At 49.8% G+C, this 128,857-nt stretch overlaps 2 protein-coding genes across 3 annotated transcripts; both read right to left on the bottom strand.

The window, feature by feature from the left end:
• Window positions 1–18,745: 18,745 nt before the first annotated feature.
• Window positions 18,746–35,717, bottom strand: ARL5A (ADP ribosylation factor like GTPase 5A). The gene is made up of 6 exons (XM_066575226.1): window positions 35,545–35,717; window positions 26,427–26,487; window positions 24,854–25,001; window positions 23,119–23,202; window positions 21,214–21,365; window positions 18,746–19,499 (listed from the first exon to the last, which is right to left on the bottom strand). The coding sequence occupies exons 1-6, from the start codon at window positions 35,588–35,590 to the stop codon at window positions 19,451–19,453; spliced, it is 540 nt and encodes a 179-aa protein (XP_066431323.1). The 5' UTR covers window positions 35,591–35,717; the 3' UTR covers window positions 18,746–19,450.
• Window positions 35,718–56,735: 21,018 nt separating this feature from the next.
• TMBIM1 (transmembrane BAX inhibitor motif containing 1) lies at window positions 56,736–114,594 on the bottom strand. 2 transcript variants are annotated; one of them, XM_066575227.1, is made up of 12 exons: window positions 114,482–114,594; window positions 73,322–73,668; window positions 72,834–72,922; window positions 71,773–71,837; window positions 71,218–71,271; window positions 71,074–71,124; window positions 70,202–70,241; window positions 69,898–69,935; window positions 67,690–67,777; window positions 66,616–66,711; window positions 63,049–63,102; window positions 56,736–59,289 (listed from the first exon to the last, which is right to left on the bottom strand). In XM_066575227.1, the coding sequence occupies exons 2-12, from the start codon at window positions 73,632–73,634 to the stop codon at window positions 59,143–59,145; spliced, it is 1,035 nt and encodes a 344-aa protein (XP_066431324.1). In that variant the 5' UTR covers window positions 73,635–73,668; window positions 114,482–114,594; the 3' UTR covers window positions 56,736–59,142. The 2 variants fall into 2 exon arrangements, with proteins under 2 accessions (XP_066431324.1, XP_066431325.1); XM_066575228.1 differs by lacking the exon at window positions 114,482–114,594 and adding an exon at window positions 104,100–104,228.
• Between the last annotated feature and the right edge of the window lie 14,263 nt (window positions 114,595–128,857).

Here is a 128,857-nt window from a genome sequence, read left to right on the forward strand (position 1 = left end):
ACTCCTGAGGTAAAATGAAAGCTGCGCTGTGATTGGTTGTTATGCCTTATACTGCTGAGGTAAAATGAAAGCTGCGCTGTGATTGGTTGTTATGCCTTATACTGCTGAGGTAAAATTAAAGCTGCGCTGTGATTGGTTGTTATGCCTTATACTGCTGAGGTAAAATTAAAGCTGCGCTGTGATTGGTTGTTATGCCTTATACTGCTGAGGTAAAATGAAAGCTGTGCTATGATTGGTTGCTATGAGCAACAAAGATTTTCTTTTAGATAGCATTCCTTGGAATGTGGTACCCACAGCAACCAATCAGAGCGCAGCTTTCATTTCTTATTTTGCTGAGGTGAAATAAAAGCTGCGCTGTGATTGGTTGCCATGGGCAACAAAGATTTCCCTATAGCTTTCATAAGAGTGTGGTGGCGGCCTACTTTTCTGTGTCCGACCCAGTATTAGTCAGCCACCAAGATACAATTGTGAGAAGGTGCAGTGTTATAGCGCAGCTCACCAGCGATAGACAGCATAGAAAGGTTCCCCCACACCGCGATATGCTGATTATTTCAGGGCTCTTAGCACGCCATATTCACGGGACGGAATATTCCACAACAGCTTTGCGCAATATGCCTTTCTGCAGAATATTCGGCACCAAAGTCCGCACTGCGTGTTGCGTCACGTTCTATATTCATTTGTGCAGCACGAGAGCCTGTTGAAATCAACGGGCACACAGAAATGCGCCCAACATGCGGGCTGCGTATTCGCCGCACCTATACCCACAATATCAATGGGATTTTGTGGATATGTATTATTGTGCGTAAACACGCGGTGCATTTACGCATGCATAAGAACACCCAGAGGGTGACATACGTGAGGCTAATACGCCCGGATGAATCCAGCCTGTCCGTTTTTCATCAACAATACAAAATTGGCGCACTGACACTTGTGCCTTTGCTGCCGGTGCGGACCCAGCTGTTTGGCTTGAAAATGTCTCAAAGGCTAAAGTGTGCAGCAAATTAGACTCCATCTCCAAAACCTGTTGGCCAGAAGAAAAACATTCAAAAATAGGCTTCCGGATGCATTATAAATATTGCGCACATGACAAGCCTGCGCCATATTCACCTCAAAGGAAAAAAACTGTCAATAGAACTGCGGCAAAATCAGCCGTATTCTTCATTAGGCCGCGTTTACACAGGCGAGCGCACTATTGGTCGAAGAACCGTGGACTGATATCGCGATTGCAAAGATGTCATTTTTCGGCGGGGGTGATGCGTTTTCTAAGAAAAACGCATCATTGTACAGGCGAGTTTTGGGCGAGCTTTTCATATGTGTGAAAAATTCACATGTTGCTCCAGCACTTCTAATGGCCATAACGCGTTGCGCTGCACCTGCACATGCTTTATGAGTGTGATGCGAATGCAATACGATTTTTGCATCCCATTTGAAATAATGGGCGATCGCAGAAATGTCCGCCGCACGGCAGCGCTGCAGAGGGAAGTCACGCCTGTAAATTGACCCATTGAAAATAAGGAGTTTCATTTTTGGGCGGGTTTTGTATTTTTCGTGGGGATATAAAACGGGGAGAAGAGCGGGAACGCCATCTTTTAGGGAAAGTTAGGAAGCAAGGAGTCCCGCCCATTGGGGTGAAGGTTGTTTGTGTTGTCATTGGTGGGTGGGGGCCCTTGGAATCGGTTTCAATTGGTTAGGGGTGGAGTTGGGTGGGCACGGTCTCACCTGTTAGGACTCTCCTTGGTGTAATTTGGTTGGTGTCTGGTGCTTGCTATGGGGGGGGGGGCAGTAAATCCCCTCCGGCCGTGCGCTGTGATTCCCCCAGGGCTGTCAGTACGGTTAGGGGCAAAGTACGTTGGCTAATTATGGTTAGCCCCAGATTTTTGTGGCTGTCACAGAGGATCGTGGCGTTCTCCCATTGCTTGGGCGATCTTGCAGCTAGATAGGACACGCCGCCATATGTTTCCCGTATTGAATCGCATCGCGGTGCCGTGCAGGAAACCATCGCTGATGAGAATGAACTTGTTCAAAACAATAGGTTCATATTTGTGCGAGATTTTCACGCCAGTATGAAGGCGGCTTCGAACCGGCCCGCAACTTTGCATCAACATGCTCAGTCAGACCTGCAGGTTTTGGTGTGGAGTTTCGCCGCTGCGGATTTGGCTGCGTCCTGCGGCGTAATTCCATCCCGTGTGAAGGGTCCCTGTGTGCTGCTCTTCACTGATAGTTGCTGAGCAATGTGAGGAAAAAAAAATTGGGCCTCCTTCACAAGAGGAAAAAACGGATCGCACACGGACGTAAAAAAATAGACACCCATAGCACACGTACAGTAGACGTCATACGGACACCCGCAGTACATGTACAGTAGACGTCATACGGACACCCGCAGCACATGTACAGTAGATGTCATACGGACACCCGCAGCACACGTACAGTAGACGTCATACGGACACCCGCAGCACATGTACAGTAGATGTCATACGGACACCCGCAGCACACGTACAGTAGACGTCATACGGACACCCGCAGCACATGTACAGTAGATGTCATACGGACACCCGCAGCACACGTACAGTAGACGTCATACGGACACCCATAGCACACGTACAGTAGACGTCATACGGACACCCGCAGTACATGTACAGTAGACGTCATACGGACACCCGCAGCACATGTACAGTAGATGTCATACGGACACCCGCAGCACACGTACAGTAGACGTCATACGGACACCCGCAGCACACGTACAGTAGATGTCATACGGACACCTGCAGCACATGTATAGTAGATGTCATACGGACACCCGCAGCACACGTACAGTAGACGTCATACGGACACCCGCAGCACACGTACAGTAGACGTCATACGGACACCCGCAGCACATGTACAGTAGACGTCATACAGACACCTGCAGCACATGTACAGTAGACGTCACACGGACACCCGCAGCACATGTACAGTAGATGTCACACGGACACCCGCAGCACATGTACAGTAGACGTCACACGGACACCCGCAGCACATGTACAGTAGACGTCACACAGACACCCGCAGCACATGTATAGTAGATGTCATACGGACACCTGCAGCACATGTACAGTAGACGTCACACGGACACCCGCAGCACATGTATAGTAGATGTCATACAGACACCCGCAGCACCTGTACAGTAGATGTCACACGGACACCCGCAGCACACGTACAGTAGACGTCACACGGACACCTGCAGCACACGTACAGTAGACATCACACGGACACCTGCAGCACATGTACAGTAGACGTCATACGGACACCCGCAGCACACGTATAGTAGATGTCACACGGACACCCGCAGCACCTGTACAGTAGACGTCATACGGACACCTGCAGCACATGTACAGTAGATGTCACACGGACACCCGCAGCACATGTACAGTAGATGTCACACGGACACCCGCAGCACATGTACAGTAGATGTCACACGGACACCCGCAGCACATGTACAGTAGATGTCACACGGACACCTGCAGCACACGTACAGTAGACATCACACGGACACCTGCAGCACATGTACAGTAGACGTCATACGGACACCCGCAGCACACGTATAGTAGATGTCACACGGACACCCGCAGCACATGTACAGTTGACGTCACACGGACACCTACAGCACATGTACAGTAGATGTTACACGGACACCCGCAGCACATGTACAGTAGATGTCACACGGACACCCGCAGCACATGTATAGTAGATGTCATACGGACACCCGCAGCACATGTACAGTAGATGTCACACGGACACCCGCAGCACATGTACAGTAGATGTCACACGGACACCCGCAGCACATGTACAGTAGACGTCACACGGACACCCGCAGCACATGTATAGTAGACGTCACACGGACACCCGCAGCACATGTATAGTAGACGTCATACGGACACCCGCAGCGCATGTACAGTAGACGTCACACGGACACCCGCAGCACATGTATAGTAGATGTCATACGGACACCCGCAGCACATGTATAGTAGATGTCATACGGACACCCGCAGCACATGTACAGTAGACGTCACACAGACACCCGCAGCACATGTATAGTAGATGTCACACGGACACCCGCAGCACATGTATAGTAGACGTCACACGGACACCCGCAGCACATGTATAGTAGACGTCATACGGACACCCGCAGCGCATGTACAGTAGACGTCACACGGACACCCGCAGCACATGTATAGTAGATGTCATACGGACACCCGCAGCACATGTACAGTAGATGTCATACGGACACCCGCAGCACATGTATAGTAGATGTCATACGGACACCCGCAGCACATGTATAGTAGATGTCATACGGACACCCGCAGCACATGTACAGTAGACGTCACACAGACACCCGCAGCACATGTATAGTAGATGTCATACGGACACCCGCAGCGCATGTACAGTAGATGTCACATGGACACCCGCAGCACATGTACAGTAGACGTCACACGGACACCCGCAGCACATGTACCGTAGATGTCACACGGACACCCACAGCACATGTACAGTAGATGTCACACGGACACCCGCAGCACATGTACAGTAGACGTCACACGGACACCCGCAGCACATGTACAGTAGACGTCACACGGACACCCGCAGCACATGTACAGTAGACGTCACACGGACACCCGCAGCACATGTACAGTAGATGTCACACGGACACCCGCAGCACATGTACAGTAGATGTCACACGGACACCTGCAGCACATGTATAGTAGACGTCACACGGACACCCGCAGCACATGTACAGTAGACGTCACACGGACACCCACAGCACATGTACAGTAGATGTCACACGGACACCCGCAGCACATGTATAGTAGACGTCACACGGACACCCGCAGCACATGTACAGTAGACGTCACACGGACACCCACAGCACATGTACAGTAGATGTCACACGGACACCCACAGCACAGGTATAGTAGACGTCACACGGACACCCGCAGCACATGTACAGTAGACGTCACACGGACACCCGCAGCACATGTACAGTAGATGTCACACGGACACCCGCAGCACATGTACAGTAGATGTCACACGGACACCCGCAGCACATGTACCGTAGATGTCACACGGACACCCGCAGCACATGTACAGTAGATGTCACACGGACACCCGCAGCACATGTACCGTAGATGTCACACGGACACACGCACAGATATCAGACACGCTCATGGGAACGATACCTAAGATATACCGGTGTGTCATGTCCCAGCCATCTCCCCTCCTGTCCCAGGCTGCTGCACCTGCGGATTCCTGACACCTTCTCCGCTGCCAGCTGCTGTTACGCTGCAGTCTCAGGCAGATTTAACCCCTTCCTGCCGGGGCCATGTGTCATTTTTGTGTGCGTTTGCCTTTTCACCCCCAATTTATAAAATTGCTAAGTGTTTTAGGCCTCATGTCCACTGGTAAAATAAGATTTAAAATCCGCAGCGTGATCCACGCCCCATAGGGATGCATTGGACACCCGCAGGTAGTTAAATACCTGCAGATGTCATTTTCCCTTCAGGCGCGGATTGTGTCTGCGGGAAAACACCCACGGCATGCTCCATTTTTAGTGTGGGTCTCCCGCAGGCTTCTCTTGAAGCCTATGGAAGCCATCCAGATCCGTGGAACACCGTACCTGAATTTTTGCTCTCCGGCCCAGGAGCGCGGGAGAGCAGGAGTTCAAAAAATATGCAGGGCCTGGCGCATGCGCGCGGCACGCTGCCGGCATGCCGAGCACATCCGCTGGCTGCAGAAAGAAGATCCGGCCGCAACGGAGGGGAGATCCGCAGCGTCCAGACAGGTAGGTTTAATCTTTTTTTTTAGCCTCATGTCCGCGGGGCAGGAGGGACCCGTTACGGATTCTGCATGAAGAATCCGCGGCGGGCCTGATTTTCCCCGTGGACATGAGGCCTTATGCTTCTGCCAACAGAGCAGTACAAGGGCGGGAGGTCTGTAGTGGTTGGTAGAACTTGTTATATTTTTGCAGTGGGCTCATATAATGTATTGAAAAAATTCTGAACATTTCTAACTGGGGTGGAATGGGAAAAATGCAATTTTGCCATTTTTTGAGCTTTTTGATTTTTCCAACATTCACAATGCGGTATAAGTGACATATTAATTGTATTCTGTGAGTCACTTTGATTACAGTAATACCAAACCTGAAGTTTTTTATGTTGTACTACTTAAAAAAACACTTTCTGTTGAGCCCCATAACTTTCTGAGCTTTCTGTCTACGGCGCCATGTGAAGGGCTGTGTTTTTGCGCGGTGAGCTGAAGTTTCTATTGGTAGGCGGTGCAATGATGTCATTGCATTACCTACGTTGTTCTGCATGACCCTGGCCAGAAGAGGCCAAGGCAGAGGACGCTGCGGAAGTGTGATGGAGGTGAGCTTATTATTTTATTTATGAGGTACAGTGGGGCACACTGCAAGGGTGGACAATGCAACTATGTCACCTGATGGCCCACGTAAACTTGGAGCCGCCCTGCAGGAGCCCCCTCCTCTATGACATTTATTTGCCGTAATGGAGCACTTGTGCAGCATCCCATACGGTAACCCCACACACAGGGCATACGTTAAGGAGCGGGCTTGTCATGGCAGCACTTACTACGCTCCCTCCCGGAGGGGCTCATGTAGCCTCGGCCAGGCAACGCTGGGCCTCTTCTGGACACCCCTAGGAGAGGGATGCCCAATAAACATGCGAACAGGGATGGTAGTTGTCACGGGTGATGCCACTGTTCCGTTACACGCCAGAATGACCTTCGGCGGAGAATAAAGGAGCCGCAAATAAATATAATGTACCTCAGGTCCCCGGGAATGGTCTGGGCCTGGAAAAACTTTACTTGAATAAAACTCCAACAGTACAAGGCAAAGTAGATAATATTCCAAGTGCCGGTATTGAGACAGACTTGATTAGGAGTACCTCCACACGGCGATCCCAGGCTTCAGGACGCTCGTGTGTGAACAATTGAAGACACATACCTCCACCCAGCGGTCCCAGACTTCAGTAGGCTCGAGTGTGAACAATTGATGAGTACCTCTGCACTGGGCCTTGGGGAAAACTCCACTTACTTCTCTCTCACGCTCTTTCTAGTTGGGGCTCACTCCTCTCTCACGCTAGAATAATCAATCCAGGGAACCGCTCCTCCTCTTCCATTCTTCACTACATGAGGGTTAAAGGTAGCCCCATGTAGCTGGCACTCTTTAACAGTAACCCAGAGGAAATTGAGCTGAACTGAACTAAACTGAACTCAACTTACCTTCCTTTCCTGCTCTCAGACGCTCCTATTTATAATCACACTCATACTATATGACAAGACATAAATTCACAGGCAATCTGCAGACTTTTGCAGTCAATGCTGCAGCTGTGCAATACATATAACAGATTGACTAGACAGATTTGCACAGAGCATCAACATAAGACATACATGTATGAAATTATGGAGGGGGCCAGAAAAGCATGTACTGGGCCACTACACTTGGACTGGGGGAATTCGAGTTGAGACACTTCTTTAAAGGAGCTTTCTCACTTCTAGCTGTTTTCAGACAAGTCCGCACTTTGCACAGTGACCCAGGTTGGTACTGCAGGCTGATTCTAATAAAGTGAATAGGACCCAACCTGTGCCACTGTACCACGGAGTTGTCTGAAAACAGCTAGAAGTGGGAGAACCTCTTTAAGTCATGCGTGTATATCAGTGGAAGTCTACATTACAGGCCGTTCCCTGTGAAATTCTGATTCCATTGAGGCACTGTGATATCCTGCAGCAACCAAGACACAAGGCCCACGCTGAGGAGCTGGTGAGGATAGAGATGGCACTTGTCAGTACTGTTATATCTTGTCGAAACCGGAAGCTAGGGGCTGACTGGCCTTTGCTGCAGTTGATGCCCCTTGCCACACCCCTAGCTTCCGATTGGCTCCTGGTCTGCCTGGAAATTTGGGGCCTCAGACCTCCGCATCCCAGGCGCTGCCCTACCAGGTGTCTGCTACTGCTGCCTCATAGGTCCGTCCACTGCCGTGTGTTGTGATGCCGACGCACAGCTCTCAACACCGCCGCAGAGCTACTCACATGTGCGCTCCCGACTGCGCGCTGTCACAGTCCCCGGGTGTGACTGCAGTACTCCCTGGCCTACTGACATGTGCGCATAGACAGCAGGTGATGGAGCATCGGCATCAATTGCCCAACACAAGCGCCTTTGCCTCAACCGCCAGTAGCAGACACTCGGCACAGCCAAACAGCTGGAGACCTCGGAGGACGGAAGGTACGAGTGGCTTCGAACAGCAGCAGGGCAGCATAGCAAGGCACATAGCTGCTGAGCGGGGGGTGCATAAGTTGCGGGGGCCGCATAACAGACCCTAATCCTAACCCTAACACTCATCCTAACCCTAATGCCAATACGCCACCCTAGCCAATCAGGAGTTTGGGGCATTAACTGGGCGGATACTGTGTCACTAGGTCTCCACCCATCATTCTGGTGGAGACAAGTTACAACAGTACCTCACTTGTCACGGTAGCTCTACCAGACTCCTCCCCAGAGGGACGCATGTAACCTAGGCCAAGGTACTGCTGTAGTGGAACATATATTCCTGGACCCTCCATAAATGTCATACATGTAATGTCTTGTGTAGATGCACTGTGCAGAAACGGTCTAGTCATTTGTTATGTTTATTGCACAGTGTCTGCATGAGACTGGGCTATGTCTGCAAATGTATCAATTCATGTCCTGTCACATGGAATGCTTGAGATTATAAATATGAGTGATTTGGGTGTGGTAGTGAGTCAATCAGAGAGTAGGGAGTGGAGTCCATCAGAGTGTGGGGTTCCATTCTAACCTGGACTGGTGTTGTCTTAGTTTTGAGTGGAGTGCCAGCCACATGGGGGTACCATCAACTCCCATGTGGTGAATAATGGAGAAAGAGAAGCGGTTCCCTGAAGCCTGCTATGCCAGGGACCACTGAGGAGTAGAGAGAGAGAGACAGAGAGAGCAACAGAAGAACCTGATCACCGTGCTGAGGTATTGTGTCTAGAGTGTATCTGTGGAGAGTATATCCCTTCACCCGTCCATGAGCGGTCCTGGACAGATAACAAGGACTGTCGGGCCATTGTCATCCTTCACATCATTGATTCTCTGAAAGTAGAAATAATAAAGTCCACACACGGTTAACGTTGAAAACTCGAACACTGGGAATGAACAGTGACTGGAAAAGTTTACTTCAGGTTTTGCAGAATACAGCTTACTCCATCGTGCAGGTAAAGACAACCATAACAGACGATCATTGAGGAAGACACAGGATGAAATTGGGCCTACACTTGCTTTTTGTATGACTCCGCTCCTGGAACTGCACAATCCGGGATGCAGAATAATACCGGAGGGGGACACAACACTCCGCAGACACTCACTTAAAGGGGTTGTCCCGAGGCAGCAAGTGGGTCTATACACTTCTGCATGGCCATAATAATGCACTTTGTAATGTACATTGTGCATTAATTATGAGCCATGCAGAAGTTATAAAAAGTTTTATACTTACCTGCTCCGTTGCTGGCGTCCTCGTCTCCATGGTGCCGACTAATTTTCGCCCTCCGATGGCCAAATTAGCCGCGCTTGCGCAGTCCGGGTCTTCTGCAGTCTTCTATGGGGCTCCGTGTAGCTCCGTGTAGCTCCGCCCCGTCACGTGCCGATTCCAGCCAATCAGGAGGCTGGAATCGGCAATGGACCGCACAGAAGAGCTGCGGTCCACGGAGGAAGAGGCCATCTTCAGCGGTGAGTAGAGAAGTCACCGGAGCGCGGGGATTAAGGTAAGCGCTCCGGTGAGCTTTCTTTACCTCCCTGCATCGGGGTTGTCTCGCGCCGAACGGGGGGGGGGTTGAAAAAAAAAAAAAAACCGTTTCGGCGCGGGACAACCCCTTTAAAGGAGATGTCCCGCGGCAGCAAGTGGGTCTATACACTTCTGTATAGCCATAATAATGCACTTTGTAATGTACATTGTGCATTAATTATGAGCCATACAGAAGTTATAAAAAGTTTTATACTTACCTGCTCCGTTGCTAGCGTCCTCGTTCCCATGGAGCCGACTAATTTTTGGCCTCCGATGGCCAAATTAGCCGCGCTTGCGCAGTCCGGGTCTTCAGCAGTCTTCTATGGAGCCGCTCGTGCCAGAGAGCGGCTCCGTGTAGCTCCGCCCCGTCACGTGCCGATTCCAGCCAATCAGGAGGCTGGAATCGGCAGTGGACCGCACAGAAGAGCTGCGGTCCACGAAGGTAGAAGATCCCGGCGGCCATCTTCAGCGGTAAGTATTGAAGTCACCGGACCGCCGGGATTCAGGTAAGCGCTGTGCGGGTGGTTTTTTTAACCCCTGCATCGGGGTTGTCTCGCGCCGAACGGGGGGGGGGTTTAAAAAAAAAAAAACCCGTTTCGGCGTGGGACATCTCCTTTAAGACTTAGAAGGTAAATTGCTGCATGGCGGACTCCTTCTCCTTTCTCTTACTCCTCACGGGCGGTTCCTGGAATTGGGGATCTCGGGATACCTCTCTTCTGCTTCCATCCCTTCACCACATGAGGGTTGAAGGTACCCCCATGCGGCCGTCACTCTCACAACTGTTGAAGAAGGCAGAAGACCCACCCTAACTCTCAATCACTCATATTTACAGCATTCAATCATCACGTGACTAGACAGACTTGTTACATTTTCCAGTCATATCTTAGCCTCTTTCAGACATTAACCTCTTACATGCTGCAGCTGTGCAATACACATAACAGCAGACAAGACACTTTGCACAGTGCATTCACATAGAAGACATGACATGTATGACAATTATGGAGGGGCCAAATATATAGACTTAGGGCCACTACAGCATGAGGCGCTGTGTACCTCCTGTCTTATTATTTATTTTCTTCTGTTGGATTTGCACCCTCTTTTTTTCTTCTTTTCCTGCATTTACATGCAGGCACTAATTCACACAAGCGTATTATCGGTTTGGGTGCCACCTGAGCCTACAATAGACTAGAGATGCCAGAACACGGACCCATAATAGTCAGTGTGCCAATTCACATGGATAAAACACCCCCTGCGCTCAGCTTTTTAAGGCCCCCTGCACACGGCCGGAAATTCTGCGGCGGGATTTCCCGCAGAATTTCCACCCGTGCACTCCTGCATAGGATTGCGTTACAATATGAAATCCTATGCAGATGGCCGCGATTTGTCCGTATGAAGTCACATGCGGAAAACAAATCTATTTCTGTGTGGTTCTCGCAGAGGCCCGCACAGAAATGTCACTCCCGGGCCGCCGGCTCCGCTCTGCGCATGCGCTAGCTGGCCGGCAGCCGGCACATCAAAGAGCTGGAGCCGCGGGAGAGTTGAGCTCCGCACTGGTCCCTGCAGGGGCTTGCATCGGGATCCGACCCGGCCGTCTGCCGGCGGCCTAAGTCAGTAGGCAAAAGATGCAAAGAAAACACAACATGGTTGTCATCCACTTTGTGTCCATATTTTACAGATCTGTTACTAAAAGCCTATTCGCATGAGCCATATTCTCGTGAGTTTTCTGCGATGCGCACTATGCTTGCGTGATTATCAAATCAATTCTTTGGAATGAATCGATTTACAATAGCAGCATGCTCCATTTTTGGGCATTCCGTCGGAACGCCTCCCCCTTTTTTTTAATGGGACCTTGAAAGACCTTGCAGCGGACTTGTATGTTGTGTGATGTGCATGCAAGTGCAATGCAATGTTTTCCATTGAAGTCAATAAGGAACACCTAAAAACAATCGTTTCACGAGCGGTGAGTCAAAAACGCTTTGCATCGCCATGAAAAATGCACATTGGCAAGTGTGATACTGGGCCAATTTCTCAGCCTGATATCGCGTTCGCCTGTGTGAATCCGGGTATACAGGCAGGTAGGAACTATTAGGGGTTGATCCAGGGAACAGTCTGATTGCCATTAGGGAGTCGGGAAGGAATTTTTTCCCCAAAAGGGCTAATTGGCTTCTGGCCTTGGGGTTTTTTGCCTTCCTCTGGATCAACACAGTAGGATAGACAGGCTGGACTAGATGGACAATGTCTTCATTCAGCCTTACATACTATGTTACTATGAATGTAGCCGAAGGCCGGTTTCACTTGGCGGAGAGACTCACACGAAATTTGTGCGTTGCACATGCACACGTCATCCATGACTATGAACCCCATTCTTTTGAATGGAGTCATATACATATATATATTCGATCTTCTATCATGCGTGAAAATCGTGCAAAAGGATTGGAATTTCACAGATGCAAAGACTCCGTCTTTTACATTCGCAACATGAACGGGTTATACGCTTCCGGGAATTAGCCCTAACATAGTGGAGATCGCACAGCAACCTATGAATTCCATTGAGGCTCGAGGCGCTGCGTTCTTCATGCCTCCGTTCCTCCTCTGCGAACAGTAATTGTCGAGGACTGCAACCCGATAAAGATGGTATTAAGCAGCGGATCGGTGATGCACGGGATGTCTTAGATTAATTGCACATACGGGTTACATGACACCCTGCTGGAATTTGGAGAGACCTAAGGGAATCCCAGATGGAAGAGCAAAAGCGGGTCACTCCAGGGTGAGAGCTCACACGCTGGCCCTTCACAGGAGACACAGAACTGCTACTGTGTTATCCGCGAGACCCCCTTACAAATCTATATCTGCAATGATGGCGATGAGCGCTACAGAAGAAGAGCGCTGGGGATATAGGCGCAGAGGCTTATCGAGCCTGCGGGACACTTCTCGCCTTGGCTGCAAGACGGAGCGGAACAGCTGGACCCTGACTATGGAAAACATGACATAAGCAAATGAGGAGTCCAATGGCTGGAGGACGCGGCTGCCTGGCCTTTATATATAGCAGCTAGCGAGGAGGGGGAGGTGGGGGAAGTCATGGCTCCCGGGGGACGTTCAGGCGTCATAATAAGAATCTTTATTTTTATAGCGACAACATAAAAAGTGCCCATAGAAAATAATAGTGCCCTCTTTTTGCCCCCTTGTAAGTAATAATGCCTATTTAACCCCTTAAGGCTGAGGTCAGATGAGTGTGGGTTTTTTTGCGCGCCTAGGTGCGTGAAAAAAATGCGCTGCTCGCATTAGCGTAAAACGCGTGAATGGGCAAAGTTTCCTATGCGCAGCACATGGAACTCTATGCGTTCACTGGAGCAGCTGCTCCACGAAGATCCCCTCATCACTGAACACTGCAACAGCACTGTCACAGTGTTCAGTGATGAGGGGACTCCCCACCGGGATGATAGAATCCCCTACCACAGATGTCACAGTGTTGAGTGATGAGGGGACTCCTCGCGGGGATGAAAGAATCCCATGCCACAACTGTCACAGTGTTCAGTGATGAGGGGACTCCCCACCGGGATGATAGAATCCCCTACCACAGCTGTCACAGTGTTCAGTGATGAAGGGACTCCCCGCGGGGATGAAAGAATCCCATGCCACAACTGGCACAGTGTTCAGTGATGAGGGGATTGCAGCGGCAATGAAGAATCACCTGCCACAGCTGTGGCAGAGGAGCACGATGCTATCCCATTGCTTTCAATGGGGCCAATGCTGCTGCTGCCCCATTGAAAGCAATGGGATGATGGCAACATCAGCAGCGATGATATTCAGGGGGAGGGGTGGGCTTGAAATATAAACCCTACCCCCCAAATCATCCCTAGCTGCAGAAAAAAAAATCATAACTCACTTAGAAACGCTGACCGGGTCCTCTTCCCAGTCCTCGGCAGTCTTCTTCTGTATTTCTTCTGTGCTGGGATTGAAAAATCCCCGCCTCCAGAAAGCGCTGCCTCTGATTAGCTTAGCCCTGTGACCAATCAGTGGCAGCGCTCAGCTGTCATTCAATGAAATAGTTTTTTTTTTCTGCAGCTGGGAATATTTGCTGTAGGCCTTATATTTGAAGCCACCCCTATCACCCCCTCCGAAAATCATCGCTGCAGGTGTTGTCTCCAACCCATTGCTTTCAATGAGGCGGCAGCAGCGCCAGCCCCTTTGAAAGCAATGGGATAGCATCGTGCTCCTCTGCCACAGCTGTGACATGGGGATTCTTTCATCCCCACGGCGACTAAGGGGTTAACAGTGGGCCATTTAAAAGGTGCTTCTGGCCAGAAGCATCTTTTAAATGTCCTGCTGTTCGCAGCGGGGAAGCTATTGGCAGCGCAGGAGTTTCCATTACCTCCTGCTCCCATAGAAGTCAATGGAAACTGCTGCAAAACAGACACCAAAGAGAGTGCATGGCCTAGCTTTTTTAGGTGCGCGTCATTTTGCACTTCAAATTCCATGCATATGAACACTTCTGTAGGAACCCATTCGTTTTTTAGAAGTGTGCATTATGTGCGTGCAAAACACACGCCCGTCTGACCAAGCCCTAAGGAGGCGGTCCTTTTTTCTTCTGTATTTTCATGTTTCTTCTCCCCATTTTCAAAAAATCATAACTGTTTTATTTTTCCATTGACCTCGCTGTGTGGGGGCTTGTGGTTTTTTTGGCAGGACAAGTTGTAGTTTTCAACGGTACGAGTTAAAGTACCATATAATGTACTGAAAAACTGGTGACTGTTCCAGGAACCAGACGCCATCCATGACATGATTCTGAAAGAATGGCAAACTTCTGCTAAGACGACGGCCGAGACTCTGAGCATTTCCAGAAAAAGAGTTGGGTCCGTAATTCCCGATCATCTGGACAAGAGAAGGGTGTCTGCCAAGTGGGTCCCGAAATGTTTGTTAGCAGATCAATAGTGTGCCCGAGGGAAGTCTACAGCATTTTCGACAGGATGACGATGTTTTCCTGTCTTGACTGGCGACGATTGACGAGAAGTGGATTTTTATGTCTGATTCTGAGTCAAAAGAATGGAGGCACAGCAGTTCCCCGAGTCTAAAGACGTTAAGAGTGCAGAAGTTGTGGTGCAAGGTGGTGATGTCGGTCTTCTGGGATAAAATTGGGTTAATGCTTGTGGACAAACTTCCAAAGGGGTCTACTATCACGGCTGTGTATAACAGAACACTACTGGGTAAACTGAAGGAGGCGTTGAAGTCTAAAAGGCACAGAAATTTGCCTTAAGGTGTTGTGTTCTTGCACTACTATGCCTCGTCCCACACAGCGGCCATCACCAAGAGTGAACTGGCTGACCTGGGCTTCGAGGTGCCGATCATCCTCCTTATTCACCTGATCTGGAGCCCTCGGACATCATCTGTTTTCTACTTTGAAGAAACACCTCAAAGGAACCAAATTGGCCTCCATTTCTGATGCTATTGCAGCGGCTGATGCCTGGTAACCATCCAACCCAAGGAATTCTATCTTGATGGGTTGAAGAAGATGCAACACCGCAGTCAGAAGTGCATTGGTGTACGAGGAAACTGTAAAATAACTGTGACATTTCAGTGTTCTATGTCAATTTTTTGTGACCGAAGCGGAGGACTTATCAGCACCCTCTTCTACGATGTATTTTAGGCACTTTTAGACATTAGAGACTTGTGTCCTAAAAATGGGCGTGGCTTGAGAGGTAGAGAGATGTGCCAAAATTTTGGCACAAAAATGAGATTGAAACTAAGCCAACTAATAAGAGATATAAAGTTAGACTAGACAGTCTAAAGATGCAGCAGATTTATCATCCAGCATGAAGCACTGTGATGAAACGGTCTGGTCTATTTGCACTGTGTAATTATTAGTAAATCCCCAACGAGGAAACACAGCAAAACAGCTTTAAAAACTACACATATATTTCCTGTTTTTTATGCAACATACATGCCATTTTTATGGTGTTCTGTACAGTCAGGAGCAGCTGAATACAACGCTGGAGCTCCAACTAACGTGTCCGAATGCACAACTCGCCGTTCCTCCGCACGGATGGGCTATAACAGATGACCAGTTCCAGCGCCATTGTGTCTAAGAGAAAGATGAGACTCCAGCGGGCGAAAGAGCGCAAAACTTGTATCACTGAGCAGCGAAGAAACATCTGCTGGTCAGATGGATCCAGATTCCTGTTGTACCGTGCTGATGGGAGGGCAGGATTTGGCGCAAGCAGCATGAATCGATGACCCTGTATTGTCAAGCTCATGGAGCTGTAGTGGTTTGGGGAAGGTTTTCTTGGTGCACCAGGGTCTTCTGCTACCTGTGGATGGATGCTGCGGTTCTGAATGTCAGCGGTGGGCTAATATGCTACTGAAATGGCTATTGAGTGTAGATCGAATGCCTCTTCGTCACGGCTACAGATGCACATAGGGGCTTATTCACATGAACTAATTTGCACAGCATCTTGCACACACAATACGCAGTGAATGGAACCCATATATGATCAAATCCTTTGAAATCAAAGTGTATTTTGCGCACGCCTTTTGTTTGCACCAATAAGCGTGGCGCACGTTCTATTATTGCGTGGATTGCGCACAATCATTACACACATTAAACTCATTTAATTGCTTGCAAGCACAAAATGCAGTGAAAAACCCCAAACACGTTATGTTTTCATGCGTATTTCACACAAACACGATGAGGATGATTTATCCGTTCAGTCGCTGCCCACTTTCAGGCGCCTCGTGGATCAGCGTACGCCACGCTTCCCTCTTTGGTCGCTTCCTTTAGATTCTCCGCAGTCATGTTCGTGTCATAGTCCCATAGAGGAGAGCGCGGCTGCAGCGAAGAATGGACATGCTGCTTCTTTTGAAACCGCGGCTGCGGCCGCCGCAGCCGCGGTTTCAACCGGATTTACCGCAGCGGATTAGCCGTCCAGTGTGGACGAGATTTCTGAGAAATCTCATCCACATGGCTGGCTAATCCCGGGATTAGCGGCCGCGGGCGGATCTGCTGCGGCAAAACCGCGGCAAATCCGCCCTGTGTGACCCTAGCCGTAGGGAGCAACGAGTACAAATCAATTCATTAATTCTAAGCATGGCAAACATGATCATAAAAGAAAGTTTAAAGTCAGACAAGCCCTTTAACATGTTCACGGCTCCAGCCATCATAAATACCGCGCAATACGTAAACAAAACAATTGAACCCAGCAGCCAATTCCAGATCCAGAGACCTCTATCAGTATTTAATAGAGGCACAAGCTGGCATTGCTTTCATCTATTTGCCCATGAGACGGGCATATACTTCAGGCTGTGTGCTGTCAGTGTACTCCACAGGCCGCATACGGCGACATTATGACCCATGAGGCTATTCAGACAGCAGAGAGTCGGTGCGGAAAAATATTCTATGCTATCCTGGTGCATTTCCAAAAGACGAGACCGGACCGTCGCTGTGTAGAATCCACGGAGACTAGACGGCGCACGGATGTGCCCCCCGATGAGAGCTGCACCCACGTTTCTTGGGCACAACACATACAGCTGTGCGAATCCATCCACACTATATTTGGATTACTAATTAGTGATGACAAGTCCTGTAGTCAGCAAGTCACACAAGAGCAAGGTAACCAAGAGAGGCAAGTGTAAAACCATGTGTACAATGCAGACCTGGTGGGTGAAGCGTGTAAATAGCGGTCAGATCTCCTATATAACCCATAGGGGGCAGCTTTGTACATGAAGCTACTGCAGGAGTCGTGGACAGGTTTACATCTTCAAGCGCCAAGAATCCCCTTAACCCAACCATCATACAGGGGAGCACAGGAGTCCCATCAGATCCACTGTGACCTCCGCCTCTAGAGCTGCATGCACATGTATACAGTAAAATTCCTTCCTCACAATAGCCCATTAATATCCGATCGGTGGGGGTCCACAGCCCAGGACCCCTGCTGACGGGAGAGGCTGCGGTGCTCAGGCCAGTGCTACCCGCTCGTCTCCAGCCAGAGAGTGAATTGGATGGAGCCGCCCTACAATGGCCAGCACTGTGGCCGGGCCGGACTGACAAGGCCTGTCCAGACAGCTGAATTCAACAGAATCCGCTGCACTACGCTCCGGGCTTCCTGTGCTAACCAGTGACAGCAGCTACGGGAATCAGCTGATCAGCATGGATCCGAGCGCTGGGTCCCCCCATAGGTCGTCAATAGAATATTATTTTTTTTAAACTCCTTGACTCCGCCTTTAAGACAGTGTACCAATTTTTTTTGCCTGCAGAGAAAGAAGAGTATGGAAAATGCCCGACCCCAAGAATGCTACAATTTAGAAAAAAACTCACAGACCCCCAAAAAATGCAGCAAAATTAGTGCAATTTCACACGGGGGAGTGCAATATCAAGCCATGAAACTCGACCTATCGCGCTCGCCAACGTGCGCCGCTCCCGAGGATGAGAGGCGTTTTTGTATTACAAACGCCTGCCATCACTTCAGGGAAGTATCGATCCTAAAAGCCGCAGAGGATCAGCAAGTGTTTCCTATTGTTTTCAATGGGAAACCTTGTACGCTGTGCGATGTTTGTGCCGGCCCCACTGAAAACAATGGGCGAGGCGTTCCAAGCGAATGCCCAAAGACCGGACGTGATCAGTTCTTGCAAGGCGATGCACAAATGTTGTACAGTTTTCGCAGCCGTGTAAGAGCGGCCTCAAGAAAAAAAAATAAATAAAAATCAGTACAAAAACACTGCATGTTTGTAGGGCGCCTCCTTTTGCTGCTGAGCTGCAGCTTTTAATCAGTGTCAAAACAGAGGGGGGAAAAAAACAATGTTTTTGCAAAAAAAAAATAAAATGACCATGTGAACCTCCACCCCATCCCCCACCTTTTTTTTTTTTTTGCACGAGTTTGCCAATACGTAACAATGGGAGCTTTACAAGCAGTGAAACACTATAGGAGTAACAGGGAGGACAGCAGAGCCCCCCCATCCTACTTTATTATCACCGGGTCAAAAAACTTATTTCAGCAGATTTTCTAGACAAGAGCAAGAAAGTCAAATAAAGACAGATGGAACGGAGAGGAAACAGAACATGCAAAGCGGCCAAGGAATGTACGATTAAAAAACAAAAAAAATAAAAAAAAAATCAAAAAGGCCAAAAAAATAAAAATCAAAATCACAAAAATGAAAAAAAGTGCCAAATAAAGAGTTTTACAACTTCGAGCATTCAAGTTAGAACTGTGCAATATTCACTGTCATGAAGGCAATTCTGTACTTCAGTACAACACAGGAGCATGCGTGCACACCGGAGATACAGAGATATGTACAGAGTCGCTGTCCTGTCTGTGGGCTGGGTGCAATACTTGATGCGTCGGCTCGCTGTTATCAGCTCATTCTCCCGTTGCTACAGTATAAAAAGTTTTAAAAACCACATTCTCAGACTTTCCATGGGCGCGGGTGGCGGGGTAGAGGATAAAAAGTACGGTCGGGTCAGTCACCGCTTTCATAGGAGCCGCAGGATCGGGTCGGAGTGGCTTCTGGAGAGTCTCCGGCGTTTCCCGTCACCGGTGGAACACGACGCTTATAAATACTTGGTTTGCAGCAGTTCAGGGATTCATAAATACAGTATGTCTGGAGTCTAAATGTCTCTTCACATGTCACAGGGGTCATCTGGATTTTAGTCTTGACATCATCCACTCCAGTCCTTGACAAAGGCTAAACAGGGAGAAGAAAGCGAGAGGTGAGCGATGGGGAACGTTCACATTCAGGTCCGAATCTGGGAAAGCTGAGTGACAATTATACTGGCGACGCTGCAACTTCCACAGCTTTTCCTGAGGCTGTACTGACAAATTGGATTAGTTATTAGTAGTCCCACTTGCCAAACAGAGATCTGGTATAATGTTAAATAGCGGATAGTAACTAGCGGTCCTGAGGTGTAGCCTCCACTGCGAGTTTAGAGGGGCGGTCTGGGGGCCACCACTGCACTATTCTTTTGGCTCCCATGATGACTTCCTGTTACATGGTCATGTGACCGCTGCAGCCAATTACTGCCTGTAACTCCGGATCAGCTGATAATTCACTGCAGAGGTCACATGACCCTGTGACCAAACATCATTGTTTCAATGTAATGTTTTTAGTCTCCCCAGACCACCCCTTAGACTCTCAGAAGAGGGTGCATGCAAGGCCATTTCCAAGACTTCTTGGCATGGATGTAGGTACAGCAGTAAGGCCGCTTTCACACCTGCATTGGGATCAGTTCGGACTTTCCATTTCTCTGCTCCGTTTTTGTAGGAGGGAAACTAAAATAAAACTGAAAAAAAAAAAAATAGCTTTTCTCCCCATTATTTCAATGGGGTTTAAAAAAGGGAAGTAAACAGACAGGCTCACATTTGCTTCCATTCTGTCAGTTTTCTTGTTTTTCTTGGATCGAAAAATAGCAAAGTCAATTGTGAAAAAAAACCCAAACAACCAAAAACCAATTTTTTCCCTATTTTCCATCAGTCTTTACTAGATCTTCTGTGTTGTTAACGCTGTAACCCTGCAGAGATCTATATATGCGGTGTGTTGCTTGTGTTTTCAGGCTATACACCCACAAAATAAAGTCCAGCCCCTAGTAACCATATAAATGTCTATTTTCATGGAGTATTTATGAATTAAAGGGGTTGTCCAGTCACTGAGAGCTCCAACTGTGTTAAAACAAAAAAAGGGAAGTACTTACCCCTCCTCTGCTGCCACGATCCAGAGCCGTAGCCCCACCGTGGTTCTGATGTCATTATAAGTCACCTGACCACTGTAGCCAATCAGAGGCTACAGCATCCACGCCCTTTATACAGGCATCAGCGCTCACATCCTGGGCGCCATGATGCCAGGAGTTCATAACGCGATGCCCCAGCAGTCAGGTGACTTCCAATGACATTATCAGCAACAACAAACATCGAGACCACAGGAGACCTACAACACTGGACCGCACAGATGGAGCTTGAGGGGTTAATATCCGGTAACCTGACACAACCCCGTTAATAAAAAGGTGCAGTATTTGGGGAATTAATTGTGGTCTGGCACAGAGTTTATTGTAGGTTTGTTACTATAATACACTGCAGCTCCGCTATGCAAAACCTGCAGTGTATTGACCGTGTGAACATATTTTAAGGCCACCTTCACACGGGTCGGAGAAAGCCAACAGATAATCCGCAGCGGCCAAGACCGCACAGAAACGGGGCGAATCTGCTGCAGGTTTCAACCTTTGCAAAATCTGCAACAAAAATCGACACGTTGCAGTTTTAGAATCCGATTATATTTCACATTTACTGCGGATTTTTCCGCTTTGTGCGAACGAGTTTCCTTTTTCGTTCTCATCCACGACTTGTATTGTCAATACGGCAGCGGTAACGGCCTTACGAGCCACAGTAAGTAGTGGCCGATGCCTCACCCCTCTCCGGTGAGCGCGCAGCAGGCTTGGATGTGCCACTGATGATCCTTCACGGACGTCAGCTTCAAGTACTGCGAGATCTCGGCGACGCTCATGCACTCCTTCACATCCTGTTTGTTTGCAAAGACGAGCAGCCCGGCCTTCTTCAGGTCCTGCAAGGTACAAGAGGGATACGATAAAACGGATCCCTTCCATATCCAGACAATACATGTCCCTCTAACCAGCTATTGATTTCACTTGCCCCATTTAACCCCTTGGTGACGCAGCCCATTTTGGACGCAAGGACACAACGATTTTGGGGGGATTTTCATCTTCATTTTTCAAAAGCCATACGTTTTTTCATTTTATGATCGACATGGCGGTATGAGGCCTTGTTGTTTGTATAGCAAGCAACATTTTTTTGAGTGCAATTTTTGGGGTACAAACGGTTTTTTCAATCACTTTTAATGCGGTTTTCGGAAGGCAAAATGAACAAAAAGCACAGTTCTTTTATGGTTTCTTTAAAAATTACTGTTTGTCATTTGGGATTAAACACGTGTTCAAGTCATTGTTTGGGTCGCTACAAATACGACGGTACCTAATGTGAGATTTATTATTTCCTTTTTTTTTTTTTAAAGCTTTAAAAAAAAAAAAAAAAAAAGGGAAAGTGTACAAAAAAAAAAAAGGCCCTTTATTTTTACATTTTTGCACTTTTTATGTCCCTGTAGGGGACTAGAACTTGTGATGCTAGGAATGCTCTAAAAATACAGCAGTATTGCAATGCATTAACATTTATCATAGTGATCACAGGCCATGAAAGACCCAGACGCCATTGTCTGACATCCAGTTGCCACAATTACATGGCAGAAGGCCAACGACATCACAGAAGGAGCTCCCTCAGTCTGTGAAGTCGTTATGTGCTACAGTCATGATCAGTGTATGTAAAGGGGTTAACAGCAGGGATCAGAATCTCCTGCTGCAGCTGTCACAGCAGTGGCAGAGGATTGCGATCTTCCCCCATTGATTTTAATGGGGCCGGAGCCCCTACCGCTGGCCCCATTGAAAACAATGGGAGAACATCACGATCCCCTGCTGTGACAGCTGCAGCAGCGGATTCCTTCAGCGATCCTCTCCCATTACTTTCAATGAGGCTGGCAGCAGCACCAGCCCAATTGAAATCAATGGGCGAAGATCACCATCTCCTACCACGGCTGTGACAGCTACAGCAGGGGATTCCTTCAGCCTTGCTGTGATGCAAGGCAGTTTCACATCCAGGGTCCGACATCGCTCTCGCCAGTGTGCCTGCTGCCGATAGAACGGGCTCAGCTTCTAAGCCCGCGCCATCCATACATACATAGTTCGTAAGGCTGAATGAAGACAATGTCCATCTAGTCCAGCCTGTCTAGCCATAGGATGTAAATATATATCCCTTCGTGGGAACTGCTTTCCAGCCAGGTCATGCATTTGTATCTTGGGACATGAAGGGTTAAACAGTTTCTGGTAACCAAAGCTGACATTTTGCTACAGTTGTATCCAGTCTGCATTCCACATATTAATTGGGTTGTCCAGCACTGAGAGTTGATGCGCTTTCCTCAGGATAGGTCATCAATAGCCAATCAGTGGGGATCTGCTGCCCAAGACCCCTGCAATCACCATTACATGAGAAAACCCTACGTGGTTGGCGGTGAGCCCCCGGCTAGTCCAGCACCGATGACCGGCCTCATTGGAAGTCGCTCCGATCATTGGATTTTCCCATCTAATGTGGATTCACACGGAGACTGGTCCGCGGAAAACATGTCACGTGACTTCATGCCGCTCTCCGCTTCCTGCCTGTATTTTACTAACTGGCTTAGTTATATATGACTCTTCGTAAACCAACAGGCTGCACCGTAAGCCCTAAACACAACCATATCAGCCGGCACTTACCTCATGAGATAACATCTTATAAAGCTCTTCTTTGGTCACGGAGATCCGCTCTCGGTCGGTGCTATCCACAACCACTATTACAAACTGCAAGAGGACAGAAGACACATCAGGGAGTAAAAGACAACAAGCGTGCAACATATGATCGCTTCTAACATGGCGAACATTGGAAGAAAGGCACGTTTATCCGGACGGCAGTGAGCTGCAATACCAGACTTTGGTACTACTCAAAATATGGCGCTGCTAAGGAGGGGTCTCTACTGATCTGATGTTAAAGGGGTTTCAGATTCCAGCACACGCGCCAAAGATTACACAATGCCAGACGGAGCATTCAACAAGCATCACGTCACCAGTGACACGGAGGACTCTGCCCCAGCCGATGTACGGGAACAAGGCTATCATCTACTAAAGAGTTAACAGAATAAAGGTATTTAGACAGTGTAGTGAAAACCATGGAAACTACCCCAAAAACCAAGAGCTTCAAGAAGGGAGACGTCCAGAGACCAAGATACTGACCTCCGGATAGGTCATCAACAGATGATCGCCTGGGTTCGGCTGCTTGGGTTTCCACCAATCAACTAATTGTAGAGGCTGCAGTGTTCGGATGAGCACGGCGGCCTCTTCTCAGGCCTACGATGTTACATTCATTAGTCACAAACTGAGCTGCAATACCAGGTACAAGTGTCCTGGGGTCTCAAACGCCCCCCAACTGCGATGAGATCATGAAGTGCTGTTTAGTTGCCATGGCTGTCTGGGGTCTGCTAAAGGCCCCCAGGGTTGCCATGAGTGATAGACTGCCTGTCAGAAAGCTGTATAATGCAATATACACTATAAGTGATCAAACAATTGCATGTTCAAGTACCCTGTGGGGACTAAAAATGAAAAAAAAAAAAAAGAAAAAAAGTGTACAAATTAGTTTAAAAAGTTTTAATAAATGGTTACAAAAAATTAAAAGGTAATCAAGTAAAAAAAAAACACGAAAAACAATTTCTTAATTTAAAAAAATACATATCATAAATACATATTTAGCATTGCCGCATTCATAAAAGTTTAATCTATCAAAGTAAGGCTGCCTGCACACGGGCGGAAATCCCGCGGCAGGATTATCCGCGGGATTTCTGCCACTGAAAGCCTGCATAGGAGTGCATTACAATATGCACTCCTATGCAGCCGGCCGCGGTTTGGCCGCACGACATGTCGCGCGGCAAACAAACCGCGGCATGTCCTATTTCTGTGCGGGGCTCGCAGAGCCTCGCACAGAAACGTCACTCACCCGGCCGCCGGCTCCGCTCTGCGCATGCGCCGGCACATGAAAAAGCCGGGGCCGCCAGGAGCGGGAGAGTACGTGCTCCTCCCTGCAGGCGCTGGGGTCGGGTCCCGCGGCGAGAATTCTCGCCGCCAAATCCGACCCGCCCGTCTGCAGGTGGCCTAACACATTAAAAAAGTAACACACACAAAAAAATAAATAAATTCCCCGGTCATTAAGACAAAGTCGGCCGGTAAATAAAGGGGCTTAAGAAGCTGCAGAGATAGCGTGTACAAAAGGATCATGTTTCAGGGTCCCTTTAGCCCTGCCGATGTCTCGTTTCCCCGTGCGAGCCACGTCAGCGTTCACTTGGGCAGCCGGTATATACCTCGGTGGCTCGTTCACGGTGATCCACAGGTGTGAGGCTCATCCATCCCCTTTGTGAGCGGCCCCTCAGCATCTACTAAACATGGTCTTAGAAGCCGATCTTACCTCCGTGTTGGTATAATAAGTGTTCCATGAGGAGCGCAGAGATTCCTGACCGCCGATGTCCCACATCAGAAACCTTGTGTTGTTCACCACGATCTCCTCCACATTGCTGCCTATAGTCGGGGACGTGTGGACCACTTCATTCATGGAGCTGGCAAAGAAGAACGACGGTCATAACCGCTCAGACAACAAGCTAAAAGGCCGTCCAGCCCGTCTCCCGCACCATACGGGTAATGTGTGGAGCTCCCAAGTGTGTCCCGGTCTGACCGAGAGTCTCCAGGCCCGAACTCAGAGTATCATACGAACACAATGCACCAGGCTGGGCCTGGAGACCCCAGCCAGGTCGGGACACACTTCATACATTAACCGTAAAGTGCAGAAGACGGGGTGGACGGCCTCTAAGCAAGAGAACGTGGGCTCCACCGCAAACCACAAGAATTCTGACCAAGAGTTGCTGAGGTCACATTCGAGTCACCGTGGAGCCCAAGGAGTAATAAAACACTTAGGATGCACAGATTAACTTTAGTTGACGACTTCGGTGAGATCCTCAGTGGCTACATATTGTTACTTTATACTTTGTATCATCCCGGGTGTAGATGGCTTATTATACTCACACACGCTGACCGGCCCCTTTATTAATGACACTTTGTGTCCTTTTAAAATTGGCGCTTCCCTGTATGGTAATTCTCCCCGTGACCCCGGCGTGCAGCATAATTTCACGTGACAAGTATTTCTGTGGATCAGTTTCAGTGTAAATCCACAGTAGATGGGAGAATCCAGCGATCGGAGCGACTTCCAATGAGGCCGGTCATCGGTGCTAGACTAGCCAGGGCCTCACTGCCAACTGCGGGGGGTTTTCTGATGTAACGGTGTGGAGAGTATACAGAGAATGGCGCGATTGGAGAAAACATGCAGTGAAAGGGGATCCTGTGGACGGAAACAACTCATCACTGAAAGGGGTCGGAGGAGGATGTCAGGAATCGTTCTGACCAACAGGCTGCACGGTCAGCTGAATACAACACTGGAGCTCCAACTAACGTGTCCGAACACACAACTCGCCGTTCCTCCGCACGGATGGTATAACAGCAGATGATCAGCTTCAGCGCCATTCTGTGAGAGAGGCGAGACTCCAGGGTTCAAAAAGAGCACAAAAACAGTATCACTTAGCATCTCCTGGTCAGATGGATGCAGATTTCTGTTGCTGATGGGGGGGATTTTGGCGGAGGCAGCATGAACCGATGACCCCTTCCTGTCAGCTGGTCAGAACGTCATCTAATCTGCGGCAAGTACAGGAAGCTTCCTGTCCGCAGGGGCCGATATTCCTGCAGGATGATTTTATCACCAAGTGGAATCTACACCACAACGAATCGCTGCGGTTCTGAAGGCCAAAGGAGTCCAACGCTGCTAGATGGGGGTCTCTAATAAAGGGTCCGGTCAGCGTATAGTTGGAGGGGCTCTTATTTAAGAGAATAAACACTATTCTGACTTTATAAGAACAGGAGGTGGATAACCAGCGGCGGGCACCACTGAAGCGGACAGCGGTACCCCGGGACACACTGAGGGGGTGAATACTTACAACTGATAGAGAATAGTCGTCTTCCCCGCGTTGTCCAGACCCACAATTATAACTTTGTGCTCTGAAATACAGAAATAACACGTACAATTATATGGATCTTTGTGTGGGGAAGGGGTTAACAGTCATTATAGCACAGCGGAACTGAAGATTTGGGCGAAAGGCCCTAAAGGCAACTGATAACAGCGGTACAAGGATGCAGCAGTATCTTCCCAGCGCGGTTTTTGCTACGATTGCAGCTAAAAACATCCCCAAGTATTTGAATTTTGAAAATATCCCAAACGGCATGTAGACAAGGCAGAGGGGTCCTGCGGGCGGGGCCGGACCGTCTCTGCCAGCTGCATGTATAGACGAGGCAGAGGGGTCTTGTGGGCGAGGCCGGACCGTCTCTGCCAGCTGCATGTATAGACGAGGCAGAGGGGTCTTGTGGGCGAGGCCGGACAGTCTCTGCCAGCTGCATGTATAGACGAAGCAGAGAGGTCCTGCGGGCGGGGCCGGACCGTCTCTGCCAGCTGCATGTATAGACAAGGCAGAGGGGTCCGTTGGGCGGGCCAGACTGTGTCTGCCAGCTGCATGTATAGACAAGGCAGAGGGGTCCTGTGGGCGGGGCCGGACCGTCTCTGCCAGCTGCATGTATAGACGAGGCAGAGGGGTCCGTTGGGCGGGCCGGACCGTCTCTGCCAGCTGCATGTATAGACGAGGCAGAGGGGTCTTGTGGGCGGGGCCGGACAGTCTCTGCCAGCTGCATGTATAGACGAGGCATAGGGGTCCAGTGGGCGGGGCCGAGCAGTCTCTGCCAGCTGCATGCATAGACGAGGCAGAGGGGTCTTGTGGGCGGGGCCGGACAGTCTCTGCCAGCTGCACGTATAGACGAGGCAGAGAGGTCCTGTGGGCGAGGCCGGACAGTCTCTGCCAGCTGCACGTATAGACGAGGCAGAGAGGTCCTGTGGGCGAGGCCGGACCGTCTCTGCCAGCTGCATGTAGAGACGAGGCAGAAGGGTCCGTTGGGCGGGGCCGGACCGTCTCTGCCAGCTGCATGTATAGACGAGGCATAGGGGTCCAGTGGGCGGGGCCGAGCAGTCTCTGCCAGCTGCATGTATAGACGAGGCATAGGGGTCCAGTGGGCGGGGCCGAGCAGTCTCTGCCAGCTGCATGTATAGACGAGGCATAGGGGTCCTGTGGGCGGGGCCGAGCAGTCTCTGCCAGCTGCATGCATAGACGAGGCAGAGGGGTCTTGTGGGCGGGGCCGGACAGTCTCTGCCAGCTGCATGTATAGACGAGGCAGAGAGGTCCTGTGGGCGAGGCCGGACAGTCTCTGCCAGCTGCATGTATAGACGAGGCAGAGAGGTCCTGTGGGCGAGGCCGGACAGTCTCTGCCAGCTGCATGTATAGACGAGGCAGAGAGGTCCTGTGGGCGAGGCCGGACAGTCTCTGCCAGCTGCATGTATAGACGAGGCAGAGAGGTCCTGTGGGCGAGGCCGGACTGTCTCTGCCAGCTGCATGTAGAGACGAGGCAGAAGGGTCCGTTGGGCGGGGCCGGACCGTCTCTGCCAGCTGCATGCACAGACGAAGCAGAGGGGTCCATTGGGCGGGGCCAGACCGTCTCTGCCAGCTGCATGTACAGACGAGGCAGAGGGGTCCGTTGGGCGGGGCCGGACCGTCTCTGCCAGCTGCATGCACAGACGAAGCAGAGGGGTCCGTTGGGCGGGGCCGGACCGTATCTGCCAGCTGCATGTACAGACGAGGCAGAGGGGTCCGTTGGGCGGGGCCAGACCGTCTCTACCAGCTGCATGTACAAACGAGGCAGAGGGGTCCGTTGGGCGGGCCGGACCGTCTCTGCCAGCTGCATGTACAGACGAGGCAGAGGGGTCCGTTGGGCGGGGCCGGACCGTCTCTGCCAGCTGCATGTACAGACGAGGCAGAGGGGTCCGTTGGGCGGGGCCAGACCGTCTCTGCCAGCTGCATGTACAGACGAGGCAGAGGGGTCTGCTGGGCGAGGCCGGACCGTCTCTTCCAGCTGCATGTATAGACGAAGCAGAGGGGTCCATTGGGCGGGGCTGGACAGTGTCTGCCAGCTACACGTAGACGAGACAGAAGGGTCCGCTGGGTGGTCCAAACAGCCTCTGCCAGCTGCATGTATAGACGAGGCAGAGGGGTCCGCTTGGCGGGCAGGACTGTTTCTGTCAGCTGCATGTATAGACGAGGCAGAGAGGTCCTGTGGGCGAGGCCGGACAGTCTCTGCCAGCTGCATGTATAGACGAGGCAGAGAGGTCCTGTGGGCGAGGCCGGACCGTCTCTGCCAGCTGCATGTATAGACGAGGCAGAGAGGTCCTGTGGGCGAGGCCGGACCGTCTCTGCCAGCTGCATGTATAGACGAGGCAGAGAGGTCCTGTGGGCGAGGCCGGACCGTCTCTGCCAGCTGCATGTATAGACGAGGCAGAGAGGTCCTGTGGGCGAGGCCGGACCGTCTCTGCCAGCTGCATGTAGAGACGAGGCAGAAGGGTCCGTTGGGCGGGGCCGGACCGTCTCTGCCAGCTGCATGCACAGACGAAGCAGAGGGGTCCATTGGGCGGGGCCAGACCGTCTCTGCCAGCTGCATGTACAGACGAGGCAGAGGGGTCCGTTGGGCGGGGCCAGACCGTCTCTACCAGCTGCATGTACAAACGAGGCAGAGGGGTCCGTTGGGCGGGGCCGGACCGTCTCTGCCAGCTGCATGCACAGACGAAGCAGAGGGGTCCGTTGGGCGGGGCCGGACCGTATCTGCCAGCTGCATGTACAGACGAGGCAGAGGGGTCCGTTGGGCGGGGCTGGACAGTCTCTGCCAGCTGCACGTAGACGAGGCAGAAGGGTCCGCTGGGTGGTCCAGACAGCCTCTGCCAGCTGCATGTATAGACGAGGCAGAGGGGTCCGCTGGGCGGGCAGGGCTGTTTCTGTCAGCTGCATATATTAATGAAAAGCCCGTCCCGCCAGCCGCCTCTGACATGGAGGACCTTGTAGGCGTCAACCACGCATCTTGTGCGTGCATCGTACGATCGGATACAGACGCATGCGCAGATCAACCATCTACATCATGAGATTTCCGCAGCGCCATCTAGATTATGGGCTGCTTATACTGGATAGAAGCCTATGCCTTAACCCCTTAAGGAAGGGGCCCATTTTTTGTTTTTTCCTTGCTACTTTTAAAAAAATCATAACTCTTATTTATTCCCCGATCTGGGTGTCTGAGGGCCGGTTACATTTTTTTTCGGAGACAGGGTGACCCAAAAAAGTGCAGTTCTAACGTGCAGGAAAAATAATGCGCTACTTTGATAGATCCGACTTTTAAGGACCCAGCGATACCAAAATTTGTCTTTGCGTTGTTTTATTATGAAAAAAGTTGTTTTTTTTTCCAAAAACTTAATTATATTTTTAATTATTAACAAAATTTCTTTAAACTGATTTTTACGGTTTCTTTTTTTTTTAGCCCCTGTACGGGACATGAACTTGTGAAGGTTTGATCGCTCCAGCAGTATGATGTAGTACTATAGTATTACATTATATCGAAATCTGACAGACAATCTATCAAGCCATGCCACATATGTGGTTTGATAGCCAATCTGCAATGGCAGCCCTGGGGACTTTTAGAAGGCCCCCAGCTGCCATGGCAACTGATCGACACCCCACTATTTCAGAATTGACAGCGGCATTTAAAGGGATAACTGACGGGATCAGCGTGAATGCTGATTGCAGCTGCTGCCAGCCATAAGAAACAGATGATACCTGCATTGTATGGAGCAGGATCGGCTCCTGATCCCCTCCATAAAAACCTTAACCTCCATGATGTAACTGTACCTCATGGAGCATTGCCAAATTTTGGAAATCTGGTATCTGTCACTTTAAAAGAGAATCTCTCCGTAAAGGTTTGACCCGTCCAAATAATCCTGATATTGTTCTTTCATCACGTTATACTTTATTTATGTGGTAAACGTAGACGGATACGATTTGCATGATACATTCTGTCAAAATTCTGTGAGAAGCTGGATGGCCGTATCCACAAATTATCACCTACCGGGCCGTTCTGACAAGACTGTTAGGGGGTGTTGGGACCAGTGGATAGGGGCACACAAGGTGACCGGGCTCATGACGCCCCCTACAGACCACCAGTAGAGAGGAGCGTCTGACCAGACTGTTAGGAGGTGTTGGGACCAGTGGATGTGTGAGGACACACAAGGTGACCGGGCTCAGGGCGCCCCCTACAGATCACCAGTAGAGAGGAGCGTCTGACCAGACTGTTAGGAGGTGTTGGGACCAGTGGATGGAGCACACAAGGTGACCGGGCTCAGGACGCCCCCTACAGATCACCAGTAGAGAGGAGCGTCTGATAGGAGGATTAGCTAACACAAGGGAAGAGAGTATTCAAAAAGATCTAGACAAGCTTGCACAGTGGGCGACGACTAACAGAATGGTATTTAACAAGGAGAAATGCAAAGTCCTACATCTGGGCACGAAAAATGAAGAAAGCACATACAGAATGGGAGGAATTGGGCTAAGCAGCACATGTGAGAAAGACTTGGGTATACTAACAGATCAGACTGAACATGAGTCAACAATGTGATGCAGCAGCCAAAAGAGAGAAGAGAAGCATAGAGTCTAGATCACGTGAGGTCATTATCCCCTCTACTCTTCCTTAGTCAGACCTCATCTAGAATACTGGGTCCAGTTCTCGGCACCCTGTTTTAAAGGAGATGTCCCGAGGCAGCAAGTGGGTCTATACACTTCTGTATGGCCATATTAATGCACTTTGTAATGTACATTGTGCATTAATTATGAGCCATACAGAAGTTATAAAAAGTTTTATACTTACCTGCTCCGTTGCTGGCGTCCTCGTCTCCATGGTGCCGACTAATTTTCGCCCTCCGATGGCCAAATTAGCCGCGCTTGCGCAGTCCGGGTCTTCTCCTCTTCTCTATGGGGCTCCGTGTAGCTCCGCCCCGTCACGTGCCGATTCCAGCCAATCAGGAGGCTGGAATCGGCAATGGACCGCACAGAAGCCCTGCGGTCCATGAAGACAGAGGATCCCGGCGGCCATCTTCAGCAGGTGAGTATGAAGACGCCGGACCGCCGGGATTCAGGTAAGCGCTGTGCGGGTGGTTTTTTTAACCCCTGCATCGGGGTTGTCTCGCGCCGAACGGGGGGGGGGGTTTAAAAAAAAAAAACCCCGTTTCGGCGCGGGACAACCCCTTTAAATAAGACAGACAAACTGGAACAAGTTCAGACAAGAGTTACCAGGATGGTGAGCGGTCTGCAAATCATGTCCGATGAGGAACGGTTAAAGGATCTGGGAATGTTTAGCTTGCAGAAGAGAAGGCTGAGAGGAGACTTAATAGCTGTCTACAAATATCTGAAGGGCTGTCACAGTGCAGAGAGATCAGCCCTATTCTCATCTGCACAAGGAAAGACTAGAAGCAATGGGATGAAACTGAAAGGGAGGAGACACAGATTAGATATTAGACAGTGAGGGGGATCAATGAGTGGAACAGGTTACCACAGGAGGTGGGGAGTTCTCCTTCAATGGAAGTGTTCAAACAAAGGCTGGACAGACATCTGTCTGGGATGATTTAGTGATCCTGCACTGAGCAGGGGGTTGGACCCGATGACCCTGGAGGTCCCTTCCAACTCCACCATTCTAGGATTCTATGATTCCATGATCGTCCGACAAGCACCAGCAGGTCCAACTGTTTTGTTGTCAGTCATCCAGAGACAGGGGGCGCCATCACACTCACCAACAGACACAACCTCATCCATCATAGACAGATCTTTCTTAAACACTCACTGCATACGCTGAACTCCATGGAGTGGGACGCCTGCGGGGGAACTTATTGTGACGGTCATCCCCTCTATCATATTTCTACATATTTCTGTATAAAGCAGCCGGATGAAATCTCCGTCCCCGCGCCACCGGCAGGAGGTTCTGGACCCGAACACCGGTTTAGTTTCTACATTGCTCCGGTTGCTCGGCTCTGCACGGCGTCCCGGAAGTAACAGAGTATATATACAGACACACGTGACGGATATCGCTGCATCTGGAAAAGTCCAAACTAATAAAAATATAGATTATTTATCCTCCACGGTGGGCGGACACTTTCTAGAGGTTTCCAATACATTTTACGGTACAACCCCCCCCCCCCCCCCCCCAAAACAACTTATCCCACAAAGAGGAAATAAACGTTATTAGCTTATTGCTCTGAAACACGAGTGACGTCACCTGTTGGCGGCCCGGCCGCGGTGCCGCGGTCTGTATATGGCTTCTATATAGTTTTGGACAAACTCTGTAAGGGATAGAGGACAGCAGAACGCAGCGGGCAGATATAAGAAGGTGACACACGGCTGCGGGACCCGCCGACACATCGCTCTGCAGCGGAGCTGGGAACCAACAAGACTCTTTTCTGCCAACCGGCTGCAGACCGGCACATTGTGGTCCTTCTATGTGACGACTGTGGCCGCAGCACAACCCACCCCCACCCCACCCGCCGCACGCCAACGGCAGAAGGGGCTCAGATACGCTTTCACTATGAAGCTCTATTACAGTGTAATGACACCCGAGAGCAAACAGTGAATCATTAATGGCAGCGGCCCTGCAGACCGTCGCACCCGCCGGCAGGCCTTCTCCACGCAGCGATCATCGCTCAGGACTGCAGGAATCAGTAAATAACTGTTCCACGTAAACGCCGGCAGACCGAACGATAATTCCCGCGCCGATCAGTTTCTGCGAGTATAAAACCCAAATGACAAACGGCCCGTGTGACCCGGCCATCGGCCCTCTACGAACAACAGCCCGTTTACCGAGAATGGCGGCGAACGGCCCGTGTGACCCGGCCATCGGCCCTCTACGGACAGCCGCCCGTTTACCGAGAATGGCGGCCGGAATGATCCGCGACCCGCTGCGCCTCCATCCACTGAGCGGCACCGACTCCTTGTGAATGGGCAGGAAGGATCATCGCCGGGACGGCAGAATAAGGTTACTGCAAATTTGAGCGCATATTCAGATGCAGGACTTGCGCCATTTTTGCATTCCACTGAACACTATGGAAGTCGGCCCCGCGGTTCATTCAGCGGACTTCTGTGTTGCAGAAAAAAAAAAAGAATTGACCCGTCCATCCGTGACGCAAGTTCTGAAACCGCACGCGAACGTGGACTGCGTTTACAGCCACATGCGGATCCGCATGAACATCCGCAGCAGAACGGAGCGGCTCCGCGCATCAATGGGTCAGATCTGCATCGGGGCTATCAGACGTACATCTGACACTTCGATGGCGGTGAGTGAGGAACAGCGGTCACTTCACACGGGGAATCCCAGCCCAACGTAAGGAGCGCGGACAGACGAGTGATCAGCCAGCGCTTGTTTACATGAGCAACAACCGAAACAGGACAAGTGTCGCCCCCTAGGCCGGCTGCATAGCTGGCTGTTCACACAGGGGAGGAATAGGACAAGCAGACGGGGGTCCGAGTGCTGCCAATGGGGGTTACACCCGGGTCACCCAGGCGGCCGTGTGAATACATTGCAAATATCGACCAGCAGATTTTAAAGGGATTTTCTACACAAAATACCACTGATGATGATGATGATGTGTCCTCGGGGTCCGTCGCTCGGACCCCCCCCCCCCCCAGCCGATCAGCAGAACTGCCTGTTCCGCTACACACTGGAGCGCAGCTGCCAGATTTCAACAAGACCCCAGCCTGCAGTACAAGCAATGGCCACTACACAAGGGTCGGAGCAGTAACTCCACTCTGACTGCTGTGTGTAGCGGGGATGACAGCGGACGCACACTCAGCTGATTGGCCGGGATCTGGAGCGGCGGACGCAGCCAACCAGCTATTGATGACAGATCCTGAGGATACATCAGCCATGGTATTTTACCAGGGGGGGGGGGGGGGGGGGGGGGGGGAGGGGGAGCCCGACACGTCCCATTTTTGTACAGTTTTCTAACTAAAATTCCCATTCAGGTCAATGGGGGGGGGGATAAAGAAATACAGACCCCAATCCCGCGACGCCACCGTATTTTTCACACGTAATATCCACGGGGATAATATTTTATAGCCGAGAATATTGCGCACGTTCCGTGCGTTGCGAAGTGTATTAACCCCTTGTTTCCGGTGGGTTAATTTACACAGTGCGAAAAACAACCACCCCCATCGGGATGGAAAAACGGAAGCCGGTTCTATTCAAGCGTGAGAACAGCCCCGCAGCCTGTAGCGTCTCGTACAGGCGGCCGTCCGTACGTGTTACACCCAAGAATCTCCGGCGCAGTCGCTGGTAAATACAGCCGGAGGACCGCGGAGGTCGAGGGAACCGCAATCAGCGGGGGGTTTCCACCAAACATGTCAGTTCTCCTGCGGACCCCCACGATCCTGAGGCGCCAATATGGTGGACACCGCCGCTCTGTTCACTTCCATGGGATCGAGGGAGATTGGCGCTCGGATCGATGCAGACGCACCACCATTCACAGGCGGCGCCGTTCTGCGGATCACGGCGGGTCCCGGCAGATGGACGCCCGTTCCCCGGAACCCGTAATCCGCCCGCTGCAGTGAGGGCGCCGTTACCTGCCGCTAAACGGGGCAACAAGCCATGGAATCCACCGCCGCCACCACAGCTGATTGCGCTTCATTCTTTTCCCGCTTAGGAGTCAATACAGATATGAGAATTGCGCAGTGCTGGTCGCGTGCCGGGAAAGACTCACTGCCGTATCAGACCGCCCTCGCACGCCAACCGCGGCCAAACATGGCGGTCGTGCCGGGACTTGTGGTGAAACCCAAACTTAGGATGGGAAATATCGTTCAACGACCGCCGCGACCATATACAGCAGGAGCGCTCAGCCGCAAGTCGCACCGGGAGTCGTAGTCCCCCACCGTCTGGCGCTACACGAGTCTCGCTGGGAGTTGTAGTCCCACACCAGCTGGCACTGTACGAGGCATGCTGGGAGTTGTAGTCCCACACCAGCTGGCGCTGTATGAGTCTCGCTGGGAGTTGTAGTCCCCCAGCGTCTGGCGCTATACGAGTCTCGCTGGGAGTTGTAGTCCCACACCAGCTGGCGCTGTACGAGGCATGCTGGGAGTTGTAGTCCCACACCAGCTCACCACTTACCCTGGTGGCTGAATAGCCTCCATATCTTGGTGAATAGGATCCCCATGGCGCTCCTGTCAAGCCGCTTCACAGTCCGGGCTGCCGCCGCGCATCTCTAGGCGCCCCTCACGGCCGCCGGTCACTCACTGCCCGACTCTCATCTGACACACTGGTCGCACAGCTGGGCACGTCAGCCGGGAGCGCCCCGCACCGCCCCGCCGACACTCCGCTCCTCCCCCCAGTGTCCTCCGTGCTGGAGACATTTTTCTGACGTCCGTCGCATTAGATTCTGCAGGGATTGGTCTCCGACAAGATGGCGGCTCCCGTTCAGTTTCAGGCGCCTTAGAGGAGACATGAAATTATGTTCCGTCTTCATGGACGGGGGAAAAGTGAGAGCTATAATGGAGTGATTAGGACTTCCTACGAGGCGGTTTACAAGAGTGTCTGCTGGCTAACAGCTGGCAATTGTAGGATTGGCCTCCTGTGTTTACAATGTAAGTGGTGCGGCCTGCAGCGACCAATCAGAAGCCAGATGTCATTTATCCAGTGGAGGTTACAAGATGACAGCTGTGATCTGATTGGTTGCTAGGGCCGGCCACAAGTGGTGCAAATAATTAGCTCCCTGGTGACGCAGCCCTCTTTAGTTTAGCGCTGCGGAATAAGTTGGCGCTATACAAATAAAGATTATTATTATTATTAACCACCACATTCTCAGTCATCGGTCGTTTGAGGGCTTGTGTTTATTCCGCAGGTCGGGTTTAGGGCTCTTACACGCAGCTGAATTACTAAAAAACGCAATTATTAGAACCAATGGATTCCTATGGAAACGTTCAGATAAAAAAGGATGTTCAATCACGCAAAAAAAACGTGCAGCTAAAAAGAAATTCACGCAACGCAAATCCCCTGCTGTGTGAAACGCCCTGAGGCATCCCTGGGGCGCGAGGTGCGGGAGCTCCCATAGACTCCTATGGCAGCTGGACAAAAAGGGCGGAGGGAGTGAGTGCCGCCGCGCCGCTAAACCCAGAAGCACGTTTTAAATGTTGCACTGTACGCTCCTGTTAGTCCCCGCGGGGATGAGATATCTCCCTGGGGTTCTCCTCATCTCCAGAGGGCTGAGGGGATATTCCCGCAGCGGGAGGAAGAGAGAGCAAAATGAAGGGAGTCCCCATGGAACCCCCTTCATCACTGGGGACTCCCTTCATCTCTGCAGGGTGGGAGGGATTCAATACTGCAGGGAGAAAGGGATTCACCAGCAGCACAATGCTGGGGTTTCCCTGGAGGGGGGAAGGAAATCCATAGCAGGGGGATGCCAGTATTCCTCTGCAGGGGAGAATAATCCCAGCAGCAGGGGAATCCCTTATTCTCCCCTGCAAGGAAACCCCGATATCGCATTGCTGGGGATTTCCTTCTTTTTTCCCTGGAGGTGAAGCTCTCTCTCCTGCCAGCGGAGGTATCCCTCCGGCCCCGCTGAGATGAAGGGAAGCCCCGTGGAGGAGAGGGTTCCCCCAGGGCTTTCCTTCATCTTTCTTTCCCGCAGGATCAGCAGCGCTTTATCAAAGCAACGCACAGCTCCCAATGCTGTGAATGGGCAATGTCACCGCTAATTAAGCGGGAAATTGTCCATTCATGCGATTTTTTTTTGCGCGGCTAACGCCTGGGTGATTCTGTAGCCCGTGTGAATGAGCCCTGAGTGGGGTGAACCTGGAAAAAATAGGCAAATTTGCCTTTTTTTTTGCGCAGAGGAAGTTTTCTTTTAGGTAGTCACGGTGCGATAAAAATTCCGCGGTGACCTCATCCTGCGATCAGTACGATTACAGCAGTACCAAAATATAAAGTGTTTTCATGTGGTACTACTAAAAAACAAAAACCTTTTGAAAAACAGCTTACTTTCCGTCGCCATCTTCTGACCCCGCCTACGGGCGGGCGAGGGTCTGCTTTTACGGGTTGAGCTGCAATTTCTATTTGTACCATTTTGGGGACTTTCTGAATATTTTTTGCTTGCAGACGGTGGGACCCAATAAGCTGAATCGTGGCGTTGTGTTTGCTCCGCTGATGGCGGTCACCCGGCGCGATGATTAATGTGATATTTTAATACATTGGACTTTTACAGACGCGATGATATGATCGGGGGGGTCTGACCGCTGGGACTCTCAACGATCGCTAGAGCAGGGGTGCTGAAGGTCCCCCCATGCACAGAGCGGAGGTCGCACGTGCACGCTGCTGCTATAGTCATACCAATGGGGGTCTCCTGGGCTCCCATTGTAACGGATGGAGCAGTGGCGCACATGCATGTGGGGAGCTTCGGAGTCCCTGTTTTTGGGATGGTTGGGGTCCCAGCGGTCGGACCCCCATCAATCATAAGGTTATCCCCTATTCTATAACTCTATGACCTGGCACAGCCCGGTTTGTAGGATGAAATCTACAGCAGGCCTCAAAGCCTTCACTAGGCCCCAGGCTACCATGGTGACGAAGGTGACCGGATTTTCCCAGGGTCAAAGCGGGACAAGGGGTGTGGTCAGGGGCGGGGCTTATCATATACCTCCATCATTATAAAACGTACCGGTCCGGTTCAAAAAAGACACGGAGGAAATTTCGCAGCATTTCTGCATCCAAAGAACAGTCAGGGTTTCCGTCGCTCTGTTCCGTTTTTGGAGGACAGAAACTAAAATAAGGCTAAAAAAAAGGATCCATTTTTTTTCCCCTGCGATTTCGATGGGGTTTTAAAAAAACGGAAAACAGACAGAAAGGCTTCAGTTTGCTTCTATGCCGCCAGGTTTCCGTTTTTTTGGACGAAAACATAATGCGGCAGGCTGAGCTATCTACTCATCCAAAAAAACGGAAACTTGACAGAAATCGATGAGGAAAAAAAAAGATATTTTTTTCCATTTCATTTCAGTTTCTCACCTACAAAAACGGAAACCCGGACCTGACCCCAACGCAAACGTGAGCGCGGCCCAGGGCACCGTAAGGGTGTGGTACCATATAAGACAGGAAGACATAGACTAGAAGGAGAATACATCTGTATATACACAGAGGCTCGTTAGGCATAAAGTACATAATCGTCCGTCAGGCTGAGCGCCGCGGTCGGGGGCGCGATGTGTAGTAAACAGCGACATCCAGCGGTGGAAATGAAGAACTGGCACAGAAACGCCTTCAGTGAAACGACATGTCCGAGGTGGAAGTATACAACTAACGAGTTTAGCGGTCCGACCAATGCGCAAATTACAGAAGTATCAACAATTAAAAGGCTACAATAACCCCGCTAGGGCTGGGTTCACTCGGGGCGGAATCGCCACAGAATTTCTGTGCGGACTCTCCGCACTCAAATTCCGCATGTATTCTTAAGCCTGAGACTAAGCAGCAAAGTGGACGAGATTTGCAAAAATCTCCTCCACCTACTGCGGACAGGCCGCTGTGGAAAAGCCGCGCGGAAACTGACATGTGGCGCGGAAATCTAATCCGCGACATGTCAATTGTATCACTGTTTCCGCTGCGGGCTCTCCTCTCCATGGGGAGAGATTTCCGCAGAAGAATACAGATGGACAAGCCGCTTCAAACCCGCACCAAATGGCGCAGACTTAGAAGCAGCCTCTCCACTGCAGAAATCTCGCAGAATGTCCGTGCGGTTCTGCTGCAGACCTTCCATGGGATTTCTGTCCCATGAGAACCCAGCCTAAGAATGACCGCAGTACTGCAATCTGGATGCCAGACAGAGGAGTGGGCCGCACCAACTGCCGCCGTATGACATCAGCACCGCCGCCCGGGTACCCATTAAAGGGTTGTTCCAAGATGGCATCTGCTGTTCATATACCTCATTATCACACATGTCCCACAGCTCGTATGGGCGGCATTCAAGAAAAAAAAAGGGTCACACGGCGTATGTCTGCGTGCGTGAGATACGCGGCCAATCGCAGTGCACTCGCTGCCATACACGGTCTCTGCCAGCGTTTTACGCATACGGTCTTGTGAATAAGGCCTTAGGATATATTTACACCGCCCACCGATATTGTTCTTGTAAAATGGCGATTTTCTATGTGAGTGTGATGCAGCTTGGGAGAAAATAGCTTCGCATCGCCAAACGTGATTTTTACACACGTTTTTCAAAACGCATCAAAATTACATTTTTTCAGTAGGATTAGGATTAAAAATGGCCTCACCGTCGCATGAAGCTTCCATGGACACACGAGTGCGATATGAGTGCAGAAAAATCGCGTCTTTCTGAGACCAATATCGCACTCACCTGGGTAAATGCACCATAAACATGGCGTTAGGGCGGTATCACACGGGCAATAAAATTGCGCAATGAGAGAGGGTAAAAATGCTGAATTATCAAACCAATGACTTTGAATGGTTTCCTTTAGATTTGCAATGTTTTCACTCATGCGGTGTTGCGATAAAAAAAAAATTGCAGCTTGTCCTATGTTTCTGCGTTTTGCGATTTTTAAAAAAAATTTTCCATGTTTCCCTATGAAACCTCCTTTTTATCGCTTCACAACACACAAACTTGCGATTTTTGCGCAATACATATTTAACATCCTTTTGACTTTCCCCCCCAAATTGTGGCAAAATCGCAAACGGCAGCAGTGTTTTTGCAACAAAAAGCAGTGCTAACACTCAAAAATCCCATGGACAAAAACGCAATATCGCGATCGCCAGTGTGAAACTACCCTTAGACTTCATGTCCACGGCACATATGGGTTTCACATGGGAAATCCCGCACAGAAGCCGCTTGTGCCTGCAGCCAGTGACCCTGCGTACCTGCCCGTGTCTTCTTTAGTGTGTACTCCTTATGTGTGCGGCCGCACATGCGCAGTATACTTTTTTTTTTTTAAATCTCCTGCTCTTCACATGGAATCCGCAGGGCTGCGGGTCGGACGGCTTCCATTGCTGCGATTTTTCATTTGTGAAAACCGCAATTGGTTTCCTCTCATGTGCATGATCGTTTTTCCATAGCGTGCTATGGCGGGTTATTGCTGTGGGATCCTATGGGAGCTTCTGGCAAGGGGAGGGACTTTAACAATGTCACCTGCTGCTAAACTCCCTCCCCCTCTCCTTTTCTGATGGCTCTCAAAGGCTCCCATAGTAGTCTATGGGAACCGGCTACATATTCCATCAAAAGATAGGAAAGTCGTATATTTTTCGGGCGGCCGATTTTACGCCTATCTGAACAAATGCTTCGGAATCCAACACTTCAGATGGTCGCAATGTTCGGCCAACGCTTATCACGGCATGATAGCCAGGATAAAGCGCCCGTGTGAGAGAGGCCCGGGGTGCTTTTAGATGGGACAGTATTGTTCAAAAAATCAATCAAATGAGTGAAAGTGATCGATAATCCTTCAATCTAAACACAAGCCGATGACTAAATGCCAAACGAGGATCATTCGCTTCTCACTCGGCCTTCATTGTATTCAAGGATAAAAACCATTGTCGGCTCGTTCACCGCTTGTGCCGTTTGAGCAGCGTTTCACATAAGAATGTTTGCAAATCAGGGAGATGGAACAATAACTCTGCAGCGCCACCTATTGGAAGGCAGCATTCCTGCAACTCAATATCCAACCCTTTATACAGGTTTTTATAATAATGATTGGGAATTGACTAAAATCCAGAATCCATACACAGACAGACGTTTCGGGGTGATTGCCCCATATCAGTGTGCAGTACGTTTCTGGCTTGGCTGGTGAGAGGCCTGTGATGTGGGTCAGGAAGTTAATTAGCCATCTCGCTTGCACGACAAGGGTCTGTAGCGCTGCTCTAGAATGACCACGACCGAGAGCATTGTTCCATTTGGTGTTGATGTTGGAGGAGGTACCGTTGCCTATCTGTAGCACCCACGAGTGCCACGGATGACCAGTAGGCCTCCACGATCCGGCAGGGGGTCGTCTCTCGATTTTCCTAGCAATTGCTGCGGTTAGAGCACCGTGGGCCGGAACAGCTTCTGAAAAGCCGGCAACATGACCAAAAAGTGCAAGTCGTCTCCTTGTTATTTTTTTGGAATTGGCTCAAGCCCTGTGCGAGCCTGTATGTGATAAAGTCAAACCAACGGACACGGAGAATCTGGCGATGGCATCGCATGTGAAAGGACTCCAAACACCCAGTGGTTTGCGACAGCAAGGTCCAGGTCTCTAAGCCATACAATAATATTGGCATAACGCAGGTCTGGTAGAATCGAATCTTAGTCCTGAGTGTTATGTTCTGCCTCTGCCAGAGTTTATCCAGGGACCTCATCGCCGAGGCTGCCAGTGCTATTCTCTGCAAGATGTCTGGAAGCACCCTCCCATCTGTGTGCTGAACACTTCCGAGGTACACAAACTCACTGACAGCGTCGACTCTCTGTCCGTTTAAGTCTAGGTCCGGAGGGATTGCGCCGACTCCTAGATTCTGCAGCTTGGTTTTTTGCCAGGAGATGTGAAGCCCAAGACAGGACGCCTCAAAATCAAACTGTTCTAATGAGTGTCTCAGATTATTAGATGTGACATCCAAGAGTGGAACATCGTCGGCGTAGTCCAGGTCAGTGAAGTGGTACTCCGTCTTGGTTCCTGCAGAAGAGTGCGGGAACCAAGACGCAACCTTGTCGAACAACAGACGAGGTCTCAAAACTAGCAGAGGTTGAACTGTTGATATGGACTTTGCCAGATGTGCCCTGATGTGTCTTTTAGTAGGTTTAGAAGGTATGTGGGGATGCCAATGCCATGTAAGGCCTTCCAGAGGACTTCTCTGTCGACTGAATCGAACGCAGCCTTGAGATCGACATATGCGACGATGAGCGGTTTGTTAAATTCTCTATGTATATCTGAGAGGAGCCTAAGAGCGAGTATGGCATCCACGATGGAGCGCCCTGTCGTGAAGCCTGACTGCTAGGGTCTCTGCTTGGAGGTCAAGAGTGGTTGTACCCTTGAGAGTAGAACGTGTGCAAAGAACTTACCGGGAACCGAGAGGAGCGTTATCGGCCTGTAGCTTAGTGCATGTTGTTTTTGGGCCCTTCCCTCATACAGGGCGAGGATGATGCCCTCCTTCCATTCGATGGAGACTTTCCCACAAGAACAGACGCGCAGAAATAGTTGATGTAAAGCAGTGCTTATCGGCTCGATTGCACATTTCAGCAGTTCAGGTGGAATGCCATCTGAGCCGGCGGCGCGTCCGTATCTAACTTTCTGAATAGCAGAATAGGCCTCTTCCCGTGACGGAGCATCCGTAGGCACAGAATAGTCATCGACAGCAACGGATGCGAGGTCAACGAGGTCATGGCACGGGTTAGCCGGTGGATGGTTTAGGGTGGATGAGAAATGTTCACGCCATCGTTGAAGTGTCTCATCATGGTTGGTACAAGGGCTGCCATTGGCTTTGTGGATTGGTGTATGCCGGCTGGTCCCTGAGGACCCTCGGATTCTGGCGACTGTTTTGGATGCTGCTCTTAGATTGTTTGAGTTTAGGCCCTTCTCAACTTCATCAGCCAGAGCATTATAGTACAGCTCCCCGTCTTTCTTGGCCTTTGCCCGGAACACACCCTTTAGTCTCTTACATTGCGCTTGGTCGTTTTTAAGGCAGGTTTTGCCTTCACTTCAAGGACCTGCATAGTGTCGTCCGTTAGCCAGGGCTGCCTACGGGGACGCCGATATCAGAGAACGGTCTTTGTGGTTTCACAGATACTGTCTCTTGTGACATTCCAAGCTGCCTCTGGTTCATCTGGGAGATTGTCCAGAATGTGGAACCGGTTTTTGATTGCGATATTGTATTGACATTCGAGTGCTGGATTTTTCCTCAGGGCGTCAACGTTTAATGAAGGTTGTGACCTGGTCTTATGGGGCAGACGGAGTGGAACTGCTATTTCGGCAACAAGCAAACGGTGGTCTGTGTTTGCTGGAGCTTCTGCCCCGCGGTAGGCTCGACACGATTTGACAGAATTGTGATGACGAATGAGTATATGGTCCAGTTCTTTTTTTGTACGTCCCTCGTTGGATATCCAGGTAAACCTATGAATGTTACGTCTCTGGAACCAGGACCCTGCCACCGTGAGACCCATTGAGGCACAGAATGACAGCATCCGGTGTGAATTATAACATCACTGTAGCCGGCGTCACCGAAGCTCGTCTACTGCATCATGACCAGTGCGAGGTTAATGGCGCCACCATATTACACTCTGGTGGCTCTGACCACACCCAGGGAGTGGCACTGATCCTTCGCCCTCCCATAAATCAGTCCATGGAAATGTGGCATCCGATCTCTTCATGTCTGCTGTATGCCAGGTTTGTTCATCATCATGGTCACATGTCCATCATTGTGGCATACAGAAACGATAGATGTGACAGCAGCACTACGTATATCCAACCAGGCTGAACAGGTCTCCTGCAACGCCCACCGTGGTTAAGATCCAGGTAAAACCACTGAATGTAGACACTTGGAAGAAGGTGGTGAAGGCAGCAGTTGAGGTGCAAAAATAGACGATCTTTATTCCTCCCAAAACATACAAACACATCATTGTGGCATATGCACCAACTGAAGAACACACAGCTGCAGACAAAGGTGCCTTTTATGACCAGCTCGCCGCCACCGTGCAGTCCATCCCTACGCATGATGTACTCATAGTGCTCGGCGACCTGAATGCAAACCCAGGTCCCCGGACTCCTGGCTATGAACACGTCATTGGACCCTTTGGCGAAGGCCCAACCAACGACAATTCACACCAGGAAGAGCATCCATCTTCCTTATTTGCACATGTTTCCCAGAGGAGTTTGCATGGCCTTGTAAGTCTCCTCACACATCTTCTAGGTGCTCTCCTTAAGGAGAGACGACCCCCCCCATCCTGACTCATGTCATAGGCCTCTTGTGATAGACATGATGATTAGTCAGTGTAAAATGTCTATTGATTTGTACTAAACTACAGGTATTACGCAGCTGTAGTGACTTTAACTCTTAGAGGCTAATGACTGCATAATTTATTATAGTAATTGCTGGACAATGGTGAAAAGATATGTGTTTTGTGACTTCAGCCTAATGTGGAACTCTGCTGCATAAGGAGAGAGTTAAATCACAGTGTTATATGTTATTGCTTGTGTTCATCTTGAGTGTTTTCCCAGTCCTTTCTCATCCCCCCACACAGAATCTTCTTCAACAAAGAGATACTTACTTTCAGTTTCAGGTTTGAGCACATATTTGTAAGACAAAGACTTGCTTATACATTGGAGTTGAGAGAAGGTGGGCAGGAAGGAGGGGGGATTCTATATGATATGACAAATGAGAATCCTATATGTTACTGATGTAATCTGTTGCACGCCCATTAAAGGGCAGGTGTTATGCTTTACAATAAAAGGGGCCGTCTGGGTGTTTCTGCCCAGAGAGCCATTTTGGATATGAGACTGATAGCTTGTGTCTGATCTGGTCGATGATGTGTGCACACTATACATTTTGGAAGCTACAAAATACCCTGAAACTTGCTGGAGAAAACCAATGTCCAGCTCACTCTCACTAGCTAAGCCAGATCCCCACTGCACACTGATGAGGGGCAAACCCCCCCAAACAGCTGTGTATGGATTCTGGCTTTTGTTTACTTCCCAGTTAGTGTTATAAAGAACTGTAAAAAAGGGTCAGACATTGATTTGCAGGAATGCTGCCATCCAATAGGTGGCGCTGCAGAGGTATTGTTCCACCTCCCATATTTGCATACATGCATATGTGAAGCACTAAACGATCAGTGTTTAAATGCAACAAGAAGCCATCAATGATTTTTATGCAGGCTGAAAATGAACGACGAATGAGAAGCGCGCGATTCTCGTTTGTCATTCGGTCATTGGCTCGTGTTTGAAATAATTGATTATTGTTCACTTTAGTTTGTTTGAACAGTTTTTGGAATGATAATCGCACCTTAAATCAGAGTTTGTTATTTCTGCTCTGGCATGTGTCACCTGTGACGAGTTCTATGTTGGACCTCAAGGCTGCGTTCTTGGGAACATCTTCAGGACATAAATTCCTTGTCAAATTCTAATGTGTCCAACGCCTGAAAACACTTGATTTATTACCATAACAGGTCGGGTTCCTCGCTCAGAGTTTATGGAATTGAGAAACGTAGGCGTCCAATCAGATGGGGGCGTTGGGCCACTTCTTCTGAAGAGAGAAGCTTTTAGATTTTACATCTGCAGCCCGTTGTTCCATCAGGTCTCCCTCCGAGAAGTGATTGACAGCGAGGCCCTTATAACCCGCGATGCTCACTTTCTATTATACTTGGTTATAAATTGGGTTACTTATATTGTCACTGTCGTAATTTCCTGTTTATTATTGCCGGCGGTCGGTGCGATCGCCGGAATCCATTTATATCAAACAATATAAATGCTGGAGTTTGCAAATGGATTGGATAATTACAACTCTGCCCTCACAGCTTTGTCGCAGGACCATCTGACAACTTCTAGGGGTTCTAAATACACTGTTTTTTATTTTACTTGCTATGACTAAAGGGCCCCTGCACACCGGTGTGTGCGCAAAAACACTTGCATGAGCGCCATGCACAATGCACTTTAGCACATATTACTGAACTTTTTGCTCTCGCAGGGCCAGCCCCCCACCCCCCCAACCGCGATTTTAAAAGCTCTTTAGTCTAATGTGTTTCAGATATGTTCTTTTTTCTGCGCAATTGTGCAGGTATTGAGAGTGCAGTCGTGCATCTGTCATAGCGCATGCAGCTTTATTTTCATGTGCGTGACAAAAAGAGAGTGAGAATGAACCCACTGATAATAATAATAATAAACTTTATTTGTATAGCGCCAACATATTCCGCAGCGCTTACATAGACAGGGGGACACAGAGAGACAAAAGTACAAACATTACAGAACCACGGTTACATGTAGTAATCAGTTGATGGAAACAATAGGGGTGAGGGTCCTGCTCCAACGAGCTTACATACTACAAGTAATGGGGGGATACAGAAGGTAAAGGGCTGGAGATGTGCACAGTATGGCGGGGTGGAGAGTGAGGGGTGATATACATAGACAATGGTCAGACATTTAGCTGTGTGACGGCAGAAACAGTATGACTGCAGGGGCGGTTGATGACGGCTAGCAGGGATCGCAGTCAGTAGGTCAGGGAGCATGTTATCAGGCGGAGTACAGAGGGGTTTGTTTAGGGAATGCGGTATGCCTCCCTGAAGAGGTGCGTTTTTAGAGCACGCCTGAAGTTCTGCGAGTCCTGGATTGCTCGGGTAGCCTTTGGTAGTGCGTTCCAGAGGACTGGTGCTGCTCTGGAGAAGTCTTGGAGGCGGGAATGAGAAATTCGAATTAAAGGGGCGCTCAGTCTGGTTTCGTTAGCAGAGCGGAGAGCCCGGGCTGGGTGATGGATTGAGATGAGGGAGGCAATATAGGGGGGCGCTGTGGAGGGCTTTGTGGATGAAGGTGGCGAGTTTAAATTGAATTCTGTATTTAACGGGCAGCCAGTGCAGTGACTGGCACAGGGCAGAGGCGTCCGAGTAGCGGCTGGACAGGAAGATGAGCCTGGCTGCCGCATTCAGGATGGATTGGAGAGGGTAGAGTCTGGTGCGGGGGGCCGATCAGCAACGAGTTGCAATAATCGAGGCGAGAGTGGAAGAGGGCAACAGTGAGCGTTTTTAGCGCGTCCACAGTGAGAAAAGAGCGGATTCTTGCGATGTTCTTGAGGTGCAGCTGACATGTTCAGGCCACAGATTGGATGTAGGGGGCAAATATCAATGCGTTCTATTCTCTGCGTATGGCGTTCCCTAAGGTAGCTGGATGGCGCCAGAAACGCATCAGTGGATTTAGAGCATTTTTTGTGCATTATGGTAATTTTTTTAGAAATGTTCCCATTGGATGAGCTGGACCTCCTTGCAGCTCCTGGTCTAGTGTGTCCGTGCGTTCGTCCTCTGGCGAGATTGAGAGGTGCTCTGGCTCTGGGTTTAATGTATATCATGTAGAAGGTTGCTGCAGAGCGGATGCAGCTGGGTGCAGGAACACAGCTGTGGTCTGTAAAGCAAGTTCTAGGTTATCCCCAAACCATCAGGATCAAAAGCAATTCAGCCTCAGACATCTGGGACTACCCTGGTGCCGCCATCATCGACCACGTGTCTCCTAACCGCGATGACGTGATTCAAGGACTGTTCAGTTGCTCAGATACATGGAGTATTACGGAGTTGTACACACCGTTACTAGAAAGCGTCAAACTCGACTCTGAGAACCTATGTGGAGTCTGACTACTTCTGACTACTTGCTGGAGTAAGTGGACAAGACACAAACTCAACGCCACCCTTTCATGTTTGCTTATATCAAGTGTCTGCGATTCCTCAGACGAATATTGCAGAGTTAATAAGAGCCTGTCCTCGTGGTGTCGGGGCAGGGGGACACTTACAGCCATTGGCTCCTAAAACACTCGGTTTGCAATATTTAAGAGAAAACCTCCAAAAACTCAGAAGCTGTTGACCATATTTGTTGGAATAAACCATATAGCAGCATCACGGCCGGCTCATCGCTGTGTCCCATCACAAGCCGCTTTCTCACTTGATGCAGAAGTACGACCGGATGGACGCACTTTGGGATGTACGGGCCACAATGGCCGAGTTTTGAGCCCTGGTACCAGAGCCAAGCCCCAGCAGGAAGAGGTCCTCCGCCCCACTGGTGGTATCTGTCAGCAGCCCATACTTTATCCTGGAACCAGGTGAGCCCCCAGACCTGAAATTTGGGGATACATTTGCATGCAGATTTGTGTTGCTGAAGAAGCTGAAAGAAGGGGCCCCTGGGTGGTCTCGGGGCCCTTCCTATCAGCTTCTTCAGCAACAAAAATCTGCTGCATGCAAATTTATCTCTAAGATAAGCTAAAAATAAAAATCTCCAAGTGCCGCTCTGGAAACACTGATTGAGAAGCTCGGCACTCAAGTACTTGTATAATGACAGTACAGTTGAGCTGTTGATGTGAGTAGGGGTGGGGGGGGTGGAGGGTCACATAGTAACAACGCTGTGCCGACTCCTGTGAGAGGGGAAAGGATGAGTCAGCCAGCAAATAAACATCTATTGATGAGATACTCCTCCGCTGACCGTTCACCTGCTAGGACTGACATTCAGCAACTTTTACTTTTGCATTAGGACTTTAAAGTGCAGGTATAAACTGTGCGCCATTCTTAGCGTCTTTATAGCGTATCGTTAGGGCAGGGGGACGCAGAAGTAAGAGTGACTGCACAACTTTTAGCGCCACTAACACTCGTCCAACAGGAACCAAAGTTCTACAGTATTATAAGTCCTGTTCATGAGTCCGGGACCGCTGGGCGGCAGCCATGGCAGTGCAGCGTCCGGGCCCTCAGCCTAGGAGACAGTGTGTAGAGTTTGGGCCTTGTCACGGGGCTTTACCATCTCCTACTCTGAGGGTAGCACAGGACCCATCCAAGTAACTGAGGGCAGGCCATCAAAAGGGTAATCCAGTATGCGGTTTACCTCGGCAAACTGTTGTCACGGGTGACTACACCCTCTCTCTCAGTGGGTTAATACACCACTGGCATCTCCTGGCCCAGGACCGGCTGGGGATGTCTCTAAGCCTCCTCCATTCCGGCCGACACAAAACGGGTGTCTATATGGGTTCCTTGACAGGCTAGCACCAGAACCAGAGACCTCGCACTCAGGCCTCACATCCACATATATAGCGCACACTCTTGTGAAAGACAACAAGATACATTTCTCAGACACTCTCACATACCACACAATGAACTCATTTATTGCTGCAGAGGTGCAATACACATCATATTCATGCAACATGAAAGACACTGACAACATGAAGCATGAGACAAATGCACTCATACATCATGGAGGGGGTCCTGTTATTCTGGACCACTACTGTCCCCCCCTACTTGAAACAAGCCGACCTCGGTGTCTCTTCAAAACAGAGTTAAGTTCCGGAGTGGGATAATTTCAGCGTGCTACTCAAAAATCTTTTGAAGGACTCACTGTGCAATCATGAAGCGTGCAAGGCGTAACGTTAACACTTACTCCCCCTCTGGTAACTACTCAGAGCTTACCCATCCTAGTGCACATAAACTACCTAAAAAGGTCACTTTTTGTTATGGCTGGCCGGGACAGGTGGACAGGGGGTCCCTACGCCAGCCCTCTCCCGTGTCCCTACCTACACCCCTGGGCTAGGCCCCTGGGCGATGGTCCCTGCGATGCACCAGGGACAGGGAGACCGGCAGGTGGGTACTGCGTAGCAGACAAGATGCAAACAACTAAGCAAAACAGAGAGAAGTCAGGAAACAGGCCAGGTCAAACCAGAAAGGCGCATGCGCAGTACAGGAGGACAAACCGAAAACAGAGTCAGAATAGAAGCCGAATTCAGAACACAAGTGGCCATATCAATAATGCGGGTGAAGGCAGACGGAGTCAGAACCAAACACTGGCAACCAGTGTCTGGCCCAGCCAGGTATATAAGCAGAACTCCCCAGAGGGGTGGGGAGAAGTCACATGACACGAGAGGGAATCATAATGTCGGCTTTCCCAGCGGCGCGCACTGACCAGAGCGCCGCATGGCCGACCAGCGGATAGGCAGGGCGCGCCGCCGACTGCCCCGACCAAGCACCAGAGCTGGGGAACCCCAGACACTGCCACCAGGCCGGGCCCCCTCAGCTGCAAGACGAGCGTTCTGCCTCACCCGGACAGCGGCGCCCCTAGTGGAAACCCCATCTCTAACACTTTCATTGGAAAGCATTACTTATGACCGTGTGTATGTCAAGTGGCATGGCCATTACCACTGAGGATTACTGCTAGGTTGAACAGAATCCAAGATGCAATAGCATTCCTATAGGGCATTTATATACCTCTTCTCCAAAAAGACTAAGTTAGACTAATGAACACAACATTGTTGATACAAAAAATAGAAGAGTGTGACTGACAGGTTCAAAGAACACAGGATAAGTGGAATGACCATCACTTTCTTGGAAACGACTTTGTGAAGGGCGGTAGCTGGAAGTCAATACCCCCAACCGAGTTTGAGAAAAAATTACAATGACTGAATCCCCTCTGACAGAGGAGATTGCAGTCAGACGCTGACTCCCATGTAAGTGGGTTAGAAGGAGACATGTAGATAGAAACCTCTCAAACACATTAGCATACAATCGCTCAGACACAAGCAGTCTTGTGCAATACAGATCACTTTACTTCTCCAAACATTCTTTACCCTCCTGCACATGGCTTAAACAAATGAACAACGCACAATTCACATCATGTGAATCACAGTAGAAAACATTGCAAAATGATCAATATACAAAACAAAGCTATGTAAGGGGAAGATTCATTTTGTAGTCCATTTTGGGGCTAACAAGGGGCAAACAAGAGTCTCTTAACAAGAGCCCATAATCATGAAAGTCTTTTCTTTCAGCACCAGGTAATCTTAGAAAATACTGGTGGTCTTACTGGCTCTCCCACCTTTAAGGCCGTGCTATACCCTATAGGGGTGGGCATTTTGCTGTGGTGTCCCAGAACATCATCCTGGACCCCTCCATAATTGTCATACTGTTGCAGCCGTTAGAGGTTCCCACCTTGCTTTCAGGCCAGACCTGGGTTTAGCAGTATTCCTACCTCTCCTGGAGCTGAGGGGGTTGTGGTGATTGCAAGAGTAATGTCAGTCCTCACCTGGTGCTGAATAGCCCTGCTCCTATTTAAGCAGTGCTAGTATTGACCCCAGTGCTGGACAATGCTTCAGTTGCCGCTGGACAGCTACTGAGGAACACATCCTGGTTGAAACTCCTCCGTACGAGCTAAGTCCATATTTCTGCTTTGTTTGGTTTTCTGTTTCCCTTTCTTTTGTTCTAGGGCTCCCTGATAGGGACGTGTCAGTGGCCCAGGCACGCGTTCAGGTCCGCACCTATCGGAGCGATCGTCCCGCCGAGTAGGCAGGGCCCCCTCCTGGGTTAGGGGTTTATAAGGAGAGGATTTCCCGTAGTTTTATGTTTCCTTTGCACAGTTGTGCTTTTTTTCGTTTGTTTTGGATATTGCAGGTCCAGTTGGACGCAACACATACATATCTGTCTTATGTGGATGCACTGTGCAAACTTGTCATGCCTATCTTCTGTATGTGTGCGGCACAGCTGCAGCATCTGAAGGGTTAACTCCCTTAAAATCATTGCCTGTCAGCTCTGCTGCATGCTGAATGTATCTATTCCTACTGTGTCATGTGGTACAAGTGAGGTGATAAATGTAAGTGTCTGAGAGCGGGAAGGGGTCTTTTTCTTTCTGTGTTGGAGCAGAGTTTTCTCTTACCTGCTACTCGGAGCTAACACAGAGCTGCATGGGAGCACCCTCAGCTCCCATGTTGGTGAAGATTGAAGAGGAGGAACGACATCCCGTAGCGTATGGAGAGAGGAGAGGAGAGGAGAGGAGAGGGGAGGGGAGGAGAGGGGAGGAGAGGGGAGGAGAGGTAGAGAGAGAGAGAGAGAGCTATTTTTCCTGTGTGGCCGTCCGCCAAGGGATCACCACACAGAAGTACGTGATTTTGACACCCATGCGGAGAATGTGTGGGGTGCATTTAAACTAGGTCTTCTTCTGAGTCATTTTGTCTTGTCAGGAAGTATATGGAGAGGATCTTGTCTTTTTGCCTCATCCGGTGTGTGTGTATAATATATATTTTATATATATATCCAGGACCAGTGACATATAGATAACATGGACTATGTTCCTGTGTATTTTTGCCTCCTAACCTCTGAGCTTCTGCCTGTAGCTGCTGCCGTGAATGTACCTAAAATTATCTGTATGCAAAGTTTAAACTCAGTAAGGTTTTACCGGGCCTCAACCGTTCCTGAGCACCCGAGGTACGACACACTTGGCGTCACGAACTGACAACTTCTACTCCCCTCATCCTGAGGACTACTAGTCCTATCCTTTGCTGCGGTAATTTCCTCCGGGACCAGGAGTTGGTGAGTGCCACCGTGTCAGGTCCATGCACTACACCCTCCCAACTCCAGCTGTATGCTTGGGTAGCGAATCATTGCCTGCAGTATCCCACGAATGGGCCACTACAACTTTTGGCATCTCTAACAGGACGTCACACTGCTCCATGAGCTTATTCCAATTGAAGCAGAGTGAGAAGGACTGTCTGGGTCACGTACCCTTGCTTCCTCATCCAGGGTCTGATCAAACGGCTCAGAGCAAGTAGAGTCCGACTGCCGTCGTGCATTAGGAAAGTCCTGGACAGTCCTATTAGACTCCTTACCAGAAGGTAACTCTGGAGGGCTGGTGAGAGGCCGACGTAGACTTCCGTCTTTTTTGGCTGCCTTCTGTGAAATAGAGCCACATGGTCGGATCTCCGAAGTCCCGGATGAAAGGACACAAGGTCGGTGGGATGGCCGCTCTCACTTCTAGGTTATACTAGTGGATAACAATCCACGGCTGGTACGGCATATGACATAGGGACCAACTCACGGGGCTCTGGCAGCGGTTCCTCCTCCGAAGGGCTGGAGACGGGAGGTGCTCTCTTTCTGGTGGGCACCAAGTCCTTGGGCCGCGGTCCCAGAGCCTTCTTCCTAGGTGGTGAGGACGTGGTGTTGGTACTTACAACAAGCCCCTGCAACTCAGGCTCATCCCCCCACAACACAGAGTGGTGTAGGGAGACAGGACTCCTTCTGCGGTGTCTTGGCGAGTCTGCGTAGACAAGTCCGGTGGGGCACTCACCGATCCAGCTGACTCCTTCCCTGGGCTGTGTTCAAGTTGTTGCAGCTGGCTTGGATCCAGGTTTTGCTTGGTGGTAGGGTTGACCTCCCCCCCTTACTTTTCTCACAGCCTCAGTGAGAACAGAGAGGTGGAAAATTTTCGCAGGCTTTGGTCTAAGTGAAGATGATGATGAAGGCTGGGTGCCATCTTGCACCAGCACACAGTCTAAGTCCATATTAGTAGTTTGTTGCTCATTATGCAATGCGGGCAACTCCACACGGTCTAGTAACACAACACAGTCCCCTTGTAGCGCATCTTTACCACATATATAACTGAGACTGGAACGATGAAGTGGGGTTTTCTTTCTGCATTTCTGGCAGATGACTCGGTTTTTCACCACTGCTAAATATCCTTAGGCTCAGAGGACTTGTGATCGTATTTACTTTAATTCCTGAAGGCTCATAGGATCAGCAACCATGTCCCTATACTTGCTACAGGCTCAAAGGGCTGGAGGAATCTTGTCCTCGACTATTCAAAGCAACTCAAAAGATCGGAGGGATCTTGTCCTTGATGTTTAGAAACTCTCAAAAGGGCCTTAGAACTGGAAATGCCTCTTCTTAAACTCTGACACGGACAATAACTTTTCTCCGCAACTGGAAAATGGCGGAGGAGAATTTCTTCTCCATTTTTACAATACAAGCACAAAGGAATTATCCTGTTCGTGACGCCATAGAGGCTCCACCCAGCAGTGTCCAAGGAGTGGGCCATCAGCCTAGGAGAGAGCAGGTAGAGTTTAGGCCTTGTCACGGGGCTCTACCATCTCCCATCCTGAGGGTAGCACAGGACCCATCCAAGTAACTGAGGGCAGGCCATCAACAGGGTAATCCAGTATGTGGTTTACCTTGGCAAACTGTTGTCACGGGTGACGCCACCGTTCCTTCTTCTTCGATGAATCCGGATGATGAAGTAACTGGTCCATACTCACAGAGCAGGTTTAAATAGCAAAGTCGGGAATGGTCAGCAACGCTCCTTTGCTTGTGAAACTTCTTTACAGTCCAAGTACAATACAATCGAAGGACAATTGGTGTAGAAATCACAAAGCGGTGCAACAGGGACGAAGTCACGGGTTCACCGAGAAGTCTACAATCCCAGGTACCTGTAGGGCTCCGTGCCCGGCCCAAATACCTCTTCTACTCTCCAGCTCTCTACCGGTCGGCACTCACGTTTGGCATACACTCCACACTGCGATGGCGGTTCACACCCTCTCTCTCAGTTCCTCAGTGGGTTAGCACCACTGGCATCTCCTGGGTGTAACAGGCCCAGGACCGGCTGGGGATGTCTCTCAGCTTCCTCCATTCCGGCCCACACAGACTAAAGGTGTCTGCGTGGATTCCTTGACAGGCTAGCACCGGAACCAGACACCCCACACTCAGGCCTCACATCCACATGTATATCACACGCTCACGTGACAGACAAGATACATTTCTCGAACACTCACATACCAGACAGTTAACTCATTCAGTGCTGCAGAGGTGCAATACACATCATATTCATGCAACATGAAGGACACTGACAACATAAAGCACGAGACAAATGCACTCATACATCATGGAGGGGCCACGTTATTCTGGGCCACTACAGCAGGAGCTCTAATGGTGGCCATATTGATTGTCATTGAGCTCAGCTAGAAAGAAGTGTGGCCAAGCACAGTCTGACAGCACCTTGTCCAAGGCCGGCTTCACATCTACTTCGGAACCTCTGGCCGGAGATTCCATCACAGAGGCGGCTGCAAATACTGGAGGAAAAAGCGCTGCATGCAACTCTTTTTCTTCCATCCCAAAACCAGGTAGCAAGATGGAAAATGGGCATCGGGGTCTGCCTGGCGCTGATTGGTTTGGGCATTCGCCAACATTCAATTTACCTACCGATACAAGGCGGTTTTCAGGCAAAATAGCGTCTGCAGCGCCATTTGTTCCTCTTAAAAGCAGAAACATAACTGAAAGCTCTAATGCAGATGTGAATGAGCCCTATTAATAGAACAGAGCTGCAGTGTAAAGCATGAGGGAAGAGAGGAGGAAGTAGATTTCAGAATTTATTCATCCTCCTCCTCGGCTTACAAAACACACACGACACCGCAATGCAGTAAAAAGCTGTCTTTATTTACAAGTTTACCCTCCGACCGGGCGCGCTCCCTGGAACAAATTCTCCTATGCCTGTAATGGCGACTTTGGCCGTGTCCACACAGCGCAGTTTTCGTCTCTGTGCAGAAGCCCCGTGCATCATGTAGATTTTTAAAAATATTTTCACATGTTGCACTTGATAACCGTGCGATTTTTTTTGGGGATTGCGGTGCATTTTTTTTTTTTTAAACACAGCCCCATCTTCCTGTTATTGACTCCCATGGGCCGGAAAAGGTTAAAAAAAAAAAAAAGCATACTTCATGCACCAAAACTGCCAACGTCGTGCGAAGGAGCCATTAGTGCAACTTCACCCTTGTGGAATTATTCTGCCAGGATGCGGTGGAAGCTGCTGCGGTCCTGTGGAATATTCTGCGCCAAAATCTGTGCAGCTAACGTGCGGATGTTGATGCATCATTGACAACGGCTTAAAGGGGCTGTGTGGTTAACCCCTTGAGTGGCACGCCCGGAAATTTTGCGGGACAAGCTCCACTGCTCATAGCCATATAGCCCGTAAGATTTCTATGGGAGCTGCAGAGCACAATGCCACAAGCTGTGACAGTGTGCTCTGCCTGCACTGTCCCACAGAGAACAAAGCAGGACATTGAGAAGCAGGAAGATATTGCCGATCTGCGGCAATCTCCTGCTTCTAAAGTCCTGCTTTGTTCACAGGTTGCTATAGAGACCATAGGCTTGTCAGAAGCAAGCCGATGGTCTCTGTGGCAGGGAGAGCTGGTGCTGGGCTGTCAGAGGACAGCTAGGTACCAGCTCTTACAGCAGAGATCAGAGAAAACCTCTGATCTCTGCTGTGTTAACCCTTTACATGCTGCAGTCTATGTGACTGCGCATCAAACAGCAGGCAAGCCGGCACATCAAACAGCCGGAGACGGCGGGCGCGGGCGAGTACGCGCTGGTCCCTGCAGGTGCTCGGGTCGGGTCCCTTGGCGAGAATTCTCGCTGCTGGATCCGACCCGCCCGTCTGCAGGCGGCCTTAAGAAAAAAAAATGTTTTAAATGTACAAAAATAGCAAAACATAAAAAAACTGTATAAACTTGGTATCGCCGGAATCGTGCGACTCAGAGAAAAAGGTTATCACATTATTTATTCCGCACACGGAACGCCGTAAAAAGGAAATTGAAAAAACAAAATGGCAGGATTTCTTTTTTTTCCCCCTAATCTCCCTACAAATTTTTTTCACAAAAGTTATGCAATACATTATATATACCCAAAAATGAAGCCATCAAAAAGTACAACTTGTCCCGCAAAAAACAAGCCCTCATACGGCCGTGTCAATGGAAAAATAAAAAAAAGTTATGGCTCTTGGAACGCGACTGCAAAATTAGTTGAAATTAAACGATTGGCCCATTTAAAAAACCTGCCCTGGTGGGTCTGACAGGGGGGGGGGGGGGGGGGGGGGGGGGGAAGAAACCCGGCACTCAAGGGGTTAATAGAGTGGTCTGTAGTAAAATAATAGAGCATTACTTACCCCTCGGATCCAGCGCTGCGGTCCTGGCATTTGTTGCGACAGTGGCCGTCACCGGAAGTCAGGTGACCCCTGCAGCCAATCACAGCATCACGTTCCTGGACTCTCGGCATCATGGTCCTGAGGATGTGAGCGCCAGTGCCTGGAGAATGGGCGGTGATGCTGCAGTGGTCATCTGACTTCCGGAGACGGCCCCTGTCACAAGAACCGCCGCGTATACAACGCTGGATCCCGCCGGAGGGGTAAGTAATGCCCTGTTTATTATTTAATCACAGACAGCTCTATTAAAGGGATATTCTCCGGGCACTGGACAACCCCTTTAAATCTGCCTGCAGTTCTGCACTAAAATCTGCCTTCAGCCACGTGGATTTTGGGGCAGATTTCTGCAAATTCCTCTGCGTCCTGGCGGAATAATTCTGCCCGTGTGAAATCAGCGCCTTATAGTGCCGCAGCGGCTCGTATCCGTCACGGGAGGTTCCCAGCACGGTCGCGGGTCGTATAAAGTACTGCGCATGGGGCGGGAGATTCTCCGAATGCCTAGGGTCATGACAGTTAACCGAACATGCCTGATAACAGGAAACAATAGATGTCTTTTTCCCCTCCATCTCATTTAAAGAGACATTAACCCTAAACTCTCACTCATCTACAACGTTGTATATTGGCTACGCAGCTGAATACAAAGTATCACGGACCTTCCACGCGGGCGCAGGATTTCTGCCAGGATGCAGCGGCATTTGCTGCTGTAGAATTACGCAGTGTAACCCGCAGGGCAAACTGGGCATTTAGATGTGGACTTTACCGCGGCTGACGGAATGTGCCGGCGCGAAAGGTCGCTTAGAAAGCTTGCCGTTATATGTAGCGTGTGCCGCTGCGGCTCTTCTCTATGTACACGACTAAAGAGCTTTTCTCGCTTAATATAATACAAAGATACAGAATAAATGGCACTTAAAAAAAACCAAAAAACGCAAAATACATGAATATACATCAGAAGAGAAATCCAGAGATGTCGTTCACAGCCAGCAGAGGGCGCTGTTCTACTAGAAGTTTATGAAGAGTGTCAGGACAGTAGGAGACAGGAGAGTTAGCCCTTCCTGGAGGAGGACGCCCTCTCCCTTGTATTACCTCCCGCATCCCTTTCCTTTGGTTACCTCATCTTAAAACAAAGGGCCTATGGACAACCCTTCATTGAAAGGCGGGGGAGGGTGTCACCTTTCTCTGGGGTCTCACAGAAATAAGAGACTTGCACTTAGGAGAAGCGGACTGACATCATACTGGTTACAGTCATCTTCCCCTTTAAAGGGGTGGTCCAGTTGTAAACTATTAACGGTCCATCCTGAGGACAGCCCATCAATAGTAGATCAGCGGGGATTCAATACTGGGGATCTCTGCTGATCAGCTGTTTACCCGGCTGCTGCACTGAACCGATTTCTGCAGGAAACAAACAGCTCCGTTCTAAATGCAGTGGCCAGGCTTAGTATTGCATGACAAGTTCCCATTTATTTAAATGCCAACAATACCAAACCGGGCCACTGCAGCGGGAACGGAGCTCTCTGCTTCCTGCACACATGAGCTTAGTGAACAAGCCTACTGTCCCAGTAAACAGCTGATTGATGGGATTTTAGGTGGCAGCAGTAGACCCCGATAGTCTACTACTGATGACCAACCTGTGGATAGGGCATTAGTAGTTTACGACTGGACAACCCCTTTAAATTGACAACAATAACAACAACAACAAAAAAATCTGCAGTGTTCAACTGGCACAAAAGTTGTCAGTCAAATTTTTCAGGCTCCTGGACGACAAACTTGACTAGCCCAGCAGCGATACATTCCCCAGTTCCATTAAAGGGGTCGTCCAAGATTAGAAAAATATTGCTGCTTGTTTCCAAAAACAGCGCCACACCTCACCATGGGTTGTGCCTGGTATTGCAGGTCAGTTCCATGGAAGTAAATAGAGCTAAACTGCAATACCACACACAACCTGTGGACAAGTGTGGCGCTGTTTTTTGAAAGAAAGCAGACATGCTTTTCTAATCCTGGATTAACCCTTTAATGCTGCATAGTCAGACACTGGATGAGCTCGCTGACAACCATTGCGGGAACTGTGACGGCAGCCATTATGGTTGTCACCCAATACATATAACTAAAAAAATGGCTGAACTGAATTTGGAACTACTTGGTTTAAAAGTTAGAATTAACATTCTGCGCCTCTTATTAACATGTGAGGCTGAAGGGGCCCCGGGGCCCCAGAACGGCTGAGAGTCCTAGGAGCTGGACACAGAAAAAATGGTTATGATCAATCAGAGAGAAAAAATGATCCCGCCGCGGGCGGAAGAACGGCGACCTCCTACGTCCGGCTCCCCACAATCTGCAGCAGGTTGAGGAATATGTAGACGATGTCGGTGTAGATCTTCATCGCCCCGTAGACGTACTCCTCCGGGTTGATCGTGTGCTTGCGGTTTCCGATCACCAGTTGGGTGTCGTAGGCCAGGAACTGTCAGAGAGAAGCGAAAGAAGTGAGATGAGACACCGGGCATTACTATACGTTAGGGCTCATTCATTGGCGCGCCCGGTGTACTTCACGGACGGCACAGGGACCCGTTGAATTAGGGTAATCACACAGGTGCTAGGTGTAAAAAAATATATCGGAGCGTGTCCCAGTCTGGTGTCCATCACGGGCCAGAATCGGATTTGCAATATCCGCTGCCCACAGGTATCAGACAGTGCGAGGACGCGTGCCCATGGGCGGTCAGATGCAAGGTGTGCCTGAGGATACACTCAGGCACACTCGCATACACCCGTGTGAATGGGCTCTTAGGCCTCATATTCGCGCTCCGTATTATGTGCACGTAACACAGCAGACTGACCTCCATTCATTATTAGGGTCTTCAGACGTTCGGTTTTTACACATTGGAAAAAAAAAATAAAAAATCGCAGCCCGTCGCATTGACTGAAATTGGCCATTAAAGTCTATGGGATCATGTAAAAACGCAGCGAATAGTCCTAATCCGAGCGCATTGATGCAGAAGGCCGGAGGAATCCATGGGAACAAAATAAACAGCAAATATGAACTGCTATGGTGCGTTTTCAGGCACTGAATCTACATGCGCCCGGGGTAACGAGCGCTCGCTTTGTACATCCGCCCAGGTGAACGAGCCCTCGCTCGGTACATCCGCCCGGGGGACAAGCCCTCGCTTTCTACATGCGCCCGGGGGAACGAGCCCTCGCTCGGTACATGCGCCCGGGGGAACGAGCCCTCGCTCGGTACATCCGCCCGGGGGAACGAGCCCTCGCTCGGTACATCCGCCCGGGGGAACGCGCCCCCGCTCGGTACATCCGCCCGGGGGAACGAGCCCTCGCTTTGTACATCCGCCCGGGGGAACGCGCCCTTGCTCGGTACATCCGCCCGGGGGAACGCGCCCTCGCTCGGTACATGCGCCCGGGGAAAACGAGCCCTCGGTACATGCGCCCGGGGAAAACGAGCCCTCGCTTTCTACATGCGCCCGGGGGAACGAGCCCTCGCTTTCTACATGCGCCCGGGGGAACGAGCCCTCGCTTGGTATATTTTGATACAATCCAAAAGTTTTCCAAGACTTTTCCTACTGATGTTCTTTCCTCAGAACTGGTGATCAACAGCTGATCGCCGGTCCCACTGTCAGTGCTGGAAGCAGATAGCGCCGTCGGTATGGCAGGAGCCCGATTTGGTAGTATAAGCACAAACACCATTGTGACAGCAGGCCCAGTGATCAGCTGATCGGCGGGCATCTAGAGGGGCAGACCCCCACTGGTCAATTACTGATGAACTGTTCTGAGGATAGATCATAAACAGGAAAAGACCCAAACATAAAGGAGTAACCACTTTAAAGAGAATCCCCTCACGTACCATAAACTGGTAGGGGATGTGGAGTCCGGGGAGCCTCATTTACACCCGCTCAGTCCCGTTTCTGCGGTGACCCCCCCCCCCGGCAAAGTCAGCGTGCGACAACCGCTTGACTCGTTTCAGAAGGCCGCGTGCGTGCACTCCCATTCATCTCCATGAGAGGGCGCAAGCACAGACTTCTAAAGAGAGTCAAGCTGACCGAGTGCACTGCTGGGGAAGACTGCAGGGAAGGACATGCCTGCGCCGCGGCACTAGAGGGGTTTTCCCACTAATAACAGGTCTGATCACTGAGACTCCAGCAATGCCAACATCTGCGCACCACGACTTCCCCATGTGGATGGAGCAGCGCTGCACATACATGACCCTCCACTCAATGCACTTCTAAGGCTGGGTTCTCACGGGACGAAAATCCATCGGAAATCTCACGGCTTGGCCGCACTGAAAAACGTCAAGATTTACGCAGGAAAAGCGCAGCTTCAAAACCCGCGGCCGCAGTCACGGGTTTGGAAGCAGCTTCGCCGCCTGCATCTCCACTGCTGCCATCTATCCACATAGAGAGGAGAGAGGCCGCTGCGGAAATTTTAAAAGAATTGACATGCAGCGTCTGTTTTCCGCGTGGCATGTCAGTTTCAGTGCGGCTTGGCCGCAGCATGTGGACTAGATTTTTGCACAATCTGGTCCACTTTGCTGGCTAATCCTGTGATTAGGAGCCGCGGGTAGAATTGCTGTGCGGACAATCAGCACAGAAACTCCCCGGCAATTCCCTCCCGTGTGAACCCATCAGAAGAGAATTGCCGAAGGGCATCGGTCTCCATCTGTCCCATAGAAGTAAAGGGAGTGGGGGTCACGCATGTGCAGTGCTGATCCAATCACATGCGAAAATGCGCAAAGGTCAGGATTGCTCGGGGTCCCGGCTGTCAGGCCTCCAATGATTAGATATCCACTCCTACCAAATGTCATTGGACCCCTGAGCAAGAATCACAAGCAGTCACTATATTTATATGGTAATTCTTAGTGGGGCTCCTTTGACATCAGATACTCTCTGTGGATACTTTCTACTAACGTCTGATATGCTTCAGCTGGTATTTCCCTTCATTCATCCTGTAAACGTCTAGGGAGTTCTCAGAGAAGATGGACGCTGTTTATATCTCCTGACTCGAGGCTCCAGTTCGTCCCAAAGATGTTCAGTAGGTTCTTAGTCGGGACGCTGCAAAAATCGGTTCAATCGTGGAACATCCATATCCTTTAAACCAAAGTAAAGCAGCGTTGTATGTGTGACAAGGTGCGTTGTCTTGTCGGAAGTATGGCCGACCATTCCCAGAGTATTGCCACATTGTCAGCAGCACATTATTGTCTAGAATATCAGGGTACTCCTCCGTGTTCGTGGTTCTTGTCCAACCAACGAATTGGGACCATGCCACGTACAACAGACCATGATGGATCCTCCGCTGTACTTACCTGTTGGCACACTACACTCAGGTAAAAGGTGTTCCCCAGGATCCCCCACACCCAGGTATGTCCATCTGATGTGAAGATGAAGTAGCGTGATTCATCACTCCATAGAATGTTCTTCCATTGCTCAACTGTCTGATGATGACGTTCCTTGCATCATTGTAGACGGGCCAACGCATTGAGCTTCATGATGGAAGGCTTGTGTGCAGCGGCATAACCCGTATATCCAATAGCGTGCAGTTCCCATCACAAACTATGGCTGACACCTCCGAGGGTCTGCACCTCATGTAGCATGGTTTAGGATACGTAACATGCTAATAAGACACAATCCACGCTAGTGCCAGGGGGGTCCAAATACTTCTGGTAGGATGGTGTATGTCACATATCCTGCGGATACCGGTGAATGTGATTCGTGGGAAAACCCCTTCATGTTTCCCAGTGGGGCGATAGTGTCAAATGACTAATCCCATGATCCCAGTGCAGCTTGTACGTGACGCCACATTGTCACGAGGCCTCGAGCTATTGTCTGATGTCTAAAATAACTGCCAAAGAGCGATCAACGTGATAGAAGAACCCAACGAACTGCTCTCACCTATTCAGTCCCTCGCCGATCTGTTACCTTCTCTACGGCGACGCTGCGCCATTCTGTACATGCGAGTGCCTGCTGCAGCCGAACACTGGCCTCAAAGGTGATGCACGCATGTACGACACAAGACCCCTGAAGAAAGCGGTCATGTACAGTGGAGTACACCGAAACTGGAGGGGAGCTGCGGCGCTGGAGCGGGGGGGGGGGGGGGAGGTGGGGGCAGAACAGGCCAGGGTCAGGATTTTTCTGCTGTCACATTTCCTGCACTTTGAACATTTTGGTAAAATTGTAGACAAACTCTTTACCGCGTGAACACAAAGGAATGTAATACTAACCAGAGTAAACACGACGGCGCCGATAGCAGCGTACAGCATATGTAGCCAATAGATCTGCAAAGACAAGGAGACAAAATGGTCAGCCTGCGACGTGGACAACCCGCACAATCTCCTACGAGCCAGTCAGCGTCCTGACGTCTCCGGCCCGGCACTGCTGGAAGAATTTATGGAAATGAGCGATGGAATAAACCTCCGTAGCGCCAACTCTAACGGGCACCGATAAGGTGCAACAAGCCCAAAACAGCTCTCAGTAATGAGCACTCTCGTTTGGCTTATCTCCCTAGTAGGGTTGCTACATTTTGTCACCGATAAACCCTAGCTGGACTACATGTAGGCTTCCATGTCCTCCTGTACGCTGACAGTTGAATACCCCATTTCCAGCAAGCTAATGCTCCGATTGGGTAATTGAGCGATGCGTCAGCCAATAAAAGCCGGCGCTCGATTAACCAATCACAGCCATTCAATGATGTCATTCAACGAATGGCTGTGATTGGTTAATCAAATCACGCGCCGGCTTTCATTGGCTCATGTGGTGCTCAATTAACAAATCAGAGCATTTACTAGCTGGAGGCGGAGTATTCAAGTTCCGCTACCAGGAAGAACTGCTCTGTTGGCGTGAAGGAGGACACAGAAGCCGGCAGCAGTGACAGAGACCAGCACAAGGGACCTGAACGCCGGCCGCTAGGTGAGTATTATAAGAAAACCCCTGAAAATAAGACACTATGACAGTGTCTTATTTTGGGGGAAACACAGTACATGTAAAGGGGGTGTCGTTTACGGGTGTGGGCATATTATAACATAGGTTCTTATTTCCATTATTCTAGTGGCCCCAGCAGTAATTTAGTTACCTGAACGGTAATAATGCCCCCCCTTTAGTAGCCCCCAAAATAATAATGGCCACCTTCAGTAGCCCCATCATTGACAGTGGTCCCAACAGTAATAGCAGTTCCCTTTAGCGCCCCAGCAATAATAGTGGCATCCTTTAGTGGCCCCAGTAGTAACAGGGTCCCCTCTAAGTGCCTCCCCACCCTTGTGGTGCAAATATAATTGGCTATTTAGAGCCCTCCATCTTGTATCCATATAGTTATGAATGTGCGATGTATAAATTATAAGGATTGTGTAAAGGCCCTTTAAGACACCACGATTATTGCTCAAAAGAGGTCTTGAGCGCTAATCGTTGTGTGCATTTACAGGGCAAGGTGATCGCTGAAACGTTGGGCGATCACCTTGTGCTCCAAGCGGGGCCGCTTGTCTCCTGCATCCAGCTTGTCTCCTGCAATGCAAACATTCCAGCAATAGATCATACTCGTATAAAGGACAGGAGGGAGTTTTGGAGAGTTAAAGGGGTTGTCCCGCGAAAGCAAGCGGTGTTAAGCACTTCTGTATGGCCATATTAATGCACTGCGCAAAAGACCTGTGCGGCGCGAGCACGCCGGAGCGGCCCCATTCAACAGAAGAGCAGACTGCGCAAGCGCGTCTAATCGAGGGGGAAGAAGGCTTCGGTCGGCGCCATGGAGACGGGGACGCCAACACCGGAGGGGGTAAGTGTATAACTTCTGTATGGCCAATATTTAATGCACCATGTATATTACAAAGTGCATTTATATGGCCATACAGAAGTGCTTAACACCGCTTGCTTTCGCGGGACAACCCTTTTAAGGCCCATTTAGACGATAGCCGACACTCGTCCCCGCACACACTCGCTCTCATGCTGCTGCACGGGAGCTAGTAGCCCTGGCTCACTCACAGAGCGGCCAGCAGGGGGGTGGTGCGGCAGCAGGAGGTTTCTCTCCTCGCTCCCCCACCCCTCTCCATTGACTTAACATAGTGGCCGTTCATTACTGAACAGCTGCTATTTACACTGAACGATCAGCTCATCGGCCATCGTTTATGCTGTTTATCACTGATCACTCAGTGTAAAAAGCGGCCGTTCAGCACTGAACAGCCGCTATGTTAAGTCAATGGAGAAGGGCGGGGGAGCAAGGAGAGAAATCTCCTGCAGCCTCCCCGTTGTGAGCCAGCGATACTAGCTCCCGTGCAGCAGCACCGCAGCAAGTATGTGCAGGGATGAGTGTTGGGCATTGTTTGCCCGACACTCGTCCTATCTAAATGGGCCTTAAGAAGCATTTTGGACCGGTGATGGGGAATGCTCTCTTACAGTGTGGTTCACAAGAGGCCCCCCTGTTCTCTGATTTTTCACCGCTGCTTCTCCAGTTGATGCACAAAGCAGATAATTATACCGAAAGGCTGGTTTACACGAGCCGATGATCGCTCAAGGATCGCTCAAACGACAGTGACAGCTTTGAGCGATCAATTTTTCATAAACTATTAAGTAGCTACTCAGCTACTTAAGTACCAATTAAGTGTGCAAATGAAGCCTTAGCTGAATGCAGTTAATAGCCAGAGGGCTCTTATCTGCTTGCAGTTCTTTCGTTCTCCAGCAGGAAACAATGCTATCAGCACTCCCTGTGGAGAACTCCTGATGAGGCTGAATGCCGATTTTTAGGTTGGACTGAAATTAATGATCAGCTAGCAGTAAGTGATGGGTGCGCGTTTAGACACGTCGATGATCGCTAAAACGATTGCTGATTTTTTAGCGATCATCGGCTGGTGTGAATGGGCCTTGAGGCTCTTGGTGATGTGAGTATTGATATAACCATTGTTTACCAATATCGCCTATTGTTATGTAACTTTGTTTTATTATCATTTATTCATTTGTATTAATACATTCTGCTGCATCCATCCGCTGGTCCTACTTGTTGTTTTCAACCCCATTCACCCCCCCCCCCTAGGAAATTTCTATATGTCTGATGATAAATAAATACCGGCACCGCCTCTACCAGTCAGGTGGCAACCCTAATCCCTAGCCATATTGCAAGGCCTGTTGAAATGTTAGGGCAGCTACCTTCCAATAGGTGGCGCTGTGGAAGATAATTCCACCACTCATTTATTTGTTCTTGTCCCCATCAAGCATTGCATGGCCTATAAGACTCCCTACATCTAGTGTGGTTTTCCACAAGGGGAAATACTACCACTGCATGAATCCAGGAATATTAATCAAGTATATAAACACACAGAGAGCCCGAGAACAAAATCCCTGCAAGGAGGTCAATAGAGAAGTGCTTTTTTTTTCTTGATCAAAAAATTAAAAAAAGTTCTTTGTAACTTTTTTTCTCCGTTAACACACTAAAAAAAAAAACTTCAGATTTGTTAACCCTAACATTTTTTGTTGTCATGTGTAGTTCCTCATCTGGCCAGCAGGTGGTGCCAGTCAAATAATATGGTGCCCTTCTTTTTTGGCAGTTTTTTTGTAACTCTTGTACTGTACATACTCTTCTACACACGCGGTAAACCTTCATGACTCAGGCACGTTTCCTGTTTGTGCGTACATCCTGTACGTACAACCAGCGAGGAATCATCAGGGAGCAATCAGCAAATCCCAGAGAGGCTTATTACACAGCAGACGTCGAGCAGCTCACAAAACAAAAGCCACATCCCCCACCACCACCACCACCACCACCACCACCACGTTCGGGATCTCCCAGCCTCGACCTTTTTCATACTCACATATTTAAATGCCAAGACGATGGCAGTCACGATGCCCGTGATGAAGAGGACGATTCCCAGCACAGAAAACAGTCCGGCGCAGGAGGTGAAGTCAACCTGTCAGGGTCGTACAGAAGCAGCCGGTCACACAAGGGCAATCAACATTAAAAGTCATTGGTCAAATGAAACTAAACTTTCCGAGAGTCCTGAATGGCAATTATGGACAATTATGCCGCCGTGTATCTATAACTCCGTTACTGTCATGGGAATTGGAAGCTTTACCGTTCAGGGGTCTAGGAAAGCTGGGAGAGACCCCTGAAGAAGCTTTCATGACATAAGGGGTTACATGAAAAGGAAACGTCCAGTTGGAGTTATTGCACAAGTGAGATGTATAAAAAAGGAGCAGCGGCGCTCACTTTTATTTACTTTTTATCCACTTTTTAGGTCGCCTTCTCTTAGTCCGGCGCCGGTCGGTTTTACGCGGTCGGCCTTACGCACGCGGCGGGTCCGGATCTTAGCTACGGAATCCGGACCTGACCGCGGCGGGTGACCCTGCACACCTGTCATCTTCTTCGCCGGCGTCTGCGCGGACCTCTCTTCTCCCGGCTTCTCTGTACAGCGGATGGTCCGCACCGCTCGCTGTAGAATATGCGCAGTACGGAGTTTTCTTTTTTAAATGCTTGCTTTCCCCGTGCAATCAGCGGCCCGTCCGTAATGTCAATTGTGGATGACGGGTCAAACAGCTTCTATTGGAAGACGTCTGTGTGGGAACCGCAGGGAAATGGAGCATGCTTCGGATTTTCGTCCGCAAGTGGAAACCGCTTGTGTCCATGAGGGGTCATTTTTCCATAGAATGCTATGGAGGGTCATTGGTGCGGAACTCGAGGGTGGACGCCCGCACCAAAAATCTGCCCGTGTGCATGAGGCTATAATTATAGTAGTAATAATGAAGAAATAACCTCATTAGGTCATCCATTGGGAATAGAGCTCAGCTGCAATACCGGATGCAACCTACGGACAGGTGTGGCGCTGTTTATGAAGGAAAGTAGTTGTGTTTCTCTAAACCTTCAAGGCGAATCTTAGAGCTTGTCTTACCTTAGTCTGGAAACAGAAGACGGTGACAGCAATGGTGACAATAGCAGTGATCCCCAGGGAGATCATCACGGCCTTAGAACTGTAGAAACTGGAAAAAAAACACAAAGATTATACGGATATTTATAGATGTTTTTTTTTCTAATGAGAAGCATTTTGATTGGACGTGTTTTTGTAGCGTTAGACGGGTTGTATTCTATGATTAGGGTCTCAGAATGCAGGTAGCAGTGTGAAAAGTGGAGGTTATTCACACAGGCTGCCATGGCCATACTCAGCATAGGGTTATATGAGGAGGACTGGTGATGTCAGATAGCGAGGGGGTGGGGTTATATGAGGAGGACTGGGGATGTCAGATAGTGAGGGGGTGGGGTTATATGAGAAGGTTCGGTGATGTCAGATAACAAGGGTGTGGGATTATAAGAGGAGGACTGGTGATGTCAGATAACGAAAGTGTGGGGTTATATGAGGAGGACCGGTGATGTCAGAAAACAAGAGAGTGGGGTTATATGAGGAGGACCGGTGATGTCAGAAAACAAGAGAGTGAGGTTATATGAGGAGGACCGGGGATGTCAGATAGCGAGGGGGTGGGGTTACACGAGAAGGTCCGGTGATGTCAGATAACAAGGGTGTGGGATTATAAGAGGAGGACTGGTGATGTCAGATAACAAGAGAGTGAGGTTATATGAGGAGGACCGAGGATGTCAGATAGTAAGGGGGTGGTGTTATATGAGGAGGACCGGTGATCTCAGATAACAAGGGAGTGAGGTTATATGAGGAGAACTGGGGATGTCAGATAGCGAATGGGTGGGGTTATATGCAGACCACCAGTGACGTCAGATAGCGAGGGGTAGAATTATATGAGGAGGACCGGTGATGTCAGATAACGAGGGTGTGGGATTATATGAGGACTGGTGATGTCAGATAACGAAAGTGTGGGGTTATATGAGGAGGACCGGTGATGTCAGATAGCAATGGAGTGGGGTTATATGAGGACCACCGAGGATGTCAGATAGTAAGGGGGTGGGGTTATATGAGGAGGACCGGTGATGTCAGATAACAAGGGAGTGAGGTTATATGAGGACGACTGGGGATGTCAGATAGCGAATGGGTGGGATTATATGAGAAGGACCAGTGATGTCAGATAACGAGGGGGTGGGGTTATATGAGAAGGACAGGTGATGTCAGATAACGAGGGGGTGGGGTTATATGAGGAGGACCGGTGATGTCAGATAACAAGGGAGTGAGGTTATATGAGGACGACTGGGGATGTCAGATAGCGAATGGGTGGGATTATATGAGAAGGACCAGTGATGTCAGATAACGAGGGGGTGGGGTTATATGAGAAGGACAGGTGATGTCAGATAACGAGGGGGTGGGGTTATATGAAAAGGAGAGGTGATGTCAGATAATAAGGGGGTGGGGTTATATGAGAAGGACCGGTGATGTCAGATAACGAGGGGGTGGGGTTATATGAGAAGGACCGGTGATGTCAGATAATAAGGGGGTGGGGTTATATGAGAAGGACCGGTGATGTCAGATAACGAGGGGGTGGGGTTATATGAGAAGGACCGGTGATGTCAGATAATGAGGGGGTGGGGTTATATGAGAAGGATCGGTGATGTCAGATAACGAGGGGGTGGGGTTATACGAGAAGGACCGGTGATGTCAGATAACGAGGGGGTGGGGTTATACGAGAAGGACCGGTGATGTCAGATAACGAGGGGGTGGGGTTATATGAGAAGGATCGGGGATGTCAGATAACAAGGGAGTGAGGTTATATGAGGACGACTGGGGATGTCAGATAGCGAGGGGTGGGATTATATGAGAAGGACCGGTGATGTCAGATAATGAGGGGGTGGGGTTATATGAGAAGGACCGGTGATGTCAGATAATGAGGGGGTGGGATTATATGAGAAGGACCGGTGATGTCAGATAATGAGGGGGTGGGGTTATATGAGAAGGATCGGTGATGTCAGATAATGAGGGGGTGGGGTTATATGAGAAGGACCGGTGATGTCAGATAATGAGGGGGTGGGGTTATAAGAGAAGGATCAGAGATGTCAGATAACGAGGGGGTGGGGTTATATGAGAAGGATCGGTGATTTCAGATAACGAGGGGCGGGATTATATGAGAAGGATCGGTGATGTCAGATAACGAGGTGCGGGGTTATATGAGGACCCATACTGTCAGATAGCGAGGGGGTGACTTACCTTGCGATTGTTCCAGCCATAAACGCCATGGCGAGCGTCTGAGGAAAGAGATGATGTCATAATATACCATGTGCAGAAACCGAGGGCATTCATAGGCATTTGTAAAGGAACATCAAGAATGAAGGGAAAGGGCGACAGATTCATGCAGGGTCAAGTAAGAAAGAAAAAGCCACAACAGTCCGTTTCCTGAACACGCTTTCTGCTGTTGGTAGCCAATCCTGTGGGGCCCCATGGTTACTTGCCGGGCCCCTAACTACCACTACTCACCCCAGCTATATGTACAAATAGAGACGCATATACTCACAAATATACTCAGAAGAATCACGTTCCATGGGAAGCGTCTCCTGTAAATGAAACAAATGTGACAGCATGTAAGGCCACAGCTGAAATCTCCCAGCATTCCCTGCTTGTTCAAGGTCTACACAGCTTTGATGATTTGCATTCTAGGACACGTCGTCTTTACATCAAGTAAAGTACAGTTATAATACAGGATAAGTAATGTATGTACACTGACTCTACCAGCAGAATAGTGAGTGCAGCTCTGCAGTATAATATAGGATGTAACTCGGGGTCAGTACAGGATAAGTAATGTACACAGTGACTCCACCAGCAAAATAGTGAGTGCAGCTCTGGAGTATAATACAGGATGTAACTCAGGATCAGTACAGGATAAGTAGTTTATGTACACAGTGACTCCACCAGCAGAATAGTGAGTACAGCTCTGGAGTATAATACAGGATGTAACTCAGGATCAGTACAGGATAAGTAATGTATGTACACAGTGACTCCACCAGCAGAATAGTGAGTGCAGCTCTGGAGTATAATACAGGATGTAACTCAGGAGCAGTACAGGATAAGTAATGTATGTACACAGTGACCCCACCAGCAGAATAGTGAGTGCAGCTCTGGAGTATAATACAGGATGTAACTCAGGAGCAGTAGAGGAGAAGTAATGTATGTACACAGTGACTCCACCAGCAGAATAGTGAGTGCAGCTCTTGAGTATAATACAGGATGTAACTCAGGATCAGTACAGGATAAGTAATGCATGTACACAGTGACTCCACCAGCAGAATATAGAGTGAAGCTCTGCAGTATCCATAATTTTTAGGAGATGTGTATATATATGCTATAGGTTAAAAGATGACCATAGACTTCAAAACGTGATAGACTCACCTTGGCCCCTGGCAGCAGGCAAGAACCATGTATGTAACAAAGAACACAGCACTGTAGAGAACAAAAGACACATCAGCCATATACAAGATGTAGCCATCAGTATATATACCACAGACCGGGTGATGGGGACGGGCGTATACTCACTAAGATGCATAGTACACAGCCGGATTCCTCCTCACAAAGGTGTACAAAGGCTCCCTGTACAAGACACATACATGGCGGTCATACATGGAGGTCGATTCTGCCGCAGTCACTTATAAAGCATCAATGCTCACTAGTGTGATATAGCTATGGTGAAAACAGTGATAATGATGGACATGCACACACACACATATACATATATATAGCATCATTCACACAGTAATACATAGTCTCCCCCCATCCCACCCGGCTCTATCACGTTGCATTCCTTTTGCTGCCTTACAGTGGCGTAATAATAAGAATCTACAGGACTCCCCAAGAAGTTACGCAGTGGAGTCTGCGACAAAGGTGGGATGTACAGTAGGTCCTTAGACGGCTATAGGTGCTGTATTACAGCTCTGTATACTCAAACGTAATGCAGATCCACAATCCACCCACCACGCCGGACTGGTCAACTGCGCCAGAACAATCCCATCATATAGATCAATACTTTGTACCCATTCAAAATACCGCAGGCAGGCAACAGGATGAAATATGGCCGTATGAGATGAAACCTACACGTAGGTGAAGATCGCGACAATCCCCACTGTGACCAATAACTGCAGCGCTATGATGGCGTAAACCTGAAAAACATGGTTGGTGGTCAACAACATGGCATGAAAACGGAAAGCAGTGAATCCATGTAAATGTTATCTGTTTTCAATATGGAATTAAGCCATACAGGACTGTAAGGGGAATGGTTGTTGCTGACTGTTTGTTGTACATTTGGGAGGGGATGAGCAATAGAGCTGAGCAGGAAGAAGAGACAGGAAGTAGTTAGTCTGTGCAGTTGTGCTACAGTGTGAGGAGCTGGGGATACTCCTCTGTGGCTGTGCAGCTATGCTGCAGTATGAGGAGCTGGGGATACTCCTCTGTGGCTGTGCAGCTATGCTGCAGTATGAGGAGCTGGGGATACTCCTCTGTGGCTGTGCAGCTATGCTGCAGTATGAGGAGCTGGGGATACTCCTCTGTGTCTGTGCAGCTACGCTGAAATGCGAGGAGTGGGAGAGTGCTGCTGTCTCTAGTCTATATCGAGCATAGCACCGTACATTCACTTGAATGGGACAGAGCAGCTCTCAGGTCATGTGACGAATGAACGCAATGTCAATGGCCTTAAAATAGGCTGCAGTACTCACTGGAGAGCTTCAGCCTCTGTAATCAGGTGATCAGCAGAGATCCCAAGTGGCGGAGCCCCACCGATCCCCTATTGATAATCTATCCTGAGGATTGGTCATCAATAATTTAGTCCCGAAAACCCCTTTAATGTAATGGAATTGACTTGCAGAGATCTTTCTGTGAGACGGCCATTGTGAAATAACGTAATATGCAACTATTGCTCTACAGAGAAGTCTTTGCCCCGATCGTGTAAGTTCTGAGATTTTGCAGTTCTATCCCAGTGCCAAGTGGCAGACAACCAAACGTTTTGGACATTATTGTATATAAACATATTTAATATATTATCACTGTATAGTTAAACAGCGCAGGCAGCATCACCCGACCGCTCCTCCGCGTTGTTCTCGCATTTTCATTTTTACATGTATTATATACCGTAGTAAATTAGGATTCTTCCTGAGACTCACCTTGCGGAGGAACGCATGACGCACGGCTTTATCATCCCAAGAACCAAACTGCCCTTCTCCATCAGTTGTGTTGTAGATATCAGAATCACCTGCAGAGGGGAAAAATTTGTTACAAGGGGGTCACAAATTTATTCAGGGTCTTGCAGTTCTCACCAGTAGCGGCATTAATGGCGAGTACAGGGCCAACAAGTTTACTAGATAGTGTCCCACACACCACTGCTCATACCCCAATCTAGGTATAGAATTATGCCAAGAACCACCAACCCCTATTGGCTACGACAAAGCACATTGTTTAATTAGAGACAGTTTACCCAAAGAACTGAACACTGAGAGAGAGATCTTAGGGGGGGAGAAACCAAAGTTATGTAAGAAATGTTTTAATAATATGTAAAAGGTAAAAAAAGTTTAATAAAAAACACTTTAATTAAAAAAAAAAAAGAACCACCAACCCGCGAGGAGCACACAATGTGTAGGTGATTGGAAATTACCTGGGTTGAGTGGGATATTCGGAAGCATTGGCATCACCGGCTTGGGGGGCTCATTTCTTCCAGGTTCAGGGTAACCACCGGGTTGAGGCTGTGGGTAGTATCCAGGTTGTCCATATGGGGGAGGATAGCCACCAGGCTGTGGATAATTGCTGGGTGGGTATCCTCCAGGTTGCGGGTATCCTCCAGGTTGCGGGTATCCACCAGGTTGCGGGTATCCACCAGGTTGCGGGTATCCTCCATGGTGAGGGTATCCACCAGGGTTATTTAATGGGTCTCGATCGTTGTATGGTGGAGGGGCGCTGGGATAGGACATGGCTGCAGGTCAATCACCAAACAAGACTTCACTCCTAAAAAGAAGAAACAACAACATTTTACATCTAGATGACACAATTTTCTTGAGGAGGTTCTTATGACCACCAACAGCTAAGATGCAAAATAAAGGAAGGCACAGCCAAACCCTCAAGTTATGGGGCAGCAAGCACCAAAACATGTGGTCCCAAGATGTTCTGGCCCCCACACGGCACTCCATGAAGCCCCTCATCTTTGTACACTAATGCTTGATCTCTGACCCGTACCAATTATTAGAATTAAAGAGCTGTTCCCATCTCAATCAAACATGGCGGAGGAGACCTGGGAGGACAGAAACAGCCGAGTGGGTTAGGCCATTTCTGTAACTCCTACAGACGGAGTAGCACAACGATCTAGGCGGTTTCCGTATCTTTAGAGTTCTAGAAACTTTGTGGCTCATTGCCTTCCCTCGTTTGCATAACATCCATAGACTTCTACAGGAGTTAAAGAAACAGTGTAGGGCAGCCTGCTCAGCGGTTTTCATAATCCTAGCCCCCTCGTACAGCTGGGCCACAATTAGACATAGGTGCACGTCTTAGAGGGAGGGACCGGCACCTACCAGGCTTTTATGGCCCATTCTGTGGATATGCCATAAAAGTCTGAGATGAGAATATCCCTTTAAGGGCTTTGCCGCTCTCAGGAGTATCCCTTCAGCTTGGAGCTCTTCGAATGGCCAACCTGTGTTGATGGGTCATCGCAATGAAGTCAATGAACTATTTTGTGCACCACGTCATCTGGTTGTCTTATTAACTTCAACCCAGACAGTTAGGAGGCCCCAAGATCTTGACGATAGAAGTCGACGGGGTGGAGGGCTGCGGTCCCTTCCATTATAATAATCGGGCTGGTCCTTCACCGCTCATAAGCTGGGAGTAGCAATAGGGGGGCTGGGGAGAAGTCATACCGGGGCTTTGTGCTAAGAGGTCCCAAAAGTCCTTTGGTCACAAAAGACTCCAGCACTATAAACACAAGTTTGGCAAGAGGGCGGAGCTTCCAGTTATAAAGGCCTATAAATAGTAACACGTCTTTAAATAAACAAATCCAGCGCGAAAAAGATACAAACTGAATATATTACACCGCAAACTTTTAATATCTGTTCTTTAACCCCTTCCCAACCGTATAAGGTAAGAATAGGTCATGTGGATCGTGAAGGGTGTAGAGAGTCCAGTCCATACCCGGCAGCTATTGGCTGTTAAACAGTTAACTATTAAGAGCTCAAAGTTGACTGCAGCTAAACACTTAGAAGAAAGGGGGGTAGGGGGGGTACCACTTTCCGCGCCCCATGAGCACCAAATGTGCCAACGGGCTACCATGGCGGCCCAGAGCCTACTGAAGGCAGGGAATAATAGGCAGTACCAAAAATCACTATATACTACGATACTGAAGTATTGCAGAATATAGCACAAGTGATCAAATGATCGCAAGTTCAAAGTCTCCTGTTGGGACTAAATGACCACATTAAAAAATTAGTAAAAAATAGAGATGAGCGAACACCAAAATGTTCGGGTGTTCGTTATTCGTAACGAACTTCCCGTGATGCTCGAGGGTTCGTTTCGAACAACGAACCCCATTGAAGTCAATGGGCGACCAGAACATTTTTGTATTTCGCCGATGCTCGCTAAGGTTTTCATGTGTGAAAATCTGGGCAATTCAGGAAAGTGATGGGAATGACACAGTGACGGATAGGGCAGGCGAGGGGCTACATGTTGGGCTGCATCTCAAGTTCCCAGGTCCCACTATTAAGCCACAATACCGGCAAGAGTGGGCCCCCCCCCCTCCCAACAACTTTTACTTCTGAAAAGCCCTCATTAGCATGGCATACCTTTGCTAAGCACCACACTACCTCCAACAAAGCACAATCACTGCCTGCATGACACTCCACTGACACTTCTCCTGGGTTACATGCTGCCCAACCGCCCCCCCTCCCCCCCACAGCGCACACCAAAGTGTCCCTGGGCAGCCTTCAGCTGCCCTCATGCCACACCACGCTCATGTCTATTTAGAATTGCGTCTGCCATGACGAGGGACCGCAGGCACACACTGCAGAGGTTGGCACGGCCAGGCAGCGACCCTCTTTAAAAGTTGGGGAGCGATAGCCCACAATGCTGTACAGAAGCAATGAGAAATAGAATCCTGTGCCACCGCCATCAGGAGCTGCACACGTGGGCATAGCAATGGGGAACCTATGTGCCACACACTATTCATTCTGTCAAGGTGTCTGCATGCCCCAGTCAGACTGGTAATATGCACCTTAACAGTAACCGCGTTGGTGGTAATGTGGTGGTGACTGCGGACCTAGTAGCGCGGTTTTATTTTGTTGGTTTTCGGAATGTGGCCAGGATTAAGTAGGCCGTGGCGGGGGGATGGTGGGGGGGCTGTCTTGTAGTGTCGGTAAAGGTGAAATTCTTGGACTGCCACCAGACGAACCAATGCAAAGGCATTTGCCAACAATGTTTTCCCTGTTGGAGGAGGAGGGGGATGTTTTTGAGGCACTACGTGTCCTCTCCACGTGTCCGTGGTTATATGCACCTTAACAGTAACCGCGTTGGTGGTAATGTGGTGGTGACTGCGGACCTAGTAGCACGGTTGTATTTTGTTGGTTTTCGGAATGTGGCCAGGATTAAGTAGGCCGTGGCGGGGGGATGGTGGGGGGGCTGTCTTGTAGTGTCGGTAAAGGTGAAATTCTTGGACTGCCACCAGACGAACCAATGCAAAGGCATTTGCCAACAATGTTTTCCCTGTTGGAGGAGGAGGGGGATGTTTTTGAGGCACTACGTGTCCTCTCCACGTGTCCGTGGTTATATGCACCTTAACAGTAACCGCGTTGGTGGTAATGTGGTGGTGACTGCGGACCTAGTAGCACGGTTGTATTTTGTTGGTTTTCGGAATGTGGCCAGGATTAAGTAGGCCGTGGCGGGGGGATGGTGGGGGGGCTGTCTTGTAGTGTCGGTAAAGGTGAAATTCTTGGACTGCCACCAGACGAACCAATGCAAAGGCATTTGCCAACAATGTTTTCCCTGTTGGAGGAGGAGGGGGATGTTTTTGAGGCACTACGTGTCCTCTCCACGTGTCCGTTCCATGTCAGCAATAGTAGCACTCAAGACAGGCCCCAGTAACAATTCTGAAGCAGCAGTATAGCGGGAGCGCAGTCTTCGTTCCATGTAAGCAATAGTAGCACTCAAGACAGGCCCCAGTAACAATTCTGAAGCAGCAGTATAGCGGGAGCGCAGTCTTCGTTCCATGTAAGCAATAGTAGCACTCAAGACAGGCCCCAGTAACAATTCTGAAGCAGCAGTATAGCGGGAGCGCAGTCTTCGTTCCATGTAAGCAATAGTAGCACTCAAGACAGGCCCCAGTAACAATTCTGAAGCAGCAGTATAGCGGGAGCGCAGTCTTCGTTCCATGTAAGCAATAGTAGCACTCAAGACAGGCCCCAGTAACAATTCTGAAGCAGCAGTATAGCGGGAGCGCAGTCTTCGTTCCATGTAAGCAATAGTAGCACTCAAGACAGGCCCCAGTAACAATTCTGAAGCAGCAGTATAGCGGGAGCGCAGTCTTCGTTCCATGTAAGCAATAGTAGCACTCAAGACAGGCCCCAGTAACAATTCTGAAGCAGCAGTATAGCGGGAGCGCAGTCTTCGTTCCATGTAAGCAATGGTTAATGTGGCTTAAGTGGTAACTAGGCCTGGAGGCAGCCCAGTGTAACGAAAAATTGGTTCAAGTTAAAGTTCCAACGCTTTTAAGCGCATTGAAACTTATAAAAATTGTTCTGAAAAATTATTTGAGTGAGCCTTGTGGCCCTAAGAAAAATTGCCCGTTCTGCGTGATTACGTGAGGTTTCAGGAGGAGGAGCAGGAGGAGGAGGAGGAGGAATATTAGACACAGATTGATGAAGCAGAAATGTCCCCGTTTTGGATGGTGAGAGAGAACGTAGCTTCCATCCGCGGGTGCAGCCTACGTATTGTTTAGGTATCGCTGCTGTCCGCTGGTGGAGAACAGAAGTCTGGGGAAATCCAGCCTTTGTTCATCTTGATGAGTGTTAGCCTGTCGGCACTGTCGGTTGACAAGCGGCTACGCTTATCTGTGATGATTCCCCCAGCCGCACTAAACACCCTTTCCGACAAGACGCTAGCCGCAGGACAAGCAAGCACCTCAAGGGCATACAGGGCTAGTTCAGGCCACGTGTCCAGCTTCGACACCCAGTAGTTGTAGGGGGCAGAGGCGTCACCAAGGATGGTCGTGCGATCCGCTACGTACTCCCTCACCATCCTTTTACAGTGCTCCCGCCGACTCAGCCGTGACTGGGGAGCGGTGACACAGTCTTGGTGGGGAGCCATAAAGCTGGCCAGGCCCTTAAAGACTGTTGCACTGCCTGGGATGTACATGCTGCTCGATCTACGCACATCCCCTGCTACCTTGCCCTCGGTACTGCGCCTTCTGCCACTAGCGCTGTCGGATGGGAATTTTACCATCAGCTTGTCCGCAAGGGTCCTGTGGTATAGCAACACTCTCGAACCCCTTTCCTCTTCGGGAATCAGAGTGGGCAGGTTCTCCTTATACCGTGGATCGAGCAGTGTGTACACCCAGTAATCCGTCGTGGCCAGAATGCGTGCAACGCGAGGGTCACGAGAAAGGCATCCTAACATGAAGTCAGCCATGTGTGCCAGGGTACCAGTACGCAACACATGGCTGTCCTCACTAGGAAGATCACTTTCAGGATCCTCCTCCTCCTCCTCCTCCTCCTCCTCCTCCTCAGGCCATACACGCTGAAAGGATGACAGGCAATCAGCCGGTGTACCGTCAGCAGCGGGCCAAGCTGTCTCTTCCCCCTCCTCCTCATCCTCCTCATGCTCCTCCTCCTCCTCCTGTACGCGCTGAGAAATAGACAGGAGGGTGCCCTGACTATCCAGCGGCATACTGTCTTCCCCCGCCCCCGTTTCCGAGCGCAAAGCAGCTGCCTTTATGGTTTGCAGGGAATTTCTCAAGATGCATAGCAGAGGAATGGTGACGCTAATGATTGTAGCATCGCCGCTCACCACCTGGGTAGACTCCTCAAAATTACCAAGGACATGGCAGATGTCTGCCAACCAGGCCCACTCTTCTGAAAGGAATTGAGGAGGCTGACTCCCACTGCGCCGCCCATGTTGGAGTTGGTATTCGACTATAGCTCTCCGTTGTTCATAGAGCCTGGCCAACATGTGGAGCGTAGAGTTCCACCGTGTGGGCACGTCGCACAGCAGTCGGTGCACTGGCAGCTTAAAGTGATGTTGCAGGGTGCGCAGGGTGGCAGCGTCCGTGTGGGACTTGCGGAAATGTGCGCAGAGCCGGCGCGCCTTTACGAGCAGGTCTGACAAGCGTGGGTAGCTTTTCAGAAAGCGCTGAACCACCAAATTAAAGACATGGGCCAGGCATGGCACGTGCGTGAGGCTGCCGAGCTGCAGAGCCGCCACCAGGTTACGGCCGTTGTCACACACGACCATGCCCGGTTGGAGGCTCAGCGGCGCAAGCCAGCGGTCGGTCTGCTGTGTCAGACCCTGCAGCAGTTCGTGGGCCATGTGCCTCTTATCGCCTAAGCTGAGTAGTTTCAGCACGGCCTGCTGACGCTTGCCCACCGCTGTGCTGCCACACCGCGCGACACCGACTGCTGGCGACGTGCTGCTGCTAACACATCTTGATTGCGAGACAGAGGAGGAGGAGGAGGAGGAGGGTGCTTTAGTGGAGGAAGCATACACCTCCGCAGATACCAGCACCGAGCTGGGGCCCGCAATTCTGGGGGTGGGTAGGACGTGAGCGGTCCCAGGCTCTGACTCTGTCCCAGCCTCCACTAAATTCACCCAATGTGCCGTCAGGGAGATGTAGTGGCCCTGCCCGCCTGTGCTTGTCCACGTGTCCGTAGTTAAGTGGACCGTGGCAGTAACCGCGTTGGTGAGGGCGCGTACAATGTTGCGGGAGACGTGGTCGTGCAGGGCTGGGACGGCACATCGGGAAAAGTAGTGGCGACTGGGAACTGAGTAGCGCGGGGCCGCCGCCTCCATGATACTTTTGAAGGACTCCGTTTCCACAACCCTATACGGCAGCATCTCAAGGCTGATGAATTTTGCGATGCGGACGGTTAACGTTTGAGCGTGCGGGTGCGTGGCGGCGTACTTGCGCTTGCGCTCGAACACTTGCGCTAGCGACGGCTGGACTGTGCGGTGCGAGACATTGGTGGATGGGGCCGAGGACAGCGGAGGTGAGGGTGTGGGTGCAGGCCATGAGACGGTCGTGCCTGTGTCCTGAGAGGGGGGTTGCATCTCAGTGGCAGGTTGGGGCACAGGGGGAGAGGCAGGGGTGCAAACCGGAGGCGGTGAACGGCCTTCGTCCCACCTTGTGGGGTGCTTGGCCATCATATGCCTGCGCATGGTGGTGGTGGTGAGGCTGTTGGTGTTGGCTCCCCGGCTGAGCTTTGCGCAACAAAGGTTGCACACCACTGTTCGTCGGTCGTCAGGCATCTCTGTGAAAAACTGCCAGACCTTAGAGCACCTCGGCCTCTGCAGGGTGGCATGGCGCGAGGGGGCGCTTTGGGAAACACTTGGTGGATTATTCGGTCTGGCCCTGCCTCTACCCCTGGCCACCGCACTGCCTCTTGCAACCTGCCCTGCTGATGCCCTTGACTCCCCCTCTGAAGACCTGTCCTCCTGAGTAAGCGTTGCACACCAGGTGGGGTCAGTCACCTCATCGTCCTGCTGCTCTTCCTCCGAATCCTCTGTGCGCTGCTCCCTCGGACTTACTGCCCTTACTACTACCTCACTGCAAGACAACTGTGTCTGATCGTCATCGTCCTCCTCACCCACAGAAAGTTGTTGAGACAGTTGGCGGAAGTCCCCAGCCTCATCCCCCGGACCCCAGGAACTTTCGAATGGTTGGGCATCAGTGACTATAAACTCCTCTGGTGGGAGAGGAACCGCTGCTGCCCAATCTGAGCAGGGGCCCGAGAACAGTTCCTGGGAGTGTTCCCACTCCTGAGCAGGTGTCATTGTAGTGGAGTGAGGAGGCTGGGAGGAAGGAGGAGCAGCAGACAGAGGATTCGGATTTGCAGCAGTGGACGGCGCAGAACTGCGTGTTGACGATAGGTTGCTCGAAGCACTTTCTGCCATCCAGGACAGGACCTGCTCACACTGCTCATTTTCTAATAACCGTCTCCCGCGTGGACCCATTAATTGGGCGATGAATGTGGGGACGCCAGAAACGTGCCTCTCTCCTAATCGCGCAGCAGTCGGCTGCGACACACCGGGATCAGGAGCTCGGCCTGTGCCCACACCCTGACTTGGCCCTCCGCGTCCTCGGCCGCGTCCACGTCCTCTAGGCCTACCCCTACCCCTCAGCATGCTGTATTACCAGTGATTTGATTTCACAGGCAGGAAATAAATTGGCGCAAGACTGCAGGCCAAATATAATTTTTGCCCTTTTTGGAAAACGAAAGGCCCCACTGCCTCTAGTGAATGAATAATCTAAGTTTAATAACTGTGCTGTGTCCCTGCTAATGTGTCACAGAACGTGAGGGTAGCAGAGTTATTATAACTCTGGCAGAGCAGGTATTTTTTTCCCAATTAAGGAAAGCAAATGGCGAAGCCAGCAGTAAAGCGTAGCTGGGTGCGTATGATTTAGCAATGTTTTTCACGCAGCTCACACGTGTCCACAGGCGTTAGGACGGACAGAGGCTGGACAAATAGATTTGTTTTCAGTTTTTTCCCACCAAAAGGCAGCACTGCGTATATTCAATGAACATGAGAAGTTTAATAACTGTGCTGTGTCCCTGCTTATGTGTCACAGAACGTGAGGGTAGCAGAGTTATTATAACTCTGGCAGAGCAGGTATTTTTTTTCCCAATTAAGGAAAGCAAATGGCGAAGCCAGCAGTAAAGCGTAGCTGGGTGCGTATGATTTAGCAATGTTTTTCACGCAGCTCACACGTGTCCACCGCCCATAAGGACGGACACAGGCTGGACAAATAGATTTGTTTCCACTTGTTTTTCCACCAAAAGGCAGCACTGCGTATATTCTATGAATAATAACTGTGTTGTGGCCCTGCCTATACAATTCTTTCCCTGCAGTATCAATGGAGGGTGCAATGCTCTGCAGAGGCGATTTTGAGAAGCCCAAAAAAAATGCAGCACAGCCAACAGCAGCCTGAACAGTACTGCACACGGATAAATATGGCCCTAGAAAGGACCGTTGAGGTTCTTGAAGGCTACACTCACTCCTAACACTCTCCCTGCCTATGCAGCACTTCTGTCCCTAATGCCAGGTGCAACGCTCTGCAGAGCCGATTTTGAGAAAAAAAAAATGCCACTGCTAACAGCAGCCAACACACAGCTATCAGTGGCCCTAATAAGGACCTTTGGGGGGTCTTGAAGCCTACACTAACTACCAATTCTTTCCCTACAGCAGCTCCGGTATAAACAGCACTGTCCCTCATCTAACTCACACCGCATCTGAGGCGAGCCGCGGGAGGGGCCGACTTTTATATTAGGCGAACACCTGATCTCGCCAGCCACTCACAGCAGGTGGGTGGTATAGGGCTTAAACGTTGCAGGGGGAAGTTGTAATGCCTTCCCTGTCTTTCAATTGGCCAGAAAAGCGCGCTAACGTCTCAGGGAAGGAAGTGAAAGTAACCCGAATACCACATGGTGTTCGTTACGAATAACGAACATCCCGAACACCCTAATATTCGCACGAATATCAAGCTCGGACGAACGCGTTCGCTCATCTCTAGTAAAAAAGTTTTTTAATAGTAGAAAAATGTATGAAAAATAAAAGGTTCAAAAATAAATAAAAATAAAGCCTCTTCCCATTTTTTCCATAAAAAAAAGTGTTAAAAAACCTCATTTGGTATCGCAGTGTATATAAATGCGCAAACTTCAAGGGCTCGCTCACAAGAGCATTTTTTACCGCCCTCGGATTTGCGAGTGTAATACAGGGTAACTAACTTTATTTTGCTTTTAACGGTGCACAAAAAAACGGGACATGCAAGACAGTGTATGGGGATTTGTCGGCATGCAGCAGTACGCATGCTCTCCGCGCAAAAGATACACGCACGGTATGCTGCCGCAAACGCTCATGTGTGATAGCCCTTAAAGTCGCAACATTTATTCCACTAAATGAGGGCTGTAAAAGAAAAATAATTAAAAGTACAGAAGGCCAGACGAGTGGGGGTTGGGAGGGAGTCATCCTCACTACTAAAACATGTGACTAAAAAGTAATCAAAAAGACACAGGTTTCCCAAAAAGGTACTAATAGAAACTGCAGTTCACCTCGCCATAAAACGAGCCCTCACACTGGACTGATCGATGAAAACAAATTTTAAAAAATTCAAAATAAATCAAAAAGTTACGGGTCTCAGAATACGCCGACAGAAAAAAATTTTTTGTTTAAAGAGAAAATTTTATTTACTTTTTAAAAATAGAAAAACATTTTTAAAATATTAAAAAAGTTCTCTCTCTTGAAAGGAGAAAACAAAAAACAAAACAAAAAAAACCCTCCAGTCCTGATGGGGTTAATAAATCAGACGTCACTGATATGGAGAGACACTGCAATGTCATCTAGTGAGCCGAGTTATCAGTGACCAGTCACCCGTCTCAGTAAGGATGCAGACACTTTTGCAACTAATGTTTTTATTTCTCCAGCTTCTAAAGTGAAACAGGAAGCAACTTTGCAAATAGTCTTGATTCAAAATCTCCTCCTGTTCAGTGTATGCAGCTTCTATGCAGTCCTATGTGTTTCCATGGTTACAGACTACAAACCAACTGTGTAGTCTGACCAGTCACATGGTGGTACTTACTTTTATAGAAAGTCGGAGATGCTAAAGATGGAAGACGAAGGTGTGAAGGTGGCCTAATGCGTTGATGCAGAATGAAGTACATGTATGACATTGGGATCTCATGGGCGTTGAGTGCCATGTGTGTGCGTGATCCCCGCAGGACTGCAGCTCCCTGATCCTGGCCGTGTGACCTCCTAAATCTTCCTGCCAAGAGCGACACCGTCCATCACCGCCAAGGGAATCGTACTAAGCCCAGCCTCGGAAATGTCGGCCCCATAATATCTATGTGTTATTTATGCCCATACAGTGCAACATTTATAACATAGAAAACAAGAATAGAATTACTGTTTTTTTTATATTCCCTTCAGAAAGGGTTAATAAAAGTTAATCTCTAAGTTCTATGAAGACGTCCAGAAGCTGCATAGGTGCAAAAATGTAACGTTATGGATCTGGAAAGGAGACAACGAAAAAGTAGATGAAAAAAAGCTTGCCCACATCGGCCTGGGCATTAAGGGGTTAATTTGCCACAGATCAGATCAGTAAAGCAAATACTACTAATTACACGTAAGCGGCTCAGGCGCGACATTTAATCAGGAACAGAAAAGAAAACTCCGTCTGTTAGGAGCGATATCACAAGTTTCCAGGAGGTTTTCGTACAGCGGGTCGTTATTAAAGGGGTTGGGCCAAGAGAGAAAGATACCCGGCGCTCATAACCTGCTCATAGGTGGAGGTCCGACTGCTGGGACCACCACTAATCCCGAGAATGAGGCTCCTGAAGACCCTCATATGTAGCACTGCTGCTGCATTCATTTCAATGGGAGCGCCAGAGATTGCCGAGTTCAAGCGCTCAGCTACCTACAGTGACGCCATTGAACTAAATGGAGTAGCCTAGGGCTTGTCCAACACCGCCGCCCTACAGGTTGGGTTGTGGGGATCAGTGGGGGTCCCAGCAGTTGGAACTGAACCAATCAGTAAGTTGTCCCCTGTCCTGTGGATACAGCATCAGTTTCAGTTATGGGATAACCTCTTTATCTACTTCACATTGTAAGAATAAGTCATGCGGTCATGAAGGGTGTAACGAACCGGCGCAGGAGCCGAGCAACGTGATCCGGGGATGCCAATGAGCTAACATAGCAGCCCGAAACCTACTGAAGGCTACCGTGCAAAATCACTATATACTTCAATACTGAAGTATTACAGGATATATTGTACAAGCAGCCAAATGACCGCAGGTTCAAGACCCCTCTAGGGGCTAAATAAAGAAGTGTAAGAAAAACAAAAGTTTAACAGAAAAAAAACAGAAAAGTCTGAAATATTAAAATATCACAATATTTATCCCACGCAGTGATGGCCATAGAAGAAAAGGATGGAAAGTTGGAATTCACCTTTTTTTTTTTTTTGGTATCCCGGCCCCCAAAAATTTGAATAAGAAGTGATTAAAAAGGTGAAGGTTTCCGAAAACAGTACAATTAAAACTACAGCTTACTCCACTAAGACGAGCCTCACACGGCCCAACTGACAAGCTGTGAACGCTGTGAAAACTAAACCCACCCAAAAATTGGTTTTGCATTTAGCTTCTCCCTACTTAAAGGGGTTTTCCAGGGAGAATACAACTGATGACCTAACCCCAGGGTGGGTCATCAATAGTTGATCGGCTGGGGTCTGTCACTTGGGACCCCAACTGATCAGCTGCAAGCTGTCAGCGCCGCACCACCTAGGTCGTAGCCAAAGCCTCTGCGTAGTGGCTGGCGCTTGTAAATGCAGGCTCGGATCTCACTGATTTCAATGGGAGCCGTGCCTGTTACAAGCGCCGGCCACTATACGAAGGTCAGCGCAGAGACTTCCGCTGCTTCCGCTCCGACTTCTGTGCATTTGGAGCGGAAGACTCCGTGCCGACCTCCCATGTAGTGGACGGTGCTTGTAACTGCAGGCACGGCTCCAATTGAAAACAGTGAGATCCGTGCCTGCAATTACAAGCACCGGCCACTACACAGAGGTCGGCAGGGAGGCTTCCATTTTTAAAAAGTTTTTCTGTATATTCTATGGAACATTTAACGGTAGCATTAAAAAAAAAAAAAATACAATTCGTCCTGCAAAAATCAAGCCATATTTAAGAGCAGCATCCGGGGGGCCAAGCAGATCCAGACTCACATCCCATACGGACAAAGACAACGCAGAACTGCGGCTGAAACGTTGTCCTTTCGTGGATATGAATAAAGAAATGTCCGTATAGGATGTGAGTATGGATGCTGCTCTTAAATAGAGGATCTTTGGACCAATGTGGATTGCCGGTCCTACTCCACCAGTAGAGGGCGCTCGTGTTTAACCCCGCTTTATGCTCCTGCTTGGAAGCTTCCTGGAGGGCTGCTGCTGACTACATTGCGGTTATGCAAAAAACAAGCCCCAAGCGGCCATGTCATTGGAAGAAAAAAAAAAAAAACTTATGGCTTTTGGAAGGCGGGGAGGAGAAAACAAAAATAAAATTAAAAAATCCCCGAACAGGTAAAACCTGTACTGCTGTCCTGTAGGGGCGGGTTTACACGAGACAACGATCGTTCGCTGAGTCTGCAGACGCAAGGTACCTTTACACGGTATGACTGTCAGGCGCTTTACACAGGAGTAAATGAAGGTGGAGCGGGTCGGGGATCGTTACAGCTGCCGCCTCCATTCACAGTAAACAGGAGTCCCTCGTAGATTGTGTGCCTCCTGTTTACACGGAGGGAGAGGCCGCTCAGCAGTCAGGGAGCAGAAATGGAACGACTACTCATTTGGACAACAATGTGCTTGTAAAAGTATTAGGACGACCGGTTACACAATGCACGGATTAATACAGCTTAGTTCAAAGATCAGCGGTGTAAGCTGCACGGAACAGTCCTTGGTGGTGGAGGCATCTGAGTACTTCTTGGAGACCATATTTAGTCATTGCATCCGCATTCCTTGCTCTTATCAATATAGTTAATGTACGCACGCCTCCTATTCGTCAGTGTTAGACTGTAACAATGTAAGCTGTAATGTAGGGTGTTGTCCCCTGTGATTGGACTACTACACCTGTCTTTGTTCCACTTTGCAATAAAAATTCCTGTGAATGAACTACTTATTTCAGAAGCGCTCTGGAACTACACTGAATTGTTCCAGGCAGTGTTCTTCTCCAATGCACTGTAAAACCATTGGGCACACCTGGTTGATGAGGCTTCAACACCCCTTGAGTATCACCTAAATTAAGGCATTACTCCAAGACACTCCATAGTTGATTTGGTGGAGACGTGAAAATTGCACAAGGAAAAACACATGTCCCTTCTTCATTTGACTAAGGCTAAACCCATATGCAGTAAGCGGATACGCAATCCGTGCAGAAAAACGTGAACATAGCCCTACTGTGCCATCAAGTGTGAACTGCAACCCTCAAGCGTGCAGTGCCACTGTTGTTGAAGAGAACAATAAGGGTGCATTTACACGGGCGAGCGTGATATCGGTCTGAGAAACGTAGACTAATATCTCACCTGCAAACATGCAATATTCCTGCGAGTGCGACGCGTTTTGTGTGAAATTGTATCACATTTCTGTACATGCGAGTTTTATGCAAAAAAACGAAAAAAATTGCCTCCAATAGGAAATAATTGGCAAAAAAAAAAATAATACTAATCACACATTTATTAATAATAGGCGTTATTTCCATGTGAGTTTTCTCGTCTCTCAACGCACAAATGATAAAATTCCCGTGTAAATAAACCCCCATGGTGCATCATTTCCTGCGGGAGGCAAAAGTCGCATGGCACTCGTGATGTCATGTGTGAATGTGATGCGATTTTCAACACTGGAAGTGCTGGAGCAACATCACGCTTGCAGAAAAATCACGTGTGCAAAGGATATATCGGCCCAAGTTTTCTCTGACCAATATCGCGCTCGCCGTGTAAATAATCCTCCAAACTCTTCTGTTTGTTCCCAACCTCATTGGCTGCAACCATGAGCCCCCCTCTTATAGACGCCATATGAGGTCACAATTAGGTATGTTCAAAACAAACTCTGCTCTGCTACATACATCAGCATACAGGATTCTGGGTCATGCCGCCTCCTAGTGGCGGTACACGTTACTTTCTTATCCACATCTTTGGAGGCCTGATATGGCACCGAACCAATCACAGGCTGATTATGGAGATGGTTATATATAAACTGGCTGCGTGAGGCGGGATACAGAGAGGCCGGCGCCCTCTCCACGAGCGGAGATTACAGCAATCCCATGTAAATCTGAGCGCGGAGACTCCAGATGGCATCACACAACTCCGAGTCATGACTGATGAACAATGCCAGCAGTAAGGCTGTACAGAAGGAAGCCTGCTCCCCCCGAGACGCCATTCCACGAGGAGTCATTACCCTACAGACAATCCCCCGACCCCCCATATCTTGTGAAAACATAGAAAGCACAAAATGGTACAAACTTTTTGTAACTCTTGCAGGATTCCAGAAAGGAACTGAGTAAAAATCTGCCAAGTGGATCCTCCAAGTCACCAGCACCCACCAGGGGGGCGCGCTCACCCCACAAGACCCACTGTAGTGGAGCACTCTGGCCACCAAGCCATTTTGGAAGACGTTTCTAACCACTAAGCGTCCAGTTAGGTGCTCTCGACCCCCAAAGGCATTTTGGGAGAAATTTATGAACACGGGGCCAGCAAGGAGAGGCTCTCAGCCCCCACATCCCACAAGGGACAAGTTTCTTACAGCTGGACCTTTAGAGAGGGGTTCTCAGCCCCAATGGTCCACCATGAAGGGCCTCTCGGACTCCAAGGCATTTTGGGAGAGGTTTCTGAAAACTGGACCACCAGGCAAGGGCTCTCCGTGCCTACGGCCCATGAGGGAGAAGGTTCTAACAAATGGGCGGCCTCTCGGCCGGGGCTCTCGGCTCTCGGCTCTCGGCTCACCTAGAGTGGCTTTTGGCTTTCAATGCATTATGGAGGAAGTTCCTGAAAACTGGGCCACCAGGCAAGGGCTTTTAGCGCCTACGGCCCACCACCAGGGAGGAGTTTCTCTGCCCACCAGGAAGAGCTCCTCTAATGAGGGGCTCTCGGCTCACCTAGAGTGGCTACTATCTTTCAATGCATTATGGAGGAAGTTTCTGAAAACTGGGCTGCCAAGGAGGAGCTCTCGGCCTCCATAGCCCACCAAGAATGTGCTCTCAGTTCTCAAGTCATTTTGGAAGAAGTTTCTGAGCACAGGGCCACCAGGGAGGGGATCTTGTCCTCCACGGCTCACCAGGAAGAATTTTCTTACAATTGGGCTTCCAGGGAGGGACTCTCGGTCTTCCACAGCTCACCAGGGAGGGACTCTCAGTCCCCAAGGCATTTAGGTAGACACTTCTGAATGCTAGGTCAAAAGGGAGGGGCTCTCTGCTCCCAGGAAGAAGTTTCTTACAACTGGGCCTCCAGAGAAAGGTTCTCAGCCCCCACAAGCCATCAGGGAGGGGATCTCGATCCTCAAGTCATTTTGGGAGAGGTTTCTAACAAGTGGGCCTGCAGGGATGGACTATCGGCCCCTACAGCCCACCAGGGAGAGGCTCTTGGTCCTCAAGGGCTTTTGTGAGCAGAGGTGTGGCCCCTGCCCAAAAAAAAGAAGAAAAAAAAAAATGTAGCCCCTGCCAATAAATACTGTGACACACTGGAAATCAATTTATTGGTGTGTCCAGACTTTTATCTCAGCCTGTATTGAGGGGCTGTAAACCAATCCTGATCATGCCCAACTGAATTAGGGGCGGGACTGGAGAGCTTTGGCGCAGCGACACACGAGGTTTCCTGCTATTTTTTACATTAGCTTTAGAAGTGACTGGAGAATAAAATATGCAGCCGGCTGTATTCAGGTTCTGGTGGGGATTTCACTTCCAGACCCCAGGTATAATATTGGGATAACCCTATGGGCACCCTGCAGCCACAGACACGGGGGCTCATCCACAGCATCAATTACTGCTTTTCATTGAATATTGCTCCCAAAAGTGCCCACAAGGGTCGTCACCCAGCTTTCAACAGACTCTAGAAGGCACATAAGCCGTAATTGTTAGGTGGAATTATACGGCATACTTCAGAATGTCAGTCTTTACTGTAGTTCTGACATTCTATTCCTGAACCAGGAGGCTCAGGATGAGACCGCTGAGTGTTTGCTGCTGGACTTGGAGTTCTTCCATATCCTCATTATCATCTGGAAGCAATGCGATTACATAATAGCAGCCTCTTCCTGTAATGTACGGCAGTCGTCTGCCATCTGCTGATACACTAACCCCAGAGCTGTCCTTTAATTATTTTTAGGTTAACGGGAGGAGCCGCGTCGTCATGTAAAGACAAAATCAGCTGCGCGAATACAAGTAATGGAAGTGCGCAAATCAGATAGGAGACGGCAAGACGCCAATACAGAACAGTTATGCCGGGAAATCTGCGGCTGACGCAACCTTGTGGAGACGGAGGGGGGATCCGCAGCCAACGCAACCTTGTGGAGAGGGAGGGGGGGATCCGCAACCTTGTGGAGAGGGAGGGGGGGATCCGCAACCTTGTGGAGAGGGAGGGGGGGATCCGCAACCTTGTGGAGAGGGAGGGGGGGGGGGGGAAATCGGCGGCCGACGCAATCTTGTGGAGAGAGAGGGGGGGGGGGAAATCGGCGGCCGACGCAACCTTGTGGAGAGGGAGGGGGAGGGAAATCGGCGGCCGAAGCAACCTTGTGGAGAGGGGGGGGGGGGGGGGAAAATCGGCGGCCGACGCAACCTTGTGGAGAGGGAGGGGGGGGATCGGCGGCCGACGCAACCTTGTGGAGAGGGAGGGGGGGGATCGGCGGCCGACGCAACCTTGTGGAGAGGGAGGGGGGGGATCGGCGGCCGACGCAACCTTGTGGAGAGGGAGGGGGGGGATCGGCGGCCGACGCAACCTTGTGGAGAGGGAGGGGGGGATCGGCGGCCGACGCAACCTTGTGGAGAGGGGGGGGGGGGGGAATTGGCGGCCGACGCAACCTTGTGGAGAGGGGGGGGGGGATCGGCGGCCGACGCAACCTTGTGGAGAGGGAGGGGGGGGTTTGGCGGCCGACGCAATCTTGTGGAGAGGGAGGGGGGGGGGGAAATCGGCGGCCGACGCAATCTTGTGGAGAGGGAGGGGGGGGGGGAAATCGGCGGCCGATGCAACCTTGTGGAGAGGGAGGGGGGAATCGGCAGCCAACGCAACCTTGTGGAGAGGGAGGGGGGAATCGGCGGCCGACGCAACCTTGTGGAGAGGGAGGGGGGAATCGGCGGCCGACGCAACCTTGTGGAGAGGGAGAGGGGAATCGGCGGCCGACGCAACCTTGTGGAGAGGGAGAGGGGAATCGGCGGCCGACGCAACCTTGTGGAGAGGGGGGGGGGGAATCGGCGGCCGACGCAACCTTGTGGAGAGGGAGGGGGGGGGATCGGCGGCCGACGCAACCTTATGGAGAGGGAGGGGGATCCGCGGCTGACGCAACCTTGTGGAGAGGGAGGGGGGGGGGGGATCGGCGGCCAACGCAACCTTATGGAGAGGGAGGGGGATCGGCGGCCGACGCAACCTTGTGGAGAGGGAGGGGGGGGATCGGCGGACGACGCAACCTTGTGGAGAGGGAGGGGGGGGGGGGGAAATCGGCGGCCGACGCAACCTTATGGAGAGGGAGGGGGATCCGCGGCTGACGCAACCTTATGGAGAGGGAGGGGGATCCGCGGCCGACACAACCTTATGGGGAGGGAGGCGGGATCTGCGGCCGACACAACCTTATGGAGAGGGAGGGGGGAGGGGGGAGGGGGGAGAGGGGGGGGGATTAGCGGCCGACACAACCGTTATGGGGCGGTGATCTGTACTAGAAAGATTAAAGCAAGTTAATTGCTACACAACAACCAGTTCTGGGTCTGGAGAGCGGAGCCGCTGAGCGTACAATAATGCACTGTCCGCTCGGTAATCGCTCCGACAGTCTGAAAACAATGAATATTCATCCTCCATCATACAAGATAACTCGGCGTCTTTGTTCTTCCCTGAATCCCCACAAACAATAAACAACGCCGACACGGAACGAAGGAGGAAACAATAAAACTCATCCGTCACGTCAGGACCGGCCGCAGCTAAAATAAGAACCGTGACAACAGCGAGGAGTTTCCCACTGCGACTCCTGACGCAGCGGCCGAGGGTGGAGAGTCTGACCTGCCGGCTCCAAGTGGCAACAAGCAGAGCGGTTCACTTCAGTTTAGTCTTTAATCACACGGGCGTTTTTGCGCTTCATATTACACACCATATTACTCGCTTAATACGGCGAGCTGAAACCCTGTTGATTGGGATATTAAGACACGCATTTATCACACCTTCCCCCCCAAAAAAACGTACCATGTGCTCCCGTATATTGGTCCGTATTACAGGCTTAAATAGCCCATTAAAGTCAATGGGATTGCGTAAATACGCAGCGAATACACACGATACAAGCGCACACACTGCATATTTACGCAGGATATCAATGGGGTCTTCTTGTTCGAACAAAAATGAGCCGAAAGGAGAAGAAATCAAGATGGAACTCAATCAGCCCAAGAGAAGAGAATAGTAAGAATGGCGTCCAAGTAGTTTATCGTTTAACCCCTTTAGTAGCATTGCCACCTTTGCTACCAAAACATACCGTCCAAGGTAAAAGGGGGCGTGGCTTATAACGTATACTTTTTACCTCCGTTATGCCAGTGGCCACAGTAGTTTTCATGCCCCTCTCAGTGGTCCCTATAGTGATTATGCCCCCTCTTAGTGGCAGTAATAGTGCCATCAGTAGTAATAGTGACCCCCTAATTACCAGAATGACAAACCTACGTATATGTGATTGCAACCAGAGGCGTAACTTGAAGCTCCTGTGCCCCAATGCAAAACCTGTAACGGGGCCCTCAACTAAGATGCTTTATTCATAGTACTAGGCTTACTATATGGAGAATATAGGCTTTATGGGCCCCCCCATGGCTCCTGGGCCCGGGTGCAACCGCATCCCCTGCATCCCCTATAGTTATGCCCCTGATTGCAACGGGTCATCGCGATCACTGCAGGAGCTGGCCACTGACTAACGGCAAGGCTCCTGCTATAATGGCCGAAACCAGAGACAACTCTGATCCTGGTTGTTTAACCCTCTATATGCCGCAGTCAATAACGACCACAACATATAGGTGGTTAGACAAAAAGTGGGTCAAACGCAATTGCAAGGCGTTGATGGGTTGCCATGGCTGTATGTTTATTAGGTTGTGCTGAATGGACTACTTGTCAATCTTTCACGATAGGGGCGGCCCTAGGGGAGAGCAAACAGGACAGTTGCCTGGGACCCCCAACCCTAAAGGCCAGGGATGGGGACCTACACATTGATGCCATTCTGGGGTCCTGCAGACTGACGCCTGAGGTAGTAGCCTTAGGTTGCCTCATGGAAGAGGCGCCTCTGAAGTAACTCCCATTCAACCCTAAAAAGGTACCAATGAAAAAACTTCCTGCAAAAACAAAGACCTCAACGGAAAGGCAGAAGTTATAACTCCGGGGATGTAGCCAGAAATTACTGTTGGCCCTAATGTCAAAATAGGCTTGGTACTTAAGGGGTTAAACAGCCTAACCCGATACACTGTAACGTCAGTACTGCGGCGTACAGGAAGCTTTTGAAGAACGGCATCTGATTATAGTTTCCTTGTAGCAGAAAGAGACTGGAAAGTTTTAATTAGTGAAACAGAAAAGAAATGTCTGTATGTGATCAGAACAAAAGGAGCGGCATCACCCCCCCCCCCCCCCCCCCATCTGTAGTGTGTGCGCTCCAGAGCTGCACTCGCAATGTTACTCTTAGTGCTCATGCCCACAGCCGTGACGGGCTCCGCAAGCGGAATACCGCAGCAGAGTCCGTCACAGCGCCCCCCCAAAGACCCCATACTCACCTCCAGATCCGCTGTGTAGCTCCCGCATGACGCACCAGCAGCATCATATGCCGCAGCCGGCGGGGTGGGTATTCACACTAGACTTCCATTGACTACAATGGAAGCCGTCCGTGCGTATTCCTGCGGCAAATAGGACATGCCGCGGGTAATTTCACGCTGCGGAATTCCGTTGTGGAATTACACAGCATGAATATTCAGCTATGACCCGGCAGTGGGCATTAGCCCTATGCCAGTGTTTCCCACCTCCACTCCTCAGCGCCCCCAACAGGCCATGTTGTCAGGATTTCCTCATTATCGCACAGGTGATGTAATTATTGTCGGTCCTCAGACATTGCCACAGGGGTTCTTACTATAGGATATCCTGACATGACCTGTTGGGGTCCCTGAGGACTGGAGTTGGCAAACACTGCTCTAAGGCCTCCCTCACACAGGCGGTCGGCAAAGCGCCGCGACTTTACGTTCACTTTTGGTCGCAGCTCCTTGCGGACGACAGCGGAGTTTAGCATACCTCATAGGTGAGCAGACTCCGCTCAAAGGTCACGCCGCTGGAAAGCGCTGCGATCGAGCAGCTGTCTGAGAGGCTCCATTAAAAACTATGGGAGCGTTATATCGCGATTAGCACAGCACTGAAAACGCCGCGTTAATCGAGGAAAAAAAAGCGCCTGTGTGAGGGAATCCTGAGGCCTCATAGACACGGGGGGGGGGGGGGGGGTGGTGGTTGCTGTGAAATCTGGAGCTGGCGTCCGTCTCAGGGTTCCACAGCAATATCCCTCCATAGCATGCTATGGAAAAAGGATTCTTCGTGCAACACGAGCGGAAACGAATTGCGGTTTTCGCCTGTGGATGAAAAATCGCATCCTGCTCCATTTTCCTGTGGATCTCGCATGAACAGCTTCCATTAAAGCCGATGGAAGCCGTCCGACCCACAGCCCTCATGCACAACTGACATCGCTGTTGGGCCGCGGATTCTGAGGAAAAAGCAGGAGCTTAAAAAAAATCTGCACTACATATGTCCGGCGGTGAGCGACACGCGCAGCACCTAAAGGGCCACAAAACAAATCGGCATGCTTTAATGGACTTGTGGACGCCCATGTATCCCTACGGGTAACTTGATTTGCTTGTCAAATCCGCCCGTGGACATGAGACCTAAGGGGACCAGATTTTCCCAGAGTTAAAGCGGGATATAGGGGTGCGGTCAGGGGGGCAGAGGGGTGTGGCCAGGGGTGGGGCTTATCACAATGTATGATTTTACCTCAGTCGTTAGAAAACGCGCAGGTCCGGTTCAAAAAAAGACAGGGAGCAAATTCCGCAGCATTTCTGCATCCAAAAACACTCAATCTGTACCATTGATGCAGATTTTGACTGGAAATCAGCCGCACATGATTTCATACAATGCGGCGCACCGCCTCACCTCCTCCAAAGGCTTCCCGCTGTCAGCGCTCCCCGACTTCTACTTCCCAGTGGCCTGGTCAGGTCAGGTGAGGCCACTACAGGCCACTGGAAATCGGAAGCCAGGGAGCGCTGACAGTGGGAAGCTTTTGGAAGAGGTCAGGGGGGGGGGGGGGGGTCGCCACATAGATACGCGGATGATTTCCAGTCAAAATCCGCACCAATGGTCCAGATTTTGACTGTTTTTCAATGCAGAAATGCTGCAAAATTTGCAGTGGACATTTCTGCCACGTATAAACATCCCCTAAATAGGCTTGAGGTATGCTGCCATGTGCAGAGCGGCCTCAGTAGTAATAGTGTGCTCAGTATTATTGTACCTTGACGCCACCGGAACTGGTGTGTGTCCACCAGGATAAGGCTGTTTGACAGCCAGGTGACGCCCCCTGTTTCTCATTGGCTGGAGAACTGGCTGCACATCCTCGGCACGCCGATTTCCAGATTAAATTGTCCGGCTGCTATCTGGCTTTTCCACTCATGTGAGTGACCCGGTGATATCTCCCCTCCCGAGGTGGCTAGCTATACTGCTATACCGCTAGACCCCCACAGCATCCCTCAGTAGTAATAGTGACCCCACAGTGGCCTCATTAGTAATAGTGATCCCCACAGTGGCCTCATTAGTAATAGTGACCCCCACAGTGGCCTCAGTAGTAATAGTGACCCCCACAGCATCCCTCAGTAGTAATAGTGACCCCCACAGCATCCCTCAGTAGTAATAGTGACCCCCACAGCATCCCTCAGTAGTAATAGTGACCCCCACAGCAGGCCTCAGTAGTAATAGTGACCCCCACAGCAGGCCTCAGTAGTAATAGTGACCCCCACAGCAGGCCTCAGTAGTAATAGTGACCCCCACAGCAGGCCTCAGTAGTAATAGTGACCCCCACAGCAGGCCTCAGTAGTAATAGTGACCCCCACAGCAGGCCTCAGTAGTAATAGTGACCCCCACAGCAGGCCTCAGTAGTAATAGTGACCCCCACAGCAGGCCTCAGTAGTAATAGTGACCCCCACAGCAGGCCTCAGTAGTAATAGTGACCCCCACAGCAGGCCTCAGTAGTAATAGTGACCCCCACAGCAGGCCTCAGTAGTAATAGTGACCCCCACAGCAGGCCTCAGTAGTAATAGTGACCCCCACAGCAGGCCTCAGTAGTAATAGTGACCCCCACAGCAGGCCTCAGTAGTAATAGTGACCCCCACAGCAGGCCTCAGTAGTAATAGTGACCCCCATAGCAGGCCTCAGTAGTAATAGTGACTCCCACAGCATCCCTCAGTAGTAATAGTGACCCCCACAGCATCCCTCAGTAGTAATAATGACCCCCACAGCATCCCTCAGTAGTAATAATGACCCCCACAGCATCCCTCAGTAGTAATAATGACCCCCACAGCATCCCTCAGTAGTAATAATGACCCCCACAGCATCCCTCAGTAGTAATAATGACCCCCACAGCATCCCTCAGTAGTAATAATGACCCTCACAGTATCCTCAGTAGTAATAGTGGCCCCCATAGTGGACTTAGTAGTAATAGTGGCCGCCACAGTTGCTTTAGTAGTAAAAGTGACCCAGACAGTGCCCTTAGTAGTAATATAAGGACCCCCACAGTTGCCTTAGCTGTAATAGTGACCTCGAGAGTGGCCTCAGGGGTAATACTATTATTACTGGGGCTGATATAGGGAACACTATTACTAATAGTGTACCCCATATCGACCCCAGTAGTAATAGTGACCCTCACAGTAGCCCCAGTAGTTATAGAACTTCCCCCCCCCCCCCCCGAAACCCATATAGTTACCCTCCTCCTGGTCTTCCGAGCGCTGCTGCTGCCGGAAGAAGTCTGTGCGCCCACAGCAGCGCCTCCTCCCCTAACCTCCTGTGGAACTAAGAAGAAGAGGTCAGGGGAGGAGGGGAGGATGATCCTGGGTTGCACACACTGCTGTCAGTGTGTGCGTCTGGCCGCGGCGCCCCAAAGTGATTACCAGCCAGGGAGCTGCAGGACTCCGGCTGGTAATGACCTTCTTGGTGAGTAGGCATCCCAAAAGTGGGACAAATGGCTGTCCCGTTGGGGTCCTGGCAGAAAGCGGGACGTCTGGTCACCTTAGCCTCTGTAATACAGGGGGCAGTTAGTTGTTCAGCGCCTGTAAAGACACAACACTAAGGCCACTCTCACACATCCGCCTTTTACTGCGAGTAATGCAGCGTTTTGAACAGTAATCGCACCATAACGCTCAAACTCCATAGAGCTCCGCAGACATGCGCTCCAACGCCACCATTTTTTACAACGTTTTTGCACTTTTTAACGCATCTCATCACCCATCACAATGATGGGTCGTCCACACGGGACGGATACGCTGTGCAATTTCCACAGGGCAGCTGATAACCGTCCTGAAATCCACAAGATGTACAGTTGCTGTTTGCTGCGAGTTTCTTGTCATTTTTCTCGGCTCCGGGGTGTTTTTTCGGTGTGGATTTTAGTGCGATTTTTATTTCTGTTCATTTACTAAACTGCCTGATCGGAGGAACAACGCGGCTTTATATGCAGATCGCGACGCAACCAACCCTCACCGAGACACCCAGGGATTTGGCTTTCATATTCCCTCTATGTTGAATTCTGCGGCGACAACACAGAGAGGAAGACGCTTACAGGCCGCTCGTCTGCAGTAGGAGGATCCAGGAACAGACACAGGAATGCAGACAAAAGGAAAACCACCACAATACATTCATGTAGCTGGGATTTCAAAACACCGCAAATTGTACGCTGGAAGATCCCAACTTGTGTGAATACAGTCAAAAGACCACTCAGACACTGAACAAGCAGACAATGCAGCAGATTTCAGCTCTGAAGCTGCAGAATAGTGAGTATGATACAGGAGCAGTACAGGATAAGTAATGTATGTGCACAGTGACTCCACCAGCAGAATAGTGAGTGCAGCTCTGGAGTATAATACAGGATAAGTAATGTATGTACACAGTGACTCCACCAGCAGAATAGTGAGTGCAGCTCTGGAGTATAATACAGGATAAGTAATGTATGTACACAGTGACTCCACCAGCAGAATAGTGAGTGCAGCTCTGGAGTATAATACAGGATGTAACTCAGGATCAGTACAGAATAAGTAATTTATGTACACAGTGACTCCAGCAGAATAGTGAGTGCAGCTCTGGAGTATAATACAGGATGTAACTCAGGATCAGTACAGGATAGGTAATGTATGTACACAGTGACTCCGCTAGCAGAATAGTGAGTGCAGCTCTGGGGTATAATACAGGATGTAACTCAGGATCCGTACAGGATAGGTAATGTATGTACACAGTGACTCCACCAGCAGAATAGTGAGTGCAGCTCCGGAGTATAATACAGGATAAGTAATGTATGTACACAGTGACTCCACCAGCAGAATAGTGAGTGCAGCTCTGGAGTATAATATAGAATGTAACTCAGGATCCGTACAGGATAAGTAATGTATGTACACAGTGACTCCACCAGCAGAATAGTGAGTGCAGCTCTGGAGTATAATACAGGATGTAACTCAGGATTAGTAATGTATGTACACAGTGACCGCTGTACTGTACAAAATTACCCAATTTCAGTACGGATTATGCAACCAAAATTTGTAAACAGGTACGCGATGTGTAAACACAACCTTGCTGTGGGTTATTATTTGGCTCCTGTTTGGACAGTGTTTGTCTCGTGATGGATACGGGGACATTGGTGGGAGGAGGTCTCAGCTGTACTCTGATCCAAAGCATCAAAGGCAGGTTAAACAATGTTGTATTTTACTGAAGCAAATAGCGCACAGCGGGCCGCGCTTGCAGTTGGTGCCGCCTCTGGCGCGGTCAGCGGTAACTATGTAGCCACTGCGCTCGTGTTCAGAGGTAGAGCTTAAAAAGAGGTTGTGCCAAGATAGCATACAAACATCCTAGACGGGGGTCCTCCTCATGAACGGAGAGGACAGACGGTGCGCAGTCCTTGTATTCAGGACAACCATGCACGTGTATGGCCATATGGTAAGACTACATCTCGCCTGCAGCGGCCGCTGTAAGGGAACGTCTGCTGCCTGCGGCTTTTCCCCAAAAGATCAGTGTTTTGCTCACAATGCAGGTTCTCACCACCCAGGAGCAAAGCAAATACTGCGACCCAAAGCCGGGCCGAATAAAGACCACATGGTCTGCCTCTATGGTATTAAAGGGGCATTCAGTAGTTGATGGATGGGGGTCTGTCGCTCAGGTCCCTGGTCCATCAGCTGATAGTCCTGCCCGCTGATGTGTATCATCAGTAGTCATAGGAAGCCAGGGCAGTGCTGGCTTGAAATCAATGGGAGCATGAGAGCGCCTCCTGCTCAGGACAGAGCATGAAGTTCTGACCATGGTCCTTCCTCGACTGCCTCTGATCATTGATGATGCACGTCCTGCCCACTGTCAGTGCAACGGGCAGGATGATCAACTGATGGACAGAGATCCCAAGCGGCAGACCCCTGTCCATCAACTCCATAGAGTAGGTCATCAGTGAAAAATGTCCAGAATACCCCTTTAACTGCCCCTGTACATAAAACATTCTACTTTCGATACAAAAATGAAAGCTGGATTGTGATAGGTTGCCCCGAAATCCAAAGTCCCTATGATAGCCACAAGCTACCGTCAGAAAAGTTGGCATGGGGACATAGGATAATAAGCTTCCCATAAACATTATCTCCAAGTCTGACCTCTAGTAAGTCATAACAGAAACAAGATATTACGATATACAACTAGAACTCACATTTAGTACAGACCTTCTAATGGGTTCACCGTGTGGTCAGGGTGGGACTGCAGAATCATTCCAGGACTCGGCGTTCCGACCAAACCCAAAAAATTCTGACGTTTACATGCCAATTCCAAATAATGTAATACTTTGGAAACAGTGGTCATGTGACTGCAGGTCGGTCAGCACCAGCAATACACACTTCATGCAGTACCATTGTCAGACTGGCCCACCGGAGGATCCTCCACTAGGCTCAGGCTCTGAGACAATGACAGGCTGCAACAATGCAGCATAATATGACCACATTTGGAGGCAACTATTGTCCATTTCTAATGGATTGATTCAGTAATAACCTTTTAGATAGTATGGCAGTCCTCTAGATATCCCGAATTTTGGAGGCTGTCTCACCACGGCCAGGATGCATACAGAATGGCCTGGTCACCTGCCCAGCATCAGCGACCACCGCAGTCTGGGCCAGTGTAGCAGGGTGTCAGATTTCCTCGCGCAAAGTTCCAATAGAAATTAATGAGCAATGTTAATCTAAGGAATCTGCTGGAAGGTTCTGGTAGACCGTCTGGGAAGATAAAAAAAGGGGCAGGTTGTGGTGCTGGAGACTTGTAGAACAGCTCTGCTGTGTTGCTGGACAAGCTGGGGTGCTTATGTTCTGCAACTTCTGAGTGCTGCTGTGAAATACTCCCTGCTCAAGGACTGTGGCTGAGAACGGTTGGAGCTGTAACTCCAACGCCACTACAAAGAGGAGGAATCTTCTATACACCTGGGAGCTTCTAGTGACCACCCTGGAGGGTAAGGAATGGGTTCGAGCTCCCCAAGCTGCTTGAGCTTGCAGAGGATTTGTGCAAATTTACGTCTGACCGGTCTTCAATGATTGTTGTATGCACCAATACTACAAGAGGAGCAGCGGAATTGTGGACTGTGTGAGAGCATAAGGTGTGATCCATCCGTGTGGGGAATATTTGAAAGGGTCAGAGGGGTACTAGGACATTTAAAACAAAAACCTGTTGATTTTGTATCTATTGTGAGACATATAATACTGAAAATCTGAAACCTCTAGCTCCAAACCCACAAAGGAAAAAACATTTGTGCAAACATGTTTGCTTGCTTGGCATTGCATCAAACAATCCGGGAGCCGTTGCCGTGTCATGGTACACGTGCGGCAGTACAACACCCACACCTTCATTACACACATTAGTGTCTGACACTGCACTCCCCGACTCCTGACCATCTCCTGATCCACACCCATTGTAGGAAATGTGGGGAGAAGTCAGGCTGTGCTCCCCGCAGAGTACAGCGTAGGACAGCACTAGTATGCAATGAAAATGCTGATTTTACTGCAGTGTAAGGTAGTAAAAAAGAAAAAAAAATGGGTTACAGAGGGGGCATTAGTACAAAGGGGACGTGGAGGTGTTACTAAAAAGTTCATTGAGGGTAGCGGCAGGATGTGAAGAAGTGTGAAGAAACCAGTTGTGGTTGGAAGCCATCTTCATGGTGGTCTGGGCCCAAATAGAGAAGAAAATAATCAGACGTCACCAATAACTAGAGGTAACTGCACTGTAATCACAGCATTGAGCCGGTACCCATCACTGTGAGGGGGCAAAAAGGGGTGTGACCCAAGATGAAAATTGGCAGATTACGAGCTCCACAGTACTTGTCCCTCTTCTCGTTGTTCACTGTTGGAAGGTACAGTAAGCATTGATCTGTCCAGAGTGTAACTGTAAGTGGACATGTATGTGTTCTGTATATATGGAGGGCGGCCCCCAATCATCTCCTTTGCTGGCTCCAGTTTGCCACTATGCACTGCCCATATAGGAGGGGCTTGGCATGACACCCAACATGAAGCTCCCATCTGGTGCAGGCCGCCACAAGCCGTTGGGGCTCAGATCTCCTGAGCGGAAAGGAACCCCCGAGTTCTGCCTCTCCGTATATTTTATTACAGCTCTCCTGCTACTGCAAAACTACAAATCCCAGCATGCCCTGGAAGCAAAAACTAGGAGATCATCGCTCTGCTACGACAAGGCATCAGAGACCGACTTACTACCAACGCGTTTTACGTTGCGTGAACTTCCCATCCGTTATACTCTGGAAGGTTTAGGTTACCAACAAGCTGGAGGTGAAAACTATTTCCGTACTGTGCAAATCCATGAGAATGTGCGGTGCCCGCCTGGTACCGCCGTACGCCACATACAGCACATGCTTGGCGCCAAGTCAAAAGCACTGAAACACTCCAGAAATGCAGCCTGTATGGGGAACATCTGTGCGAGTTCGAGAATGGCAGCCGCGCCCCTCAGTCTAGTCACAGAATGCAGGTAACGGGGATAACTAGCTGACTGTTGGGGGTCCAACCGCAGGGACCACCACTGACAGCCAGAACGGGGGTTCCACGTCTCCCAAGAGACCGTCAAAATGAATGGAACAGCAGTGGGCAAGGTCAGCCGCCGATCCATACATTTCAATGGTGCGCTGAAAAGTTCTAGCGCTCCGCAATCTCCAGCTCTCACTGAAATGAATGAAGTGGTGGCCGAGCATGCGCATGCCGTTTCATTCATTTTTCTAGTCTCTATGATGAATAAATAGGAGGCATGGTTTTTTGAAAGTGCGGGGAAAAAAAAGGGGGGGGGGGCAAGTCATTAAGGGGTTAATGTCACCGGAATACCCCTTTAAGTAGTATTCCCATCTCAGACTGCTATGCCATATCTGCAGTTTGATACATGTGGGTCCCACGTCTGGATCCTGCATCTATCTCAAGAAGTGAGCCCAGCCACCTGGAGTAGGGTGGTCCGAAGGTGCAGAAACAGGGTAGCACAGCCCGCTTGGTGGTTTCTGTACACTTGACAGTCATGTACAGAAGGGTATTGCCGTCTCGGCCAAAAAGGGAATAACCCTTTAACCCCTTCCTGCTGCAGGGCGTAAGTTTACATCCTGCCTGGGAAGGGGTTCCCGCAAATGGACCTAAACGTATGCCTTATGGATGGCACAGACTCCGAGCTGAGGACGCCATCCGCGGCAGGAGTCGGTTGTGACTGACAGATAGCCTCCCGCTGTAACAGCAAGGAGCGGTGAGAACACTGAGCCATGCTGTTAACCCATTGCATGCTGCAATCAATGTTGATTACAGTGTGTAACGGGTTCACAGAGGGAGGACACTGCAATGTAATCGGGAGGACCAATGGGTTGCTATGGCAACCAGACAATGGAGTCTGCGTTATCCATGGCCTAATGATCACTAATAATAGTGATATTATATGACGATCATAGCTCCGTAGGTTCAAGTCCCCATAAGGTACATTAAAAAAAATGTAACGAAAAAAGTTAAATGAATTTTAAAAAGAACATTAAAAAATAGCAATAACAAAAATAACCCCTTTTTTTTTTTGCACACTTTACCTTCTTTGCTTATAAATAATCATTTTTTATAAAAACGTACCTCCGTAATGACTTGTACAATAAGGGCTCGTTCACACAGCCGCATCCGTAAAATGCAGGGTGACTTTTTTTTCCCTCTAATTCCCTGCTCTGTTGCGGTTGCGTATGAAAACTCCGCCCACATGTATTGCGTACGGACAGCGCTCGCATATGCTGCCCATATAAAACATACAGGGCTCATGCTGCGCGATACGCCGAGCAATAGAGCATGCTGCGATTTGCTTCTCCTCACACGTATCTACACGCTAAACGGGTCAATGAAAGTCTATTTACTGTAATGGATTCCATTCGCTAGGTGTCACGTGGCCGGGCATCGCGGCCATAAAACGTGCCAGAATCACAGTTGTGTGAATGAGCCCTTAATCAGAACCAAAAATCGCATGTTTTGTTGATTTTGCCTCCCAAAAAGCTCAATAAAAAGGTAATAAAATTGGTACTAATAAAAATTAAAGCTCGTCACTCAAAGCAAACCGCATACCGCCATGTTGGTGGAAAATAAAATGAAATCCCCCAAAACTCGTTACTAAGGGGTTAATAGCGACTGTACAACATTGCTTTCTGTAGCACCAGGATGGGTAAAGGCTAGTGATGAGCGAGCATTGCCCTTAGCGAGTACCTGCCCGCTCGAGAGAAAAGGTTCGGCTGCCGGCGCGGATGACAGGTAAGTTGCGGCAGTGAGCAGGGGGGAGTGGGGGGGGGGGAGAGAGATCTCCCCTCCGTTCCTCCCCGCTCTCCCCCGCCGCTCCCTGCCCGCAGCCGGCACCCGAACCTTTTCTCTCGAGCGGGCAGGTACTCGCTAAGGACAATGCTCGCTCATCACTTGAAACAATTGTCACTTAAAATGTGTTCCAATAAACAAAAATGTGCAATAATCGTTACGTCTAAACGCGAAGCACTTTTTCGTTTGATGCTTATTTTCGATCTGCATAAAAATCATCGCCGGCTCGCTCACTTCTCGCTGCGTCCGAACACTCCCGGTGCAGTGCCTCACATAGAACGATGATCTGCCTGCGCGGACAACCGGCGGTGACGTCACTCGCTCCTGCGCTCGTTTAAACAAGAATCATCTGGTGTAGAAGGGACACAAGCTGCGGCGCAGACACGATACGCCATCACTTACTCTAGTGGGAAAGCCCTTCCCCAGTGGCCACCGCTCCAGGAAGCACTCCGGGCGCTCCTCCTGGCAGATGCAGCCTTCCGTCAGGGGTTCTGGGAAGAGGTCTGCCTGTCGGACGTGTTTCTCCGCGCAGCAGACGCCGCACCCCCGACAACCGCACCTACATGACTCAACAAGAAGCCAGTGTCCTCGGCTCGCAGCAGCCAAGAAACCTCCACTTGTACTACAGGAAGCGAGAACACAACAGCGGCCGAGCGACGAGCCATCACTGCGTAGCAACCGCGCCGAAACTAACCTGCGTCCGCTAGACTCTCATTCTCCGGGCGACATTATATAGTGGGCAGATCTGTGATGACTTTGCGTGTCCGTCCCTCACCATTTGTAAGATCTCCGCTTGCTGTCAGGCAGATATCGCACTTGTAAACGTGTCGCGTGTTCGAAAAGCACTTGCGTTTTTAATAGGAAAAACGAAAAATCGCACTCACATGAAACTTGCGATTTTTTTTCTCTTCCATGGGAAATGACAGGAAGAATTTCTACCGACTCGCAGAAAAATAGAACGCGCTGCGCGAGAAAAATCACCCACGTAAATACCAACGCACATTCCAAATAACGGCTTACATTGTCGCACGTGGATTTGTGCGTCTTTCAATGCACAAAACTCTCATGATTTTCTGGCCCATGTATCTACGGCCGTGGGGCTCATTCACACGGGCGTACGTGTTATGTGGTCCGTGAATACGCAGCGTGTAACATGCATATTCTTGGCATGTGAACGGAGACAGAGGCGGCTGAGGATCGCGCCCCCGCCCCCCCAGATGGCGGAACCCAAACGATTTATCGGTCGTGTAAAAGAGCCCGCAGTCAAAGAAAACAATCGTTCACCCAACCTGGAAAATTGGGGGGGGGGGGGGGGGGGATTGCCTTTGGATCAACATAGGGGTAACAGGCTGAACTGGATGGACTTGTGTCTTTTTTCGCCTTACACACTGTGTTACACAGAGCTGAGGATTTGTTACAATGTATCATTAATCCTCTTTTTCCCATTTGGACTCCCGCACTTGCAGATACTTTGTAACTTAGCAACTTTGTAGCAGGAAACGTTTTCAGACTCTGGATGTAAACAATGAACGTTCCATTCACTGACAGCAAGCGCAGATCTTTACAGTCTACATTACATAACTTCATTATACAGTAGATTTCTTTTAACCGCTTCCTGGCCAGAAGCTTTACCTCCCCTCATTACCTGTAGGGACGTTTCACACGGGATGGAATACTCTACAACAGCGTGGCGGTATAGGCCATCCCACAATTTCGCACGGGTAACTGTGGATTTTCTATTTAATTCCGCACATTAGCGGTGCAGATTTGGGGGCTTCATAGTCCGCAGGAGGGCGGATTCTGTAACGCTGTTGTGGAATATTCCGTCCCGCGTGAAAAGTTCTCATAGTCGACGGGCAGTCAGGACGTTGTTGGACAAAACCAATTTCATGCTGCCCGACCCCGGCTTATTGTGAAGCGCCGCGGCGTTGGAGAGCGAACACGCTTTGTGCGCTCCGAACCTCTCCGACCAGATCCTCCTGACTCAGATCCCTCCCCGGCTGTGAATAGGAGAGACCCATCAATCTGGGCGATCCGGGAGGGAAAGACAGAGAAACCCGACTCCAAGCGCCGGTTTAAGCGGATTGTCAAAGTATGATCGTCGTAAGAACGTTCGCTTGCTGATCATGGAGTTGCATAAAAGTGCCGCCAATCAGCAGGTGAATAAGCGAACGCTCGCCCTCGGGTGATTGGATCTTTCATGCGACACCAAAAATCATTGATTTTGGCAACGTCGCCCTGAGTAAACGGCGTTGTGGAGCCGACGGCGATGAAACCGTATCTGTTACAAACCGCCGCACGTTCATTGCCTTACGGTATGAATCGGCCGGTGTGAAGGTCGGGCAAACGAATGGCGATCTCTTTGATTGGCGCTCATCACATGGCTCAGATTAAGATATGTAAATGGACCCCTAGGCGTCTGCGTAAAGCGCTGCACGGATCACGCAGCATTCATCCATCATGGCAGCCGGCTGTCACCACGTATGACAGAGATAGCGTCCGATAGTGTATCGGCGCACGCCTTCACACAGTCTGACTTCGTTCATTTTTTTTGAGTTCCCAGCTGTGTCGCCTAGCGGCATTGCAATGTATTGTGCATGAACTGCGTTGAATGCGCTACCCACAGGGAACACTAGGGCTGGCGCAATACACGGCGAAATAGAGCATGCTGCGATCTACATGCAATGTATATAAGCTGATGTGAATGGATCAATGAAAATTAGTGTTCTTTCACTGACTCCGTTCACCGCGCACTATGCGGGCGGGCATCACGTTTCACCGCGTAATACGCGGTGAAATCACGTTCGTGGGCATAAACCCTTAGGCTGCGTTCACACATAGCGGGTTTTTTTTGCAGTTTTTAACCGCAATTGAAAACCATATAAAAGAAAAATCACATGGGGTTGCTGCTCGGCCGTAGGTTCAGGATGGGGTGGGCACAAAGAGGGCACCCCGTTGCTACTGGGGCCGCCGTCGCCACTAGGGGCCGCTACAGGGGCCGCCGTCGCCACTAGGGGCCGCTACAGGGGCCGCCGTCGCCACTAGGGGCCGCTACAGGGGCCGCCGTCGCCACTAGGGGCCGCTACAGGGGCCGCCGTCGCCACTAGGGGCCGCTACAGGGGCCGCCGTCGCCACTAGGGGCCGCTACAGGGGCCGCCGTCGCCACTAGGGGCCGCCGTCGCCACTAGGGGCCGCTACAGGGGGCTTTATTACCATTGGAGGCACTACTGGAGCCGCCAAGTAAATCCATGTGGAAATAGATATGTGGCGTGGAATCTAAATCCGCAGCTTGTCCCCTATAGCAACAGATGTGCAGTGTGGATTCCAGCTCTTCAAATGGTGCAGATTTTGCTCTGGATTTCCTGCGGCGCGTCGGCAGCGAACATCCTGCAACAGATCCGCCCCAGTTGGTATCCGCACTGCATATCCGCTGCTATAACTGACGGATTTGGTGCGAGGACGAGAATTTGAAAATCTCATTTTCTTTGCTGCTACTGCAAACGCAGCGGGTATAAGGGGTCCGTGTCGTACAGGGCAGCGCGTGGCACTATTATATGGCGTCAAGATGGGTCTGTAGTCCAACCTACATCTGTAATAGGATTACATCCCCCACCACAGTCACCGGATTACAGAAGTATAATCCCTGGGGGTCCCGGTCACCATATGGAGACGGTATACAATAAGCGTACATGAAGATAACGTGCCGCTATATACTGTGCCCAGCTGTGTATCTCCGCTCATATTACATCGAGTTCACACAAGGGACGCAAACAAATCATCACATCCGTAACCTTTTACTAGAGATGCGTGCGACCTTCTTAAAGCCGCAGCGCCAGGAAACGTTCTAAGGGCCGCGCCAGGGGAAAACGGCGAAAGAGAAGCAGCTGTTATGTGCGATATTCCAATGTAACATCTACCAACAGCTCCAGATTGCGGCGGCGCGGCATTAAAACTAGCGCAAAGCTATCAGGTTCAGTTTGGTAATTCACAATGTAGCGGCGGTCTTTTCGCCTTTCCTGAAGTTTCTCCTTTAACAATTCAGCTCCTCGAAATTGGTGAGCAGAATTGTGCGACGCGACTTCCGTCTTGTGGTCACAGTTATCAAGAGACCAAGAGATAAGCGTTTGCCTTTTCTACATCCACATCTCTTTGAGGATAAGCATCTGCTATATATATATACTAAAGAGCCATTAAGGGGATGTGCAGCAACGTCACAGATAGTCACATGTGCGCAAGGAGGGGGCAAGACCCCAAGTACAGGAAAAGGAGGATCCGAGAAGTAGAGCTAAATTATTTCCGGCAGTCACATAAAGATGGAGGAAGATGGAATTATGTATAATAAAGCCTGATTTTCAGGGCAGCTGAACTCACTACTGTACCCAAGAACACACCTACTATAATGCCGCCCGCCAACGTACAAGAACACACCTACTATAATACCGCCCGCCAACGTACAAGAACACACCTACTATAATACCGCCCGCCAACGTACAAGAACACACCTACTATAATACCGCCCGCCAACGTACAAGAACACACCTACTATAATACCGCCCGCCAACGTACAAGAACACAACTACTATAATACCGCCCGCCAACGTACAAGAGCACAACTACTATAATACCGCCCGCCAACGTACAAGAGCTACTATAATACCGCCTGCCAACGTACAAGAACTACTATAATACCGCCCGCCAACGTACAAGAACACAACTACTATAATACCGCCCGCCAACATACAAGTACTATAATACCGCCCGCCAACGTACAAGAACACACCTACTATAATACCGCCCGCCAACGTACAAGAACACACCTACTATAATACCGCCCGCCAACGTACAAGAACACAACTACTATAATACCGCCCGCCAACGTACAAGAACACAACTACTATAATACCGCCCGCCAACGTACAAGAGCACAACTACTATAATACCGCCCGCCAACGTACAAGAACACAACTACTATAATACCGCCCGCCAACGTACAAGAACACACCTACTATAATACCGCCCGCCAACGTACAAGAACACACCTACTATAATACCGCCCGCCAACGTACAAGAACACACCTACTATAATACCGCCCGCCAACATACAAGAACACAACTACTATAATACCGCCCGCCAACGTACAAGAACACAACTACTATAATACCACCCGCCAACGTACAAGAACACAACTACTATAATACCGCCCGCCAAAGTACAAGAACACAACTACTATAATACCGCCCGCCAACGTACAAGAACACAACTACTATAATACCGCCCGCCAACGTACAAGAACACAACTACTATAATACCGCCCGCCAATGTACAAGAACTACTATAATACCGCCCGCCAACGTACAAGAACACAACTACTATAATACCGCCCGCCAACATACAAGAACACAACTACTATAATACCACCCACCAGCGTACAAGAACACAACTACTATAATACCGCCCCCTAATGTACAAGAACATAACTACTATAATACTGCCCCCTATGTACAAGAATAAAACTACTATAATACTGCTCCCTATGTACAGGAATATAACTACTATAATACTGCCCCCTATGTACAAGAATATAACTACTATAATACTGCCCCCTATGTACAAGAATATAACTACAATAATACTGCCCCCTATGTACAAGAATATAACTACTATAATACTGCTCCTATGTACAAGAATATAACTACTATAATACTACTACTACTATGTACAAGAATATAACTACTATAATACTGCCTCCTATGTACAAGAATATAACTACTATAATACCGCCCCCTATGTACAAGAATATAACTACTATAATACTGCCCCCTATGTACAAGAATATAACTACTATAATACTGCTCCCTATGTACAAGAATATAACTACTGTAATACTGTCCCCTATGTACAAGAATATAACTACTATAATACTGCCCCCTATGTACAAGTATATAACTACTATAATACCGCCCCCTATGTACATGAATATAACTACTATAATACTGCCTCCTATGTACAAGAATATAACTACTATAATACTCCCCCCTATGTACAAGAATATAACTACTATAATACTGCCTCTATGTACAAGAATATAACTACTCTAATACTGTCGCCTATGTACAAGAATATAACTACTATAATACTGCTCCCTATGTACAAGAATATAACTACTATAATACTGCTCCCTATGTACAAGAATATAACTACTATAATACTGCCCCCTATGTACAAGAATATAACTACTATAATACTGCCTCCTATGTACAAGAATATAACTACTATAATACTGCCCCTATGTACAAGAATATAACTACTATAATACTGCCACCTATGTACAAGAATGTAACTACTATAATACTGCCCCCTATGTACAAGAATATAACTACTATAATACTGCCCTCTATGTACAAGAATATAACTACTATAATACTGCTCCTATGTACATGAATATAACTACTATAATACTGCCCCTATGTACAAGAATATAACTACTATAATACTGCCCCCTATGTACAAGAACATAACTACTATAATACTGCCCTCTATGTACAAGAATATAACTACTATAATACTGCTCCCTATGTACAAGAATATAACTACTATAAGGCTGCATTCAGATGAACGTATATCAGCTCGGTTTTGACGCTGAGCGGATATACATGGTCCTGGTGTGCGGGGGGGGAGGGAGAGGATGGAAGAGCCAGGAGCAGGAACTTGGGCCGGCGGCAGGGCAAATAGTGCAGAGGGGCGGGGAGGAGGCAGAGAGGGGGCGGGAGCTCAGTTCCTGCTCCTGGCTCTTCCATCCTCCCCCCCTTGCACACGAGGACAACGTATATCGGCTCGGTGTGAAAACCGATATATGTTCGTCTGAAAACCGAGCCGATATATGTTCGTCTGAATGCAGCCTAATACTGCTCCTATGTACAAGAATATAACTAATACTGCCCCCTATGTTACCTGGTACTGAAGTAACATTTTTTTAACCCACTATTTGTGACAGCTGGCTGCTCGATATCACATGACCAGTCACTACTTCACCATCAGTACAGAACGATGTATTACCTATTATATAACAATGAATGATAATGAGTTGCATCCGCTGCGGCGGGTTCGGTGTCTCATGCTACACTGCGATACCAGCCAGGTAATTCCATGTAATGATCTGTTATGTAGGTGTGCTTTCACACCTGATGATTAGCGCTCGGGCAGCCCATTCGTACAGGCAGATAAAGCTTTCGCTCGCTACATCAGCCAGTCGTTCCTATTCGCTGCATGAGTGACCGAGAATGGCCGATCGATGTTTAAACAGAACAATTAGTGAACACACCAGCGACTCTCGCACTCGCATGAGATGAACGATGAATGGTCGGTGAACGGACTCTCATCCATCGTCGGCCGTGTTCACCCCGAATCATTATTGGACATTTTTTCACGTTTAATCCATTTTTTTGAACGATAAGCGTTCCGTGTAAAAGAGCCTCAAGTGTTACGGATATTTGTGAAATTCGCTGTGAGGTGTCCCTCCAAAGCGACACGATATACGCAACTCCTAATTGGGGAGTGTTGGCGTCACTTATGTCACATAGGATGTACCACCTACAGGGTCAATATATGCCACCCAACGAAGTTCAGTCTTGTATTATGTATGGCGTCGCCGGTGTCTCTTGCAACGGTTTGTGTGCGATGAGCCGCTGTACTGTCAGTCTCTAACGCTTGGTATGATGGAGCCACCATTGGTTTCTCCATGAGCCGCTGTAGTGTCAGTCTCTAACGCTCTGTATGATGGAGCCACCATTGGTTTCTCCATGAGCCGCTGTAGTGTCAGTCTCTAACGCTCTGTATGATGGAGCCACCATTGGTTTCTCCATGAGCCGCTGTAGTGTCAGTCTCTAACGCTCTGTATGATGGAGCCACCTTTGGTTTCTCCATGAGCCGCTGTAGTGTCAGTCTCTAACGCTCTGTATGATGGAGCCACCATTGGTTTCTCCATGAGCCGCTGTAGTGCCAGTCTCTAATGCTCTGTATGATGGAGCCACCTTTGGTTTCTCCATGAGCCGCTGTAGTGTCAGTCTCTAACGCTCTGTATGATGGAGCCACCATTGGTTTCTCCATGAGCCGCTGTAGTGCCAGTCTCTAACGCTCTGTATGATGGAGCCACCTTTGGTTTCTCTCCATGAGCCGCTGTAGTGTCAGTCTCTAACGCTCTGTATGATGGAGCCACCATTGGTTTCTCCATGAGCCGCTGTAGTGTCAGTCTCTAACGCTCTGTATGATGGAGCCACCATTGGATTCTCCATGAGCCGCTGTAGTGCCACTCTCTAACGCTCTGTATGATGGAGCCACCATTGGTTTCTCCATGAGCCGCTGTAGTGCCAGTCTCTAACGCTCTGTATGATGGAGCCACCATTGGTTTCTCCATGAGCCGCTGTAGTGCCAGTCTCTAACGCTCTGTATGATGGAGCCACCATTGGTTTCTCCATGAGCCGCTGTAGTGCCAGTCTCTAACGCTCTGTATGATGGAGCCACCATTGGTTTCTCCATGAGCCGCTGTAGTGTCAGTCTCTAACGCTCTGTATGATGGAGCCACCTTTGCTTTCTCCATGAGTCGCTGTAGACTTCTAGGAGAGTATTCCTCATTTTGAGATTTTGCCGTCAGCTGGAAACAGTCAGCAATGTCGGCCGCTCCTCTATTGTGCTTACCTTTATCTGTAGGAGGACACAATGGTCCTTCCGTGATGGTGCAGCAGGTCCGTCCAGTTCTGCGCAGGGATTTCCCACAACTTAAAATTGCGCCACAACTTCTCTCTACTGTTGCTGCTGAACAGAACATGACTGCTGCAGCCAATCACTGGCTGCGGTGGAAGGGGAGGCACCCCGCACCCGCCAACGGAGAGAAGAGGTCACCGCTACAAGTTCAGATTCAGTAAAATTATATTTTTATTAAAAACAAACAAAAAAAAAAGATCGCCCGTCTGCGTCTGTCAGCGGCTGCGCCATCCTCAACCTGTTGTCGCCCCATCACCCGCCAGTCATCAGCAACCAGGAAGTACAGACTGGTTGTAGAGCAATACTAAAGGGGTTGTCCAGGGTTAGAAAAACATGGCTGCTGTCTTCCAAACACAGCGCCACCCTTGTTGTTGGTTGTGTCAGATATTGCGGCTCAGCTCCATTTAAGTGTATGCTGCAATTCCACAAACAACCCTACGGACAAAAGTGGCGCTGTGTTTGGAAGAAAGCAGCCATGTTTTTTCTACCCCTATCAACTCCTTTAAGTTGCAGGAAAACCCCTTTAATAGTAACCTTTGCTTTTATGGTGCCATTATAATTAGCTTAACACTATGTTCTGTGTCCGGGCTCGTTAGCACATGAAGATATGAGGTATTCAAGTGCTAATTACACCATTTAGATGTGCTATGATCTGCAGTAATGAGGGGAGCTCTCTTGGCCATCAGAAAAGCCACAATTGGAATAAAAATATGTTTAAGATCCAACAACAGCAGCTTGTTGACGGTTTCCAGGAGCTTTTCTTGTGCTGTGCCAACCTACAACTAAAGGGATGGCCAGTTGTAAAGTACTGATGGCCTATCAGCAGAATAGTAGATCGAGAGGGGTCCGTTGCCAGAGATGCCTGCCAATCAGCTGTTCATTGGGTCAGTGTGCTTGTGTACTGAGCGGATTTCTGCAGGAAGCAGACAGCTCCGTTCTGACTGCAGTGGTCAGGATTGGTATTGCATGCTTAACTCGCACTGAAGTGAATGAGAACTTGGCCTGCAATACCAAGCCTGGCCACTGCAGTGGGAATGGAGCTGTCTGCTTCCTGCACAAATCAGCTCATTGTATGAACACACCGAACAGCAATCAGGTGATCAGAGGGGATTCTGGGTGGCAGACATCTGCTGATCTACTAGTTATAGACCTGATAGGCCACCTGTAGTTTGTAATCCCTTTAACTGTGAAATATAATGTAGATGCTGGAACGGCACATCTGCCGCCCACCTCAGCTCTGCTACATCTGTCACTCCCGCTCTGCTGTAAAAGGATTCGCTATACGGCTTGTTTGCAAAATAACGAGACGGCAACAGAGTGACTTCTGTTATTAAAATAGATACATCACGTTACTCTTGTTACTCCCCGCAGCCCCGGCTCTTAAAGGGGAAGCACACTTTTATTTTAAAAAACCCAAACATTATAGATTGGCCACCTGAATAGTGACAGCGGCTCGCGGGTCACGGCTGGCTTTGTTTACGTCTACGGATGAGCGTTGTACATAGACATCGCCGTGTGTGTCCCGAGAGCCGCGGACAAGGATGCAGTGATGTAAACGGATACCCGTGGCCCTCCGGATCGCATCTTAAGGGCCAGAATGGGAAAACTTAACACTTTAGGCACCCGGTTGTTAAAAGTGGACTTCCCCTTTAAGTACCGCATCTTTTAGAGGACATAAATCTTTCATAGCCATCTATAGAGACCTAAAGTGTACGAAGGCAATAACGGGGGTTAAGGACGTGGGGGGCTTCCCCGTCCAGCGGCTGATCCCTACCCGCCCAGAATTTGAAGCACATTTAAGGCGACTAACTGATTCCAGAACAGTAAGAATATACGGATCCTTGTCTGAGGAGCTTACAATCTACATCATGCGGCGCCAACGCTGTCAGGGCAGACCCCCTCCTCTGCCCACCTGCCAAACAATAGGGAGTAAACACATCGCCATGTGGCTTCTTGCGCTGCTGCTGTAGAGGTTTGTGCCCCAAATCCCAGTTACCCCAAGAGCCCGGCGCCCCTCTCCTACCTCGTTCCTGGCGCCCTCCTGCCTGGCGGATTCTGCTCTCACCCGTCTGGAATTAGGAGTTGGGTGTGGATGGAAAAGACTTTTCTCAACACTCCCTACCCAACTACAAGAGCCAAACCCAGGATGTGCGACCACAGCGCCCTCTGCCAGGCCATGCTGGGGAATGCAAGTCTCAGCATTAACCTTTTACAGTCTGGGGAGTATTTACAGGGGCCATCTCTGTGTGTAGCGAGACACACATGAAGAGAAGCCATTATTCACAACGCGCCTATTTACAGGGCGTTCTCGCTAAGAAGCAGCGATGCAGGTCCGACTATTGCGCGGGTATCACCCATTATGTTCTATGGATGTCATCGCGCTCACGTGACCGGCGATGCCATTGCGATGCGATTCCTCTATTTTTTACTATTAAAATAAAATGCAATTTTCACTCACAGGAAAAAAGCGTTTAAAAATCCCGTGCGTCCGTCTCGCCAAATATATCGAATTGCATAAATCTTGCGGTTGCACAAGTACGGTATTCGTCGCTGGGACTGATGTCACACCCACCCGTGTAAATAGAGCCTGCGCACGGCCGGGTTTGAATCGCGGAATTTCACACCAATAGAGCATTCGCATTTCCGCTCTCACGAACCGACCACGACTGCGATTTTCTGCGGCTTCCACGCGGATGGCTTCTATTGACGTCAATGGAAGCCGTCCGACCCGCAGCCCATCCGCAATTGACATTCACACGCCCGTAAGCGTTTATACGCTCACCCGTACGCACTGTATATTTGCATGCATGAATTCTTGCCACGATCGACTGCCGATTGTAATTGGCGTATTTAAAGCTACGAAGCACTGCTGCGCAAATGTTTAAAAAACGCTGAAGCGATAGCAAGAACCAATCAGCAGAAATCCTCAGAATGCCTAATTACGGCGAGCGGTCTTCTCTTCCCAGCGTTGGACGCAGAGTAACTCCTCCCCCCTCCCTTTTTTCCACTCACCATAGAAGTCTATAGGAGCTTGCTGCGTGCCACAGCGAAAGATAGCGCAAGACCGATCTCGCCACGAGTCGACATTGCGGACAGGTTGCGGGTACCTGCATCATCGCCTAGCGACGGCGCGGGAAAAAAAACTGCAATTTTCCCACAGATGTTGCATCACTTCACCCATTGACAACCTGGCATCGCACTGGCGGGAACATCGTAACAACGGGCGATGCGTTCCGAGGAGTTCGAATCTCGCACGACTCCCCCCCCCCCTTCATTGACTTCTCGGGGACGTGTGGCGCGACCACGATGCGTGCGATGAGCACATTGGGATCGCTGGGTGTTCCCTGAGTATGGCACGTACAGATTTTGCGCACGCAAGTACGTGTGTAAATTCGCTCGTGTAAAGCCGGCCTGAAGTCTATGAGTGCGTAAAAAATGACACAGTGATCCGTGTTCGCTGCGTGTCTTTTTGTGCGCCCCGTTTTCTGTGGGTTGTGACAAAACTGCCATCACTTGGATCTTCTTGCATTTCTTCTTTTTGCGCATGTGAAAAATGGATGACACACGAAGTAACGCAAAAAAAAAAAAACGCCCGTAAAGGCTCAATCACGTCAATCTTTTTGATTTGCGTTTTGCCTCTACAGCAGCAACAAAACGGATGACATTTTCTAAATCTCGTCCCCGTGCTGGGGAAAAAATCTGCGCAAAACCCGTGCGGAAAATCGTCACGCTGTGCGGAATCTAAATCTGCAGCATGTTAATTTTAGCACCGGAAACGCTGCGGAATCCGCGTGCTCTCAATGTGGGAGTGAATTGTGAACGCCGCGCTGATCGCGGTACAACGTTCCTATTGATTTCAATGGGGCCTCGTAAACCTGCGCTCGTGATTTTTTCAAGCGCTACCCTGTTTTGGCATGTGTTTGCGCTTGTTAGTGCCCCTTATTGCCCGTCAGAATGATGGGTCGTTAAAAACGCTGCTGGACGCAGTAACCTGCATTCGAAAATGCCGATACAAAATTGCGGTAAAATGCTGTGTGGAGTGGCCTTAAGAATGAAAGTGAATGCAAACAAACTGATAGACAGCGGTAAGAGATGGCGGTGGGCAGCGGTAAGAGATGGCGGTGGGCAGCGGTAAGAGATTGCGGTGGGCAGCGGTAAGAGATGGCGGTGGGCGGAGCCTTCAGCTGCTCCTCTGATATTTCATACCGCGGTCAAACTGCAGCGAATGGGGGGAGAGCCGTGTGCAGCACATCATGCAAACTGTATGCAAATAGCTCTGCGGGTGATACACACAGCGCACAACGTGTGCCTGGCGGGAATATGGAGCTACAAACTAACGTCTCCGGCCCGTTCTAGAACCGCCATACTGTAGGGAGCCGGGACATATTAATAGAATCATTGTCAGTAATATCCCTGTCCTAGAGGGAGAATATACATTTTGGGGCTCTACTACTCTGTTGTACTGCCTCTAGCTTGGATACAACATGTGATACGGGCGGCATGGAGGCTCTAGTACCCTGTTGTACCTCCTCTAGCTTGGATACAAGATGTGATACGTGGGCATGGAGGCTCTAGTACCCTGTTGTACTGCCTCTAGCTTGGATACAAGATGTGATACGGGTGAGCATGGAGGCTCTAGTACCCTGTTGTACCGCCTCTAGCTTGGATACAAGATGTGATACGGGGGGGCGTGGAGGCTCTAGTACCCTGTTGTATCGTCTCTAGCTTGGATACATGATGTGATACGGGGGGCATGGAGGCTCTAGTACCCTGTTGTACCGCCTCTAGCTTGGATACAAGATGTGATACGTGGGCATGGAGGCTCTAGTACCCTGTTGTACCTCCTCTAGCTTGGATACAAGATGTGATACGTGGGCATGGAGGCTCTAGTACCCTGTTGTACCTCCTCTAGCTTGGATACAACATGTGATACGAGGCATGGAGGTTCTAGTACCCTGTTGTACCACCTCTAGCTTGGATACAAGATGTGATACAGGCGGGCATGGAGGCTCTAGTACCCTGTTGTACTGCCTCTAGCTTGGATACAAGATGTGATACGGGGGGCATGGAGGTTCTAGTACCCTGTTGTACCACCTCTAGCTTGGATACAAGATGTGATACGGACAGCATGGAGGCTCTAGTACCCTGTTGTACCGCCTCTAGCTTGGATACAACATGTGATACGGGGGGGCGTGGAGGCTCTAGTACCCTGTTGTACTGCCTCTAGCTTGGATACAAGATGTGATACGAGCGGCATGGAGGCTCTAGTACCCTGTTGTACTGCCTCTAGCTTGGATACAAGATGTGATACGGGGCATGGAGGCTCTAGTACCCTGTTGTACCGCCTCTAGCTTTGATACCAGATTTGATGCAGTTGGGCATAGAGGCTCTAGTACCCTGTTGTACCGCCTCTAGCTTGGATACATGTGATACGGGCAGGCATGGAGGCTCTAGTACCCTGTTGTACCGCCTCTAGCTTGGATACATGTGATACGGGCAGGCATGGAGGCTCTAGTACCCTGTTGTACCACCTCTAGCTTGGATACATGTGATATCAGGTGTATGGAGGCTCTAGTACCCTGTTGTACCGCCTCTAGCTTGGATACATGTGATACGGGCAGGCATGGAGGCTCCAGCACCCTATTGTACCACCCCTCTGTGTCGTAGAGGCGTCTAGTGGTCAACAAGCTCTACAAGCAGAAGAAGAGGTCACTACACACAAGGAGCCTCCGAGAGCCTCTTATAGGCCGAGAGGGGGGGAACCAGTTTTAGGGCCTCCGGTGACAAGACCGTTCATCTAATCACCACAACTCCCATCATTTACAGATCTGTACAGAGATGTAATTCTGCTGCAACACTCGGCATGCCGTTACATCTCCTTCTAGGGGTGGATTATTTTTACCTGAATGGTCCCGACTCTCCCCGCTCTGCCAGATGGACTCCTAATTCTGTGCTATTTATGTCCGTCTACTGTCCCCACTAGGGGGAGCTAATGGTATTTAAATATATACAGCTACCGTAGTACGCGCCTGAATGAAGTTGTATAAGGCTGAGGTCACACCAGCGTTTCGTTTTCTGTTCCGTCCTGAGAGTTAAAAACCCAGATCTAGTCCAATCCCCATTGATTTCACTGGGACTCATTTTGCTTCCGTTCCGTCTGGTTTCCGTTTTTTTGATGGAAAGAAAAGATTGAACCGCAGGATTGTTTTTCTGTTCAAAAAATGGACTCTGGACAGAATGGAGCTTTCCATGTTTTTGGGTTTTGTTTTTTTTTTACATTGTACTCCATGGGAGATGGACACAAACAGAAACTATTCCGTTTGCCTCCTTGAACAGACCCGCTAACTGACATGCGCAGCCGTCCGGCTCGCTTCACACGGCCATTGTTTGTTTCTGTTAAGCTTTTTCCTCAAAGACAAACCAAAAAAAAAAAAAACTGGAAGTGTCCCGTTCAGCATATGGCAGACCTGGCCAGCGCCAAATGGACCCCACTGACTATAATGGAGTCTGGTTGGCTTCCAACATGCAGGGATATACTTTGCCTGATGTAACAAACAGCGCAGCATGCTTGCCATTTCATCCGGGATTTAACCCCCCAAAAAAGCCTTTGATGCGGATGTGAAAAATGGAGACCAAGCGGAAAGCATGTCATCCGAAACTAATTTAAATTATCATCCAAATCTACTGCGGTGACGAATTACCACCCTCCACCTTCCCAATCTGCTGTCCGCTAGGCCGGTGTGCTCATGCAGTCAGCTGCTCTGGATGGGTTGGCTATTTCAGGCATTGAAATGAATAAGAGCTTTGCCTGCAATGCCGAGCATGACCACTGCAGTGGATATGGAGCTGTCTGCTTCCTGCAGAAAGCAGCTCAGTACATAAGGGCACCAGCCCAGAAAACAGCTTATCGGTGGGGGTCCCAAACATGTCCGATCTACTAATGATGACCTATCCTGTAAACGGGCCATCAATAGCTTACAACTGGACAACCCCTTTAAACTGGATGACCTCTATGACCTCTACTCTGGAGGGCATAATGGTTGTCACCCTGCTTTCTCAGGAACAGATAGAAGAATGAGACTAATGAAATTAATTTAGTTTTTCAATTTTACAGTAAAAAGTTTGATTAAAGGGGTATTCTAGTAAGATTAGGTTATCCTCTATCTGCAGGACGCAGTAGAACTAGCTGACTGGTGGGGTTCTGACTGCTGTGACCCCACTGATTCTGAGAATCGGGTCCGGTCGGGTCCTGACTGAAGGCAGCGGAGGTCTGTGTGGGTGCTCCATTCTTTTCAAGAGGGGTGCTGTCTCTGCTGAAGGAGAACACCCAAAAAGTATGTGGAGACACCTAGGGGGTGAGTGGGTCGGGTGTGGGGGGAGATCGTCTCTCTCCAAGGAGAGCACCCAGAAGGGGTGTGAGAAGACACCTGATAGGCGAGTGAGGAGACTTATAAGGCCATGCATGGGCCTCTGGGTAATTTATGCAAATAAGAAAGATGGAACAGTACCTCTGCGGCGCCATCTACTGGATGGCAGCATTCCTTCAGACCAATGGACCACTCTTTAACAAGTCTGTAAAACAATGATTGGGAATATTATTGTTTCACAGACTTGTTAAAGAGTCGCACATTGATTTGAAGGAATGCTGCCATCCAGTAGGTGGCGCTGCAGAGGTATTGTTCCATCTCCTGTATTGCCATTCATTTCAATGACAGCGCAGAATATAGCCGAGTGCTTGAGTTCAGCTATTCCTGATCGACCCATTGAAATGAATGGAGCAGCTCCACGCATGTGCAACTGTCATTTCAATCACGCTTCTTGCCACTGCAGTGACGAGAAGAAGAGGACATGGGACCCCCATTCTCGGGATCAGTGGGGGGCCTCAGCAGTGAGACCCCCAGCAATCATACTTTTATAAGTCTATTGTGGTTCAACCCCTTTAATAGAGGGGGTAATCTGTTGAGGGTTACACAGTAACATAGTATGTTAGACTAAGGGTGCCTGTCCATGGGCGTATCACACCCTCTGAAGCTTTCCATAGCATTGCTATGGAAAGCGCCGCCCCCCTGTCCACGAGCGCAGAATCATTGTGATTCTCCGCTCGCAGCGGGCAATTCGCAGCATGCTGCGAATTGCCCCGATTCTCCGCAGTCAGCCTGTCTATCAGATAGGGCTGACCGGCGGAGATTCGACGGCTGCTCCTGCTCCCGGGCAGCGGCTCCCGTGGCGGAGATCTGCCGTGGGATACCGCAACGCCCGTGGACAGGGGGCCTAAAGGGAGACAATGTCCATCCAGTTCAGCCTGTTTCCACTCCCACCTTGTTGATCCAGAGGGAAAAAAAAACAAATGAGGTTTTCATCTTTTAAAAAACTGTAATACTTTTTTTCTCCTGTGGAGGTGCTGCAGGGAAATTGAACACTCACTGCAAGGTTTCCTAACACACTGGAGCTGATTGCTGGGATCCCAGCAGGGTCACTTTGTGATCTACTCATTGTTGCTGCCCCCTTCTGACAACAAGGGATTGTCTAAAGTGGAGATTATCTATAAACCTATCGATAGTCGCGGGGCGGACGGCGGATTTGATTTGTGCAGTGATTTGCGCTTTAGTCTAAATATAGCTGCTGTTCCTGAGCGGATTAATCCTTGAAGTCAGCAGGATGAGCCTGGAGGCCCCGAGCAAATGACTAAACGTCAAGGAAGAAGAATCTTTACGAGTTGTTACACGACGTCTACAGACAATATAGGATAATCACAGCCAACCAGATTTCTGCGCCAAATTCCTGCAACGTACAGAACACAATGGGAAGGTGTCCCGATGTGTAATCAGCAGGACGGAGGAGGGCTGGGAATGGTAGCCTGTTATTTCAGGCAGTGGAAGATAATTAAAGGTCATCCCCACCTAACAGGGAGATAATCCCCGGAGAAAAGAGCGAAATGTTTGTGTAAAAAGGGGTGGAGCTTACTGCAATGTGATCTGCAGCACAAGAGCGGCGCAGAACCGTGACGGTCTCTATGGGAAGCCCTATGGAGCGTGCGGGTGACTATAGGGAGTGAAGGAAAGGTCAGAGTCAGATGTCACCCCGAGACGGCGCCGGGCCGGTATCCAACCCTGAGATGGAAATATCAGCATTAAGTGCCGCTTCAGCCGCAGTGACCCGGAGCGAAGATCAATGCAATCGCAGGCGTTTAGCCGCTTTAGATGCCGCATTACTGACCATGGCATCTAATTAGTTAGATGAAGGAGGCTCCTCTTGTTACCCCACCACAGCCCGCGCCAGGTGATCACAAGATGCTGATTGGCCTCCATGGTGGCTGGCTGGGGGCCTAAGGAAGGCATCCAAGTCTGCCATCTTTGTACCCTTGTTAGATGTAGAGCTTACTAGGATTTGTCAATTTTCACTGACAGACATAATATACTGCAATATAGAAGTATTGCAGTGTACTATAGAACAGATCAAGCTGCCGCATGGTCAAGCAAATAAAATGCAGGACTCCCAATTATAATGCTTCATTTATAATTCTGGTGGAAGTGACTCTATGGGACGTGTACAGCTGTGAGCCTATGGGACGTGTACAGCTGTGACCCCATGGGACGTGTACAGCTGTGAGCCTATGTGACGTGTTCAGCTGTGAGCCTATGGGACGTGTACAGCTCTGAGCCTATGGGATGTGTCCAGCTGTGACCCCATGGGCTGTGTACAGCTGTGAGCCTATGGGACGTGTACAGCTGTGAGCCTATGGGACGTGTACAGCTCTGACCCCATGGGACGTGTACAGCTGTGAGCCTATGTGACGTGTTCAGCTGTGAGCCTATGGGACGTGTACAGCTCTGAGCCTATGGGATGTGTCCAGCTGTGACCCCATGGGCTGTGTACAGCTGTGAGCCTATGGGACGTGTACAGCTGTGAGCCTATGGGACGTGTACAGCTCTGACCCCATGGGACGTGTACAGCTGTGAGCCTATGTGACGTGTACAGCTGTGAGCCTATGGGACGTGTACAGCTGTGACCCCATGGGACGTGTACAGCTGTGAGCCTATGGGACGTGTACAGCTGTGAGCCTATGTGACGTGTACAGCTGTGAGCCTATGGGACGTGTACAGCTGTGAGCCTATGTGACGTGTACAGCTGTGAGCCTATAGGGCGTGTACAGCTGTGAGCCTATGGGACGTGTACAGCTGTGACCCCATAGGACGTCTACAGCTGTGAGCCTATGGGACGTGTACAGCTGTGAGCCTATAGGGCGTGTACAGCTGTGACCCTATGGGACGTGTACAGTTGTGACCCCATGGGACGTGTACAGCTGTGACCCCATGGGACGTGTACAGCTGTGAGCCTATGGGACGTGTACAGCTGTAAGCCTATGGGATGTGTACAGCTGTGACCCCATGGGCTGTGTACAGCTGTGAGCCTATGGGACGTGTACAGCTGTGAGCCTATGGGACGTGTACAGCTGTCACCCCATGGGACGTGTACCGCTGTGAGCCTATGTGACGTGTACAGCTGTGAGCCTATGTGACGTGTACAGCTGTGAGCCTATGGGACGTGTACAGCTGTGAGCCTATGAGACGTGTCCAGCTGTGAGCCTATGGGACGTGTACAGCTGTGAGCCTATGGGACGTGTACAGCTGTGAGCCTATGGGACGTGTACAGCTGTGAGCCTATGGGATGTGTACAGCTGTGAGCCTATGGGACGTGTACAGCTGTGAGCCTATGGGACAGGTACAGCTGTGAGCCTATGGGATGTGTCCAGCTGTGACCCCATGGGCTGTGTACAGCTGTGAGCCTATGGGACGTGTACAGCTGTGAGCCTATGTGACGTGTACAGCTGTGAGCCTATGGGACGTGTACAGCTGTGAGCCTATGTGACGTGTACAGCTGTGAGCCTATAGGGCGTGTACAGCTGTGACCCCTTGGGACGTCTACAGCTGTGAGCCTATGAGACGTGTACAGCTGTGAGCCTATAGGGCGTGTACAGCTGTGAGCCTATGGGATGTGTACAGCTGTGACCCCATGGGCTGTGTACAGCTGTGAGCCTATGGGACGTGTACAGCTGTGAGCCTATGGGACGTGTCCAGCTGTGAGCCTATGGGACGTGTACAGCTGTCACCCCATGGGACGTGTACAGCTGTGAGCCTATGGGACGTGTACAGCTGTGAGCCTATGGGATGTGTCCAGCTGTGACCCCATGGGCTGTGTACAGCTGTGAGCCTATGGGACGTGTCCAGCTGTGAGCCTATGGGACGTGTACAGCTGTGACCCCATGTACAGCTGTGAGCCTATGGGACGTGTACAGCTGTGACCCCATGGGGCGTGTCCAGCTGTGACCCCATGGGACGTGTACCGCTGTGAGCCTATGGGACGTGTCCAGCTGTGACCCCATGTACAGCTGTGAGCCTATGGGACGTGTACAGCTGTGACCCCATGGGGCGTGTCCAGCTGTGACCCCATGGGACGTGTACCGCTGTGAGCCTATGGGACGTGTCCAGCTGTGACCCCATGTACAGCTGTGAGCCTATGGGACGTGTACAGCTGTGACCCCATGGGGCGTGTCCAGCTGTGAGCCTATGGGACGTGTCCAGCTGTGACCCCATGGGGTGTGTACAGCTCTGACCCCATGGGGCATGTACAGCTGTGACCCCATGGGGCGTGTCCAGCTGTGAACCTATGGGACGCGTCCAGCTGTGAGCCTATGGGACGCGTCCAGCTGTGAGCCTATGGGACGTGTCCAGCTGTGACCCCATGTACAGCTGTGAGCCTATGGGACGTGTCCAGCTGTGAGCCTATGGGACGTGTCCAGCTGTGACCCCATGGGACGTGTCCAGCTGTGAGCCTATGGGACGTGTACAGCTGTGAGCCTATGGGACGTGTCCAGCTGTGAGCCTATGGGACGTGTACAGCTGTGAGCCTATGGGACGTGTCCAGCTGTGAGCCTATGGGACGTGTCCAGCTGTGACCCTGGTTGTGGCTCTTGGAATGGAATAATACAATTGCTGTGTTCTCAAGGCCCACATTATTTGCATCCTGAGGCTGGATTTACATGGGTTATGTGATCTCAGTCCGTGAAAAACGGACCATTTCGCTGCATGTACGTGCGTGTTGCGGGTTTTTTTTTTTTTTTGCAGATGTGTTTTTTTACATCCATCTGACACCCGTTTTTCACGCGCAGAAAAAAAAATGCAAGAAGGCCCAACTGATGTCACTTGTCTCCACCGCCTCCCGGCAATATGTATAATAAATCCACCGCACGCACACATAATATCCATGTTTGCTGCGTTTTTTACGCTCCCATAGATTTTCATGAGCGATGCTGGTTTATAAATATGGACCTAAGCACGAGCTGCTGGGATTTTTTTTTATGCGAAGCATCGGTGCACATGCCTGAGTGCGCCAATATAATTTAATGGGTTCGTGTGCTATCCGTATTCAGACATCCTGCTTGTGTGAATGGGGTGGATTTGTAGTTACATTATTTTATACAGTTGTTGGAATTACAGGTAATTTCCCTCAGTGTCCACCAGGGGGCGCTCCAGGAACACCGTAGCAGAGCGCAACACAAGGGACTCACAAGGAGCTGCAGAACCTTTCGAGACATCAATAGTCCAGTGAAACCAAGCATGCAGAGCTACGCAAGTATAAAGCCGCCATAAATAGGGAGGATCGATGACATTCATTGCTGATCTGCTGCAGATCTGCAGAACATTTCACCCTGTCAATTTGAATTCAATTGAAAGGATGAAATCTGCTGAACATCTGCAACCAAATGTGCAGCAAATCAGCGCTGCGTGGACGCACCCTAAGCTCTACTGCAGACAACCATATGTGTGCGTGTAAAATATACGCACACAATTCGCAAAGAACACATTGATGTGATCCATCGCTGGACATCCCCGCTGATCAACTGATCGCCCGACCCACTGTCAGTACGGACAGTGTCAGCAGCAGATAGTGCTGTCCGTTTTGCAGTGGACGAGTTTAGTACTGCAGGCACAGATTCTATGGAATTGAATACCAACCCGGGCTGCTGCAATGTTTATAGCGCTGCTCTAAAATCTGACAGTAGGGCCGTGACAGCTGATCAGTGGTGATCTCAAGCAGTGGAGCCCTGCTGATCATACAATGATAGAGTTGGAAGGGTCCTCCAGGGTCATCGGGTCCAAGCCCCTGCTCAGTGCAGGATTCACTAAACCATCCCAGACAGATATTTGTCCAGCCTCTGAACACTTCCATTGAAGGAGAACTCCCCACCTCCAGTGGCAACCTGTTCCACTCATTAATTCCCCCTCACTGTCTAATATCTGATCTGTGTCTCCTCCCTTTCAGTTTCATCCCATTGCTTCTAGTCTTTCCTTGTGCAGATGAGAATAGGGCTGATCCCTCTGCACTGTGACAGCCCTTCAGATATTTGTAGGCAGCTATTAAGTCTCCTCTCAGCCTTCTCTTCTGCAAGCTAAACATTCCCAGATCCTTTAACCGTTCCTCATAGGACATGATTTGCAGACCGCTCAGCATCTTGGTAACCCTTCTCTGAACTTGCTCCAGTTTGTCTCTGTCTTTTTTAAAGTGGGGTGCCGAGAACTGGACACAGTATTCCAGATGAGGTCTGACTAAGGAAGAGTAGAGGGGGATAATGACCTCACGTGATCTAGACTCTATGCTTCTCTTAATACATCCCAGAGTTGTGTTTGCCTTTTTGGCTGCTGCATCACATTGTTGACTCATGTTCAGTTTATGATCTATTAGTATACCCAAGTCTTTCTCACATGTGCTGCTGCTTACCCAATTCCTCCCATCTGTATGTTTCATTTTTCTTGCCCAGATGTAGGACTTTGCATTCTCCTTGTTAAATACCATTCTGTTAGTCGCCGCCCACTATTCAAGCTTTTCTAGATCTTTTTGAATCCTCTCCCTCTTTCCTAGTGTTAGCTATCCCTTCTAGCTTTGTGTCATCGGCAAATTTGAACCGTTTCCCATCAAACTATGGATGACTTGTCCTGGGAATAGATCATCAATAGTAAAAGTCCAGACAACCCCTTTAAGAATAATACCCATGTAGCAGCACTAACACATCCCATGTTAGGACGCTGTGACGATATTGTGGCGCACCCGGATGTTCAAAGTGAATGGCAACAGTTGCGCTACACAAATAGTGCGCTTAAGCTATTAACGTAGCGCCTTACTTCAATGTTGGCGATGCTACATCTGTACTACTGTAGTAATAATAATAATCGCTAAGAAGAATGATACATTGTTGAGGATTATAATAGTACAGTGATTATGATTATAGGCATTTATGCACATTTGTTACCCACTTTGACCACTAGAGGTCACTAGCCTCAAACCATTCATATAGAATTAAAAGGATAGATGGGGTGGGGTTATGCAAATCAAGTCAGGGGCGTGTTTTCTGTACAATACAATAATATTATCATCGTTGTCGCCTGTCTGTACATTTCTTTGTCTTTCCTCTAGAGGTCTCTTCATCCATACAAGGTTGGGAAGGGTACTGTTTCTCCTTAGGGAGAGCACCTAGAAGGTGTGAAGAGACTTATAAGGCCATGCATGGTCCTCTGGGAAATATGCAAATGTAAAGATGGGACAATACCTCTGCAGTGTCACCTGTAGGGGGCGGACGATGTAAAGACCAGTGACGGGGACAAGCCAACTCTACAAGGGCCGTCTATTTCTCACCATCTGCAGGGACCACTGTCGCCCCCTATTGTCTGGTTCTGAGCTTTGATAATATTTAGCAGCTTCAAAAGGCAAATTCATCATTGTGCTCGGTGCCCAGCTACCATGCTCTGCCTGTTCATCATTGCACCAAGCGATTCTGGAGCGCACACTCCGGCCATCCGCCATTACTGGGTTACACTCAGTAGGGTTGAGGGAAGATGACAAATATGGCGATCTGATCAATGTCGCCACCCTCTTCGCTACCCATCAGCACATTCAGATTGTGGCTATTAACGGACAAAACGGGCACCATAATTGGATTGTGTCCCGCAGCCATCGCTGCTTCCGGTCATGTGATGTGTGATCACGCTGCTGCTCGATGCACTCATCATCCATCTGCTAGAGCATGGGCGGACTTCAATCATCTGAGGTCACATGATTTGCTCGCTTACATGTCACGATACCCGGGGAGTAACCTGAGGGTGTGATGATGAATACGCCTAATGTGATATGGCGACATTCCAAATCAGATTTGGTACAGACACTCCATATGTAAATGAGGCTAGAGCAGTCTGATGGGTGGTCCATAGCTGGATAGCCATGCTGGGCTTTCTGAATTAGGTCACTGTGGGGGGTGCAGGACTTTGTAGCCGTGACCCCCCCCAATCACAGGATGGTGGTGACTCCCAGAGGACCTGTCACCGGTAGACCCTGTGGTGGGTGCAGGACTCTGTAGCCGTGACCCCCCCAATCACAGGATGGTGGTGACTCCCAGAGAATTGGTCACCGGTAGTATCTGTGGGGGGGTGCAGGACTCTGTAGCCATGGCCCCCCAATCAGAGGATAGTGGTGACTCCCAGAGACCAGGTCACCGGTAAAACTTGCGTGGAGATGCAGGGTTCTGTAACCGAGGCCCCCCAAATTACAGGATAGTGGTGATTCCTAGAGGACCGGTAGACCCTGCGAGGGGGTGCAGGACTCTGTAGCCCTGGCCCCCCAATCACAGGATAGTGGTGACTCCCAGAGGACCTGTCACCGGTAGACCCTGCGGGGGGTGCAGGGCTCTGTAGCCGCGGCCCCCCGATCAGAGGATAGTGGTGACTCCCAGAGGACCGGTCACCGGTAGACCCTGTGGGGGGTGCAGGACTCTGTAGCCCTGGCCCCCCAATCACAGGATAGTGGTGACTCCCAGAGGACCGGTCACCGGTAGACCCTGCGGGGGGTGCAGGGCTCTGTAGCCGCGGCCCCCCGATCAGAGGATAGTGGTGACTCCCAGAGGACAGGTCACCGGTAGACCCTGCGCGGGTTGGAAAGGGGAAGGTAGGTGTGCAGGACTCTGTAGTCGCGGCCCCAATGACACTACCTGCATTTTTCACTCCATACTCCCTCACTTCGCCCAGTCGGACTCTGCTAAAGTCCAGCTCCTGGCGCTCTCAATGTGTCAAGTGGGCGGTCCCTACTGCTCACTCCCTATGGGTGATGTTGAAGTTGGTGTGTTTATTTCGCACCTCCTGTACCCCCCTTGTGTGCCCCTGCTGTACCTCTTACGCTTCCCCTATATGTCCTCCTTTTGTGTCCTCAGTGCCCCCCATATGTGCCTTTTCTTTGTCTCCTGAGCCCCCCACTTCTGCCTCTTTTTTGCCTTTTGTGCCCCCGTGTGTGCCTCTTCTGCAACCCTCAATGTTGCCCCTTCTCTGCCACCTGTACGCTCCATATCTGCCTCCTC

The sequence above is a fragment of the Eleutherodactylus coqui genome, chromosome 8, assembly GCF_035609145.1.
Source record: "Eleutherodactylus coqui strain aEleCoq1 chromosome 8, aEleCoq1.hap1, whole genome shotgun sequence".
Lineage (NCBI taxonomy): Eukaryota > Metazoa > Chordata > Amphibia > Anura > Eleutherodactylidae > Eleutherodactylus > Eleutherodactylus coqui.

What these genes read in the sequence shown, in the direction of transcription:
- ARL5A (XM_066575226.1), bottom strand. Translation starts at nt 35,590, where the DNA reads ATGGGGATCCTATTCACCAAGATATGGAGGCTATTCAGCCACCAGG. An exon ending in CTTATTATACCAACACGGAG is followed by an intron (nt 23,203 to 24,853) that starts GTAAGATCGGCT and finishes GTCCTCTTGCAG; the next exon opens with TTTGTAATAGTGGTTGTGGA. An exon ending in TGCGCGCTCACCGGAGAGGG is followed by an intron (nt 19,500 to 21,213) that starts GTGAGGCATCGG and finishes CTCCCTGTTTAG; the next exon opens with CCTTTGTCAAGGACTGGAGT.
- TMBIM1 (XM_066575227.1), bottom strand. Translation starts at nt 73,634, where the DNA reads ATGTCCTATCCCAGCGCCCCTCCACCATACAACGATCGAGACCCATTA. An exon ending in TGATTCTTCTGAGTATATTT is followed by an intron (nt 69,936 to 70,201) that starts GTGAGTATATGC and finishes CTCTTTCCTCAG; the next exon opens with ACGCTCGCCATGGCGTTTAT. An exon ending in GCGCCGTCGTGTTTACTCTG is followed by an intron (nt 59,290 to 63,048) that starts GTTAGTATTACA and finishes TCTCTCTGACAG; the next exon opens with TTCCTGGCCTACGACACCCA.